Genomic DNA, 144,179 nt, shown 5'->3' with positions numbered 1-144,179 from the left:
AGTAATCATATATATTTTTCTTCATGGCTTAGAAATAGATATGTCAATAGCTGCATTATTATAGAATTATAAGTCCAAAAATTGAATATAACAAAAATGAAAAATTGGAGTCTTAAATTCCATTCATAATTCTTCAGATTTTTTTGGTCATATTTCACATTTTGGCATCAAGAATGCACGAGAATATACTGTATGTTTTGCTTTTTTGTTTCTTTTTTGATATCAAATTGTAACATTTGTAGCAGATATTGGAACTATTTATTTCTTTTGTAAGTAAAATAGTCAGTTCTTATGATGTCTGACTATCAGAGATGAAAAACATTTCTCTGATCGATCTTATGTTGTATATAACACAAACCTATCTACTATATAAAACTGAAAAAATGGGCAGTCTCTGTCGGAATATTGAGCGCCAGGAAAGCATAGCAGCAAACCTAGGAATTGCCAGAGTAATCATAATTGCAGAGATCGTTGGATTTGGATACCGGCCGGCCTGTAATTTATAGTTGTTATTATAATAATTATCATACAAATATGAATGGAAAAAGTTTTAATTTTTTATTAATAAACTTATTCGAGTTTCTGTTCATTGCCAGTAACGAAAGTTAATATTTAACTAATAGAAAGCAATTAAATAATTCCCGAATTGAACCTCGGAAATCCGCAGTCATTGTTTAAAACATGTGACAAGGAATATTTTTAGTATGCCCTGCATTAGGCCTTTCAAATTATTTATAACAAGATCGGTAGCGCGTTTGTTTCTACAAGATTAACTTTTCTAGTATCCATTGATTTTGAAATTGTTCTGGAGTATTTTTATTTTTATTTACTGATGGAAATTGAAAATTTTAACATGATTCTTATCAATGAAAATCATGCTATTTTCACTTTTATAATCACTTTTGCTATTGTTGTTTGTGTTTTCTTTTTGATTTATATTTTCATGAGATGAATAAATATTTCAATCAGAAAATATTCTAAATAAAATATTTTCTGATTGAAATATTTCTGATCTTACTACCAATTTACATATCTTCTCAAAGAAATTGAATAATGAAATGTATTTGTTGTGCTGAGATTGTCATGCAATTATTTTGATGAATCACTGCTTATTGTAATGGATCAGATACATGCCAATTCTTCTTATTTACTCAAAGATTCCAATTTATGGCCATTCTTTTGATTTTGTTTTGTTAAAAACATCCAAAAATATATATATATGTATAGTCTATTCTAATTTCTAGCTAGGCTACTAGAACAGCTATGCTACTGAAAATTATAATTTTTATAGTATTTTTATTCAGTTTACATTTGAAATAATGTATTTTTGAATTTTATTTGTCACAAAAGTAAATTACTGGTAGATGGCTGATTACCTGATATTATCTGATCCAGCTATTACACATAACATACCATTTAAGTACTTTGACACAGATAAACTAACTAGATGGAACCTGTGTTGGTGTAATATTCTATTATATAATAGTTATGTCAAGGAAAAATTGGATAATTTAGTTACTTTAAAAGCAGGTTAAATGCACCATTTTTGATTGTTGGATCTAGATAGCCATAATTTAAGAATAACATTGAAATGAAATGAAGCACACCATTTTGATTGTGGTGTATTTAATTTCATTTATTCATATTAAGTGGTTATATTAGAAATTGGTATAATTTTTGACGATAGAATGCTATGAACTTATTCATTTCTGCAGTTGTTGTTACAAAAATAGATGCTTTAAGCTTATAATAATAAATTAGGTAAGATTAACTAATTAATTTAAGATAGTAAATATGTAAAGCATTTGTTTTAGTTAATTAATATGTATTTCTTTATTTTAATTATAATTTTATTTTTAGGTAGTTTTGGGTCAACAAACACTGGCTTATTTGGTCAGAACACTCAACAACAAAGTAACAGTTTATTTGGTAAACCTGTTGGATTCGGTGTTCCAACATCATCATCATCTGGTTCTTTTAATTTTGGGACAAGTGCTGGAACATCTTTATTTGGACAGAATAATCAGCAGAAAGTAATTTTATTTTAATTTTTAATTAATTTTAAATTGAATGTATATTTTAGTTACTGATTAGTGGCCGTAAAATATAAGTCAGCTCTAAATGCATCTAGTTATGTATGTTATCAACCAAAATAAACATAATTAAACTATAGTTTTGGATCGTGGAATTACTGATAGTGTTCCTATACATCTGAAGACTCAAGATTAGAGAATTCTCAAGAATTTTCTAATTTGAATATATGTATTTTGCATTTGAAGTTTCTATAGAGCAGGGGTGTCGAACCTTTTTGTTCCTGAGTTTATGCTGTTGAAATCAAAAAATAAAACAATTTGTCAGTTTTGTTTACACGTTTATTGGAGCTTGCCTTGGGCCACATGCAGCCAACGGGCCGCGGGTTGGACACCCCTGTTATAGAGGAACAAGAATTTTAGTAAAATATGACATAAAATTTGTTACTAATACTATAAAGAAATTATTTTAAAACAAGGTATATAGGTTAACTTTAGTGCAAAAGTAATATATTAAGTACTTTGGAATTGGATACAAAATAATTCTTGTTAGTAGGTTTAGATATTTATTTATTTCATTTTTTGGTGGTCCAACTCTGACATTGTGCTTCTTGACATTTTACAAGTACCATACCTAAGTTGCAATTTATTATAAGTTTTAAAATTATATTTTAAAAATCTAACAATTTTGATGAAAATTAAAACAAAGTGAGTATTTAAAATAATACAGAACAAATTAATGGAAAAATTAAAATTATTCAACTGTATTTAAATTAATCATCCAATAAACATTTTGAAATTCTGTAAAGCATCAAGGTCCAAGTTTTCATGTCTCATATCGGACTAAAATATTTGATTTTTACGCAGTTTTGAATTTTTTTTCTGGTAATATACATAACATTGTCTTTTAGATGCACTACTACATTTTTTTGTAAGAAGTCTGTTTCTACTCAAACATTTCATGCCAATAAGGTCAATATTGCTTTGTATATGCACATGCATATACTCAAACACTAAATAAAATATTAAGTAGCTTTATGTAAAATTTATTGTTGTTAATGTTGAAAGATTTATTAGAAAAATTTTCAATTTAATTAAAATTTCATAAATGTTTTTGAAATTTAACATTTATTTTTGTTTTTAGTCATTATTTGGGCAGCCAACGAGTTCTGGTTTATTTGGAACAACCACTACAACCCAGCCATCAACAGCATTTGGAACTGGAAACACATTTGGATCACCATTTGGAAATCCTACACAACAATCAGTTAGTTATGAATTTATATTATTATTTGAATAGTAATATAAGTAATTATTGGTTATGTAAATTATATTTTTCTGTTAGAAAAAGAGTAACATGAAAAATATAATTTGAGTTAAAACATAACCTATCCCATGTTGAAATTTTTCTCTGATGTGTGTCGCTTCACATTGAATTTTTGTTGATGTTAACCCTAATGAAAATTACACATTTTAGAAAAAATAATCATGGCTATTGTATCGTCCAGAATTATTTTATTATTTTGCACAAACAAAATAGACATATTGAAAAATGTAAACAAAAAAATTATATTTTGGAAGTTAGTTTTAATATAAAAATTATGACGACTAGTGACATCTAGTGCCAAAAACATTCCAATGCAGAAATGAGATATCTCGGGTCCACTGATCAAGGTCATGTTTCAACCCGAGATATTTTGGGAATACCACAGGACAGGTTAAATTAATAGTTTTAGTTGAAAATATTTTGTAGTTTAAGAAATATACATAAGATGTAGAGAGAAATGATGTGTGTTTTTATTGTTATTGGGCTGCAATTTGAAAAAATTGTAGACGTATAAATTCCCACTTTCATTTATGTCTTTTTTACTTTAATCTTGAGAACAGTGTTAGATAAATGAAATTTAAGACCAGATATGGAAACCTTAGGGAGGCCTTGATTAACTATATAAGAACTTTTGATGCAAACTGGAAGTCATGTTATTTCAATTCAAAAACTTCCCTGAAAGGAGTTAGATAAATGACTGGTATAACTTCATTGCTAATGGAAAAGTATGATGTACAGTCCCGACCAAAATGATTGACTATCAGTCGATCGATTGCGCAGCTGTGGAAATTGATCACTTGTTACACCAGGACATTCTATCTCTTAGCAAAGGCGTTTCAGGTGGACTGATCCGATTTGAGCCGTAATAGGGGTGAGGAAATCGAGCCGGAGGGACTTAAGCGTGCAGTCAAGCGCTCTGCAGGTTGACAAGACTAATCGCTCATCGCTTGCCTAAAACTGCGTGTGTAGCATCGGCCTTTTTTCTTTTAAAATTGTAAATTTGCCGCCACTGATCATCAGAAATATGATTTTATCCGTTATCTTTATACTTTTCTTTCTGTATAATGTTTTATTTACGTTTATTTTCCTGTAATTTGAGACGATACAGCTTTAAAATAAACAGATCAGGTCTCAATTGCCAATAGATTATCTCAACTTTCACCGATTGTTGTCGGTTCCTTTGTAATCGGAGAGGAATAGGACCCTGTGTCAATTTTCACTGTTAAGTGTTAATTGTTTTTGCGGTAATCTGAGTAGAGGGGAGAAGTTACTTAATAAACTGCCAAGTGTTTTATTACTGTTTAAACAACTGCTCCGCAGTTGTTATTTTTAGTAATAGGAGAGGGGTAGATCGTGTGTCAAGGTCAGTTAAAGTTTATTACTTTTGCAACAGGGTGTCATCTGAGCTGCCACCCACTCCCCATCCTAAATGACAACAACGTGCTAAGTGTTTTATTAGTATGTAAACAAACTCCTTTCCCTGTCAGAAGTGGGTCAAATGTCAAGGTTACTATTTAATAGTATTGAACAGAATGTTGTCCTTGATATTTAACTATCATTTTGTCAGAATTCTTTATTTTGAATACTTTTCTTATAATTTATTTCCGCTTCGGTTATAAAATTGTTTTTATCATGTTTTAAATCCGCGCGTTTTATAATACACTTATATAAAGTTACGAATTAAAATTGCAATGCACATTTTGTTGTTTTAGAATACTTTTAGTACTTTTATTACTTACTTAGTACTTTTATTTTTAAACACCATAGGGTGAGCATCCAGTAAAAAATGCGAATACAGGGTTCACAAAAATTATTGCAAAAAACCTAAAAAATCCTTTGCTCACACATATAGGACAACCTAGGTTTTTGAACCAGTGAAAAATAAAAACTTCATCCTATATGCGAGTAAATACAGTATTTAATTTACCAAATGTTTTAAACTATCTCTGCAATCATCATGATCTCTTAATGGAATGTTTGAACATTACATATACCAATTAAATTACAATGTTCAAATTATGTTCGGACATTCTAAATTGTATCATTTTTAGAAAATTAATATAATGCATTAAAAAACTGAAGCAGCTAAGTTTACAACTTGTAGTTTATAATGTGCATGTATAAAATATACATTGGATATAATAAAACAAGTTTTTTTCCATCTTTAATATAATTATAAAGATTTTTATATTTCTTACTTGGCAGAATCAAATTAATCTTTCAAATATAATTTTAAAATAAAATAGAAATATATGTGACTTAATGTCATATAAATATAAAAACTTAATATAAGATAAATTAATTATAGATTAAAGTCCATATTTCATTTCCCTTGATTTTTTTTTTGAAATATTCATATATGGAAGTGCCTGTATCCAGTCATCCATCTCTCTTCTGAATTGTTATAATAATAAACATAAAACATGAAAATTGCATTGTATTAATAGTTTTATGTATCAATGGATTTTGAAAATTTTTTTACTATTTTTTAAATTAGAGAATGATGTTCTTTCACCATGATTAAAAATGCCAGCTTCACTTTGGATAGAGATGTTATTTTTAATCATTCTGCTTTTATTTTGACGTTTTTATTGGCAGATTACTTTTTTATCCGGGCTGATGATAATTGAATATTAAATATCAAGCTCATTTTTTATTTTATATATTTAAAGTTTTCAGTTATAAAATTTATCTTAAAATTATCTCATAAAATTAACATATTGGTTTTGAATGTAGACTTCTTGCTTTTTTTTCAATGTATAATGTAATTAAATACATTAATAATGTTCAGTTATATTGCATTATTTTTATATAGTATGAATTGTATATTTCAGACTGGATTATTTGGAAGTAAACCTGCAGGCTTTGGTACTACTGGCACAACAACAGCAACAAGTACATTCAATTTTGGATCTGCAACTAGTAACACAGGCACAGGATTATTTGGACAAAAACCAGCAGGTACTGCTTTTGGTACTTCAGCTACATTTGGATCTGCAGCTCCATCATTTGGTAAGATGTTCTTTTTATTTAAAATATGAATAATAATGTAAAAAAATTTTCTTTTAGATAATATATATGTCATATGAATCTTTGTAAAAATCAAAAAGGAAAATAAAAAATGTGTAATAAAGTTTTTTGAAATAAGGCAACATTAAAATATAAAATGCATTTAGAATTTAGTGATTCTGGTAATAAGAAAGAGAGAGGAAAAAATATTAATGTAATAAAATATACAATTTTTTGAAAAATTAAGTTAGAAAGGTACAATAAAATAGTTTTAATTAAATCAAATTAGCTGTAGAATCTGTGAATAATTGCAGATTATATCAGTGATCATTTTTCATTATATAAATTTTATTATGTTTAATAATATGCATGGATACATATTTTTATTATATAAAATAAGATATATAAATGGTATTGACTACAAGTTTATGATTTTGACTGATTTTGATTTTGTCATTTATAAATGTGAATATTGATGATTTATTAAATTATTATTTTGATAGTTTTGTAATTGATATTTCCTGTTTATTTTATATAATTAATTCATATAAAAACATTTTATAAATGTAAAAATTCATTCAGTACATTATGAAAAAGAATATTTATTGATTAAGATATGTATTTATTTGAAAAAAAAATTTTTTAAAGGTGGATTTGGAGCAACACAACCTGGAACTGGAACTGGATTATTTGGACAGAATAAGCAAACTACAGGCTTTAATACTGGGAGTGGCACAACGTTTGGAACAAATTTGGGAACTAGTTTTGGTACTTCTTTTGCGCCAACTCTTGGTGCAAATACTGGAACAAGTTTATTTGGAAACACAGCAGTTTCAAAACCAACTGGGTTTTCATTTGGAAATAATCCTAATACAGGATTTTGTAAGTAATATTATTTTAATGTAATATATTAGTATAATTTCTTTAATTACCATACCACTATTAATGAAATGTTTGGATAGAATCTGATATTTAAAGCATTTTTGGTTTGTTTCTCAATGGTTTAATCAATAATTTTATTTTCCTCAGAAAAAAATTTACTAAGTTTTTGCTTATATGAATTTTAAACATTATATTAAAAAATGAATTGCTAATTTTAAATTATATAAAATTTATTTTGTTGTTTAAATTGTAATTTTATATGTATTGTATACTTTATAGCATTTGGTCAACCAGGAATTGGTGCTGGCTCTTTTGGTTTTGGCAATAACCTCTCATCGACAATTGGAAGGTAAAATTTTTAATATATGTATATTAAAGGATATTTATGATATACCATTCTTGGTTTTTTATTATATTCAATATGTAATTGTTGTATTTGTTTATTGCATTAAATTTTTTTAATGCTACAATTCTAAACTTTTTATGTGATCAAGTTCAAATAACAAGGATTAAATAATGATATTTAAAAAATTCAAAAGGTTGCAAATTTTTACTTTTAAACATTATTTGATAGCACAATCGAATTATAAGTATGTTAGATGTTTTCAGAAGTAAATTCTTTTTCTTCTGAAAATAAAACTAAGAAGTAAATTCTTAGTTTTATTTTCCATCACCTAATGTTAATTAACAAAATGAATAAAGTACAAAAGACATTTTAGATATCATATTTACTTTTACATATTGGATTTTGTATTTTTCTGTGTTGTAACAGTTGTTAATACAAATAAATATATGAAGAATATAATATATTAATGCAAATGGCAATCTGTTTAATTATGATATGACGACAGAAGTGATATGAAATGGTTTATATTTATATGAAAATGTTATCTATATAAATATTTATTTTCCCATAAATAAAATCTTATTAAATTGTTCCAGTATTTTATTATTTTTAAGAATTTCTTTTAAAATTAATGATTTTTTAAAACAGTGATCCTAATGCAATGGCATATAATCAACAACAATTACAAACACAACAACAGATACTGGCTCTTACAACAAACCCATTTGGTGATTCTCCATTATTTAGAAATGTTATAAAGGTAAGAATAATGTTTTCTTATTTTAATAATGGTTTTTTTTTTCTTTTAATTTAAATTTACACTTATGTAATTTAGATTTATGGAATTTTGTAATTTATACTTCATTATTTTGCATAAAAAGTATTGGAAATATGATTATATTAGAATGAATAATTTATTTGAGATATCTCTGATTAATTATTTATTCAAATTTTCAGTGATGTCAATATTTTTTAACTTAAAAATATATGATGTCAGACTAATATTCCTTATTATAAATGATCTTATTTCAGTTCTTAATATTATTGAACTAAAAAAATGCATATCGAGTTTTATTAGATATAGTTTTTGTTTCAAAACCACAAAAAAACCCGAATAACCAGCAAAAAAATTGGGTAGTGCTAATGTTTTTGCCAATGTTGAATGGGCATTATCACTCTCTTACTTACAGTTAGTGTGATGATGTCCATTCAACACTGGCAAAAACGTTATCACTACTAATTTTTTCTGCTGGTTATTTGGTATTTTTGTGGCTTTGTATCAAGTTTACCTAGTTTTGAGTGGTTTTATAGTTTTTTGTGAAAATTAATCTGAAAAATAAAATTAAAAGATTAATTAAGCATAGTTTATAAAAGTAAGATTAACTTTGATTGTTTAAAAGTGATCTGTTTCATGTTGTAAAAGAATTTAATTTAAAACTATGTGAAATTTTATAATAATGTGTTTATTATATTTTAAAAATGAGAAACTGTTTTGCTTTTTAAATTTTTTAATATATATTAAAAAATATTATTTATATTTTATGAAGGATAATAATAAAAGAGAAGAAATTTTAAAACCAACAAATCCCGCAGCACAAAAAGCAGTAATGGCATCAAATCAATATAAAGTTTCACCTGTACCTATTGGCAAAGTGAAACCAAAACCAATACAAGCAGTTGCAGTTGGGAAAGTAAGTTATCTGCAATTATTATATTGTATTTTTGAAGAAATAGAAATGAATAAATGTTAAAAGTATATAATTTATATACAAATTGAACTGTTTACCTAGTCACTGTTTTTTTTTTTTTTAAATAATAACCAGAAAAATAAAATCTTAGCCATTATTAATTTCTAAGAAAATAAAAAGTTTAAAGTAAAAGATGGAGAAAAGATAATAAGAGAATAATAACTGATATGATGGAGATTAATAATGAAATTTTTAATTAACTAAAAGTCATGAGGCTATGTAATAATTTTTGATAGAAAGTATGACATCAGTAAGTTAGTGGATTAAAATTACAAGCTAATACTTTTAGGTTTAAGTTAAATTTTGTCTGTTTTCTATTGAGTTATATATTTAGTCAATTGATAAAAACACATACTAAATGTTTAAAAGTTTATTATAAATTAGTTTAACTATATCAGAGTAATAAATTTAATCTGCAACAATTCTTCAGGTTTCCCTGTTTGATGATTTAGATGATGGTGAAAGCACATTAGAAACCTTTATTCCTCGTCGCAGTGTTAAAAAATTACAATTACAACCAGTATCTCTTGATTTAAATGAAGTCAACTCTAATTCAAAAGAACATAGTGAACTTACTGAACCAATATTAACTCCGGTTGATAAGAATAAATCACCTCTTACTGTTCAGTTATCAAAAGATCCTGTTAATAGGTCAGTAATTTTTTTATTGTGTATTTTAAATGCAGAAATTTTTTTATAATTTGCTAATTTCATTTATTTATTTATTTTGCAAAAGGTGTAAAGAACAGAATGCAGCAGAAACTTTCAAAGAAAATCCAAACAGTAATCAAAAAGAGACTAAAAGTATTAATGAATATTATATTAATCCTGTTGCAAAGCCAGTTGCAGAACATGCTTGTTTCAAGTGAGTCATATTCAATAATAAATTTTTATTATATAATATAAAAGCTTTTAAATATTAATAGTCAGATGTTTTCTTTAAAGTAAATGTGTGTAGCAGTAGTACTATTTGTAAATATATAATCTTAATATTCATTCTTCCATATTGCTTTTTGCTATTTGATTTCTGTATGAAAAATGATAAATTCATATGGCAATTTAAAAAATATTATTTCATCTGTTTTTGATAGAAAATCTTTTCATTTGTAAGATATATGATGTAATCATGGGCTACTTCTTTACTTCAAAAGTAAGATTTGCCTGAATAAAAGTTTTTTCAAAAAAAGAGAAGAAATCATTTCTTCTATTTTTTCTTTTTAAAATATTTTTGTATGCATAACTGTTAAAAAAAGGAGTTAGTTTATGCATTATTTATAAATAATATCAAATATATAGTTTCTACATAGATATATAGCAAATTCAAAAATAAATCTTTATTGTTAACACAGTATTATATTGATACACAACTGTTTGTAGTATTAATATCTGTATTTAATGTTATTTTAATATACATTTAAGTGTATAGTGAGCTACTATATACATCTTTGTATTTTCTTCAGTAATTCTAATCTGAGAGATCATTTTTTTTATATAACAATATTGTTATAATTATGAAAATGATCTTTCAACATCAATTGTGTTTAGAGGTGCATGCTTAAAAACCATAATGATGTAAGATTAGATATATATCCAAACATCATCTCTACATAATACTGCATTATATTGTAGTGCAGTTTTGTATTCAATGTTTTTCAAATAATAGTTTTTCTTTTGTTCCAGAAATGTGTGAAAATCATTCTTGATATGCTTTGATAAAGTCCAATTTGTTCAATGAGTGTTAAGCCTGGACTCCACATTACCGGAATCCATGACGTAATTGTAAAACTGAAAGCCAAACTGATGAAACTTTCAGTTTTGGAAGGTTCAGTTGGGCAGAAACGAGACTGAAAGCAAAGTTAAAAATTATTTAACTTTTTCGTTTTCGTTTCGTGCTGCTGTCGTACTGCAACCAATAAAAACGCAAGGATTTGTGATGCATAGTCATGTGCATTTGTCACGTGTAGTTTGATTGTCGTAAAGGCAGAAAGTGTAGCAAAGAGGATGAGGAAACAAATAGATTTGGAATTATTCATTGAAGAAGTTAGAAAATACGACAAAAAATGTAAATAATTCAAAGATTATTAACAATTTCATTGTTAATAATATTGCAGAGAACGCAAGGCAAAATCCGTAGCGTCGTCCATGTTTGACTCTACGACAATTACAAAACTGATCAACAGATGGCGCAGTTCCATGTAACGTGCTAGTGGAGTCAAGTTAAAACGAAAACAAAACTGAAATGAAAACTCTGTATATTTGAATTCTGTTTCTGAGTTTTTGTTTTCAGGTAATGTGGAGTCCAGGCTTTAACCCCTAAACTTCTACTAAAACCTGAGTCAACCAGAATTGCAGGGTACCAAATATTTTTGCCAATTTGGCAGGTTTCTGTTTTGAACAGGTTTTTTTTAACATAGAAAATTCCTCTGTTTTGAAAAGAATTTTCCCCATTTAGGCAGGTTTTCATTTTATTTGGGTTCCATTTTGGAAAGGTGTACTGTATCTATTAAAAAATCATAATATAAATTCAGAATGGCCAGATCTCTATTACAAGCTTTCTGACATAAAAGTTCTTGAACATTTTAGCAGGATTGGATGGTAGTAACAGGCTTATGCAATGCTGCAGTGGCATTTTTCCTGATAAACTCTTAAAGTTACTTTGAATGTTTTATCATAAAAACAAAAATGTGCAAGGCACAATATGTCATAAATTGTAAAGGCTCAACAGTAGAAGTTTTTATTCTTTTTATTAGTTTCATGTACAATAGGATAGCAGATGCAAAAGCTTACCTCATTTTATTATTTTTCACCAACCAACACTGCATTTTAGTTATATTAAGCAATAGTAGCAGTAATGCATTATTAATTTTATGGTGCAGTGTGATGGTCTGTCAAAGTGGAAAAGTACCCATTTATCGTAAAATTTTCAAACGTTTAAAATTTCCTTAAATTTTAAAAAAGAAAAAAAAATTCTCATTACATTAAAATTCCCAATATCTATGGAGATATTTATAGACTTGGTAATTCTACACTAAAAAGATTAGTGAAATTGGCACTATCAAATGATAAACTGTAGTGGTTTATCCTTTTTGTTGCAAGAGTACTTTTGGAATACAAAAATTTATAATGAATCTATGTATACTTTATGTTGAATTCTCTATAGAAAAATTCAATATAAAGTAGCAATCTAATGAATCCATTAGATTCAGATTGTATTTCAGGTGGTTAATTTAATTGTGAAAGGGTACATATCTAATTAAATTACTTAAACTGTAAACTTTGTGCATAAATATGCATAAATATTTTAAAATATTTTTGGTGATGTGAAATTTACTGTTAACTTTCATTATTAAAAAGTTAATAAATAATTATTTATTAATTTAAAGAATTTTTATTATTATAATGTTCTTAAGTTTAATTTAAAATCAGATTTTTAAGCTTATTCGGTTGTTGATTTGTGTAGTGATACAAAAGAATAATAATAACAAATAATTATGTTATGTTACGTTAATAAAATAATAACATTTAACATAAATAAAAATTGTATATTTTACGTTACGGATATGAATTTTTATTAATCTTTAAGTAATTATTTTCATCATATTTTTAAATATAATAATAATGAATAAATTGTTTTTAAATTCTATATTATTCCTTGTAATCTATTAACTTCTCAGATTTAAGTTACTAACAACTAGATTTAAGAATCCTTAAATTATAATTTTATATTTTGAATGAGAAAAGTATTTTAATGACAGCTTTTTTAGATTCAATTGTATTTTATTTCATATAACACGAACAATATTAAAGATATTTTTGATAAACTAAAGTATTTTAAGTTTAATATATATTTTTTTGCTACTGCATTAATTTCTTATTATTATAACTTGTGATAATTATTTTTTTTTTATATACTTTAAGGAATTCAAATGCCTTAGATGATACAATTGCTGCCTTACACACCAAAAGTCAAAATACCAGAAATCCCGATCGTGCTCTAGGATTATCAAATTGTTCAGAAAATGGTGATAGTGAAAAAGAAACTACTATATTAAATTCAGATAATGATGAAAGCCATGATATTTATGATTCACAATCTGGTCATCCTGCTGGAATCATTTTAAGAAGAGCTGGCTATTACACTATACCTCCTCTTCAAGAATTGGCCACTTTGGTAGATGAAAATGGTAATTGCATTGTTGAAAACTTTACCATAGGTCGTGAAGGATATGGAAGTGTTTTCTTTCCTGGCGAAACTAATGTCGCTGGCCTCAACTTGGATGAAATTGGTAAGTAATTTAAAACATATTTTTAAACAAAGTAAGTAATACTCTAAATAATGTGGAAATTAGATTTATCAATAAAATTTTAATGTGCATAAATACTTCTTTCAATAAAATTTCTTGTAATCATATGGAATTATAAATCAAGTGACAAAATTTAGAATTAAGAAAAAGGATTTTGAAATGATAAAAATATTATTTTTGTAAACAGAAATTTTTGATAACATGATAATGGAAATTATGTTTTATTGCAATTAATATAATAAATTTAGTAGTCATTAAAATTGCCGTTTTGTATTAAATTTAATAGTTACATTAATTTTAAATTAAATTGATCTTTTCTTTCAGAATAGTCTAAATTGTTAAATGTAATTATTAAATTTAGTACAGGATGACTACTTAATTGCATATCTTTAGCTAAAATTATTTTATATTTATTACATTAGCCAAGTTATGGCCTGAAAGTTAATCTGATATTATCTGATTAATGTTACAATAATATAACATTGATAGAGTAAAAATATTGTCAGATTAATATAAATGTATCTATAATAAAACTGTGCAGATTTATTAAAAATAAGATTTGTTCATATATCCAATTCATAGAATTTTATGGCAATTATGGCAACAATCTGATTTTTTTTTTTATAGAATAGTAATATTTTTTTGATTATTTATTTTTCTATTCCAGTTCATTTTAGAAGAAAAGAAATAACTATCTATCCTGATGATGATAATAAACCCCCAGTTGGAGAAGGTCTTAATAGACAAGCTCAAATTACTCTTGATTGTGTTTGGCCTGTTGATAAAACTACTCATGAGCCAATTAAAGTATATAAAATTTAAATCTGTATTGCATATAATAATTGATATATTTTAAATAATAGAAGAACATTCATTTATTAATAGGATACTGAGAGATTAAAACAAATGGGATATGAAGAAAAAATTGAGAGAGCTACGCTTAAACTGGGAGCTAAATTTATGGAATATCGACCTGAAACTGGATCATGGGTATTTCAAGTAAGTAATTTTGCAATAATATCTTATTTAAATATTTTGAATAGTTAAGTAAATAAAACAGAAAGCCAAATATGATAATAGGGATGGCTACATTGTTTTATATTTCATTATACAGTCAAACAAATGATAGTACTACACTCATTTTAGTGACAATTATCTCTGAAGATAAACTTTGATTTAGTACTATCAGAAATATCTCAGACTAATACAAATTACATATAATAATGAGATCTAAACACAAGTTTTGAGTTTGAGAGTCATTTGATTTGGTATTAAGTGTTGCTTTCAATGCAAAATAGTGTATTTAGTGATTCACAGATAAAGATGGATTCTCTAATAGTTATGGGGAAGTTTGTCCATGAGTACTCAATGATGCTTTACAAGGCTATAGCACTATTTAGGAGGCCATTATATTGAGGTTTGATTGTATGTATTATTTTCTTTTAATAATAAATATGCGTAGTGTCCGTTAAATCTTGCAAAATAGGAGAAAGTTAAAATTAGGAAAATTGTATTTACTTCGTCATGATCATCAGTGAATGAGCAAAAATATCTCTCTCTCAAAATAAAATAATCTATGATTATAGATGTTTTTGATATCATTATCAATTTCTACAAAGTTTTAATATTTATTTTTTTACAGCAAATGAATAAATAATCATAGTGTATAATAGATATATAAGATGAAAATATTAATTTCTTTTTATGAAAAATAGTACTAAAAGAGGAAATATAGAAAATCTTTGTCATTTAGAATGTCATAAGCATGCTTAAATAGTGCATTATAAATTTGATACTCTGTATATATGTTAAATTTGTTATATGTGTATAAGGAGTATTCAAAATGGAAATTTATTTTTGCTTTTAAAAGAGCTGTATTCTATAGAAGTTATGAATCATGAAACACACATTTTGAAAGAACAGTTTGCAATTCTTATTTTTGTTGGATCACTTTATCAGTTAGCATTGTCATTTTTGAAGAATTCTGTCCTCTAGTTTTTGGATCACTAAATGACTCTCTCTGACAAATTTCTGTAATTGGTTAATGTTATTCTGAGGAAGCTTTCCCATTAAACTGTTTAATGGAATGAAAACAAAATTGGTAAATGCAATGCTTTTGTAACTTTTAAGAAAGATGCAAAAGCCAATATATTGAGAAAAAGTACAGATTGGGAATACCTGTATGTATTTAATATGCATTTAAGTATACACCGTATATCTTGGCAGATAAGATGATAGTCGAATCATAAGAAAAGGCCCCGAAAATCCGGGGTCGTCTTATAGGATAGAGACAAAAAAATTAGAATGAAATTTTTATAAATTAAAACCATAATAGTAAAACGAACAAACCGTAATTATTTACTAGTAGAGAGTAGAGTATGTCACAAAATAGAATAGGCCATACGATGTTTTTGTGAATAGTCAAGGTCATTACTTGAATGCCCGAATCAGTGTGAATGTTTGCAATAATTGCAAGGCAGTGTCGCCAGATGCAAGAAAATAAAATTTGATGTTCTTTCAAAAAATTACGAATAGAACATAATTTTGTATACGCTATAGTGTCATTATCCAGATAATGATTGCTGATCTAAACTAAATTCATAGGCCATTGATAGTTTGGGGGTCGTCTTATAGGACAGATATATGCTAAAACTATAAAACTTCGACGAAAATTTATACCTCGTCTTATCTGAAGGTTGTCTTATCCGCCAAGATATACGGTATATGTCGTATTATTTTGCAGTTGTAGTCGTGGGGTCGAGTGTAGGGTGAGCAAGACAAAAGAAAATTGGAGACCATAAAAACACATCTGTTCACTTCCGGATTTTCACTCGAACTCTTCTTTATTATTTATTGGTGTTGTTAACCTCATTCCAAAAAGGGATGAGATTAACAAAGTGTAAATTACAGAAAAATATATGTCATATATATGTATATAATCTTATGTTATTAATTTTATAACAATAACAATAGAAAATATTTTTCTTTTTTTGTTTCAAGGTGAATCATTTTTCAACATATGGATTAGAAAATTTTATTGATGAAGCAGACTTTATTAAAACAACTCAATGTCCTAAAATTTCTAACCAGATTGGAATTAAAGAATTAAGTTCCTTGTCAAATCAGGTATTTTCAAGAAATTTAAGTGCAAGAAATTTTAATTTGTGTTTACCAAATTCAAAGACTTTCAAGGATTCTCGAACTGTGGTTTCCTGACTGTGAGAAAATAATAAAAGTGTTGCTAAATTCCAAATATTATATAAAATATAAATCAGATCCTGTTTATATTTTGTATCATTCTTAAGAATTTAAATAATCTAAATAATTAATGCTGAACAACTGATTATTTAGATTTTATTAAAATTGACTAACAGTTTTAGCAATTTTTGTATATAAAAACTGTATTGAAAAGAGAAATGTAATAAAATTAATATTGTTATTAATAATTGTGTAAATCTGTCTTATTTTAAAATTATGATTTTTCAAAGTTTGAGAATTCTTATTTAAATAGTATATTATGCTATTAGTTTATAATATAGGTGATTATGGCATGAATGGAAGTTTGGCACACAAGCGGAGCGAGTAGGCTAATTTCCTATGAATGCCATAATCGCTAATTTTAAACATATTGTCATACAGTATTTTCTGGTTAGACTACACCTTAACACTAAACTTATGGAAATCAAAATCATGTATAAACACAGTGTTTGTGTCAACTGTGCCAAAAACAGTGTTTATACATGATTTTGAGTTCCATAAATATAGTGTTATAGGTGTAGTTAACCACAAAAATTATTTCAGCTTTATAACTATAAATTTTTCCAAATTATTGTCCCTATTAGAAGCTCACTCCTCCTTTTATTCTATTTCTCTGGTTAAAATTGATATTTTGCTCCATTAGGACATATATTTTTGTTATTAAGAAATCAATATTTTAATTTTCAGTAAACAGTGCATTCTAACAAAATTTGAGATTTGTTTTTAAATACTGGTAATTTCCTTCGATTTAACTAATTTAACAAATTTTGCACTAGTTTAAAAGTATTATAGATTAACACTGAGGACCAAATTTGCAGTAATTTTCTATAAAAAAGGAAACAGAATTATGATCCAGTGTTTTTCTATGGAGAGTTATCTTAAAACTGGGAAAAATAATATACTGTAAATAGTAGTTTTAATAGAAGTCCATTGTTTTGAAAATGTTTAAGTCTAGTAGGCTTCTAATAGGAACAAGACTGTTTCTAAATTTTAAAATCAACAAAACTTTTTATGCATTTGGATTTATGAGACAGTTTATTTCAGAAGTGAATAATTATATTATCCTTTTCAATATGCATATTTACATTGAAGTCCTGGATAGTATTATGAGTATTTTATTGCATGAAACAAATGATTTGTTTTAAAAAGTCTAATTTAAAGAAATGTAGTCAAACATTTGATAAAGGTTCAATAAATATGAAAAATACTAGTTTTTTTCCATATAAATATTGTATGTTAATAAATAAAAATTAATATTAAACATGTCAAATATTTTCTCTTCTAATATCATGCAGTAAAACCTTTAAATCTCGAATTTGAAGGAACCAAAAACGGGCCAGTTCAAGTTATGCTGCGAATTCTACATATGGAGTGTATGAAAAATAGAAAAATTTTTATTCGCGCATAAAGTGCAAAGCAGTAAAATAGGGATGCAATTCTGTGATTTATTGAAGTCCGTAATATTTATTTGAATCATTATTAGAACAATATATATGAAGCTGTAGTGATGGTATAAATAAAAATTGTGAATTTTAGATACATCACAAAATTCTCTCTCTATGCAATGTAGAATTTATCCAAAAGTCAAATTTTGCATAATACATTATATAAATTATTTACAGGAACTTTTACGAGGTTAACAAACAGATTTATATTAATGTGAAAGATTTTGTGAGTGCCAAGTGATAAAGTGCCAAAGATAAAATTCAAGATGGCTGCCATGAATGAAGAACTCTTCTCCAAATAGAAATATGAATTATTAGAAAATCGGTATTATCCAATGGAAATTAAAAAACAAAACACAAATAAACTTTTGCAACTATGTTGTCCCTTCTCTTCATGCTGTGATCAGAGAAAAAAAGTAGCCAGCATTTCCACTAGGCAGAGAATAAAACTTAAACTGTGACGATTATACAGGAAAGCTAGATTTAGCAAAATTGTGCTAAATTGGAACTCAGATGTTATTGGCTTTCTTTATTCAGGTGTATTAAAGCTACTTTACCAAACGATGTGCCAAAAGGATTCATGGAATTTAATTTTTCTTGCATCAGTTGGGATGGCTTAAGCCCCCTATACCTGCTTCTCATATCACCGTTGTGTATGTATTTTATCTAAAAACTCAAACAAGAGTTTAGTATTTTTTGATGAAATTTTAGAAAAAATGTTATGATTTAAATAACAAATACAAGGGTCATTGCAGAAGCCTACTGGACAAAATACATCTATCCTAGTTTCTTATAAAAGGAAAAATATACGAGGTGTTGTTCACTTTAACATTTTTTCAGGTACAAAAGAGGTGTTTCCAACATTGCACAAGTGTATTCATAATCTGTGGTGCCTTAGTTCTTCTTCAATGTTTACATTAAAATAAATTAATTCAGTGAAAAAGAAATATATAAATTTCACAGAAGTTTCAAGGCAATATGTAAATTTTTTAAAAACATAAGAAAATACAAATTAAAAATGTGATCTTCACAAATCGTGGTGACACACAATGCCAATTTTGCCACACGACACTTATAAAAGAGCCAACATTATGCAGTCTACTAATAGGTAGCGAGTACACAATGCCTTATACTCACTAACAGCAGTGTGAAATGATTATCATAATTATGAGGAAATGAAACAAAATGCATGAGAAGCATTATGTAGATTTCACAAGCACTTTCCAGCTGCACCAAACCAAAATGTTCTTTAACATATACTAAGGTAAAATAAAACAAATTGTTTTTGTATTAATTTATTATTAATGTAATGCTTTGTATTAATGTTGATTTTTATCCTTTGCTGTCAAAGATTCTTTGCACATTTTGATAAATCTTAAAATGGTTTTCTTCCATTATCTTTATACTTGGGAGAGATGGGAAAAATATATTATCATAGAACTGCTGTGCAATGTAAAAATTCTTTTTTTAAATGATTGAATTTATTTTATTGTAAATATTGCAAAGGAACTAATATGGCATAGACTATGCATATATTCTTGTAATGCTGGAAAGTTCTCTTTTGTTCCTGGATAAATGTGCCCATATATTTTTTCCGTTGGTAGGAAATTAGGTTGGTAGGATTCTGAAACTGAGCCAATAAAATGTGCACTTATTGCACATAAGTGAACAATAATAATAATGCAATTCAACTGATCTTATTAAAAAATGAAGATAAGCATTATTGACAAATACATAAAAATTATTTTATTTTTAACAAATGATTTTAACTTTATTTAAGTATTAAAAAAACTACTGGATTATTTTCTTGCCAAGAAAATCATTTCTTACAATTTTCAACACAGGTATCTCTTGATTAAGACATTTAATTAATCCCTCAATGCTACCAAATATATCAAAATCACATTAATCAAATACGGTGTCTATACTAAGCTTAGACACTGGTAAAGCCATGTTAATTAAAACTTCTGCCGCACATATAAAGGAATTGCCACAATTAATTTCACTCGTTAAGCAAGGCATATCTGTATATCAAAAAGGTCATCATTTAAAACTCCCCTCAAACAGATGTTTTGACCTTGTGAATGCAGTATAGTGCAGGCCAGTGACTATCTTTGCAGAAATAGATCAGCATTTTAACCAATTTTAACATTTATCAAAACAAAAAATAAGGTATTTTGATTCATTGTACTTACAAAAGTTTGTTATGAAGAATGAATATCTCAATTTAATCTTTGTTAAATAGGGATATTTTTAAAATTTGCTGAAAAGAGGTCAAAGATTTATTGATACAATTTACAAAGAACACAGATTTTTCTCCCCTGTTAAATTTTTTACCACATTGCTTTGTAGGAAACAAATATTATGTATACAGTTTTCCCATATATTGGTTATCTTGACCATTAAATCATTTTCATCAAATTTTATCAACCCTTTATTTACTCAATATGCCATTTACCAATATGCATTTTGGTCTATTTAGCCCTTTTAAATTGGTTTTTACATATTATAATAGCAATCCTAAAAACAACACATGATAATTATACATGATCACTTTCATTAACTTAACTACAATTAAAATCTTAACTAATCAACAGTTACGTTTAAAATACAATTACAATATATAATTACATTACTTAAATAATCATGCTTTATTTCACGAGGTTGCATAAACATATAGTTCTTGTATTCCTTATGGTTTTTTTACAGTATTTGTTTTTTTATTCCTTGTTTGTTAAATTTGTCCTGTTTTTGTCTACTTATTCATATCCTTTTTATGATCAAGGTAGCCATTTATATGGAAAATATTAACACAGGCTAGAAGCATTATAGTAGATTATGTATACAATTTTAGAGTTATTTCATTATAATTAATACTAAATAATTTTCCTAAGATATCTAAATAAAAATGTAATGTGAGACCACAACATATAAGAGAAAATCAGTAACTAGCTGGCTTACTGTCATTTTATGAGTGCTATGAAAAATTTAAAGTAACAGTCGTCTTAAAATTCATTTTCAAATTGTGTCGTAATGTTTAGAAACAAAATACTCAGCAAAAAATTTAAGTTAACTTTTACATTTTTATAAACTTAGTTACAGTCTGACCAACCCAGGAAGGCCCTCCCCTTAGGCGATGGACTAGTTTACTGACCATTGGCAAGAGTAAAGGTGCATTGTGTGACTGATCAGCATAGTTTAATGCATCTATTTCTAAGGTATATCAACCAGATGCTAGCTGAATCATGCTATACCTCATCTCTGCAAATGATTAGTAAAGTAGTCCAACATCTAATGGGAGTTCCTTCCTGGGTTGGTCAGACTGTAGTCATCATTATTTATTCATATTTCATTATTAAAATTAGAAATTAAACCAGTTAAAAATTGATGTGAATAATTGAAAAAGTGTGTTTATTTTGTCATACAACAAACTTTTTGATCTATTTATGTTGCATTTACAATTACATTTTATTCTCAAGTTGTTTAAATTTAGTGAAATAAACAAAAGGTTATGTTAAACTTCTATATTTTTATTTACAGTCTAAAAATTATTTCATAAAAATTTGGTTTTGTTTTTCTCATTTGGATAAACAAAATTATGTCATAAAATGTCAAGTTCACTTTTATTTCAATGAAAACGTTTTTAGATATAAAAAATAATTTTATAATGGAAACATTGTTAACTGTATATTTAATGATATAAAATTTTTTTAAAAAAACAGATGTTAATGAATACATACATGTCAAAAACTTAAAGGATGAACATAGTTGCTAGAAGCAATACCTAAAAAAAAGTCTCCAAGCTAGTCAATGACTTTTTTTCAGCTCACCAGTAGCCAAGCAGTCTTCGTTCCCTGAACACTGGGAGTTCGGTCGTGGGTTCACGCCTCGTTCGGACAGGCTGGTCATGTGGAATTTTCCGGGTTTTCTCCACATCTGTAATGCCTAAATAGGGGCCAGTTTCCCTTAAAAAGACCTCCCGGAAAGCATCCCCTCCTAAGCGGATCGCCCAAGTGTTGCATTGCCATAACTAACCAAACAAACAATGACTTTTTTCTTCCTGCCGCAGCATTATGAGTGCTGCATTGCAGTTTAAAGTGGACATAGCATACTAACAAGTCTCTCTATTTGGCTATTGGTGAGCACTATCAACCATTGTCTGCTTATATCCAGCTTCTGTATGTATCTTTTTCACCAAAGACTTACTTTTATTGCTCTGATTTGTAAAATCCTACAAGTTGTGTATTATCCTATGTTAGATGTCGAGTAATACAGTTATTGCCATGTTTATCTGCATTCATGTACAAATTTCATCTGTCCTTAAGTTTTGGATATGTGTTTATATTTTGATATAAGACAATTTTTTTTAATTAATATTATAATTTGTTTTTCAACGGATATAAAATGATATAATTTTGTTAAAAGCTCCAGATGTTATACAGTAAATGAATTTATATACAAATGTTAGTATGTTTTAAAGTAAAATTGGAAATTTTAAAACAAGTCTGAGCAAAGAAAGCCTTATCATCATATTTACTTTGCTTAGTTCCAAAAAATGAAAAACTGATTAAAATCTCTGACTGGAATGGAAGACTTTATATAGAAATTAATTTCAATATTTATATTTATCAATTATAGTTTTTCTCAGAATAAGAATGGAGTCAATGTTTATTATGTTTCACGTGTAAAGGAAAATAGCTTTGTGTTCAGTATAAAGTATAACAACATATATAGAATGTATACTAGAAAATTTGGTTAAAGTATACCTAGGTAACCCCTATGGCTGTGCTTCCGGTTGCCGTCTTGTTTGCGAGATGCGCGTGTGCAAACAAGATGGTGACCGTCAAAAATTACCGATACATGCCTATTTTTAAAATTCTTTTTTAAAATAAAACATTTTTAAAACGTAATTTGCTACTTACTTTTTCCTGTGCTTCTATTTTATTTTCTTATATTTTTCCTGCTTGATGACTTGGTTATACTTGTTTTATGGAACCTTCCATTCTCTAAATTGACGATCTGACTACTTTTTTAGTAGACGTTTACTTCTTTTCTTACATTTTCAGGTATTCCTTTCTTCTCTTAGATGGGTTCAGGACTGTAGACACTCACGTTCTAAACAAATCCAAACCTTTTCTAATAATTACCAAAATAATTTCATTTTCCAGGTTTTTATCAGCCGACATATAACTTGTAAAAAACATTAACGAAATTTTCTTACTTTTTAAATTAAAAAAATAAAAATAAAATGTACAAACTTTCAAATAACACCAACGCCATTCAAAAAAAAAAAAAATCAACGTGCACCTACTGTCTGCACCTTCGCCAAACTCAAAATTTGCATAATTCCTCATATTTTCCGAATGGAGAATTTTGAAGAAAATTTGCATATGAAAATGTCATGTGTGATCAGTGCCATCTTCATTGTATTTCTAATCGCGCATGCCGTTGAGATTACCGAAGTGCAGCCATAGGGGTCACCTAGGTATACTTTAACCGAAAGTTATAAGATGTGTTTAAGCTGCTATAATATATTTGAGATTACAAAAAAGTCGTCACATGACATCATATGATGTGTAATTTGAACTTTTGAGGTTTTTATTCTCTTCTATTTTAAATTTTCAATCCTTTTTGCCCGTTGGCTCTAAGAGGGCCCCTTTTTCATAACCATTGTGGGTTTGGCCAGGTATGAGAGACTGACCACCCACAGCTGCTCATCCAGATTCAATTCCAGAGAATTCTATTCTTTGTAAATTTTGTTATTTAGCTATGACATTAGACTGATACAAATTCAAGATAATCACCTTGGCTTCATTTTTACTCTAGGAAATACTATAATAGTTTTAATTTCCTGAATAATGAAACATGCTATTTTAATGACTTGAGAATGATTCTTTGCATACTTACTAGTTTACAAATAGCATATATTCATTTCCTAACAATGAAAGTTTTTTAGGATTTACGATGTTTTATTCTTTTAAACTGGAAGACGTTATTATGAGAATCAAAAATTTATGCTGTTCAGAGATTTTTATTTGTTTAAAAATAGTCCAGATAGTCATATGGTAGTCATGATATATACTATAATGCTACAGTGGTAATCTAGATTTGAATTTCATCCAGATCTTCATAAAATGTAGCAGATGTCATTCCCCTCTCATATTCACATTAGTTCGTTCAATTTAGAATTGAAACACACATAATGAATGCAAATGTGGTTAATCATGTAGTGTTTGAGCTTTACAGTCTTTCATTCACTAATCAATCAGTCTGTAACAATTTCAGTATGTTTAAATTGTTGTATTTGTTTTAAAAAATTTAATAATAAATATAATTATTTATTGTTTTTATATTCATTTATTAATTCTTACACAGATGATTGAAATGAAGATATTAAGGAAGGAAGTAATCAATAATGAAATGAAAAAAATTATTGGACAAACAGTTTCAAGAATATTAATTGAAGGTATTTTTAAAAATAATTATGAGAATAATTTTTTTACTTTCCTGGCTGTTATATATATAATAGAGTACGTATGATGATCAGTCAAAAAATGGTCCCATTAGATTTTTAAATTTTTGACTCGGGACCTTGAAATGTTGAAAAATGCAAAAAGTTTTGGGTTTTTTCTGTTTGTGTGCATGTAAAGCTTAGTTCACACTGAGTGAATAGCAAAAGCAAATGAGAAAAGGTGAAAGCAATTGCGAATTTTAAGGAGCCAATCATTTGCAAGCGAGAGAAAACATTATCTCAAAAAACAAAATGGCTGATTCCAATATTCCATTGTTAACCACGTTTGTTTATTTATTGAGAAAGAAAGATACGTCAAAAAGAAAATGATGCTGGGTGAGAGGAATATTAAAAATCCGTAATTACAAATTTACTCTATTGCGTGAGAAAGTTTCTGTAGCCATCTTGAAAACAAGAACCATGTGACAACTAATACGATTGGTGGCAAAATTTTTTTGCTAGCAAAAAAGCTCGACAGTTCTGAACTTCGAAGCGATTGGTGAAATGGTAAAATTTGCCGGAAATGACGCCGTGTCTGACGTGTTAATCGCTCTATTTTTCGCTTTTGCCGTAGAATTGCGTTCAGTGTGAACTAAGCTTTAGTGTGTGTGTGTGTGTGTGTGTGGGAGGACACAATTTTGTTCACCCATTTTGAAGCTTAATAACTCCTGTCTTTTGTCAAAAATTTCTGAAATTTTGCAGGAGGTTTGTGCATTAGAGGGATTGATGCTATTAAATTTTGGTGGTTAAAGGTCAAGGGGGTGGGAAGATAAAGAGGTTGTGTGTCATATCTCCATGGTGTTGTACTTAACGAAGACTTTACTTGTTATTAGCATTTACAATTTTTTTTTATAAAACTCATCTTCACCTCAAAATTAAGATTGTTGCCATTTTAAAGTAATCAAAAATATAAAAAGATTTTGTAAAATAAAATAGCATAACAGATTGCGCCACCACAGTTTTAAATGTTTTTGCTGGGAAAGTCATGCAACTCTTTGCTGGTTTATATTAATTTTAATTGATTATCATATATCAATGGAGAAAGCTAATAAACCTTAATTCTTTCTGATATACATTAACAGTTTGCAAAAAGATTTCTCATATTTATCAACTAAAATTTTAATATTAAATATTGATGGCCAGATAGGTGAGAAGTTAACGCATCATACCACCCTAGGTGAGAATTCAGGTGAATAGGTAGTTGAAAACCCCTAGGAATTTTTCAAGGTCTGTCTCTGATATGTTAGTAGAACCTCAGTTATCCGAGCACTGATTAACTGAGGTTCTGCATTATCCGAAGTGAACCTGTAAGTGAATACATTATGCTTCTTACACTATTATTCATACAAGAAAGTTTAAAATGATACTACATATTAAAAGATGATTTGTTTCTGATACCTTTTATCATTTAACTTCAATGCGAGATGAATCATTTGCATTAAAATGTACATACAACAATGCAGATTTTTAATTTTTAAAACTATTGTATATGTATTAGCTGTATAATCTATACTAATATTATAAAGAGGAAATGTTTGTAAGTTTGGATGTAACAGGTAATCTCCGAAACTACTCATCCGATTTCAAAAATTCTTTCACCAATATTTAGAATGGACCTTCAGGGTGGACATAGGCTGTATATTATTCCTTTAAACATTCATATAAATTAAAAGATATCATCTAGGATTAAGGCTTTTATGTTTAACAGGTGGCACTAACTTCGACCATTTAAGTTTGCTTTTCTGTGAGGCATTATGCTTTTCTGTGAGGGTGAACTAAAGCAGGTCATCTGATCAACTAGATAGATAATCTATATAAATAAAAATGTAATGTTTATTTGTTCCTACCGATTCCTTTGAAATTTTGACACAACGTTGCATTCGAATACGCACGTGTTTTTATATAATATACATGTCGAAATTTCCCCCACTGGGGGAGATGGACAGGATTAAGGCTTACCTGAAGAACTTGGCTTCTATTTATACTATTTTAGATGCGGTTTTTTGCGTTTTTGATTGTGTTTCAATAGGGTACATTACGAAATATACACTAAAAAGGGATTTTTCGATATTCCCCCGTAGGGGAGAGGGACAGGATTAAGGCTTACCGTGAAGAACTCGGCTTCTATTAAACTATTTTAGATGCAGTTTTTTGTGTTTTTGATTGCATTTTAATAGGGTACATCAACAGAATGTATACTAAGAAGGGATTTTTTAAAATTCCCCCACGGGAAAGTGTTATACATTTATAATAGATACATTTTGAGCCACAACAACGCGTGGCCAGGTCTGCTAGTAAATGATATATAACAATGATATTTTTTACATGATTAGATTCACTAAGGTGTAAAAAGAAGCTTAAAAGTGATATGCCGTATACATCTCTTAAACTTGTAACTTTTTAATTTAAAGTGACTGTGACCATCTGTTTTATCACATTTTTGGTTATCCAAGGTAGCATCGGTTCACATTACATTGGATAATTGGGTTCTATTGTATAAAGATAAGAATAACTAATAATTAACATAAAAACTCTTTTCACTTGTCAAGTTAATGATAATTAATTTTGTACTAATTATAAACCATATCCTGATTTTAAAACATTATAAGTATATGAACCATATTTTTTTCAAATTCAATGAATTCATAAACAAATATGATTTGTATTCTAGCCAGTTTAAGAATGTAAAATTATGTATTAAAATATTTTTTAGAATTGTACCATGACAAACAAATACAAGTATCAGGAGAGAAGTTTTGCAGGTTGTTGATCCAAATATCACATAAGATTATGGAGGAAATTGAAAATAAAGCTTATGTAAGGATTTTTTTATATTATAATTTTATTATTTTTATCATGTTAATAGATTATTATTTTGTAACCATTAGATGAAGTTTATTAATAATTAAAAGTACAGTCGACTTTGCATAAATCGACACCCGGATAACTCGACGCTCGTCGGTTACGTAGTCAGTTTTTGTGGTCCCGGCCGACTTACGTAGGCATTAATGTTATTAACCTTAAAAAACTCAGTTTACTTGACATCGTTTAACTTGTCACCACTGGATAAATCAACATACTTTTTCTGTTTCACACTTTTTAGAATTCTGATAAGTCGACTCCCCCCTGAAAAATGAGTTTACACCACACAGCTTATTGTACGGTGTAAACTCATTTTTTCAGGAGGGGAGTCGACTTATCAAACGTCTAAAAAGTGTGAAACAGAAAAAGTATGTTGATTTATCCAGTGGTAACGAGTTAAACAATGTCGAGTAAACCGAGTTTTTTAACATTAATAACATTATCGCCTATGTAAGTCGGCCGGGACCACAGAAAACTGACTAATTAACCTATGGTGTCGAGTTATCTGGGTGTCAAGTTATGTGGAGTCGACTGTATTTAATTAAATTAGATCACTAAAATTTAATTAAATAATTACTGAATGCAAATAAAAGGTATTATTTTATTAAAATATTTAATTATGTGATATAAATTTAAGCATATATGTTTGATTGATACAGTAAATTGCAATGTAGTGTAAACCAGCAGTTCTAAACCTTTTTTTTCCACTCATATACCACCCGATCATTCTGTATTATAGACTTATAGTGCTAATGAATACTTCTTGTGTACCACTGATTGAGAACTGCTGGTATAAATTGTATTCTAATGATTAATATATATTTACTGAAATGAATAAATATATGAAGCGTGCAATGCCATAATGTTGTAAATGCCAAAAAACAAACTTTTTAGGAGAGAGAAAAAACACTTTTTCTAATGAACAAACTTTAATCAAATGCTATAAAAATTATTTTAACAATTTACACTTTGGAATAAAACATTGGGTTTAATTTCAAACACCTAAGTATGATGGTAAGGAAACAAAAAAAGTTTAAAAACAGGGTTAGAGCCATAACGTTGTAAATGCCAAAATTGTGCAAGTGCATAAAGTTGTAAATGCCAAAAACAATTGCAATCATAAAATTAATGTTTCTACAGCTGAAAAACAGTACCAAAAACTTGCATTTAAATTATTAAACACAATTTACAAATTCAATATCAATTTTGACATTAAAAACTGGCAATAATCTATTAGTGACTGCTTCCTGGCTTCAACAATGTTGGGCCCACAGTTTTGGTACTTGAACTGGGCTGTAATCTTTATCAATTGTAATATAATTATGATAAATAAAGGAAAATATAAACAATAAGATATTAATTTAGTGTAATAAAAGTTAAAATGTATTTAAAAACTTCAAATTTGAAAGATTAATGGAAGTCCAAATATCATTTTGAAATATCAAATAATAAGGTGATACAGGTTAACTATTAATAAACTGGGATTCAGTTATCTGGTTCTGCGTAAAAAACTCACTGGGTTACAAATTGGAATAACAAAATGATGTAAATGTAAACCGTAACATTTTACGCGCCAAAAGTCACATGGCTTGCACTTTGGCGCTTATAACGTTATGGCTTGCACATAAATTCATCTTCAAAATATAGCCACTTAGAGCGCCACTATTGCCACAATATCTTTTTGTAGGAGAAAACATTGCATTTAAAATTCATTTCTTCAATAAAACGTATTTTGAGAAAAATGGCATTTACAACCTTATGGCATTGCACACTTCATATAGAATTCTGTAAAACAGCTTAATATCTTTTGTTTTTTGAAGTGCGTCAGATGTTAAATTTTTGTTTAATAAATTAAGACATAGTCGCTCTGGAAACAACAACTATTTATTAAACAAATCTTTTGTTTTGTTTGCAAACAGCCTAAAATTAATAACTGCCTTATACTGATCACTATATTTAAGTAATTATAAAAATATTAGTTTTTCTCAAATATTCATTGAAATAAATTATTTAAATACAAATGCAAACCCAATTTTTGATTACAATTTATTTTCACTAATTTATTGATGTTTATTATTATTAATTTTAATTTGAATCAATGCCATATATGCTAATTTAAGGTTAAAACACTAACCATGAGTTTCCATTAAAAGCAACAAACATAAACACTCAGATCTAAAATGGAATTTTAGGCCTGATTTAGATGAAGCAGTCAACATCTGTTGTGTAAAACTGTCACTTGTGACTAAAATGCTCCATTTTGCTTCATTTTAAATGATATCACTTCCATCTAGTGACACAAATCTGTATATGTGTAACTATCTCATAAAGAATCAGAAAAATTGAACTTTTATGGATGTAAATACAGAGTGGATTAAGATGTCAAAATAGCATAGACAAAGGTTAAAAGAATATGGCAGATTTCCCAAATCTCCCAGCACCATTTCTGAATGCATATCCTAACAGTGTGTACTGTATGTGCCATGGAATTATCAAGCAGGATAACGAGTTTGAGTACCAGCAGGTGAGGATGTTTCTTATGGATGCTGGGACAATGCTTCAGTCCAGATATAATAACACTTAAACAGACTGCAGGATGATATGCTAGATAACTCTGTCGCCAACATCGTTGCACCAAAAGTGCTGTGTGTATAATTATGAAACTAGTGTCAAATTGTTTGTAGTTAATGAGGATTAAAAAGAGCATTAAATGTTCCAGACATGTCTTATATTTTTTGAGATTAAAAAAAAATTGTTGCCACTACTTATCAGTTGACCTTCATATAAGGTCTTTTGAAATGCACATGCTCACAAGCTATGCAGTCACTTTTAGATTGAGAGTTTCAAATCCATTGCTTAATGTAAATATTAATGCAGCCAACAGCATGGACTTATGCATGACACAATGTCAACTGTTTGTATTTCATCTAAATCAGGCTTTATGAACAAAAAACAAATTTGTCCTTGCAAACTCTGACCCTAATAATAATGTCGGTTAAAACACAATAAAAAAGATGACGGTGACAAAGAAAATTATGAATAAATTAATTAAGGTTACTTTTTACTATATTACATACTGCTGTTAAAATTAATTATACACTCTTAGTTTATTTGTAATAAATAATTTTTAAAGTTCTTGTCTTTAATAGACTATTTCATTAAAACTAGATTAGAACTTCTATTCTAATATGTACACTTTCTAAATACATCTACGCTGCTGGCCATTAAAATTGCTACACCAGGAAGGAAAGCAAATGGCAGAATCTTGTTTATTGTACACATACAGTATAATGGGAGGAAGACATGGCTACATTGACAGGTAAGCTTGAGGTACAGAGCACCCAGCATGTACCCTTTCATGCAAGTTTCACGTTTGTTGCATGCAGCCTTCGTAGTGTAGCAATATCAATGGCCGGCAGTGTGCATCTGTCTAATTTTTAAACGAACAGGAGATAAAGAATATTTTACAAGATAATGTGTAACAAATAGTATAAATTTTACTTTTGATTCGAAAAATTTTAATTTAAAATTGAATTTTTTGTCAATATAAATCTTCATGTTTGTTTTATATTTATAATAATTTATTATAATTTTCCATTAAATGTTATCTTGAATAATTACATTAAAAATTTCTTGTATTGTATTTTAGTAATAATAATTTTTCATTTTTGCTTGTTATTTATAAGGTAGCAAAGGCATCTTGCATGAACAAATCAAAAAAAGAAATAAAAAATTTGTTGAAAACTTACTGGCATGGAAATTTCAAATTAAGTGATGCAACTATAGAAGCAATTATAAATGGTAAGATTAAAAATTTATTTAAATTTTGCATATTAATAATGTAAAAGTAATAGTTTATAATTATACTAATAAATTATTTTATCTTAAAATTCATGATATGTTAATAATACCTTATAATTTTTAAATTTTGTTATTGACAATGTTGCTGATTATCCAATTAAATTTTTATCACTAAAATTTTTAAATACTCTAAAACTTGTGGGACAAATTCTGCCTAAAACAGATTCTATTAATATAAAATGTGAATAGAATGATATATTTATTTAATTATCTGAGTGCTATAATAGTGGGACAAGGAGCGTAATATTTGGAATGATGTATGTTATATACCTCTGTTATTAATTCATATTAGTTACAACCTGTCAAAGACAAACTCAAATAAATATCGGATTGAAAAGCTCAACATAAAAACGATAGGAGTGAATCAAATTTATCAATATTTACTTTGTTATAAGATGAACTGTAGAAAATTGGTTAGTTAAATAATATAATTGACATTACTGAGTTCATAAATTGTTTTTAAGATAACACATGTCTGATATGTGAATTAGAGTTAGTACAATTGACAACACAACAACAATTAATGAAGTGAAATTCCACATTAAATCTAAATTTATTGTAAGACAAATATCTTTTGGGTCTTAAAAAAGAAAAACTCTACTCAATTTTGTGTTCAAGTTTGACAATTTCAGAAAATATTCTATTTATGCCATATTTCATTGTTGTATGTTCCCTGATCTAAGTCTATTTTGGTTTTAAAACAGTAGTTAGCTCCACTTTCTCAAAAGGAACATACTTCATAAATGTTAAATATTTCATCATTAATTATGACTAAGACAAATGCATAGAGAACTTGAATTTGAGCAAGTAAATCATCTAAGATGTCATCTGAAAGTCTACATTTTTAATGAGAAACACCAAGTGGTTTTATTTAGAACTTGTGCTTAGCATATAAATGTAACTTTATTTTCTGCTCATTTTAATAAACATAACAAATACTATGTCTAGATTGAAATTTGCTGAAAAAAATTATCTACAGTTTTGAGATTTTTCAGCCTGCCTAAGCCTGAAAAATCTGTTTAAGCTGGAAAATTTGTTAACTCCCAAGCAATTCTGGCTTTCACGGGTTTTACTGTAATGAGAATATTATCGAATGGGTCTGTTTTTTAAAATATCTGATTAAATTATCTCAGGTAAATAGTATGATTGCAAATAGTTATCAAGAGCGAGTAAAAAGAGTAAGTCCAACATGAATTTGATGTTTTGTTATATGTAGTATATTTGAAAATTTTGTGACATGACAAGAACCAGAAAAATATTCTTGAAAAACATTTTGCTATAGCCATATGGCCATGGAAAATAAGTTGTTGTAAAAACAGAATAAGGATCTCTTGTAATTGTGTATATACTTTGCATTTAGATTTTATTATCCATGATAAACTTTGGTCAAAAACTTTCCAAAATGGCTGATATTTCAATGATATGTAGTAAATGGAAAGTTATGAAATCAGCTCTTTAGTAGCTGCATGCAAGAATGCTGTGTGAAAAAATATTTTTTCAAGCATCTTGTAAACATTCATATTTCTTCTGTATTTTTGTGGAATTGAAAACTGAAAAATTACAAACTCTCAAAGAAGAATTAAATCAATCAAAAATATTTAAAATAAAAATAGTAAAATGCAAATATAAAGGAGCATAATGACAAAATTATAGATTTTTAAACTTATATGTTTGGTAAATGGTCCCAAAGGTAGGAAGGTAAGAGTAGCACCTGTTTTGAGGAGCATCAACTAGTCACTGTCAATCATCGTATCTAGTATTTTATGTAAATCACTACTGATGGATGCTGAAATTTGGCTTGGGCATGAATCTATGCTATCTACAGGGTCCTTGTTTAATATGGCTAACTAGGACCAAAAAGTTGCCACTTTAAGTGAATCTACATAAAGAGAGGATCATAAATTTGTAGAAAATTACATGAAAAATGTTTAATTGGGACTTTGTTGACATAATTTTGATAAGAAAATCAGAAAATGAAACAGAAAAACCAGCCAGGACCGAAATCAAAATGACAAACGCGTGCACAATAATGCATTTTGTGTATGTATCAATACACATGTAGGGTCATGTAGTGCAAGAGGAAGTTACCATCCACCAGGAAAACCTTGTGTGAGGAAAATTTTTAAGTGGTATTCAACAATTTTTTGATTACATAACTATGGAGACTCAAATAATGAATATTCATTAAACAAGGTCCCCTGTACCTAAATGTGCTATATGATATATGTAAGTTCAAGACTTTAAATGGCAAAAGGTTATGTTTACATGTCAAGGTGGCAATGTAAAATTTGCTATGTTAATCAAAAAGAAAATCTAGGCCGATCGATCCAGAGACAAGTCCCTTCTCCATCTCCTCTGTTGATACATTCCAGTCATAAACACATGATTAAATAAAAATGTGTGTAACTCTGAATAGAAACTACACTTATATTCTTTCTAAGATATTAAAATATGCTTAACCTGCCTTCTAATTGGACTATTTTTTCTTTGTGAAGCAAAGTTTATTTCAAATTTAACAGTTAAAATGTAGGATACAAAGTAAATTGTAGTATACCTTCAGAAAAAAACTTACTTGATTGTTAATAGATCAATCATTTCAATTATTTCTTAGTGGATCTATTAAATAACATGTATATTTAATTTTTCTCAGTTTTTTTTTTGTTTTAATATAATATATAATCAATGCATTAATATATTATTCACATTTACATTATGTTTTATCTTATTGTTATACATGCTTTGTTTAAATTCATTATAATTTATAATTGTTACAGAAATTTACCTTTGTTTAAAAGAATACTTGGAACAGCTTATATATTCTGAAAATGCTAAAAATTTGCATTGGAATGCAAAATATCAATTCTTCCAGGATGATGATAAAATTTCACAAGCTACAGAAGAAATTATTAAGGTAATAGTTAATAATTTGTTAATCAACTTTTAATTAGATGTAATATCTTTGTTTTAAGGGGGAAAAAATTATTCTTAGAGCATAAACTTTTAAATATAATTTTCGATAATCTGAAAAACTATTCTAAGTTACTGTTAAACATGGCTTTTTTCATGATATTTCTAGAAATGGCCACATAAATTTCTAGAAAAGAAATTAGTAGGTTTCTAGATTATCGATAAGGTTGCAGTACAGTTTACTGTTAAATATTACAGGAATGGCCAACAGGTTGATTGCAGCTCTTTTCTAATACCTTCTCTACAACAGCTGGCTGCTATAAAATTCTAAAATATAATTCATAATGATTAGTACATTTAAAAAATTAAAATTTGTAAAAAACAAAATTTAATTTGTCGTGCGGAACTTAGGATAGCTTCAGTACTCACTGGTTGATAATTACTGCTCTAGATATATAGTAATTTGTCATAACATTTTATCTGAATTTAACATATAAAAACTAAAAAAAATAAATTATATTTTATTTCAAAGTTAAAATGAATTACTCTTTTATATTTTTGTTTATTTCATTCATTGAAAATATGACAAGAATGCATCCAATAAAATTAATGGTTAATGCAAATACATTCATTCTCTGTGGCACTACTCAGAGTGAAACAGCACAATGTTAATTCACATGTTATATGACTCATTTGATATGTTCACTATTTAGTCATTTGCAGTAACATAATTTGTTTTGGGTTCTTATATTTGGTTAGTTTTTGTATATGTTTTTAGTGCATTTTATCTATTTTGTTAGGAAAAAAGGATGCAAATGATGGTTCAAAAATTCAAAGCAAAAAACATTTGTGGGTATGAAGTTACAATGCTATCAAGTCATAGCATTGTAACTTCATACCCACAGATGTTTTTGCTTTGAATTTTTTGAACCATCATTTGCATCCTTTTTTCCTAACAAAATAGATAAAATGCACTAAAAACATATACAAAAACTAACCAAATATAAGGTTAATTTGCTTATCAGCTTTCAACTAACAATGATATTTTTTTCAATGTAGCAATGTACTCAATATGCATGGTGCATGTCTTCATTCTCGGGTTTTCTTCTATTCTTAACTACATTTTAATCTAGGTATTATAAACAAATGTTATAATGTTAAGCAAAGCAGCACAAAACTGCATTTTGTGCTGCTTTGCTTAATGCTTCTTTTTCAGAACATATCCCAAGTGTTAATATGAGTGCATTTCTCAATTTTTAAATAAATAATTATTGATGATTCATTTAAAATATTCAAGTGACACAACTTACTGTATAAATGGATTTCACATCAATGAATTAATGTAAAATAAACATAACCTTAAAGTTTAAAAAAATCTGTTTTAAATAACTTTTTTTCTCACTTGTATCTGTTACTGTGAATGACTGAAATCTGGCGAATGTGGAGATTCTCCGGTGAATGTCGGCATTCACACAGTTGTTTCGAGTATGTATGAAATATTTGCTAAATATCATTATTTCTCACTTACACCAACATTCAGCATGCACTGATGTGAATATTGAATAAAAATATTGTTCCTAGCATTTAGTTGTGGAACAATTATTTTTTGCAATTAAGCGTGCATAGCCTTGCCTTCCACTTTTCGAATTAGTTGCGGCTGCTTCTCTCAGAGACATTTTTTACCTTACCTAACCTAAAACAAATGTAACAAACCTAAACTAACCTTAAACTAATATTAATAATATAACCAAATATTCGGTCTTTCGCCGATGGGCTCTCGTATGTGTTGACATTCACCGGAGAATTTCCACATTATCTAATTTCAGTCTTTCACAGTATCATAATCCATTTTATCTTTTGAAAAATTATGAAATTACAGGTATCCCTCGATTAACATGGTTAATTAATCCGATTAATTGATGCTACCTTGTATATCAAAATTGCATTAATCAAATATGGTATCTATGCTAAGTAAAGACAGCTGATAAAGCTGCATTAATTAAAATTTCTGCTGCATATATGAAGGGATTGCTACAATTAATTTTGTGCTTTAATCAAATCCTATATTAAGCAATGGATACTTGTAGAGATGAAGTATAAACTATATATATACTTACATACAATATTGTATTCTTTTATACAATATATCATGATCTGGTGTAAACTAGAAATGCTACAATAATACATAATCTGATCAATGAGCAAAAAATTCTAGTTATTCCGAAAATCAATAATTAATTTCTTGAATAGAATGGCTCTTGCTAAATATAATTTTGGCAAATAGTTTTTAATTGTAAAGGATGTAATAACTTTTAAAAATGGATTGTTATAAAACACTTCTCTTTTTAAACTTGCGATATGCATAAATTACACTTAAAATCAAATAATCCATATCTTTGAAATTGGTATTTTTCTGTTATCGAAGAATGATCACGATTATTCATTTATTTACTGTTTACAAAATTTCTTGTGGCTGTAGTTCCTGTAGTGTAATTTATAAGTGAAAAATATGATGATAAACATTTTTATATCACTAGATGATATTGCAAATTTTACTAGAGCTTATTAATTTAAAAAGTATCTTTTTTCACAGAATGAAATAAGTGCCTGCAATTTAGAAAAATTACATCCAGAAATATTACCTTTATGCCTTAGATTATGTACTGCAACAAGTCAAAATATAGATTACAAGTAAGTGAAAATTAAATTTTTAAACTGATATATTTTTATAAAAATAGATGATCTGAACTTATTGAATAAATAAAAACAAATGAATGATTTCTGTCTTGTAAGAAAATTAAAACGTGATCTAAGAAATATTCCAAAGGTCATTTAGATCGGTGCTGCTCAATCTAATTGGTACCATATTATTGTATTGTATTGGTCATCCTGGTATGCCTACATAACAGTAACTTTGTATTTAAATAAAGATAAAATTGTTTATAATATATATTTTTTAAATACAGGTACTCCTCACTTTATGACTTACCTGCTTAACTCGCACTTACGACCAATTGAGTTTCGACCTGCAATTCGGGGAATCCCCTTTCTCGGCTTGAGTGTTGGTCAGTGGCGAATGGTGACATGTGCACTAAGCGTACTATAATAGTCTTTTTATGAATAAATTTGAAGCTTGTTGCATAATTTGGATAATTTTACAACGATCCTATATTCCCGGCGCAAGCTCCTTGCTTATCGACCAATTCGCTTAACGACGTAGTCGTCGGAACGGAACTCGGTCGTAAAGTGAGGAGTACCTGTATAGCATTGTTTGTTCCCTTTCCTCAAGAAACTTTACGGACCACCACTTTGAGTAGATATTAGATTTAGATACTAAGTAGATTCTCTTTATGACTAAATGTTAGGAACAACTATCATTTTTATATTATTATTTCAGATTATGCCAATCAAAAACATCAAAGAAGACTGCATCATTTCTTCATACAGAACCAATGACTAAAAATAAAAACACAGATTATCTCTCTGCTCCATATCTGAATCACACCATGCAAGAAGCGACACACAACCACATGTCATTAACTATGGAATCAGATTAAAGCAAGTTTTCCAGATATATTTTAATACTGTAATTTAGCAATATAATGTAAATAAGAGTTAATGTTATTTTGACATCCAAAATTATGTCATCGTCATCTAAAGAATTTATTACTATAATGTGCATAATGTTATTGTAACAGATTTCTTAAATTTTTGAATGAATATCATCAGTTTTTAAATTTTTGGAAGATTGTTTAGTTAACTACATCAAAAAATCATTTCTTTTTTTCAATATGTAACTATATTGTGAATAAATAGAAGTCATCTAAAGATGTTTTTTTAATCATATTTTCTTCAATTTTTCCAATTTTGGATTATTCTAAATTCTGTTTCAGATTTACAAATTAATATAAATTTCAAATTCACATGACAATGAATAATGCTTTAGTTGTAACAAGGAAACCTTGATATAAGTTTATACTTTGTAAAAACAAAACATTTGTGATTCTAGCCCATAATAATGATTGAATATATTCACAAAACATGTTGACATTAATCTGTATTATTTTATGACAAGTGGTAATCAATAATATCTAATAAGTTTATAAATTGTATTAACAAAAGAAGTCATTTTTAATTTATAAACACAGTCGGGATGTTCCTTGATTAGAAATATACTAATAAAGCACACATCATTCTAGCAGATACACGTATTTTGTATGTATACAAATTTGAAGAGGATGTTCATGTTAAATCAAGTGTCATCATCTACGAGTGGTGAACCTACAGCACGTGTGCTCAAAGTGGCATGTCAGCAGAAATCATCTGGTACATAAATCAAAATTGTATGATATATTATCACCTGTCTTTTTCAATTATTCTTTCAGTTTATCACTTGATCCTTTTTTTTCAATCACCGTCTTTACATTTATTCTAATTAAAGCATATTCATTTCATTTCTTTAAATATTGTTATTCAAAGTCTAAAACTTTAGCACTCATTTTTAAAGGTAAGTATGCTTACTGTAAGGTACATGGACTCAGAAATATTCACCATCCCTGATCGAGGATAATTAGATATACTGTATATATCATTAAGTACATACAGTACGTTACTTTTTTTTATTGGAGATGAATAGAATTGAATAAATTATTGAGTAATTCAATAAAGTAAAAATGGCTTCTACAGATAAGTCTTGTGAACCTTGGGAACCTTTGTGTTAAAAATGGCAGAGGATCATTTTGAGACAAGGACTGCTTATCGGGATGACAATGCTGCCAATTTGTGCTCGAATATTGAAGCAATGGCTTGTAGAAAAGTGTGTTCCATATTTAGATTGGTCCTCAATAGTCCAGATTTCAATTCAATTGAGAACATTTTGCATCATTTGAAGAAACTGATCCACAAGAAACCACTGTTATATATCAGAGCTGAGCAAAACATCCACAGTGTCACCAATGCCAAAACATATTCAGCAGTAATTGATGCCAAAGATAGTGCAATGCATTTTAACTACACCTATTCCATACTTTTATCTCCAGCTAGTTGTATATCGCAACTTTTATCTCAACTTATTCCTCTACTCTTGACGGATCTTTTGTAATTACAAAAATATACGTATGTGATAATATTGTTGCATACTATCTTTGCATTTTCTTTTATGATCTTTGTGTCTATTAATTGCAATTGTTTTGGTGCACATTGAAAGAAATTCCACTTTTAAGCAAAAGTTTTTTTGTATATGAATGTGTACACTATTTTGATAGTGTGTGGTTTAGAAGTAATTTAAATTTCAGTGTCTTTTTAGAAAGATTTTGATGGCTTGATATATGTTAAATATACAGAATAGTTGGAATATTTTACATAATTTAATCATTTTATTAACATTATGATGAAAATACAGTAACACTAAGATTTTTGTCAGACATTTAATATGGACTTCTCCCATTACATTCTTTTGAAACTGTTCATATGGAAGAGACTCAAAATCACTCTGTTCAATGCACTTTTTGAGAACAAATATTGTTAACAAATAAAGTTGATAATTAGAAATATGTACAAAACACAATCAAGTAATGTTTAATAATAAAATACTTAAAATACATAACAAAATTTTAGGTAAAAAAAAAATTTTTCCCTATATTGGGGAATTGCAATTTGTTCTGAAACAAATACCATTAGTCGTCATCGTCACTGTCATTAGTATTTTGTTTACCACGAATAATTTTTGACTGACTTCTAACATTAAGTGGCGGCGGTGCACTGTCGTGATATTGAATGATACCGGCCTGTGCTATTCTCCATGCCATTGTATCAGTTGAGAAATCATCAATACCTCCTAAATCATCAAATCCCACAATGTAATCTTTTACTTTGCCATTTTTGCATAATGCGATGGTTGGAAGTATTCTTATCTTTAAACGATCTGTCAAAAATGGTGCACGTTCTACATTCAATTTGCAAAATTTAGCTTCTATATGCTTCTTTGCCAAGATCGAAAGATGTTTATCCACAATTTGACAGCGGAATGTGCTCGGTTTATAAAAATGGCAGACGACGTTTTCGCTTTTCTTGCAAATGTCGAAGAACTCTTTTTCTTCCGCAATCTCGTCATATTCGCCGTGACCTTTTGACAGCCACTCTCTTTTCAGTTTCTCTTGTTTTTTTAACTCTTCTAACCGTCTTCTTCGTAGAGCTTCGAGATCGTCTTCGTCCATTCTCTCCATTTTCTCTATTTCCTCGTCTAATTTCTCTTCGACAATTTTCGCAGCTTGGAGAAGCTGCGATTCGATCGCTTTCTGAATTTCTGCCATAACTAGTTCTGTTTTATCTGAAAAATAACAGGTAATAAATCTTAATCCATATAAACTATTTTTTTTCTCTCATTTATTAATCTTACATAAAATATTCTATATTGAGATATTGTTATAAAAATTGTTAATTGGGTCCTTTTTCTGGACATGTCATAGTGCCACAGTCTTTCCTCAACACATGAGATTAGCCAATCTTCCATCTTGTTCAAAGAGAATTGTGGGAATTTACAATAAAGAAAATGACTTTCTCTAGTAGACAATACATACATAATGTGTCTATATACAATCGGTCCTTTCTCACATGTCCTGGCTTTAATTTTAAAAAATGTAATTCATTTTAATTGTGCTGCCACCACTAGAGAGAAATGATGGACTATTTTACATTTGGAGGCGGACGAGAAGCCTCAAATAAAAGCTCGACTCTGCCATGGAATTGTCTTATCCCTCATCTGCCCGAGAAACGACAGATTGTTTATAGACACATTATGTATGTATTGTCTACTGGAGAAAGTTATTTTCTTTATTGTAAATTAAATTGTCCTGGCTTAATTTTAAAAAATTAAAGGATTGTGGAAAGTTTATGTCGATTGGCCAATAGTTACGACAATAACAAATGTCGAATCTTGGCTAACTTTCGAATGACGAATGACCGAGAGAAAAATGCATCAGTAATGACTGATGTAAATGTTTTACAAAGTTTTTTTGATCAGGAAATGTTAAAAGACAGAAATAAAACATCAAAACTAACATGTGTATGGCTCCAGATGATGTGAAAATCAGAAAGGCCTAGGCCAGTCAGAAGTTGCAATAAGATCTGATAAATATATTTCTTAAATATCAATCAATTAATTTTGATCTCTGTTGATGATAATTGAGATTTCAATATCAAATCATTACCCATAACAACTCAAGAACTATGTTAATGGAAACCACAATAATTATTTATAAAAATTAATGTACTGTACGTCTGCCTCCAGTGATAAATTATTTAGAAATTAATTTAAAATAATCGTGGAGAAGTAGCCCAGTTTAATATGGCAGTCATTTGGCATACGATAAACTGGGTTTTCCTATATTTTTCATAATGCCATCTATCAGAAAATAATAATAGTTCTCTCTCAAATTTAATACTACACAGCCGATTTTTACTTTTGAACCTGAATAAAAGAAAGAAAGAGTTACAATGTATAATACAATTAAACCTCAAATAAATAGTTAAAAGTTATTCCGCCAGACAAGAAAGCCTACTCCGAACCTGTTCGGCCACCAATATTTTAAGTCGCGCCGGGCTCTTTGGAGTAATGGAAATAAATGGAAAAACTGACGTCTAACCTCAGAAAAACAAACAGAATAGATCTATTCTAACTTGTTTAATTTCATTAAAGTTAAATATTAATCTTTCTAGTTGATTCTAAACAAACAATTGAACCGATTGTTACAAGCAACTCCAATTAAAATTATACATAAAAATTATGCACTTAAAATTATATTTTAAATACATTTAGATGGTTTGTAAACCGATAATTATATATAACCATTAATAAACTTTTAGTTTTGTCAGAAAAATTATTAATTTATCAAAATCAATACTCTGTTCCTAATTTTGAAGCAATACTTTTCAAAATTTTTAATGCTAGAGTTTTTTTAATTATCAAAACAATTGTTATATAAACACAAAACCATTTAGTTATTTTTATTGAAAAATAACTTGTTAAATAACTTTTAACACAGTAGATTTATAGATATTACCTGCTGCTAAGACATGTACTACAATAATTCCAAAATTTCAGATTTATACCTATTAAAATATAAACATTAAGTTATATCTTTGATAAATTAAACAAATGTAAACATTGATTATATTATCTGATGATTATATATAATAATTTGGGATATTTTGACAAAGAACTAAGAATTCTTTAATGCCACTTAGAAGTTGTTATCAGCCAGTTCAGTACTGATATTTTTAATAAAATACTATAGTAATGGAGTAAACAGGAATTTAGAAAAATATTTCTGCAATTAATTTGGATCTGTATCCAGAATTTCCATACAACTACTCTATTAAAAATTTTATTTAGCATTTCTTTTATAGTTTATACTTTTCTTTTTCATATGATTTGAGAAACGGTATTAATTTCAGGTTTATCATTCTTTTATTTTTAAAAATAATCTGGCAACAAATTATAATAGAGAGAAACTATCTATACTGGCAAATGTTTTCTTGCATATATGTTATACATTTAATAAGATTTTTTCTCTCATAAATGATCAATGCTCTGATAGAGTTGTAGGCATTCCTATGTAAGAAACAAAACCAAAAGGTAATAATATGATTTTTGGATTTATCTAACCTAAGTGAAAATTACAAAAGAAAAACTTTGGAATGGAACATTTTACCAAAGATTGCACCCGGATCTATGGATCCTTTCGCTTATATACGGTGGCGACATCCCCCGTATCCCAGCAACCGTGGTATCCCATTAAACGTACAATAATTGCCGGCAGAGATAAAATTAAGTATCCGTGTCTGTTAACCCGACGGAAATAAGTTACAACATTCCGATTCCCATAATTAGCAAAATTTCTGTAAGAAATAATTATTTTGGGGGCATTTATTAAAAACTTTGTTTGATTTATCATTTAGTTCATTACATACAAACTTCTTACCGTAGAAAGTTAAGTAAAATAACCTTTTATTACTTATAACTTTGATATTTTGTGGGAAAAATTACTTTAGAAAAGCAGATGGTTCTTTTTTTTTTTGAATTAAAAGACAAGATGCTGTACTCAATCAATATAATAACAATTTTACCAGGTAAATTATTTTAAATATTAATTTTCCATTGAATTAATTAAGAAGTTCCTTGAATGAGGCATCGTTTCTATAGCATTTGGTCACAAAGCTTAACACTACGCCCAACTCACTACACTACTAAATACAGAACAGTGTTAAAATAAACGATTTTTATATTATTTTCTGATATATTATACATAAAAACTATAGTGTATATGTTATATAGTTAGATGATAGAGTAACTTACTATCGATGAAATTGAAGATATTTACTCGTAACTAAAGGAGTGAAGAACGTACGTACAGTACGTTCAGAAATGCTCCAAGTAAGGCGGATGACGTCTCTTACACTGCGACAATTAATGAACTCAATCTAACGTAAGTAACACGACATCTGGTGGTATGTACGCTTCCCACTTAGAGTGGCCCCCTTTATTTATTTATTTTTTTACACAATGGAGTATATATTTTTTTCTTTCCCGGCTGTCATCCGGCCGCAACAGATTATTATTATAAAATGTATAATTTATTATCTTAATGATGTATTTAAATTAAATTTAACTTATAATAAATATTTTTAAACAACAAATAATAAATTTATTTAATGAAATAATATTTTAAAATAACAATTTTAAAAATGTTTATGTTAATAAAATTTAACAATAAAATTTTTATAATACATATAATACGTCAAATAAAACTATTATGTTGTCACAAAACGAACCTATCAAGTGACGACACAAACACGTGCTATTGGCCGCGTTTCTTTATGCAGCGAGAGTGTAGCGAAATGACGTCACGAACAGTGTTGGCCAATTAGAAACCAGTTTCAGTATCTGAATTAAAACTGAATTTAAATTAAATTATTATGTAAAACACGATACCTAAACTATGGCTGTCGGACCAAGTTTGGTCCGCGGCACGCATTAATATTTGAGATGTCTCGTATAAACGATAGTAATAGATCTACTGTTGATATATATACGAATATATATTTATGACTCGCTTTCCTACAATTTGGCCCACCAATCGAAAAGAATTGGCCATCACTGATCTAAAATGTTTGATTTTAATATATATACGAATATATATGTGAATGAAGTTTATAAAGTTTGATCTATTTATATTTTATATAAATAACATATTTTATAGAACCCAGATCAAGGTTTTGTTTCGTTTCGCTGTTTAAAACAGTATTTTAAATGTCATATAGAGAGGTTTCAAGTAGTAACCAAATTTTAAAAATATTATCCTTTTTCTGTTGGATGGTCATTCATTAATTGTTTACAATTTTTGAGCCACTTTTGATCTGTTGTATACAATGACATACTTTTGGCAAACCCCCTCCCTCAGTTACGTGTACGATAGTTCATGCGATGAACTTCATTGTTTCAAATATGATTTCTACATGAAATTACCTAAAAATCTCTAGAGGCCGGATGGCCGAGAGGTCAAAGTTCCGAGGTCAAGGTCAAGGGATCGAATCCGGACGCCGGATATGTCGGTCCCTGTCCCTCACCATCCGTCCGCCCCATTGTGGGCCTGGCCGAACCCGTAATGGGCTTACTATAAGAGGCCCTCTTAGTGCCCACAGGGCGGAAAGAGTTACAAAAAAAACTCCACTAGAAATCTTTAATGCTTCAACGAAAATTATTCATAATGGAATTTTAGCAAAATAATTACATAGAAATCTTCAGAAAAACCAATAATTTTGATTTAAACCTAAGCATGTTTCTATAGTAACATTATATAATTGCAATAACTAAAAATCGATAAGGGAGTCAATATTTAATATATTAAATGAGATCGATTCGGCGCTATTAAAATTTTATTGCATCTTTTGACATCTCCTGACTTTCTGGTAATTCTGAGTAGAAATTTTCTCAAATATGTCCGAGCCAAATAAAAAAGAACGAAGAACCTGTTTATTGGGATGTTTCGGGATTGTGTTTTTCGTAGCAGGAGTTACTGTTTATATGATATTTCCTGAAATTGTACAGTCCATGGTATACGAGGTGAGAATTTCCAAACTTTGTAAAAAGAATGAAATTGTTGCTTTAACTAAAGATTTGCGTATCTATGAAAACGAATATAATTTTTGTTTATAGTTATTTTCTTGTATTGTATCGGCTAGTTTGTCACAAGCTTCTAGGCTATATCGCCCGTGGTAAAGTATGACATAATTGTCATGTAATAGTAGTTGTGTGTGTTTATGATGGTCGTTACGCGGGGAATAATGCCTTTCGGGAGGTCTTTTTAAGGGTAACTAGCTCTTAAATTAATTAAAAATCTATTAATGTGAGGTAGATAATAAGGACTTATCACAACAGTGATAATAAGCACAAACACCAAATTATCAATGGAGTACATTTAATAAAAATGAAAAGGGCTGTATGTACTGTACATTAAAATTCATTTTTGTTAAATGTACGATATTGATACCTGGATGTTTGTGCTTATTATCACTGTTGTGATAAATCCATATCATGGCCGGATCATCGCATAGACAAATGAGACAAATGTCTAGGGCCCGGTCAAACTGTTCATTTTGAAAAGATTTGTAATTAAGATAGTTTACTTTTCTGTTGGACGACTGTATATAATAAACAAATAAACAAAAATATATTGCCTTTTATATGTTTATTGTGTGAATTCTAAAAGCTAAAAAAAAATGTGTTCTCATGTTTCTTCTTATTGAAAGTAATTCTTCCGATAATTTAGAATTTTTTTATAGCGATAAGAATAATATTAACTATATGTATTATTTATTTATTGTTTAATATTTTTTGTGCGCTCTATTTCTTGCGGGAGAGGGAGGGCGGCCCGGTAAGAAGAAAATGTCTAGGGACCCAAAGTCGGTTAATTCGGTCCTGGTCCTTATTATCTACCTCACATTAGTAGATTTTTAATTAATTTAATTATACCATGGGCATAAAGCAATTTTCTTTATAATAACTTGCCCCTATTTAGACGTTACAGACCCGGAGATCTCCAGTGGCCAGCCTGTCCTGGCTAGGCACGAACCCACGACCGAACTCCCCAATGTTTAGGAAACGAAACCGCTACCTCACCCCCATGGTGTCTATCGTGATTTCTAATCCCCCCTCCAAAAAACAACGTGGTATTTTTAAGACCCTTGACGTCACCGAAACTAAATGCAGTGTGGAAATTAAAACTTTTTTCCATATTGACTCCAAAATATCTTCGATTCGAACTGCAACTGTTCCGTTTTTAATAATTTTCTCTAAATATTCTATCTCACATTCCAAATTATAAATATTTTTGTGACCTTGTGTGTAATTTACAGAAAAAAATTGATTTAAATTGTATTATCATTCTCCAGATTCGGATTTCTGTAAAATAATTTTTTATCTTTCAAATAAAAAAAGAGATTTCGTTTTTAATACACTAATGTCGGCATTGATGTTTCATCGACAGTTTGTTATATCATTTATTATTACTGCTGTTATTTATAAATTATTATATAACTATAATCTTCACTTATAGGCTTTATTTTATCTTTGGATCATACAAATATCTCTCAACTGTCTATTTTAGGAGTTATATAGTATTTAAATATTAAAAAGGAAGTTGATTAAAATAGCATAAAGTATCATATTTAAGGTATATTATTACTTTAATCGTGTATGTTCGCAAATTACGTCAATAAATAATAAAAATCCAGAAACGAGTTGTTTAACTTCCCCGGTAAAGCGTGGAAGTTATGCGACTCGTTTCTGGATTTTAATTATCTATTGACAAAATTTAGTCTAAAATTCGATTTCCTATAATTGTCGGGAAAGTTATGCAACACATTGCTAGATTTTTAAATTTGGGGCGCCATTTTGAAATATTTCGTAAGACAAAATATTGACCGTTTCGAAAGACCATTATTGTGTACTTTATACTATTTATATTTTATTTGTTCAATATATCGAATACATATATTTCGATTAAGATATTCTATATGTTTGAATCTGTTACATATGAAACGGCTAAATTTGCCGCTTACTAGTAATGCTTTTAATTTCAGATAACGTTATACAGTTGGAACATCTTCATATTTATGCAGCACGACATATAAAAAAGTTCTAAATTTTGTAACGCTGTTTTGTATATTGAATCTTTTTATTTATTTTTACATTTATAAACATCATTTTATAAATTTATAATGAAAATTTATATGTAACACATAATTGCAATTAGGGACGCTCGAATATTTCGAATCCTTTGATCATTTATTTATCTCATTGGCCGTGTTTCTTTATGCGGCGAGAGTGTAGCGAAATGACGTCACGAGCAGTGTTGGCCAATTAGAAACCAGTTCCAATGTGTTCGCTGTAAAGCGCTTCTCGAGCGCTGCATAAAAAAACGCGCCCATAAAGAAACGCGGCCATTCTAAACATTTAAAATCGAGTTTTTTTTCTAAAACAAATATAAATTAAATATAAATATTATCTGTCCTCAAATTATTTCTATTATTATTAATACTTTACTAATTACAAATAAAATTTCATTTTAAAATTTTATTTAAAATAAATCCGATGGGCGGCGCTGTATCGAGATAATTCGTATGACGTGCCGTATTGATTGTGGTGGTCGCCATATTGTTAAGTCGAACGTGAGTATGGATTCAGTTTTGCTCGAACCGACACTTCAGTGTGTCAAAGCCATAACTATCCTGGACAACGATGGCAATCGGATTTTAGCCAAATATTACGACGATACTTTGGCTTCGTCAAAAGACCAGAAGAAGTTCGAGAAGCAATTATTCAACAAGACTCAGAAGGCCAATGCCGAGATCATTATGTTGGATGGTTTGACGTGTGTTTATAGAAGTAGTGTCGATCTATATTTCTACGTAATGGGCAGTTGCCATGAGAACGAATTGATCCTTGCAAGTGTTCTTAACTGCTTATACGATTCAGTAAATCAGATCCTACGAAAGAACGTAGAGAAACACACGCTACTAGAGAATCTAGATATCATCATGCTGGCTCTGGATGAGATTTGTGATGGAGGTATCCTTTTAGAAGCCGATCCCACTGCTGTGGTGCACAGAGTGGCTTTAAGAGTGGAAGATATGCCTCTTGGCGAACAGACCGTTGCCCAAGTGTTACAGTCTGCTCGAGAACAGTTAAAGTGGTCCCTCTTGAAATAGCCACCGCCGAAAGTATTTTGGTACGCGACGGTACATGCTTCTTTGCGACGTTACCGTCGTGCGTATATTAACTTGTTAATTTGACATTATTTATATATTTTGCTGTTTAATGTAAAGCAGTTCTGATTCTAAGGAAAATGTGTTTTATTAGCACTTCGTGTTTCAATAGAAGACACAATATTTTATCTTGCTATTGAAAATTGTTTATTATCAGATAAAATGTATTTTGTATAAAGATACAAATGCAACATAAATTATGTGAATAAAACTTAAAAAGTATTCATTGTAATGAATTTGTCTTTAATTTTTATAACAATAAATACAGTTTTAATATCAATTATTGTATTTAGTATAGGCAAATATGTGGAGTTTTCTGGGTTTGCTCCACGTTTGTTACACCTGAATAGGGGCCAGTTTCCCTTACAAGACCTCATGGAAGGCATTTCCCCTCGCATAACATTGCGCACCAGAGAAGGCAACGGGGAACCACTCTGGTTGTAACTTCCCCCAGGATACACCCTGGTGCCTTAACTAACCGCTTATTAGGGTCGAGTTACACACAGCAGTGACGTGCCGGCACAGTGCAGTAAGCATCGATAAATATCACATAGCCAATCAGAGTTTCATCTACGACACGTGATCTGTATTCTGTCAATCATACAAGTGTCGCAGATGAAACTCTGATTGACTGTGTGATATTTATCCACATTACTGCACCAAACGGTCACTGTTGTGTGTAACTCGACCCTTAACCTGTGCCAGGTGCTCGCCGACGTCAGGATTTCTGATATGGCATGCAGAGAGAGATAGGCAAAACAAATTAAATCATGAAAAGAATTTGCACAATTAGTTTTTTGTGTTTTGGGTGTTGGAGGAGTTTAAAAATTTCGGTGTTCATAATTATTCAGAATACATCTGTTAAATTATACAACGTTTAAGATTTATAAATAGAATTATTATACTTTATGTATAAACTATATCATTATTATTGATATAGTTTGGTACATAATCTAAGACTATAGCAAGGTAAACCCTCTAAGAAGATACAAAACTAATGCTGAGATTATTAGTACATAAACTTCTGATATCTATGACAAAATCTAAAAATGGATTTTGTCTTGAGATACTTTATCCCTGCTGCGATAAATAAGGATTATTATATTAAGGATATGGTAAGGAATCTTCAAATTTTGCCCTTGACTCGGGTTACTGTAAAGATGGCAGTGACAAATTATGATCCATAATTTGAGGATTGTATGATAAGTATGATCAGCTTGTTGCTGTTCATCTATTTCTAGTTTGAAGAAATTTAATTTGTGTGAAATTTTGTAATATTAGCTAACTTTACAACAGGGATTTTGATGTTTGTTACAAAATTTGCTGTAACTGATCATTTAAGATCATCATTGTTATTTAAAATATCAAAATTTCTGTTAATTATTAAAACCAATGGGATCGGTGGTAATATTAACACACTAAAAATAAAAATTTTTTAGTTAAATAACAAGTAAAAATTATACTCTTTCCATTTCCGACTTCGAGGATTCTATGAGCCAAAACAGGACCAACAAATAGCAAGGAACAACAATTATTTTATTAATTTATCCAAATGCATTTTGCCATCCCATCCATTGGTATCCACTGATGAGGCCTGGATGGCGAAATGCATTTGGATAAATTAATAAAATAATTGTTGTTCCTTGCTATTTGTTGGTCCTGTTTTGGCTCATAGAATCCTCGAAGTCGGAAATGGAAAGAGTATAATTTTTACTTGTTATTTAACTAAAAAATTTTTATTTTTAGTGTGTTAAAATTTCTGTTATTTTCTTATAGTTTAAAAATTTCTTGCATATGCATTTTGATTGATTGGAATTGGATAATTGTAGTAAAAGTAAGAAAAACCTTCAAAGTAGGTAGGATAAAGGTAGATTGAATATTTATAGAATATTGATTTGCTAATTTCAATAAAATTATATTCACTAGCAAGCATAGATTATATGACGAGATAAACTTTTATTCGTTAAGGACAGGTCTATCTTGACGGGAGCCATTTTCTATGGGTGAAAGATAAAGATGGGAAACGATTCCATTTAAAACTTTGAATACCATGCAATTTGATATGAAAATTAAGATGAATTCCCATCATAAAGATTTATAACATGTTCAGAATGCACTAGTCTTCAGCTTTAGGTTTATTCCTTCAAAGCAGTAGAAACAAGTTTACCAACTAGTTAAAAATTTTGACTAGTTGAGCTGTGAATGCATATCTATTCAAAATTATAATAATTAAATTAAGAAAATCAATGTCAAGAAGTTTTAAGGAGTGTTAAGAAGTCCATGTCATGTATTTTTTCTGGAAATGAAGTTTATTTTCATTCATTGAGTTTGAAGAAATGTAAATATAAATATTTACATTTCTTCAAACTCGTTGAATATGTTTTATATTTAAATTAGTTACATTTCTTCAATAAATATAGAAGATATCGTATGTCTTTAAAAATATTTTGGATTTAGGTTTATGATGATTATTCATGAATATATAGAATTTACGGTTATAAATCTAATAATAATTACATTACGGTTTTTGTTTTTTAATAGTTTATCTTTCCAGTACTAGTTTAATTAAGAATTAATTTCCCTATTTATCAATTTTATGCATTTATATTATAGGAATTGCAACTAACTGAAGGTTCAAGAATATATAAAATTTGGCTTGATCCACCAGTTCCGTTATATTTGAAAATACATGTTTTTAATATAAGTGTTCCCAATGATGATATTAGAAATGTTGTGTTTTCAGACATGGGACCATACGTGTATAGGTAAGAGTTATATGTAATTGTTTTTAAATCAAATATCTAAAATAACTACTTTGCTTTGTTCGAGTCATTAATTTAATGATACTTAACTGATGTTACCGAGCTTTATTAAAGCAGAATTTTAAGTTTATATAGTATAATTATTTTAAAATATTAATAAAATTATCAGTCTGATTTTGATATTTTCTAAAAGATCCGCATACATTCAGAAAAAACTATTTTTTTTTTTGGAATGGTTTTAAATTTGACAGAGGGAATTGTATGGAAAACAAATGATAATTTCAATTTACGATAATATTTTGTATTATGTTTTATTTAAAAAATGAAAATTACCTTTTAAGTTAGAAGTTTGATCTAAGTTCTTTTTTTGTTTTAAATTTTCAACTCAATCTCGGGAAACAGTTCACTTTTATCCCGGAATCCTGGGACAAGCAAAAGACTGGGAAATGAGAAACCCTAGTGACTATCATGACCACAGGCAATGAACTATGGGTGATATGAGTCATCACCCTCTCTAAAATAGATCTGAATAACCACTTGTTACCATTCAATGACTTGATTCAGCTGTACAGTTTTTATGATGAAGATAATAAACTTAGTTGTTGTTGTTTTGTCTAACCTTGTCTCTTGAACTATTATGTGCAGTGACAGAAGTAAGAAAGCCTTCGTGGAACAACCACAAGTTAATTAATAGTTATCTTGTATTTTCTTTTAATATTCTTTTTCTTATTTGTTTCTAATCATGAACATACAACTTGAAAATGCTAGAAATTTTTAAAAAGTTTTTTTTTCTCAAAGAAAAGCAGTTTGAATTGAATTATTTCTTTAGTTAAATAAATGAATTTTCATTTATTATATTAAGCTGATATAAAGTAAATAATGTCTTTGTAAATATAGAGTTTCTGTATGTCTTGATATTTAACAGTCATACTATTTACAAAAATTAATAGGATTCGGTTAGTAAAAAATATAACAAATTGGGGAAAAGATAACGAAACATTAACGTATGACGAAACAGTTTCGTATCATTTTGAAGAAAAATTATCTAAAGGAAAAGAAACAGATGAGGTATATCTACTAAATTTGCCTGCAGTGGTAAGTAATATTATTTATTTAAATAGTTATTTCTAATTTATCTTAACATTATTATTTATTTATTAACTGGAATAAGTAAATAAAGGAAATCTGTATAAGTTTTAAAGGTTAAAAATTTTCTATAAGTAAGTTAAAGAAATTCTGAATAAAAATTTATTTATTTTATTTACGAAAAATTTTTATTTTTCTTCCCATTTTCTATTGATGACAGCTTTGACATCCTATGTTGATGCAAATGATTTTCAAATGCAAGAAGTTCGATAACTACTTATTTTTGAAATTTGATTTTCATTTTCGGCATCATTGAAAATCCAACTTCACAGATGTATGAAGATGTGAAAGGGAGCATACTTTCAAAAATTCAGTAGAAAGAGTTGGATAAGTTTCGACAGTCAAAACTGCATTCATTTTTTTTATGGTTGAGATTCAGTTTTAATGAAGTGACTAGTGTTACCACCCGTCCAGTTTTCATCCGGACAGTCCGGGAATTGACTCGCTGTCCGGGTGAACTATTAATTTTGTCCGGAAATTTCGTACAAATTGTGAAATTACGATGAAACAAAGTTCTTGCAAATATTGTTATAAATTTACACCATTTGAAGAACAAAAGACCTCACATTCACTGAAACTCATCTGCCATTCCACCATGGTACTCTGTTTATGCTGACATGTGAAGCGCAAAAGCGCAACCCTCCTGTCGATTTTTTTTGTTTTTATATTTTTATTTTTATTTTATTTTGCTTGTATGTCAGTTGCGTAGCTATGGTTCTCCAGGCCAGGTGCGGAACTAGATTTGTGGGTCCCAAAAAAATTTTTTAGGTCTTTTTTCTTGTGATTTTGGGGCCCCCATGGGCCTATCGCTTTCTAGGGGCCCGGTGTGGACCGCACCTACTGCACCCCCTAGTTACGCCACTGTTGTATGTTACTCCTACACATGTCCCTAGTCCCTAACTGTAACTGATTTAGAACCAGCCTGCATGTTATCCTTCACATTGCAAAATGACATTGTGCATGCGTCAAGAACTTCTGTTTGGACAAATTTGACCTGCTGTCTGGGTCAGTGATTTTGTAAAGGTGGCAACACTAGAAGTGACTTTGGACATTTTAACGAGTTCTCTGTTGGCTTTTGTCTTTGTTGTATTCTAGTTGTCATATTGCTCCAAAATCGTTTCTCAATCAGTTTTTTTGCTGACAGTTTTTCGTCTCCTCAAGGACGCAACAATCAAAAGTTTCTTTTGGTGCAAAATCAGCTGATTGTATAATCTCGGCAATCTTCGTACAAATGTACGAAGATTGCCGAGATTATACAATCAGCTGGTTTCACCAGTGTCTGATTTTGAGTTATGAGCACTGCAGACTGCACTCTTTACTAAAATAATATTTTCACCCTAATGTAATTATTTCTTTATTTTTGTAATAAGAAAGTACACAATTTTAGTGGAATTAATTCTGGTAAACTGCTGCAAAACAACTTCTCTACTTCTTCATCAACATAATATTTTTCTTTAACAAACCAAAAGAAAAAGAAAAAAGATTAAACAAAAAATATGCCTAGAATTGATGTGTTCTAGGCTACAGCCTAGTTAGCCTGTTCGGTAATCAGGCACTGGGTTTCACCTCAGTTTTGATTATGGAGATTTCAAATGTTTCAAAACAGTCAAACTTGCATTTTTCAATAATCTTTTAGAAGTATTTTTGATGAAATATTGTATTTTTTTGTAAAGTGTAAATATGTCAGCTCCCTTTATTCTTTGTAAGAACAGTGGCGTAGCGAGGGGGGTGCAAGGGGTTCTATCATGCACCGGGCACCACTCGCAGAGGGGTGCCCAAATGGTCTCCAAGACAAACTATATGTGTTTCTGGAGGGGAAGTGGGGTGCCAATAAAGTGTCGTGCCCTGGGTGCCAGTTATGTTTGCTATGCCACTGTGTAAGAAACAAATTCAGTTCATTTAATTTTGAAAATATATGAGCTTAGAAGAAACTTGATGTTGCCCAACAGTTCTGCATAACAACTTTTCTTGTGTTCATAAACATTAAGACTTCATCATAAAATTTCACAAGTCTTGTCAGCACTTTCCTCCTGAAAAACAGTGCTTTGATGTTTAGAAATGATTTATGGAGATGATTATTATCTTGCACAGTTCTTCACAGTTGCAGACTGTTCAAATAAGCATGATTGCCATAGCCTCAGCTTGGTTGAGTTTATTATTTTCATTTTCTGGCAGTTATATATAGCCTATATAACAGAGGGAAAGTATGGCAATCAGTCAAAAAATGAGCCCATGATTTTTACATTTTTTTACTTGGGATGTTGAATCATCAAGAAATACATAAAACTGTGGGGATAATTTCTGTATGTATGGATGTGTGTGTATGGGGCCAATTTTTTTCACCCTCTTTGAAGCTTAATAGCGAGGGTTGAGGCCGAAGTTTTAAACGCGAAAACATGTACGTCGGACGTTCGGCGCCACTTTCCTGTAAGCCTAGAAGTTTGACAATGGCATTTGGAAAGTCAGTGGGATCATGCTTGACTTTCCAAACACTATTATCAAACTTCTAGGCTTACAGGAAAGCAATGCCGAACATCCGACGTACACATTTTTGCATTTAAAACTTTGGCCTCAACCTCGCTAATAACTCCTGTTATTTATATATGCAATTTCCATGAGTTCTATTGTATATGAAATCTTTGATAATTTTAGAGAATTAATTACATTTTAATAGAATGCTAAAATATAATTTTTTACATGATTTATTTAACATAGGGAATAGCAGGAATTATCGATAAGGAATATTCGGATATAGCTTCATTTATTGAAAGTTTACTCAAATCAAGTAAAGTCAAAATTTTTAAGAAGCTTCAAGTAAAACAGTTACTCTTTGGTTATAAAATAGACTTTTTGGAAGAACTAGCTGAATTTGATGATGCTGTCTATAAGTATTTACCAGATGCTACATTTGGTCTGTTTTATAAGGTAAGAATTTTGATCTTTTACTCATTAATCAAAAAATCTCACACAATTTTTATGAAGATTAAATCCTTAGTTATATATATATTCAAGAGTAATGAATCAGAGGATGCTTCCATACGTAACTGGTACAGTATTTATATGGCAGGCACATCGGACACTGTCAGGGAAATACATAAGTTATAGTGTAAATCATTGTAACATGTAATCATCAAGGTATACCATACAGTTAGGTTTTATTAATTAAATATTGGTCTATAAGAATATGCACTGTTGTGTCAATGAAAATCAAATGTAAATGTGGCAACAGTAACTATTCAGTGACAACTCTGGTAATTGTTGTTAAAAATATAAAGCCAAAAGAAAAAAATTGTTTCTGATACTATAAAAGTCTTTTTAAAAATAATGAGTGTTTTTAGGTACTTTGTGGAATATAGTGCTGATTTTTCTCCATTTATAACAGCATATTCTTATACGGCAGAAATACAGTAAGAATCTTAACAGAAAAATTAACACGGCTGGAGCCCTGGTATTAAGAAGAGTGATGCTTTTTTCAGCAGAAAATGTGTGTGCGCAGTACAGTAGACCCCCCCCATAACATGGTAGATATGTTCCGTGTTATACGAATTCGTGTTGTACGAGTCACTTAAATACACGAGCCAATCACAGCCCGGCACTTGTGCAGTTTAGGGGCTACGGCTATTTGAAAGGTTTTCTTCCATAAAATTAATTGATTCTAGACTAATTTGACTCAACATTTCCAAATCACATATAATTTTTTGGGAATAATCCATATAAACTATGCTATAAACAAAAAATTGTAGGATTACTTACCGAGTGTGCACCGTTCGACGATGCCATTGCTTAAGCTTGTTTTTGTTGCGGAGCAGCTCATCAAACAGCGGGTGCGTGTTTCCTGATAAGTTATTTTTCTGCAAAAAATTTGCTGAACTTTGGAGACATCATTAATAAAAATATAATTTTTATGGCCATTGAGTAATAAACGTTTTTTAGTAGGTCCACTGCTCGTTTAAACTCAACGGTTTATGCAATGTCCGCTATTGGTCCAGATTCGACCAGTCCCGTTGCGACATGAGTCGGCGATGACGTTTTACCGTGTTATACGAGTCTCTTTTAGTGTGTTATAAGAACACGATCGCAATTTTTTTGCCGTGTTATACGAACCTGTGTTATAGGGGGGTCTACTGTATTAGAAGTTAGAACAGTAGTAAACAAACTGTCTTTTGGCTGTTATACTACATACAGTTAACTTTAGTTGATAATATAAAATTTAGTTTATTCTGTAATTTTTATATGCTACTTGCTTTGAAATATGTTTTTCAAAGCATATATAAATAGCATATAAACTGTTTGAAATAAATCATTCTTTGAGAAAAGAATGATTTAGTTCAAACAGTTATATTACAATCAGTGGTGATATTTGAAATATTTAACAAAGGGTTTGCTAGCAGAAAATTTTTCTTTAACAATCACCAACAAACAAAATGGAAGTTTTGGCTAGAAATAAATACAATACCTTTTCTTGCGATATATCTAATAATCAGTGGCAAATTTGAAACGTAAGGGGCCCTGGGCGAAGACCAGGTAACAATAGTATATTAATACTGTCGATTTTTTTTTTTTCTTTTTTTTTTCTTTAGGCAGAGAAATTTTTCACCCCAAATGGCACTGCTGATAATAGACAGATGTCATCATCTCTCGAAATACAATATCCTTTTTACTTCGCTGTCCATAGCCCGACACGTGTTCCACAGCCATCTTGTATTATCTCATGCGCATGAGATTGTGGGATCTCTCTTATGACTGGATCTAGTTTCAAGAACTCTCTTGAATCAATCGCGATTAAACCTCATTTCGGTCGAGATTGAAACGGTTGGGAGAGATTGCACCAAGGCATAGTCCCCGACCTTGCTCACAATCTAGATTGAAATGCTCGGTGCGAACGGGGTATAAGGCTCTAGTTTAGTAGTGTTACAAAGTATAATACATATATTTTAATATATTTTTTAAAAGAAACAAAACCACTGAGAAATGTTACGTGTGTTTAACAAGGTTCGGGAAACTGAAAATTTTACCAACGGGTTTGGCCGAACCTGTGCGAACCCGCTGAATATCACCACTGATTACAATTATAAAATTGATAAACAAATTATTTATATTAATGAAATAAAAATAAATTTATAAGATTTTCTACAGATTTATAGATATATTTTTTTGAAATATTAGTTTCATTATTATGAAAATGTAAATTTTATCATTTAATATTCTTTATTTTTTATTGGAGTTAATTATTAAAACAATAAAAAATCAAAAAAGATATTGATAATATAAGCCTTTATTTTTAATTTTTTTTTATTAAGATAAATCTTATTTAATGTAATGATTTTCAGAAAAATAATAGTGTTGTTAAAAACATTGTAATGAATACAGGAATCAAAGATAAAAAAGCATTTGGTTTGATTCAGTCAATAAACAATAAAACGTAAGTTTTATAATTTATTTAATTAATATAAAGTGTAGTTATCAGGTTAATAATTTATGTAGAAAAAGTAAATAAACTTCTTAAATTTTTATATTTTATTAAAGACTACATTAAATTTATCTGTATGTACTTATTACATTTTTAAAATTGTATGAAAACATATCAAATAATTATTTATTAAAATTATAATTTCATCTAAATAATAAATTCTAAGTTTAATGCTATTAAAAATTTATAAAATTTTTTTTGAAAATTCAAGTTTTTTAAATAATTGGAGTGAAATTCATTATACAGAATGTCTATAATTAAAGTGTACCACTTTAGACCACTCTGGAGTACCAAATCTCAATAAAATTTTGTAGGGACATATATCTTGAAACAAGAAAACTATGGTTAGAGTTTCAAAAATGCCTGCAATTTTTACCTCTAGAAGTCTATAACAGCACCGCTATTGCAGTAGCATTAAAGTGTTTAGCATGTTTCTGCCACTCTCAGTCACAGTTTTTGCAGTTGAGTTATCACATTAATGACAGCTGAACTGAACTAATGAGACTCATTTCCCTTTCAATTTGCTTATTTGGTTCTCATAAATCTGCAAGTTACGCGTACATAAACCCTAATTTTTGAATAGCCCCATTATCAGAAGTCACAAAGTTTGAGGTCAGGTGAATGCACAGACTGTTACATGGAAAAACTGACTGATTATCCTTTCATTGCCAAACATGTTAGACAGTACATCTCTCTCAATGGCTGTGGTGCGGGATCTTGCACCTTCTTGCATAAATATGTTACTCAAACATCCTCTCTTCTGTAGTTTAGGGTGACAAAAGTTCACAGAATGTCTTTATAGCACTGCCGTTTTGATGCTGTTGTAACTTGATCTGGGCATCAAGTCAAAGGTGGAAATTCCAACATACTTTCATTTGTCTGAGAGAGTTCTTGTGTGGTTGTCACTTGTGTTGTATCCGAGAGTGAATAAAGTTACCTATTTTAAGGACTATAAGACACACTTTTTTCTTCGAAAAATTGCCTCCAAAATTCAGGTGTGTCTTATAGTCCGTAAAATACAGTAATTGTTAATTAACCACGTGTTTTTATGTAAAACAGTGTCGAAAACAAAATCGATATAAAAGATGCTGTGACAGTGGTGCTGTTATAGACCCTAGTGGTGAAAATTGTAATTATTTTTAAAACTCCATAGTTTCCCATGTCAATATAGAGATAAATATGTCTACAAAATTTAATTGATCTATCTATCTATCGATCTCTTGCTTAATAGTAACTTTCCACGAAACAATTAGGTCATAAAAACAGAAGTCTACTATATTGAAATACCATAGTATAAATAAAAACTGATTGTAACTTCATTATCAATAGTTAAAATATTAAATTCTGTAATTCAAATGTTTAGTAATTCAATAATGACTTCTTCTAATAACACTGTAGTGCGTAACACAGAGACACAGTCTAAGAACCTTTCACAGTGTTGTATACGATAGAGAACCAACGAACGTTTTCAGCCTCCACTGAGGCCTGAAGCCTCAGTGGAGGCTGAAAACGTTCGTTGGTTCTCTATCGTATACAACACTGTGAAAGGTTTTTAGACTGTGTCTTTGTGTTTAGTAATTCACTGAATATTTGAGTTACTCAATTTAATATACATTAAAATAATTTGTTATGACTTTAATATTATGTAAAATTTATGAAAAAATTTAAATTGTATAATTAATAGAAAATTGGATATCTGGCCACATGAATATTGCAACATGATAAATGGATCAGGTAAGGTCATTTCAGACTGTTTTTTCAATTTATTTTTAATAAAAAATATTGGTTTAATTATAATAAAAGACAATCAACAACATTAAATATAATGAATAGGGACGAGACAAAGTTATACAGTTTTATTAAACTAATAAACTTAATCTTATTCTGTATAATGATGATTATTAATAAAAATTTCAAAATATATTTTGTTTTTATAATTAATTAATATGTAATAATGGCTTATGAAAATATTTCAACAATATACATTTGTAATTTGTTAGTCTAGAAAGAGAAATTATTTAAAGCATTTAATTTTGTTTTATATACATTCAATTTTTGAATACACAGTATAATATACAAAGAATCCAGTAAATGAAGTCGTAATAGAGAAATCAAAATAGATTTTGTAAACCATTAACTTAGTAGTTAACTAAATAAATCTTAAAATGTAAAAAAATTCTAAGGTTTGATCCCAGATTCTCAGAGCTGTAAGCTGATGCCTTAAGGGTGCGACTATGCAGACGTGAGCGAGCGAATTTTCCGAGCGAGCGAGAATATGTGGCGAGAAGAGGCAAGACGCGATAAATATCAAAACCTGTCAGATATGTGCAAGAACCAGAAATTCGCTCTTGCCAGCATTATTTCTCGCTTCTTGCTTGTGCATGGTTTTCCTTTGCAAAAACTAAATTGCTCACAACCTCTCACTTGCTCTAAATTCGCGTCTGCTTAGTCGTACCCTAAACAGTCTTTCCCACCTCTGGCTGGCTATTTTGAGAATTAAAATGTTTTAGACTATTATATACTTCTTGCTGGAATCTTCTAATAAGAATGAGGATAATACAAAATATTTTTATGCTAGACTTTTTATATTAACTGAGTATGTAAGATAGTTTTTGATTTTTATCTGTTACCGTACTGATAGAAATTCAATAATTATAATTTTTTATAGATGGCATTGGTCATCCTCAACCAATAAATGAAGATGTAAAGTTAAAATTCTTTGTTCATCTATTACAAAGGTGAGTTATTATTGAGATATTATTCAGTAAATTATATAACACAATTTCATGTATTTTGTGTTGCAGTTTTATTCAAACATTTGCCAATATTTCCTAATTACAGTATATTTTACGTGTGTGAGGTTTTTTGACCCAGAAAGGGAGAGTTAATTAAACTCACATCAGGAGGTACAAGGGGTTTAGAACTGTATGTGGCATTGGACATACTGACACAGGTGCCTATACAAATTTAAACCTGTTTATATTAAATGTAAATTGGTGGCTTACATAGTCTATCAGAGTAACAATATTTACTGAAGGATTCTTGAGGAGTCATTGGTAGTCCTGGGGCAGAGTCACGGGTGAGTCAGAAGACAAAATAACAATAGTCAGTTAGAGATGGATGATGATGAAAGCAGTGGAATGAAGAGGGTAACAATGGCATTTTGGAGATAATGATTCACAATATAGAGAAAAAGTCATCTCATGAACTTGGGAGAGGAAAATCCACCTTTGTTTTTGAAATCTGAAGTATTTTAAGTATTTCATTCCTAAATTTCTTATTCCAATTGGTTCTGATTCCCTCTCGTCATTTCCCAATTGGTCTTCTCCCTTGTTTCCAGGTGGAAAAGATTGGATCGGGTCACAAGAAACGTCGATCTTCAGTATTCAACTCGACACCATCTCTCAACTAACTGGGAGATGTTAATGGAATTTTGAAACCTGCACTCATATTTTTGATCATTATGGTCTCCATTCTGACAATTTAGAATGTTAACTATTGAACACAACATTTTCCTTTTGCTAAACTTCCTTGTTTCCAGACTCAGTTTAACTTTAATCATTTATATATGAGCATCAGAGTCAAAGTTTAAACTCTCTGGGCTGACATTGATTTACTACTTAACATGTGTCTGAGTCGCACTGGGGACTCACATTGTTTATATTTATATTGCTTCATGCCACATTCATTTAATACAATTGTTTTTTCTATTATAAAATATATTTTCTAGTGTAATTAATGATAAATTTGGACTCAGTCTGGAATCTCACACATGTTAATTGCACTACCTTGCTAAATTTCTGGTTGCACTACAATTAAAGATAAAAAATAAAGAATATTTAAAGAATAGTATTATTTAATATTCTTTCAATATGATGATTACTATCTCTGATGTAATATCATAAATGATTTCTTTATCAATAGATCATTTACTCTAGAATATGTGCGTGATTCGGAGATTGAAGGCATTCCTACAATGGAATTCACTGTTTCTTCAGATACTTTTGATACCCAAAGCAAATCCTCTGAACAAAAATGTTTTTGTGATAGTAAAAAATGGTGTGATTCTAAAGGAGTCTTTTCATATAAATTAATAGATGGTATGTGAATTTTATTATTACTTTTTTCTTGAAATTTTTAACTAATAATGCATATCAATGCTTTAACTAATGTAATCAATGCATATAATGACAAAAATTGATAACTTGATATTTATAGAAATAGATGTATCAGTATTAGTTCTGTGTAAATAGAGAATGTGGAACATAAACTATTATAATTTTGAGAAAACTTGGAAGGGTCATTAAATTCTTTAGGTAGAAGCCAAACTATATTTTAAAATTATCGTAATGAACAGTATAATTTTTGTAGTAGATTACTCATTTATAATGTCAGTATCAAAATATAAAAGATCTGATAATTGTTTTTCTACATAAACAAACATCACGAAACTGGATAAATTTGTAAAGTCAAACAACCACCGGATTATATAAGGCTACTTTTTCATGATTATATTAAATTAATTACTAAATAATTTGTCATTAGAGGGAGGTGTTAGGTATCATCTCTTATTAAAATTAATATTTATTAAATAATTTAGAATATTCTAGTAGAAAAGAACTGGCCCGGAGCGGGACTCGAACCCACAACTCCCGCTTACCGTAACGATGCGTTGCCAGTTACGCTACCTGAACCTCCAGTCTGATTCCTCTTCCAGATACATTTAAATAACCATACTTGGTTATTTAAATATATATTGAAAATATATAGCTGACTGTAGGCTGGATTACAAATGTTTACAGACCATAGGTTCTCCACCTGTTTTATGGCATTGAGATAAGCTATAATATGTTTATTATATATTAATTGCAACTATGGATAATACATGCATGTTTATCTTTAAATTATTTGAATTTCAGGAATCAAATTTGAAAATATTAAATATATGAATTAAATATATAATAATTACATAATTGAATATTTTTAGCTGTATCAGTTCTTGTATCCAGACCTTACTTTGTTGGAGCAGATTCAAAGTTTCGTGTTTTTAAGGAATTTGACCAAGATGAAGATAAATATAAAATACATTTTCAGATACAACCTGTAAGTCATGTTAATTTAGAAATGAATCGTATATGTTTTTTTTTCTAATAATTTTGTTCAATTATTATTGAAATGTTAGATAAATACATTTGGTTCAGTGTTCGTTGTATGAAGAATTCAGTGGAAATTAGTTTAAGTAATGAAAAACTTAATTTAATTATATTGATGTTCAATATTAGTTAAAAATTATATTATTATTAAAAGACTAACCAGGAACCATGAACACAGCAGGCAACTTGAAGTAAAAACAGATGAAATACTATCAAACGATTAACGCATAATTAAAAACGATCTCGATGCCGACCTGTTTTTGTAGGCTTTTGGCATCTACAATACATTAAAAATCCTTCACAATAGCTTGTTTTATACTCGCACTTTTAGCTGAGAGTCCTCTGGCAGATTCGGGCAGCCACAAATTATTTACATAATTATACAATTAGCCCAGGATTATTTTAGATTATTTTCCTGGTTGGAATAAAGGATAAAAATTGATTAAGGACTCAAATTTTGTTTGTATTACCTTGAAGTTCACATTTTTGAATTGAGCATGTACTTTTCACTTAATGATCATTTTAATTCTTTAATATTAAAAATATTTGAGTAGTTTTTGTACAGTAAAAATTGAATTCTTCATAGATTCACTTCTTCTATTTCAATTTTCTACTCTGAGATTGCGCAAATGCACAACCTCAAAGTAATGTCTATATTGTAATAAGAAAGTATTAAAATAGCTTTAATACTTTCTTGTTACACTAATCAATTGAATATCATATTTTAGTGAATTAAAGGCTTTTATTTTATAACTGTGGAATTTGGTATAGTGTTTGTTATTATGAAAGTGAATTACTAAAAGAATTTTATTATAGATTATATAATTAAGAGGCAAAACAGACTGAGGAGAAGTCAAAAATTGAAACAGAAAAACAATAAAGCTTTCTAATATAATAATATGTGAATGAAATTATTATGCTAAGTTAATACAAGTAAATAAAGTCAAATCAGTTTATTGAGATATTAAAATTGTTTTTCAACTAGTATCAGTTTTTTATTATAAAAATAAAACATTTGATATGAAGTTTTCTTTATGTACATTCTAATAGAATGATTAAAAATAAGTTGCAATATAATTTATAAAGAAATAACAATAACAAATCCACATCAGAATCAATATTTTATACTAGTACTGTATCGTACGGTGCAATATATCATTTTCAAGTTCTGGGAGTCTATACACTGATAAAAGTTTTTCGATTGGGTTCTGTCATTTTGATATTGTTAGCAGAATGTCCTTCAGTAGTATATTTGTAATACACTATGATCATCCAATAGTACCATATATATATTAAGCTTGCCAACTCTCAAAGAGTTAATTCCAGGTTTTCCATTTTAAGAGTGAAAAGTTTCAGGAGACTTGATGTTTTTATTCTCAACAATATCAAAATAATATTATCTGTTCTTTTGTCTATTTTAATATATTAATATAATCTAAAGTTGATCATCTTGTTAAGTAAATATGAGAAGAATAAGAGTCTGAGAACTTCCAGTAAGTCTGAGAGAGTTGACAATCTTAATACATATATATATATATATATATAAGTTTAATGTGATAATTCCATTTTCATTTTTCTGATTGCACATTATCTATAACAAATATACTTTTTACGATGAAAATTTTAACCTATTCATGGATATTGCACTGTAGCAGTATATTGTTTCATATTTATGGGATAGTTTCTTATAAATTTCAAAATTTTTTATTCTTTCTGTTAGATATAAATACTGTTTGTTGATACAATTGATACCTGCTGATAGAAGTGTGATCAACCAAGTTTGATTGATTATTATCTTGTTTGTTCAATGTTAACAAGCCCTGACATTTGAAATCACTTTGTGGACATACGAGTATATATTCTGGACTTAGGTCATCGGTGCCTGTTTGTGTGCACTTTGAGGCTCCAATACTCAAAGAAAATTTTGTGATGCAGTGCAGTTTTCTTTGTGGATGCTGGATGAATTATTATTTATCATTATGATGAATCCAGATGTAGCAGAACAATCTGTATTGTGCTGGCCATGTAAAAAAAAAGTAAAAAACATATTGCGTGCAATGTTAACTGTTAGTGCTACACTCAGTGTGTTTTTACTTTCTTTTTATATGATATTTGGTGTGAGGTTCAAGCTGTATTGTGCTGGCCATGCTTAGTGTGCATATGATTTTTTTGCTAAATTTCCAAATAACATGACAAGTCCATAGGAACAGGTCTTGCTAGTCTGATCATGGCCATTTTGCTTCACTTTTTGCTTCAAACATTACAAATACAATTTTAATTCCAAATCATTTGCTAGCATGCAGTAGATTTAAACTAATAGACTTTTTCATAGGGAAAAGGGTTATCCCTATAGTACTATATTTTTCTCCCCCAGCCTCAGCAACATATATCTATACCCAGGACATGTATATTGCTACACACACACACACACACACACACTCTTTATAAAGAAACTAGGAGACCCTAGTCATAATTATGGCCATACTGTCTCTTTTTTGGGTCTGACTGCTTCCTATAGTCCTGCATGATGTTCCATGCAATACATTTATTTATTTTTTCACAATTTGTGTAGTCTGCATGAGATTAGCCATTTTGATAGTAGCTTCCAAAGATTTGAAAGATAAGAATTGAAGGATGAACTCTGTTCTTGTATTATTATTGTTTATTTTCCGAACGTACTTCTAAAACTAATGTTAGATAGCATTAGGATTTTTTAAACGTATAGTGTGTAAAGTGTTAATTGTAAATATCTTACTCAATAGTAAAATTAAAGTTTATTCTCAATATGCAGTTGACTACCAAAATGTGAGTCAAGCATATAACCTGAGCATTCACAAGAATTATGAAAATTCAGTGCTACCAGTTTAGATACTATAATTAATTTGTAAAAAGGTCTGCAAATCCCTTTTTATTAACTAGCAATGAAAAGTAAACAAAATGTCAAACGAATTTTCAGCACAAATTTATCAGAAAACAAATGTTTTTGACTGTATGTTGGTTAGTTTTCGAATTGGTTTCAGTCATTTGTTTTTATTAATTGTATCCAGTTTTGAACAGTTGATTACTATCAACGAAAATGAATATTTTCATTAGTAAATATGCACTCGCATAACTTCATTCTTCTTATTAGAAATTTATGCAGAATTATTTTCTTCGACGTGTACAATCATTGTCTTCAAATTTTCTTGATTAAACAAGAAATAATTATATTTGTTCTATATTTAATTTAGTAAACCATTTAATTTTTTTATATGATTTCTTTTTTAGTTAATTGGTTTTACTCTTGGAATGGCTTTTACTCTACAGTTGAATATAGTTGTCAAACAATCAGATAATCTCTGGTAAGTCTAGAAATTGAATTTTTTTTCAAATAAAAGTTTTACAATCTCAAAATAACTTTTAATTTTATTTAAGGTATCTTAGAAAAATGAATGAAACAGTTTTTCCAGTTGCATGGTTTACACAGGTTTGTTTCAAAACATTAAAATGTTTTATAAGGAAATAATAAATAAAAAATCCAATTTATAGTAAAATCAAATGAAACTTAGAAAAAGTAACATGAAAAACTTAATGGATTTACTTTTAGCTAATAAAATTTAATTATATTATTAAATAATAAATGAATTTAATAATTACAGTAAAACCTGTCAATTTGGACACCCCTATATCTTGAACACTTTCATATGGAACCTGACAAATCCCTTTACTTTTACATGTATACTTTGTATTGTGGACATCTTTCTACCTAGAATTTTGGATATCTTTTGTGATTTAAGTCGATATCTTCAGAAATTTGTGTCTCTAATTTTTAACTGTTGAATTATCCTACACAGATGTCCTGTTTTAAGATCTTAGCTAATAAGGAAATATGACAAACTTTATGAATGTCTGCAGAATAATTTCTAGGGGGAGAAGCTTGGAGACAATAATTGTCATTAAATTTTTATTTAAGTATTTAATTTTTTTTGGTTCTATTTCACAAGTACATTGTAGAATGCAGTACTGCATCAGAGTGTCTCATGATCAAGGGTGTAAGGTTACATATCTCAATCATTTTTATGATTGTAATTTGTAGAATTTTTTATTTGATCTTGGGAAAGGGTAAGTACCCCTTTGCCGTCCTGTAGATGCCCATGATAAACGCCCTTTTTATGACATTTGGGAAGATTTTCATATTCCCAATCACAATAATATCAGACATCATTTCTTCCTAGAGATCTTCCTAGATTATATACCATATTGGCTACTAGAGCATCTAATTTTTGCATCCAAAAAATTATGCTGGCTACAAATTTGGCTAAGCTTTTAGCTTTGGAGAAAAAATTGATGGCTTTTGTTCATTGCTAATTGGTATTCTTGGTTATGAATCTGGTCTTCACTTTAATGTATTTCTGAATCTACATCAGCCATTGCACATATAAAAAATATTTTTTATTTTTGTCTCAGCTCTATGGGCTTTTACAGGGCCTTTTTTCAAGCCTATGATGGGTTTAATCAGGCTCACAATGATGTGGCTGGATGGTAAAGGACAGGATCTGACATAGTCAGAATGGAGCACTTCTGAAAAAAGTGCTCCATTCTGAGCACTTCTTGGATTTGTCAACCCATTTGGGATCAGTTTTGGGTTCTCCATAGTAGTAGGCTGATAGTTTATCTGCCTTAGCTATCCAAAAACAAACTTCACCCGTGACTACCGGTACATATAAAGTCTAATCCAGCAACTTCAACCTTTAAATTTCCGGTACAAACGACGAAAATTAACAGAAAAAACTAAAGTTTTCGAATCTCCATCGAGATCTTCTTCAGGTTCGTTAATGGAATGTCATGAGAATAGAACTCTTTTGAAGTTCAAGAAATCGAACATCTCCAGCGTGCGATGACGATGCAAAATATAAGATTGATTTAATAGACCTGAGTCTACTATCGTAACGTCGCAAAATATCAATTCAGGAAATAAAAACATGTCTACCATCGTGGATTGACCTCCAAGATGTATCGCCACGCGTATGATAAAACGTTGCTGTCTTTGTAATTAATACATAATTAATACATGCTATCCAACCATCATGCGAGCATTGCCCACCAGTGGTTGTTTGGATAAAATCACCAAACTTTGGACCAACTTTTTATGGGTTCACTTCCTATCAACAGACTGGAGTGTGGAGTTTTCCAGGTTTTCTTCTCATGCCTAACATCTAATTACAGCAAATTTCCTATAGATTTTTCCAGGAAACATTTCCCTTGGCAGATTCTTTCCATGTGTTGCATTGCCATGTCTCATTAAATCAGTTATGTAACTATTAGTCTTTTTCAAAGTACATTATAATGATTTAAATGTGTGTTAAAGTAAAGCTAAAGCAAGATTAAATGATTGTGATTGTGACTGTGTTCATGTTTAAAATGTTAATACTGTACAGTATCTGAAGAAAAATTAAGTTAGTGAAGATCTCGTGATGATCTCGTGATGATCTCGTGATGATATCTCCCAAACTCCGTTTCGTTGAGTTGGGATCCGTATGTGTCATGATCCGATAGTTAATTCCGGTTCGATGAAAGTACACCTCCACACTCAAATTGTACACTATTTACAGTAGGTAGAATATACAAGTTTGAAAACATAATATTTACTAGATAACAACAGGTGGTGTCTTATGTGTCAGCTTAACCTTCGGGAACTACAGTATTATACTCTGGGGAAACTTCAGTTGGTTTGTGGAGTTGGCTCAACTATATGGCCCGTCCAGTCTCTGCACATACCCGTCCCTGAGATCGTTATCAGAGGAGAACACTCTCTCTACATTCAGTGGGCTACCCAAGTGCCTGAGACTACCGTATTATCAATCTCTTGCCCTTCTCCCCTTTCCTGTTGCCCATCTTACTATTTAAAGAGTTTTTGGACGACAACTTCCGACCAATCAGGATTCTCCCTTTCATCAGAAGCTTTCCAAAACGTCGGCTCTTCTCCTGACAAAACAGCTCACCGCAACGTCCATCACTTGTTTACATTTTTTTCTAGTAAGCTAACATGTGACAAACACATTGCCGCCCACCCATAAGTCCCAAAAACAGAGACGCTATTCCCTTTGTCTCCCCGACTGTTTACAAACACCATGCCAGGTGGGACCAATTAACAAGGTCATGTCACTTTTACCCCTACTCTGTTAAAAGCGATCCTTTTCAAAGTTGATAATGTTATAATTTAACAGAGACATATTTTGCTTAATACATCTTAGAAGAGGTACCATGTGCCAGCAAACTTAGATTAATTTTCTTGCTTTCAGGACAAAAACTACTTACTTTGTATCTTGGACACCTGTCTAAATTGGACACATTCTTATGTAACCAAGGCTGTCCAACATAAGAGGTTTTACTGTTTATTGATACAAAGAAATATAATAAAATGTTAATGAATTTCATAGTGTCATAAGAATTTTTAGGTTGAATATAATTACAATAAACAATAGACTATCAGTTATCTAAACTAACCGGATACAAGAAGGTTCAGTTAATCAAATTGTTCATAAAATCAATGTTAAAATTCTACTAAAAGTATACTCACAGCTGTATTACTTTATACAAAGTTATATTTTTAAGGATTTAGTTTTTTTAAATACAAAATATTATCAGATAATTGGTTTAGGAAATAGTGCGTAAATGATAACCTACAAATTTTCAAATAACGATGATTTATTTTGAATTTACTTAATTATTATACATAGCTTCAATAATAAATTTATCTATTTATATACAAAATAACAAAGAAACAGAAGTTATTACATGGTAGAAACAAATATAATTATTATATAGGTTCGTCTTACTTAAATAAGCAGTTTATTTGTAATGAATTCAGTATGGTGGCTGTTTTTTCATTTTCAAGATGCAACTTTTATACTATTAGTTTTCTTGAAAATGATATAGTCAAATACATCATAAAAAATAAAGTATAAAAAATGCATTTATAAATTTACACTCAAAAATAACATGGAAAAAACTTTCCTGAAGTGTAAATTCATGTGGGTATGCCAACTTACAGGAAGAATCAGTTAATTCAGTGTCAGGAATGGTCTAGGTCTTTTGCATGTGGGTGGTGGTGTTGGAGGCAGAGATGACACATGTTCTTAGACAGAAACCATTTATTATAAACAGAAAATGTTTTACATGCCTTCCACTAATTCTTATACAGTTAATCCGACATGATTTTCCTCCTGGAATAAGCGGGTCAAGAATTTAGGTATATCCGGTCTTCTATTGGCGTGTTTCTTCCGAATAGTCACAGCCCGGGGCAGGCGAGAAGAGTCATTTGCTGGGCTGGTAAAAGTGCTGCGATAGATTCGACTCTGGACTTAACACTAATGGACAGACCAAGTGAGGACGGTTCTTCCCAGAGACGTAGAATGAGAATGTAGAGATCACAAAAAGGGAGAGACTGCCTCTTTTTAGCATGTTGACACACGGTATGTATATTGTCTCCAGTGGCGTAGCGAACATAACTGGTGCCCGGGGCACGACACTTTATTGGCGCCCCTCTTCCCCCTCCAGAAACACATATAGTTTGTTTTGAAACCATTTGGGTGCCTCTCTGCGAGTGGTGTCTGTGGCATGATACACCCTCTTCCCTCCCCTTCGCTATGCCACTGATTGTCTCTGAGTGTGGTGACACTGTGTGTGTTGTGTCCTTCAAGACCAGGATTATATTAGTCTCCATCATTTGATCGGCCATTCCAATTGGTCAACCTCCTTCATCCATTTAGAATTTATTTTGTATACTAGTACTTTTTTGTATACTAGTACTCCTTCATCCATATTTTCCAAGTGGCTGGTCCCTCATTACCAAGCATAATGGGATCCTGACTCAGAGCATGGGAGAGATCAAACTCAAAGCTGAATTTGATCTCTCAACCGGAGATGGTCAATCATAGGACTACATTCCTTCTAAAATTTACGACTCTGCATTGCATTTAAACTTAAACAACATTGTGTCTGACTACAAACATTTCTTTTTCCCTGCTGTTTAAAACAAATAATTTTTCTCTAAATCAATTAAATTTTCGCGAATTTTGTGATGGTTTGGACTTGTTCAGGACCTCACATTCATACAAGGAAGTATCTTATTCCTGGCTCGCATTAGGAATTTTTCAAAAATAGGAAAACTTCTCAAGAAGAAAAAAATAAATTATGATTATAATACAAGATCAATTGCTAAAATGTAAAATTATAAAAAGTATATTTTAAAGAGTACAATATTTGCTGATGTAGATGATGATATATAATTATGAAATAATATAGCATATTGTAAAATTAGTGGTAAACACATACTGTATATCACTTAGGAGAGGCAGTAAATAAAGGCAGTTTTTGCCTATTTACTGTACATGATGATAATGATAACTATAGCCAAACTATGATTACATTGAGTGAAGTATAATGTTAAACAAATGATATGATTACAATAAATGGATTCTATTGTTTTTAAATATTTTCTTCCTAATTGTATTTAATATTAAAATTTTAACAAATTGGATAATTGACGGGGTATGTGGACAAGTGGTACAAGTAACAAAAAGTTTTACTTTATTAAAAGTATGAAAAAGTATTAATTTAAATTAAAAAAAAGATAATAAATGTCATTAATATTTAAGTAAATGTGTCTATTTATTTATTTTATTTAATAAAATATGATTTTTTAACCAATGTTAAATTTTATCACTAATATATTTGGGTTATACGTTTTGTTACCTGTACCACTTTTCTACCGAACCCCTCAATTGTGTTTATGAACAATTACCGGTACATTTTTGTATAACTGATATATATGCTATTAGTTCAGTATCCATGGTATAGATGTATAACAACAACAAAAATATTACAGAAATTTTTAAAAAAAAGTACTTGTCTTTATTTCTTAGGTTTCTTCAAACCAACACATTTGTTTTAATATTGCGCCAATACATTTTATATTTAAATTATAAATAAAATGTATAATAATATTATATCTAATATTTGCATAATTTTATTTCCTATGTTGCTCTGCTCTTAATATTAGTCAGCTGATTTACCAGAAGATTTTGCAAAAGAAGTTTATGACATGATTATGACACCACAAATATATGGAAAATATGCAGTAATGCTTGTCATAGGACTTGGAATTATGGGAATATCTTCAGCAATACTTAATAATATATATCCAATTATAAAGGTAAAGTAATTTTTGTAATGTAATTTAGTTTATACTTGATATAAACTAAATTACATTACATCTTAAATGAAAAAACTAGCAATGTAAAACTTAAAGTAGAACATAATTACAAGTTAAGGAAACTACTGTATATACTTCTGTATATGCAGGTACTGTACCTGTACCTCCTTGAAATAATAGACTTTATTAAGCTTGATATCTGACAAACAAATATATCTTAAATGGGATCTTAAAACCTATAATCTTGCAAGAAAGGAAGCTTTAATTAATAAACTATTTCACTAGATTTATTAATATTGTGGCACAAACTGATTTGGAAAGTTTTGTATTGATATATAGCCTACAATTTTAGGTTCAAAGCGATAAAATAAAAATTTTAAATTAAATAAAAGTAATACGAAGTTGACCCGATTGTGATATATTTTGTTTGTATTTATAATTGTATTTACTAAATCGAGGAATTGCACCTAACTTAAATACGTGTTTTTTAACATCGGTTAAGTGCGATTTCTCTTCCATATAACATTCCCGACGTGAAGTGAAAATTGTTTTTGTCAAATCAAGAAATATTGGAGAAAAATAATTGGATAATAATTAGAGAAAAAATAAATTTGTAAATTAAAATACAGTAATGTGAATTAACATGATAAATAATAATTTTTATTTTCAGAAAAAGAAGCCGTCGACACCCAGCGGGAAAATTTTACCAATAAATAAAAATACTTCCAAGACACAAGTTGAAAAATTTTGAAAATTTCAATAATTTTATACAAATTACTTATAATTTTATAGTGAATCAATTCTTTCAAAACTAATTCTATAATTTATTTCCTTAGCAAAAATTTTTTTTTTTTTTTTTTTCACACTATATTAAATAATTTTATTCCTTTTTACATTTGATTTCAATACAACATTGTTACAGAATAATAAGTAAAGACAATAGTGAATTATTTAGTTTTATTTAAATTTATTCTGCAGCAAGAATGAGTCTATTTGATGAAATAAACAGTTTAAAGACTCATAAACTATTAAATTATATAATATTTTAGAAATCTCTCTCAACTATTTAAACTACCAAATCTCACTATATTTTATAAATTTGTTAAAATTAAAAATACTCGGGTAATTAAATATATATTTTTCTATTTGTTAAAAGATGAAGAAATATAAATGTAATCATAAAATATATATATCAATGATATAATGTATAGAAAATAGATAAATTAATTGTTACGCAGTTGTTATGTATATAAACTAATTGTATTAATACGCTGTTATATATGATATATTAATTGTTATATAATTGTTAAATATATAAAAATGTTGAAAATAGATAAATATTTGTTAATAATAATGCATTATTTAAGTACAGTTTTATTGCATTTTTCTTAGTTTTAATTTGGTTATCATCAGTAAATAATAACGAAAATTCTAAAAAAAAATGTGAAAACAGGTGAAATACTATCAAAGAAATGTTTGTAAAATATATTTTCCCTAGTATCAGTGAAATTATTTGTTAACGATAAATGATATTAAACAATTTAGTTGACGCCAGTTAACAGGAAATTATTTTAAATGACAATAAATGGCAAATCATTTGCAATCATTTATTTTAAGAACCGTTAAATGATGTAAATATGAATTATATTCTCGACGGTCTTAAAGCTCTTCAATTTTTAAATTACAAATAGGTACAGTTGCCAGATACTTGGGGATAAAATCTGAGACAAAATGAATTCTTTTGGAAAGATACCAGCTTGGAAGCTTCAATTCCAAGACATTTATATGTATTTTTACTCTGTTAGTGACAGAAATACATTAAAAATGTGGAAATATAAAAAGGTGCTTCACTGTAGGAACAAGTTCTCCTGTGACTAGGAAAAAATCTGGGACATCCTTATGAATAGGTAATGCCAATAGCATCAAGTAATAACAGTATACATCATTTCATAGTTGATAACCAATGTAATTATCTAACAATTGATCATTTAAACTGTCAAAAAAATCACTTAAGAAATAGCATCTTTTGTAAATGATGAAATTATATATTTCCTAGGATTTCTTTTTAATTAAATACCTTTATTTGTTATGATACAATTGCTTTTCAATTAATTGTATTTTTCAAAAAATAAATAAATAAATAAAAGAAATTTGTAACGATAACAGTACTTATTAATTGTTCACATGTAATTTTTGGAATTAGTTAATTTTGTCTGTTCTGTCTACTCTCAATTGATTTTTTCCTCTAAAATAAAACTTTTTATCAAAGCTAAATTAATAAATGTTTGAATTATATTAAATTTTAAATACAATTATATAAAAGATTAGTATTTTATTGAATTATATTGAGGGTATTATCAAAAATCAATGTTGCATCTGTAAGAATATTCATCTTTTATCAGAATTTTAAAAGTAAAATAATTAATTTTATCTCAACTCTTTCATCTTGTATGATCTAATTAGCAGATATTTTTTGAAAATTATATATAGCTTGATATATTTAATTATTAAAAAAAATATATATATATATAAATTTTAATATCTTTAACTTTATATAAATATTTATTATTGAATTATTGTGTTTAAAACATTAAATCAAATCTACATCTTATTTAAAAAATTTATTTAATAAATTGTTAAAATCATTTTTAAACAAGATTTATTGTACATTAATATATTATGTAAAAATTAATATCAGTAAATAGTTATGTAAATATATTATTTGTTTTGTACAATTACATATAAAAATAAACAAATAAAATTGATTATTTTATTTTATTGTAATATTGTAGAAACTGTAAATTTAAATAAAATATTAATTCTTAGAATTTTAGTCTTTTATTTTATTTAAGTTAAATAAAACTTTCATTCTGTCAATGATTTTCCTTAAGTGTTATCATATATCCATATATTAATAATTAGACATTGAAAAGACATTTATTAACACTTATAATTTTGTATTTTTATTTTATAAAATTAATCTCTACCCTTAAAATTAAGCTAAATGCCATTTTATAATAATTAATAATATAAAAATTATTTTTTAAAAAACAAAATCTTATAACAAATGGCACCATACAGAATTACATTTTTATAAATGTTTTTAATACCGAGCCTAAATGAAACCATTCTTACAATAAATATTTAAAGTTTTAGGGGGGGAAAAATGGCGACTTTGCATAAAAATAATGTTAGATACACCAAACTAAAATATAAAAAGGCAGATCATTTTAAAAATTTATTAAATAAATATAAAGGTCCGTGTTTGTTTTCTAGATTTTTCATTCTCTGTGAAATTTTGAAGAAAAGAATATAGAAGAAAAGAAAAGTAATGAAAAGAAATAGAAGAAACAAAACTTTATTAAGCCTAATGTCAGTCTTATGAAAATTTTTACAGCAATATCATGGCATAGGAAATGTTTTATATTAAATAGTTGCCATAGGTGGTAATTTTACCAATAGTTGCCATAGGTACAGTACCTTTAGTAGGCCTACACCTTACGTGTACGCTTTTAGTACACGTAAGGTGTAGGCCTACTAAAGGTACCTGTATTACACTTAGCACAACGCCTGTAATATGTAGTACACGCGTTGTGTTCTTTTGGCCTGTACAGTGCTTTTCTATGGCTTCAAAACCATCAATGATTTGGTGCAATCATTGACGATGGATCGATGGTTGCGTCTGGCCATAGTTTAGCACATTTTTTTTAAAAGTCTTCCCGCTCTGAAGGCACTAACAGGTCCTTTGTTTTTAATCTTGTCAATCACTAGTTCATCCAGGCCTACAATGGGTCGGCCGGATGGTGAGGGAGGGGAGCCGACATAAAGTTCTAGGGATGGAGAAATAAAGGGGATAGTGTATATCTCCAGTTGTATCGTACTTAATGAAGGTTTTACAATTTTTATAAAACTCATTCGTACCTTCAAAATTAAACTCTGCCATTTTATAGTATTTAAAAAATATAAAAAGTTTTTAAAAATAAATTATGATAACAGATGGCACCACCAAAATTTTAAACGTTTCCGGGAAAGTTGAGCAACTCGTTGCTGGTTTATATTTTTAGTGTCACAAGCACTCCAAAAATGCTTGTTTTCAGTATATAACAGAATTTATATCCGTTTCGGTTTAATTTTACTTAAAGTAAACTTAATACTTAATGGCTATTAAGCTTTTATATCTGCTTCTAGTCTGAAGTCTTGGGAAATGTTTTCACTTGGACACCAAGAGGCCTTTTGTTTTGGCTGTTCTATTTTATTAAAACTTAATATAATTTAAAAATTATTTTATAAGCTTAATATATTTCAGAAACAAAATCTAAGTTATTTAGAAAGCAGTGCTAATAATGATACCTGTGTATAAGCTACAACATTGTGAACACTCACTTGCTTTGAATATGAAAGAGTATTTATTTAGTATTCTTGTTAGTATTTAGTAATAAAAGGAGAAGAAATTAATCCATTATTATTATAATTATAAGCAATAGCTGATAGCAAATAAAAAAAAAAAAAAACAGTATAATAAATGGATTTTATTGGTTTAATTATGTATATATACAGTAAAAGTTTTCAATTAATTGAATCATATTTTATTAATGTACAAAAACTATATTAAATATTTTATATACAACTGTAAAATTTCGATTACCTTTAAATTTGTTTTACATAAACTTCAGTTTTAATAATTCATTAAAACTGAATGAATTAAAAATTCTTATATAATAAGATTATACTTAAAATAAACTTGTATCAATTATTATTATTCAATTTTTATACTATAAATATAGAAAAATAGTTTCTACAATATATAAGTAGAACAATAAGCTCCTATTTATATATATATTAAGATAAATATATTATATACAGATAATAAATTAATAATTTTTATTAATTTATTATCTCGTTTTAAATTGTTAATCCTATAATATGCAACATATTTTTTCCCCTCAATCTCTAATCAATGGTCATGCAACAAAGCATTTAATTTTGGTATATTTGACAGTTTATCTCATTGGGAATGTAAAGGTACAAAAGAATTTAAATAAGAATTCATTTTCTACAGCTTATCAACAAATAATAATATTAAATTTAGGATTTTATGTTAACAACACGTGATCTTCACACGCTGTTCTTTTAAGAACGAGGGATTTCAGAGATTCGCCAACAGTTTTCGATTTATGTTACACGTTATACAAAACTACTTGGAAAAATATAAAATTTTATAAGTTACAATAGAAAAAAAATGTATTTTTTTTTCTATAAAATAAATATATATTTGAAGGAAGATAAAACTTCTTTAATTGGCACTAAAGTGATAGACATTCCTTTCACAAATTGTCGTAAGTGTTTACTCGTACGTTTCATGAAGATTGTTTATTATTTGATAAACGAAATGTGCAGTCGAACAATATTAAATAAGAAAACAAAACAAAGGAATATTACATTGTATATTGCATCTTTTATAATAATAAAAGCCAACCTTCTGGAATAAATCATCATATATTTTGGGGGAGAAGTACGATTTCTTAAATTTCGATGATGTCAACGTGACTAGAATGTTCGTATATATCTTTGCTGGCGTAATTACTTTTATTGTATTTTCCTAAATTAAATGAAATTCGATTTTCATTCTGGAAAGACCGAACCGTGATTGTCGTAGAATTTCGGTTTTGTTTCCATTTTGTTTGAAGTATCGCTGTTCATATTCATGTCAATCACTTTACCGTCTTTAGGCTTGGCTTTCTGGAAAGGATAATAATAAAATATTTAAAATACACTAGTTAATTATATTTAAGGTTAATGTTACCTTAGGTAGTCAAGATGGCGGCTCGTCTCCGATTCCAGCAAGGAAACGGTGGGACGCACGTTCTAACCTGACCTATTCTAATAATTTGGCTGCTAATAATTATGGTAATTTATTAGAATAGGTTAGGTCAGGTTAGAACGTGCGTCCCACCGTTTCCTTGCTGGAATCGGAGGCGAGCCGCCATCTTGGCTACCTAAGGTAACATTAACCAATTCTTTAAAGTGAGAATTATCCCCTATACAAGCTCTATATGCTTGAACGAGGAAAATGTTTGTATATAAAAGAAATATACTGCTTTAATATAACAGTAGGTTCACAGTAGAATCTTTTGTGGCTTTAGTTTAATTTTAGAAGATAACTTACTTTCCAAATATTCCATAAGATGACTGCGACCGATACGAATATCCAAATCACTCCTAATACCATAACAGATATTAATACCGCTCTTCCCACAATCATGGGCGTAGTAACTTGAGATGTAAATTTGTCTTTAGCATTTTCTGTAATCTCACCAGTCTGAAAATACGTTATTTATGCCTTATTTCGAGGCAGATAAACATAATGAATTTTTTTATCTTTATTTTTAACGTCTCGCTTACCTGATCCAACCAAAATACCGGCATCATAATGTCCGATACCGAACTTAAAAAACTATAATAAAAATAATTAAATCGGTACGTTTTTTAGTCTATTCAAATACTTTTCATCTAGTTAAAAGATTTCTTTACCTAATGTACGGATTTCGTAAAATTTCCAAGTTAAACTGTAGCTTTCCAGATACGCGAAATGTTGTTCCAATTGTCTATAATTATTATTTATAAGTACTGTATGTTTTAAACAGTATATAAGTGTATGCGGAATTACGCTTACCGGTTCTATATCAATAAAGGTTTGGTGTTTTTCTTTACGGGGTGATAATCCTTTTATTTTCTTTCGTATCCTTTCATCTGTCTTATAGAAATGTGGTGATGAAACATATACTGGCCTCCCTGAAAGAGTGTAATTTTTACATTAAGTATGAGTTAAATGCAATACTAAATCTAATTTTTGTATAAATCAGTCAACAGCAAGAACCATACAGATTAAATCTAATTTCCATTATAGCATAGCTGCTAATTATCAAACATAGATCTTATGCCAAGTACAGTTGTCCTTTGATAGTCCGACGTTTTGTAATCCGACATGCTCAGTAGTCCGACGCACCTCCCGTCAAGGTCACCGTAGTTCCCGTCTTCAAAGCGTGAGCACAATATGTACTGTACATATTTACATATGTACATAATTAATCTACTACGTTGTGTCATTTAGTTATAATGTTTATAAATTACTGTACATACTGTATTATTTATGCCTATACGTACTGTATGTACATTTATTGGCTTCCATATTTCTTTTAATAAACATGTTTTAGTTAACCGAAATGGGTGTTTTATTTCCATATTAACCTAGGCAGCATTTTACTCATAAAATGTAGGAATATTATAGGCTACTGATAGCAAAACAATGCCAAATATGTAATCACTTTCGGTAATCCGGACACTTTTGGTAATCCGACCCCCCTTTGGTACCAAACCTGCCGGATTATCAAGGAGCAACTGTATATTTAATTAATATTTACCTTTTTGACATACGGACACTGGAAAAATGCCATTGATACTTGGAGAATTTCGTCTGTAGAAACACTTATTGTCAGGGTTAGAAGTTGTATCTTGAAAAGCGGAAGGAGACAAGATATAACGATACGCAGTAATTCCTTTGATACTAACATCGTCTTCGTAAATGAATGGCACCGATCTGAAAATATGTCATTACCATGAAACGATAGTCCTTATACGATAGAAATATTAATTAATTTTGAAATTTTTTACCTGCAAATATCAGGAATAAAAATATATAACGTGTCTGACCGTTTCAGGAAAGGTGAAAATCCTCTTCCGTCTGAAAGGCATATCGTTCGGATGAATAAATTTCAAAATTTCAAATCCTTATACTATAAAAGTGTATTTGAAATTTACCTGTCCCGTTTATCATATTGCAATATTTGCCATTCCAGTATTGCAAGGATCTAAGGAAAGAAATGACTCAATAATGAAATGCATCCTAATAATAACACGATTAATTTCTGTTCCGATTTTTGATTTACAATAAAATATGTAGGTGTGTAAACCGAGTAGAGTTGCTCAGACTGTGTAGGTTTAAATTCATGCACTCGTGGCAACAATATTATAAATATGAGCGAAACGGAGTAATATAATGAAGAGAAAGGAAGAATTGTAGTTGGGAATTTTACAAATAGCATGAGAAAATGGGAGAGAGGTTTCACAGTTAAGCATTTTGTGTTTATGGAAATGACAATAAGGATGGTTTACAGCGTCATAGAAAGGCTACAAAGTAGTAAAACTGTTGCTAGATGTACAGGGAATACTGTCTTTCGGGAGCAAAATTTAGCCTGAATATATAATTATATATAATTTATATATATACAATAGCTTGAATCACAAAGTACTCTGCTGCGAAAAATGCATGAGGACGGTTTCAAGGCTTTAAATGGACTGGGCTTAAATGAGTCGTGTTTTACCTTTGATAGAAATGACTGTGTTGCTGGGAACAACAAGTACTACTGCAAGAATGGATTGATTGATTTACAGGTGAAATTAAAACGTCATGCAAAATTTCTTCAGAAAGTGGATAGAAATCAGATCAAAAAGATCCGAAGCATTTATAGCACCCTTTCGCCTCTGCAACAACAAAGAAATGTACAAAAAAGAGTGTATTAAAATCATGAAACTCCACTCATATGGCTTGTATATCTTCCGGTCAGACCTCGCAGCTGCACATCAAGCAACAGATACAGTTTCTGTGTTAGAGGAATATAGAGTTTGTTATGTCAGCAAAGAGAAGAACATTGCAAATATTCCTAAGCTGCGACCAATTGAGCAGTTCTGTCACCAGATGAAATAGAAAGTGTACGTAAAAGGGAGGTCTGCCAAAAATGAAGGGGAGATTGAAACAACGCATCAAGTCAAAACTCTGCCAATTTAATTCAGAGTATTTTCGAATTCTGGTTATGGCCGGCGTCATAATCGGAAAAGCCACTGACCGCAGACCGAATTCTATAATTTAGAGACAGAAGAAACTAGTTTTATCAATATTTTTTATTCCCGAATAATCGTATTGTAAAAATAAAAGCTTGATTTTTGTGCATATTTTTTTGTTTACACACCCTCATAATAATAATATCTTCTTTTTTCCTTCATAAATCTCCACTAGTAAGTTTATAGAGAAAAGATAGAATTACTGCATCCCTTCTCTATATAATAATAATTTATTAACATTGAAAAATGTACGAATATATTAGATTTCAACCCACCATTCACCCAGTCAGATGCTAGATTAGCGCTATCGAGAATCCGGTTTCGTATCTGATGCTGACCACTAATGATCTGCAACAGATTCAAGTCCGGATGTTCAATGGTTCTAGTCTAGCATCTTACAGTTTTCTATCTCTTATTCACGGTCTCTGATTCATTGAAATTGGTGATTTAATAAATTAAATCCTTACGTCTTGCCATTCCAGGCGTGATAAGAAAGATACTTTTTCATATCTTTTGCACCAGTATAAACACTCATTATTCCTTCGTCGCTATTGTTTTTCTGAAAAATTTTAAATATTTTTAAAATAATTATTAAATAAACAAAGACATTCTTAACATGATTTAGCCTATATCTTTTCCAGATTATAAAAAAAGAAAATATTAAATTTTATCACATTTTTAGGCTAGATTTACCTATGGTATACAAAATGGCGGCTCGTCTCTAATTCCAGCAAACAGAAGGGAAACAGTGCGGACACACGTTCTAACCTAACCTAACCTAATCTAATAATTTGGTTAGTAATAATTATGGTAATTAGAATAGGTTAGGTTAGGTTAGAACGTGCGTCCGCACTGTTTCCCTTCTGTTTGCTGGAATTAGAGACGAGCCGCCATTTTGTGTACCATAGGTAAATTTACCCCAATTTTATAAGCTAAATTAATTATAAAAGCTAGAATTAATGATTTTTCTTGAAAATTTAGATGGATAAAATATTAATTCTTACCCCATAAAGTAAACCAAAAAGAGTTATTAGGCAGAAATTGTATGAAATTGGGTACAAATGGCCGAATGATGGAGTCTATTCTTTCGACAAGGTCTACTTTGTAGCCTTCGAAAAGAAGTTCCTTAACTGTTTTTCTAATGAAGAGTGTTTCCCCGAATCCACGAAGAACACCATCCACTAATGGCATTAATGCCGATTTCAGAAAAGTAGGAATACTGTCGGAAGCCAATTGAACTATACCCTAGTTAAACGAGAGATTCGAATTAACGTGGACATTTTTTTAGTGTCATTTCCAACAATACAGTATTATAATAAATAAAATAGATATTTACCACAATTGGCATATTAACAGCCACGACTATGTCATCTTCACTACCAGCAGATAGATCTGGTTGAAAATAATATACTTTTCTCTCACGATAAGTTACGACAGTATCGTCTTTGCTCCATCTTATCACGTCTTTCTTTCGATATTCTCTAAAACGTAAAGAAATTTCTTAAATCTATCAAAATTTCACAGATAATATCGTAATGTTTTTTAAATCACATACCTATAAATGTAAGGTCCCATTTCTTCGACTCTTGGAGATTTTTTACCCTTAACAATCTCGTCTGGATTGGTGACATTAAATAAATATATTTTCATGTAAATGGGAACTATTGGACTTATCCAGTGATTATACGAACTGGTGCCTTCTTTTATAACTAAATTCTGTAAAATTAAGAATTTTATTCTGAAATAAACAATTCCAGATAAGTTTTATAATGTCTTATCATAAATTTTTGACAATTTATTTAAAAAAAAAAAAATGAGCCTGAGAGGATACGTTAGAGGCATTAGGCACGTTGCGTAGTAAAGAGGCTTTGAGGCTTTAAAAAATGGGTTAATGTTACCTATGGTTCCAAAATGGCGGCTCGTCCCTGATTCCAGCAAATAGAAGAAAGAAAACAGCACGTTCTAACCTAACCTAACCTAACCTAACCTATTCTAATAAATTACCATAATTATTACCAACAAAATTATTAGAATAAGTTAGGTTAGAACGTGAGTTCCCACTGTTTCCTTTCTTCTATTTGCTGGAATCAGAGACGAGCCGCCATTTTGGAACCATAGGTAACATTAACCGAAAAATGTAAAATAGTGGGAGGTAAGGATAATTAATTTCTAAATTAATAATAAATTATTCTCTAATATTGTATTTTTGAGGCCTAAATAATATTTTTGCTTAAGGCCCACATTTTTTAAAGATAGGTCTTGGATTTCGCTAGCTACTTAGGCCTTAAAAAATTCTTTTTAACATAACAATTGAGCTTCTTTAAACCTTAGTTTAATTATTTTTATTACTAGTTTTCAATTAATACCTTGAAGAATTTCATTCTTTGTTTTAAGAAATAAAATGGCATGAGGTCTCGCTAAAAATATCTATTCGATTATTATTCTTTCAACATTAATGATTATTTTCTATAGCAAAAGTAACCTTCAGCTTGCATGTGACCTTTCGTGGCTTCTAGTAAGCTGATAAAATATGCAATGATATATTATAAAAATAAGTTTTAGATACTTGTTCACCTTCAGTTTTCAGCTAAATTAATAAAAATTATTGTCCCTGCTCTTTTATTCAATAAAGGCAGGTATCTAAATTAAGATTTCTACTACCAAACTATAAAAAGAAGACATTTAAGCTTAACAAAATGGTGACCCCCACATACACTAACATCCATACATACGAAATGACTCCGAATTTTTTATATTTCTTGACGTTTAAGGTTTGGAGCCCAAAAATGTAAACATTTTAGGGGAAATTTTTGGCCGATCGCCATACTTTTCCCCTGTTATAACAGCGGTAAGTAAAAAATTCTCTCGGACAAAAATGTTATGTTTAAAAAGAGAAAACATGGTAACCTTATCTAAATACAATGTGTACAGGATGACTGTAATCAAACAGACACTACTTAAAGCCTTGTGTAGCTCAATCTAACAGCCGGAATGGTACCAACTTAAAAAAAAAACGAGGAAAGACGTGGAAGAAAAGATTCCACGAAATAAATTGTAGTTACAAAAGTCGCCGATAGGGAAAACATGGCGTTGTGCAATGTAAAAATGCGTTTCAGTGGACAAAAGTACGAAAATAAACTGAAACATCACCTTTTATTCAACACATTCATCTCCCCCAGTGGAATTGGACTAGTTTCATTGTGGTTTTATGGACCATGAATTGCATCCTATGCACGTCATTCTGTACAGCCGAACGTAACATGTCTGAAGGAATGTTTATTATCGTGTATTATGATGCTGTTCATCACAACACGGGAGGAATTGAGTATGCTGAATAGAAGATGATGTTCTATTTCACTTTCGTTTTTTATTATTCATTTATCCGTCCATTGTAACGGTTTTTTTACGTTGCACAACGCCATAGTTTCCCCATCGGCGACTTTTGGACCTACATATGTATATATATATATATATATATATATATATATATATACACATATTTTTGTCGAAAATTTCTGAAATTTTGCAGGGAGGTTTGTTCATTTGGGGGATTGATGCTATTAAATTTTGGTGGTTAAAGGTTGAGGGGATGGGGAGATAAAAGGGGTCTTGTGTCATATCTCGAGTAGGAGAAAATTTTAAAATTAACAGGGGTGTCAATTTTTACGTATGACGTACTACGGATTGGAAATTTTGTCCGTTAAATCGAGGTTTCGCTGTTATATCCATTGTTACGAAATAAAATTGTATTGTTTATAAACATGAAATGTTTTCTTTACAAACCATAGATAATTATACATAATGTACACTGCATATATTGTATTAATACTTGTCAAATAAATATTTTTATAATGTTAAATTTCTCCAAAATGTTAAATTCAAATGGAACCAATTTTTAAAAAAGCAAAAGATTTATAGCTATAGGTGAGAACCTAGCTATAAATCACATATTAACTACACCTTATCACCCACAGTCAAACTTCGAACGAGTAAATAGAACCTTAGGCAGGATGATATCGGCATACGTGGAGAAAAACCATCGGAGTTGGGACTTGCACCTCCGGAATGGAAACATAAATAAAGAAATAAATAAAAAGCTGATACATATATTGTAAATTATGTTTGTATTCTTCGGTGGAGAAGCACTGAAAGAGAACTAATTTAAGATTCATATTATATTTGAATCACGGGTTGAGTGACTACAAGCGAAACATGGCGTATCGTGTGACCGCCGAGGATGTCTGCTGATTACTAAAAGATTGATCGCGATCATTTGACTTAGTAAAATGATATAGATCATTGATACTTTGATTTTAAATCAATCTGTCGGTTTAATTAAAAAAAGAACTGTATGTAGTATTTTATTTTTAAATAAATACTTTACCATTACAATTGTTTTTGCAATGGGAAGCGAAATGCACAGTTTGAGTTGCAAAAATCTATATTATTCGTAAATAGGCTACAGATGAAACATGAAAACTAAACAATAAAGAGTTGGAGCAGTTAGAAGCATTCGAGATTCTCTATTCCCCTGTATTTACTGTAGAACCACAACTAGTCTTGGAAATGATTGACAAAATAAATATTCTAAGGAACACGAAAAATAGGGCTAAACTTGCTTGGGCACATTGTAAGGCATGAAAATCCCGTTGAAAGAATTCCGGATGGGAAGATATTGTGTAAGATTAGAAGTTGAGACAAACACTGAAACAATTATGTATTAAGTAAAGATGTTGCAAACGAGTAGTGAAAAATGGCTGAAGACAAGCGACGTTAGGCCTATTTCCCCCTTGATTTTGTACATAAGTCCTTGTGTGGCCCCCCCCGGTCACACAAGGACAGAGAAGACAGCAATGAAAAATGTGACATGACGTTCTACTTGACCAGTCCTTGGTACAAATAGGAATGATGTTATATATAAGAAGAAAGTAATATTTTCTTGTATTGTGTCACGACTGTTGGGATGAAATTTGAAAAAATTGTAGACCTATAAATTACCACTGTCGTCCGTCTGTCTTTCCTTAATCTCGAGAAAGGAACTAGGCAGACGAAAGGAGAGACCATATATTGAAAGTTTAGGGGCAGGAGGCCTTGATTAATTATTTATGGACTTCCGATTTGAACCGGAAGTTACGTTATTTAAAGTCAAAACTTTTGCCCTGAAAGGAGTTAATAGATGACAGGTACGACTCTATTGCTAACAGGAAAAGTATGATGTACAGGGGCAAGCCACTACTAATTTGGAGAGCATATATTTGATTAAAGATTGCAGCCCGGCATTGTGAAACCCGGGTTTGAATCAGGACGAGTCGATAAATCCCCAGGAATTTTTCGGGGGTGGTCTGTCCGGATATGTCGGCCGCCCCATTCTGGGCCCGGCCGAACTTATAATGGCCTTGCTTAAAAGAGGTCCTCTTAGTGCCCGCAGGGCGAAAGGAGTTAAAAAAGAAAACAATAGAATGAAAAATATTTACAAATCGACAACACGGATTAAATTTGTATACAGAAAAACTATTGGATCAAATTCCTTCCTTCGCTTAACCCAATAATCGCATTTAATATCACGATGTGTTTAGCACACATTATATCTGTTATTAGTTCCATGACATGCAATATTTAAATTTTTATTAGTGAATAAAATATTAATATGATTTTCGTTAGATACTGTACATTCACTTGTGCCCAATAAAGTTCAATTGCATTATGATCCCAATGCAAAAACGCAAATATATAAATGGTCTTATTCTACAAACAATTCAATTACGAAAAATTTTCTTCGATTTTCCTGCAAAGGATTATGTATTTTCTTTTATTAATGCATTAGATTTATTATTCTTATGATCAGAGATCGATCTTGAAATGGAGATCGAACTTATCTTTAAAATGATGTTGTAATAATGATAAAATTCCGTGTCATCTCCAGGATTTAAAATTGAACAAAGATGGCCGTTGATTGAATCATGCCGTTGTTTATCTGAGTGAGAATATTGCAAGTGGCAGGCTAAGAAACAAAGATAAATTTACACATAAACGTATAGAATATTATTGAAAACATTTACATTGCCCATTGAAAGCTATCGTACTGTACAGGTACATCAATGATGTTTTCATTTGTCATTTAGTGTTGAGAAATACATTCGAAACAATGAATAATGTATATAATGGCTTATCAATCATCTCATTAGTCGTATTGTTATCGATTCTATAGCGTTTTTTGACCATTTCCTCGTGTTGTAAAGGGTGAAACGAGAAGACAGTTAAAGGATTCATTTACTTTCTAATCTATAATAAAACTCTGTGTAAAAGGGAGTTATAGAAACCCCTGTCATAACGTAGTTGATTAATTTTTACAATATAGATTCAAAGTGTAACACAATACGGGATTAAACGGGATGTAAACGGACACAAAATAATATATATTAATACGATATTCTGTTTTATTAAAATTACCCAATTCTTTCCCAATGGGAGAAATTAAACCCCTAAATTACTTGTGTATACAGCCTTGATTTGTTTCGATCGTATATTCGATTGTCTTAGAGTTATTGTATTAATTAATAGTTATATTATATCTTTAGGGAGCACAGAAACAAACGGGTAACTTGATAGCATGCTTGTTAACTCAATGAAGAAGACAAAACTGTGATCTTATCTAAACGTTATTTTATACCGTCCAACTTATAAAAAATATATATTATATTCGAAAATACCTTTGATTAAAAGCTTTAATCAAGTTATAAATTTGGGTAAACTAAAGCTAATTATCCCGCATTCAAGTTCGAAAGTGGGGCCATTAAAGCAACTGTTTTTCTGATTATTTTATGAAAATATAAAAGAAATAATTGAATAAATCTTTAATGGACGTTTACAGTTATTGTTTAAGAAAAAATTCCCATAAAAAGTTATCTGTGTAAGCACACAGGTAGTAGACAGGTCAACTGATAATGTAACATAATGATCATTAATTCAAATTAAATGGAAAAATATCACTCAATACGACATTTTAACTCCACCAAAGGTAAAATTAAGCATACCTTTTTAAATTTATGTGAATATATAACTGTTTTATTTTGAATAAAATGATTAATCATACTTTCTTTAATCTGCATGAGTGAATAAGATGGAAAATACCAAGGCATTTTCGATGCCTTAATTGTTTTTCGAAACAATAAAGGGAAGTAAGTTCTATTTTTTGTTTAACATTTTAATGGGGTCGTATAGAAGCTGAATGTCAGAGAGGGACGACCCATATAAAAGAAAATCAGTGTATCCGGAAATAATAAAAAGGGAGTACGTGAAACGTGACACTTTTCCATTGTAGATTAAGTTTAAATAGTTGAATTTAGCCGAAGATATTTATAAAACTCGTAAAAAAATTAATAACAATTACAATGAATAGAAGATATTCTACGTTCACCAGTATCAGTGTATCATTGTCATAACTATAAAGTGTAGTGTTAGATAACACTGGCAACTACGAAAGAAAGGAAACGAAGAAAAAATATTCTAGTTTCCTCTCATAACATTATAATAATTAGTGCATTAACTAGGCAGGTACGACAGGTGCACGTACATAAAGTTTTGTTGCTCTAAGGGTCGATTCCGTAATATATTTTTGTTAAAGTTAAGTATTAACAGATCGTTTCTGTGGTAATGTAAATTTGTAGTTATTGTTTAAGAAAAAACTTTCATAAAAATTCATCTGAAAGTTATCTGTGTAAGCAAAACAAAGGAAGTAATACAGGTCAACCGATAATATCGCGTAAAGAGTGATAATTTTTTTGGATTACCTGGAAAAATATCACCGACTACGATCTTTTAATTCCGCGAACGGTCAATCTGTAAGCTTTCCTTTTGGCACTTAAAGAGCTATAATAATTGATTGTAAAATAATCGAATAAAAAGGGAATATTTTCTATCTTCTCTCTCAAATTCTTGTGTTACTTTCCCTTCATATTTTGGAATTAAAAAATACAACTTTCATATTTAAGTTTGGCAGAAATATAACTTTAAAGTGTGAATTATGAGATTAAAACAAACTACTCGAGATTGAAATGATTAAAATTCTATTTAAAAGTCGAATTTCCCTTGCTAAAATTTATTTAAAAACGTAAACACGTCACCAAAAACTCAGAAAAGTGAATGTACTGTAAGCGGAGAAATTTTTCCAAAATACTAAAATAAGAAGACAAGGATAAATAATAATAATAATAATAATAATAAGAAAAAGTGAATTTTTAAAAATAAATACTTCAAAATTAGCCAGGGAATTTCCAAAATAAATTTCGGAATTTCCCTATTAGTTGCGACTAAGACTATTGTTCCAGTCGAATTTCCAGTTTATAGTTCAGGATGACATAGTTTTAAAATGAGTCACTAATCAATTAATAATAGAGATCTACCGCAACTAGGGTAGTGTAATTACACTTAAACTATTTGTTTGATTATAAATTATAAAGAAAAAATTTCTCTGTATGTATGGACGTTTGTTGGTGTGTGTGTGTGAATGGCACCATTATGTTCACCCTCTTTGAAGTTTAATAACTCCTGTGCTTTTTGTCAAAAGTTTCTGAAATTTTGCAGGATAGTTTCTGTATTAGGGAGATTAATGCTGTTAAATTTTGATAGTTAAAGGTCAAGGGAGTGGGAAGATAGAGGAGGTCGAATCTGGAGTGGGATCAGACGTAATGACGATTTTACTTATTATTAGCATTTATTATTATTATTATTTTATTCATCCAAGTACTGTACATTAAATTAGATCAGCTCAGTGTTTTCAAATACCTGAGCAGAGCATTGCCGCACTCTAGTTTATTCTCATCTATTCACTCTTTTAATTTAAATGTTCTTCGTCACGAATATCAGCCTAATTAGGGTTGCATAATGGCACGAGGCAGAAAAACAGGAAAATAAAATTACGTTGACAAAACCCCGGGGGTTACAGTTGTTCTAGACACTCGTTACTCTATTCTACTTCTCACAATGGAATGTTTATTTTTCATCTACTGTAAATATGGGTAAACGGATGGGTTTGCGCCTCGCCAATGGGCTGACCACGTGGAGTTTCCTGGTGTTAGTAACACCTAAATAGGGGCCTAGTTTCTTATAAAACTCCTCCCGGGAGGTATTACTCCCGGCAGATCGCCCACGTGTCGCATTGCTGTATAAGAAAAGATGATTTTTGAATATTTTATTTAATTTATGGTTATTTTAAGTTCTCTTCAGCTCCGGGGCATCATACCTTAGTTTGTGATAATAAGAAAATTGATATTATATTCACGTGCATATTATTTTAAAGAAAAATTTTAATTTTTAACAGGAAAAACACGTAAATATTTATATTAATTCTTAATAATTACTCTAGAACACTGGTAAAAGTGCGAAAGTGTGACGTAAGAAATCAAGAACGATGCCTACGGCCAATCATTGATAAGACGTTTAGAGAAAGGAAGTACGTCAATTTTCATGAATTATAAAACCAGATTTAATAATACATTACCTATTTACGTCAGAGATTTGAAAAATAAATAAAGAAAGAAGGAATACAATTGTCTGAACATGACATCATAATTTAAATTTAAGATTAAAAAAAAACTTTCTAAGAAAAATGCTAAATATTTCCAATTAAAATACCTCTATAAATATTACATTTCTTGGTGATAATAAATATATTTGTACGTTGTAACAATACAAAATTCTCGGAATTTTAATATTTCAGAGCCATTGTTCTCGAAACAAAGCGTAGTAGACCTCTTAACTTTGTTTTATTAGTTTAAAAACAGTAAAAGATGTTAAATAAATTCGAAAATAATGTATTTTAGTTTACTAAACTGGCTTTTTATAAACATTTAAAAGCAATGGAGTGGTTAGGAATTGTTTAGATGAAGCCAACAAGATTACAATTAATATAAGTTCTTATACTAACGCCAACGTTTTTAAAACAATAAAAATAACTTGTAAAGTGTTATATTTAAATTAAAATAATGTTTTTTAAAAGTCTATAGGTCTTATAATTATTTAATTAATAGCTTTATATTGAAAAAAAGCCATTCATTGAAAGCTCGGGTGTACTTTAATGATAATACATCGTTAAGTTTCCACTCGTTGAAAGTATTTTTAGCATATTTAAAAGTCTTAACAGGAAGATTTATTATGTCTTCCCTATTTAATTTATTAATTATATAAATTAAATAGAAAATAAAAGTACTGTATTAAAATTCTTCCTATTCTATACAATGCTGGATGATAGCAACAATTTCCTTTACTCTTAAACTTTTTCTTGGTCATAATTCTAAGAGACTTTTAACAATAACAATTTCGAAGGATTTTCTTTAAAAAAGTATAAGTTATTTATCAGAAATAATCGATAATTTATAATTATAAAACCGAAAAATGAAGATCGAAGATCCGTGGACAATGGCTTACACAATGTTTAAAACGACGACTTTCCAGTTAAAAAAATGGAATATTCTAAACATAATTACTATTAAATTAATTAGAAAATTGTTATTTATATATTCTTAATTAAAAAAACTACCATAAAATATTAAAAAATGTCGTTCTGACGTCCGATACATAACATTGTTTTCTACACCTTTCGAAACTCTCGCGTGTATTAATAATTAGATTTACATTATAATTCTAATTTAAAATTTAAATTATCTCGTACTTTATTGTTATCCAACAAACATCTACGTTTATAAAATAAGTAAATTTGAAAAACTTTTCGCATGGCAAATATTTAGGTCTAGAGGTGAGAAACAAGTCGGAGGTACTCGACCTAATTTATATGTATACTAGGCCATGTGATAGAAGTTTTATGTTCGCTTCTTTATTAACTATAACTCTATATCTTATTCCTAGTTTTAAAAAAACACTTTATTTCGTTCGTTTTTGTCTCGTATAATTCTGTAGATAATGAAGAAATAGTTTAGAAAGTACTTACCTCTTCTACTTTGGATTTGATAATATTCGGAAATAATCCATAAACTATAGCTCCAACTATACAACATATTATACCTATTGTCAGTATGACTTTACTTAAAACTCCTAGAGACATTGTGCACTGGTGAGAAAGGTGATAACAAATACATTTCCAAGGCCGATCAGACGAGGAAAGACATATTTACGAATAGCTAGAACACCGAATAGAACAGGTTTCCGATCACGTGTATAAGTGACGGTAGAGATTTCCCATTTACTTATACGTATATTAACCAGTTGCAAAAGTTTAGTTGCGCAGCTTTACGCTTACTTCCATAGAAACTAAGACAATTAGGACGAGGTCGATTTATATTCCTACAGCTTACATCTAACGCTATATTACTAAAAATAAAACAAGGAATTCTGGAAAGTGTAATGTACCGAAAACCTAGAAAAAATATTATTAAATAATAATATATAAAATTTGCTTATTTTATTTCATGAATTTTTAAAAAGTCCGTTTTCTCGTTTGTTTCTGTATCAATTGCCTCAATTTTCTTAAAAATTAACAATTCCTTGGGTTATTTATTAGATAATTTTTAACAGAACAATAACCTTGTGTTTTTACTTTCGTTATAAATTAAAATTTCACTCTCACTTTTCGTACAGACACTAAATCAGCCAACCGTTTTAGAACGATCTGTTAATTTTATATTGTTCGAGAACAATTATTATAAGTAAAATTTCCTTTTCAACTAATAAATTTCTTTTATTTATTTATTTCATGTATTAATTTCCATAAGTTCAATATCTACGTGAATCGTGTCAGGGTTTTTTTAAATTCTAAATCTAAATTTTCGAGTGTTAAGTAGAAAAATTAATTTAATTTACGTCTATTTATAAAATTATCGTTAATTCGAACGTATATCTTAGCGAGTAATTAAGGATTTTAAATATAAATTATGAATCATAAACGTATTGTTTTATATATATAGCCTGAAGGTAATTTGTATAGTTTATAAGTACACAGGTCATTCCTTTCTTCTTCTTTTTTTAAAAAATAAAATAATAATAAAATAAGAAAAACGACTGCAATTACGTCAATTTTAGGCTTTTCACTCTGATTGTTCTTGAGATTATTCATTTATAATCCTCCTTATTTCTAAAAAAACGAGGTTTACTTATGAAATATGGGAAAATTACTTGTATACAGGTAAATAAATTTTTATGTAAACGACTTATAAATAGAAGAAACTGTAAAACAAGTTACAGATTCTTCTATAGGTGACATTTTTTTTTTTAAATTTAAAATATTAACATTACAATATACATATGCATGCACACACAGTTTAATTGAAGATATGCGAATTAATAGTGAATATTTTAATGATTTTATAGAAGTATTTTGTAAAAATAATATAGAAAATTGCTGCAAATTTGATAAATTTTAATGGAGATTACAAGGTATAAATCGTTAAAACAGTGGAGTATCCTTCTACAGATCGACACAAAACAAAAGATTAAACAATTTATAGAAATTATTCATCAATGTAGATCATAACTTATAACAAATATTAGAAATTTTCCTCGTTAAGTTCTTGGTATTTATGTATTTAGGATTATTTTTGTTTGTAGAATCCTTTATGGTATTTAAAATTTGTTAAATGAATATAAAAGATTTATTAACTATTCAATTCTTTGCATTCTATTACTCAACAATTCTAAAGCTGACAAGTTGCCTATAAGGAAAACGTGGTAAAAATGTCTTTGTATTAGTCGATTTTCTACTAATATTATTCAAATAGCAATTATAAAAAAATTATAAGCGAAAATATCTCATCCTACGCAATTAAGATGGTCGCATTTTAAGTCTCTATTTACGAATTTCAAGTTAGCCAAGAACATTTAAGATTAGTGAAATGTTACGCTTTAGTAAAATGGCTTAAACCAGTTTATAATGCTGTATATTGTTTACTGGACGCCATTTTGAATAGTATTTTGTAAACTCCATTAAATATAAATGATAATAAAATTATTTTAACTTAAATTAGTAAGTAAAATGTCGTTTTCTAAATCGCTCTGTTTATAATAAAAGTCAATGTGTTTCAAGTGAATAAATGCTTTAATCACCGTTCAGAAACTCTAATTAGATACAAAAAGGAAGACAATTAATAGCTATTGAAACTAATGGAAAAGAGTTAAAATATTGTTTTAATTTATTATTATATCATATGAGGTTTTCTACCGAGAAAATAAGTTAATACGTTAAATTTATTTCGAAATATCCTCATTTTACGTCACGTATTTCAACCTTGGACGAACTTCATTGATATAAAAACTTGAAATTCACATTTTTCCTTTCTTAAAATACAATACTTATCTTTCTTTCCTCTTGCTTATAGTTAATTTAACAATTTATTTTTACTCTTTCACTTCAAACTATATTTACTTTTTAGTCCACTTATATATGAATTTACTCTAAAAAATTAACAAAAATTATTCTACAATTCTTTGATGCTTTGCTTTTTTTTAGGGAAAAAAAACCTGTTTAATATCTGACATATTAAAAGGAAAACTTTTTGTTGGTAGACAGAGCATCACAATAGTCCTCAATACACAGAATAATGTGTGTATCGAGCGAAGGAAAAGAATAAGGGAAAGCATCACAAAAGAAACATGATATTGTATAATAATAATAATATAAAATCTATAAATATTAAGACAATTAATCACTGAAACAAAAATATTATAAATGTATTTAAAATAAATCACCCCCGTTAAACACTGTCTATGGTTATTTAGCAGTCAAATTGCAATGAAATCTGATACGATGACATTTTAAGACATCAAAAGATTTAGTACCAAAACATACCACTAAGGTATTTTTGGCGCTGCAAACATCAAACATTTTATTTGAACGAGATAGTCGAGATACACAGAGACAGCCAGATACTGCTTAATCTGGTAGCCATTTTGAAGGCGTAAAACCTGAAGGCGATGAAAAATTGTGTTCAACAGCCGACTGACTATTTCTCTGCGTAGTGGAGGCACTTAATGTTGCATGCAATTGGTTGATTCAAGGCATTGTCACCGTTGCAATTGAAGTAATGAGGATCTCTCGATATTTCTGGGTCATCACAAAGATGTCACAAAGCCATTGGGACTAGCTTCATAAAAGATTCAAAGATAAATGTAATTGTGAATATAAAACCAATTTCAGAAATTATAGCAAATTAGAATGCAGTTGGCATACGCCAATGATTGTCATGGCGTATAAGACACTAATGCAAACAGAATTGAGAAATATCTAAATTCTCATAAAATATGATATATGAACGACATTATTCTCTTACATTTGATAGGAATGTAATTGATAACTTTATCATTGAGAAAACAGATAACTATCACAAGGCTATTTTCATTTATTTATCCAATAATACTTAGTTCTTTCTGTGTTGCAGGTATTAAAAGAGCCTGTTTTTCATAGTAATCATTATTCAAGTACAGGAGGAATCGCAATTATTCAAAAGAGGATTCAGGAACAAATCTTAAATCAAAAAGTGCTTTCATGTGACACAATAAAACAATATAAAAATGTGTTATTGCTTTGATAATTACTTTAAATAAACCGTCTAATCTAACCGGCATATCTAAAGCACTATAAATATACAGTATATACGAGCGTAACAATCCGCCATTTTGTGTCCAATTTAGAGATACTCAGCAATTTTAGCAGCTTTTTGGTTTATCACTTGGTTTATACTAAAAGTTTATCAAATATTGCAAATATATTTAACTTCACTATCTTTATTAACCGTATATTTGTTATGTAGGATATGGACATAATACAACTATCACAAGATAACCTCATTATTGAAGATAAAGAATTTCCCAAAGTTATTTCTAAGTTAAATAAAATAATTATCTTAAAAACAAAATGAATCAATGAAGAAAGAAAATATAAATATGAAATTGGCTCTGTACTGTATTTTATTATAATATCGCAATATGTATATGTGTAATTTCTGGTAATCCAACCATGATTCGATTCCAGCACTGGTGGTACAATGATGCTTCTATCGTTATGTCCATCCGATTGTAATCTCAACTATCAGATTACGCTAACCTTGTGAGAAATCCGAATTAATGGGTATATCTGATAATCGAGTTCAAAAAATCGAGCAACGAGTTGCTTATCTTTCCCGGCAACATTTAAAACTGCTTGTGTGTCGCCATCTGTTTTGATATTTTATTATTAAAAATTTTTATATTTTTAACTATTGTAAAATGGCAATAAACTTAATTATGAGGGTAAGGATGGGTTTTATAAAAAATTGTAAATGCCAATAACGCGTAAAATCGTCATTAAGTCCGACCCTACGGGAGATACATACGACTCCTATTATCTCCTTACCCCTTCGATCTTTAACCACCAAAATTTAATATCATCAATCTCCCTAATAAACAAACCTCCCTGCAAAATTTCATAAATTTTTGATTAAAAGCACGGGAGTTATTAAGCTTCAAAGAGGGTGAACAAAATCGTGTCATTCACATACACACCAACATCCATACATACAAAAAAAAAACTCTCGAATTTTTTGCATCTCTCGACGTTTCAAGGTGTTCCGAGTCCAAAAATGTAAAAATCTTGGACTGAAAAGTAGCAGCGGTTTGGCAATTTCACGAATAAATAACTTAAATCTAATAATTGATTATTATTTATTAAAAATTTGTATATTTATTTTGAGTTGCCAGCAGTGAGATTGCCAGAAAAGTTTTTCCCTGGGCAATAGTCTTAGAAAACGAAATTTATAGTAAAGAATTAAAAGCATTATTCTCCATTGCCATTCAAATAAATGTTCAACGAAAATGAATAAACGAAGAAAATTAAAATAAGGGATGAAATAATATAAAAAAATTCTTAAATACTAGAAGAATTTTACCTGAAATATTTTGTCTGAAAGTATTTCTTTCATTTTTGAAAGTAAAATTCCTCCAGTAAGCATCAATGTCACGCCAATAATTCCTAAACTAGTTACATACATATACAATCGTTTCTTTGCTATTACTGCCATGTTGAAAGAGGCACGCCACTTCACCGACTGCAACTTCCACCCCCTTCGGACAGATAAAACTCGGGTCAGATGACCAATAGATTTGATAAACATCTTTCACTCAATGTCATTTCCATTCGTTGCAGAGTCACTTTTTTATTTTTTCTTAAATTATCCCAATTTTCGGATAGAACGTAAAGATCCTTGTACAAGTTACTTATGAATTTGTATTTTTTAAAAACTCTTTCCACTCTGTAGGCACTAAAAGAGCCTTTTTTTCAGCAAGCCTATTATGGGTTCGGCCAGGCCCACAAAGGGAAGGCCGGGGAATGCTTTCAGGAAGGTCTTTTATGGGAACTGGTACCTGTTTAGGTGTTATTTACAACGTATTGTAACATCCGAATGGTAAATTACTGTATGGAAATGAACCCAATTTTTTATATTTTCGTTATTCACACTTATTATTCTGTTATTTCGTTTTGCTTTTAGAGAATTTATGTAGTTCTAGTTCTATCCCAGTACTGAAAGCCATCATTGCAACAATCTATGTATCCTGCTTAACATAATCCTTATTTTACATAATGCTATGTTGTAGTTACAGAGACAAAATAAGAAAAAAACTAAACCAGAGATGACGACAAAAATGGGATACAGGAAGCTGCTTATGGTGTCTAAAAAATTTCAAGAAGAATTATGCGTTTCTACATCAGTGACATTTTTGGAGCATACAAATTCAAAATATTCACTACATATTTTCACGTTCTCTCTTATGTTCGATAATATAAAGCCTGCAATATAATATAATACGTTATTTTCTGTATCAGATAGAGTGTTAAATTTAAGATTAATCCACATTCATTGCATTCCATTTTTTCCATTTTAATGTTTTCAATAATTTGAGTGTCCTTTTTTCAATTTTCTAGTTCCATTAACTCTACTTTTTCTCATTCATCATCACTCATATGTTACTTATGTTATGGTTCTTAATTGCATAAAATAATTATGCAATTGGAAATCATAACATAGGTAACATATAAGTAAAATATATCTTATAAGTAGACTTATTAGTAATATATAATAACGTATTATTAGTAATATACAATAACGTGACTTCCGGTTTACATTAGCCGAAATAATGTCTATGTATGCTTAATATCACTAACCTTTGATTAATTATAATGTTTTCAGACAATGAACGTAGAGACGATAAAATTTATTCACGAAGTTTTCGTTCCAATCTCGCTAACACGTTGTTTGGAAGAAAAATGGCGGCTTAAAGTCATGTGATCACAAACTACCAATAGAAAAGCGTTACTTTTATGGCTACTCGCTCATTATAGGCTCTCTAATTTGCACCTCACTCTCGCGCCATCTGTTGAAGCTTTTAGTCAATAGAAGATAATTTGTTTTCTTTCTTTCTCTCATCAGACTAGCAGATACCACATTAATAATAATGATGATAATAATAAAAATACTCCGTAACGTCAGGGTTTTGCTCAATGATGACGTGTACTGATTGATTAAATTTTTAGTGCAGGAACTTTTGATAATCAGGGGAAAATTGAGTACACGTCCGCCATTTTCTTTTTAGTCAAGGGGCGTGGCATTCGTGTTGTGTAAAGGCAACAAGCTAGAATATTCCAACTCGTTGTGTAAAAGTGATAGTACACGTCGTTGCCACCATAATCACAGCCACTCCACGTAGTATAATCTGACTGGTTGCACGACAGGAACCATCAATGGCGTTGTTATTCAAATTAGATTTCAATGCGAATGCGGGTAAGATACTACTTCCGTTTTCGGTTCGTGCCGCAGTTAAATTTAAACAAAGGTAATAAAAACCGCGTTAATTGAATTCATGCAAAATAAATGGCATCCAAGAATTCTTTTTATATGTACAAATTCACTAATCCTTTTTTTCTTGTTGCTGTTGATTGTCAATATTCTTCAATGGAGTGCTGTACGCTATATACTTTTTCTTTGGCTGTTGGCTGTTTGACAGCCAAAGAAAATGTATCTTTGAGAATCCAAAAGAAAAAATATACACAACACTTTTTATGATTTTTTTCTAAGCAAAGGAATAAAGTTTATGAAAAAGTACTTATGTAACCACATAAGAAGAATTTGTGATCCTCCATTTGGGGATCTCAATTCTATATTTAGAAGAGGAATCGCTGTTCTACACTACTCTGTGTTAAATTAATATAACGAGTGCAAAATGATCCACAGAACAAAACAAAACGGGTGTGATAAAATAATCTTATATTGAACAATTTATTTTACCATTTCTGACACCTTGCACTAGAGAATTCCATCAGAGTTGTCGAAACTACTATATTTCGATTAAAATTTTGGCTGTCGGCTCTTTTTGGGCAAATGTAAGCTTTTTTGGCTATGATATCAGCTCTTTTAAAAATCATTGGCTGTGAGCTCTGCTAGATATTCTAGACAGTTCCGAGGAGTAGTTCTAAGCAACTGCTCCTCAAAACTGTCTAGCCAGAATTGCTTAGCTTGTAGTTGAATTGTTTCCTCAGAACTGCCTAGCTTGTAGTTGAATTGTTTCCTCAGAACTGCCTAGCTTGTAGTTGAATTGTTCCCTCAGAACTGCCTAGCTTGTAGTTGAATTGTTTCCTCAGAACTGCATAGCTTGTAGTTGAATTGTTCCCTCAGAACTGCCTAGCTTGTAGTTGAATTGTTTCCTCAGAACTGCCTAGCTTGTAGTTGAATTGTTTCCTCAGAACTGCATAGCTTGTAGTTGAATTGTTTCCTCAGAACTGCCTAGCTTGTAGTTGAATTGTTTCCTCAGAACTGCCTAGCTTGTAGTTGAATTGTTTCCTCAGAACTGCCTAGCTTGTAGTTGAATTGTTTCCTCAGAACTGCCTAGCTTGTAGTTGAATTGTTTCCTCAGAACTGGATTTTCCACCTGTAACACATTGGTTAGCTAAGAAAAGCAGCGTAAAGAGGAAGTCGAGTGGTGCTATACAATATCAATAAAAAAATAAATAAATAAATAAAAATGACATCAGTGCAAAACAACTTTTAAACTTATGTTTAACAGGTTCTACAAACATCGACCTTTTTGAATTGACAGATTTAATTAATTTTTTCTGATATAAATTCATTTAATTTATTATATTATTCCAGAAATTTAAAAAATTAAAATGTTTTTATAAAACTTAATCGTATTCTCAGCTGTTCAATCGAGTTTTGTATTTGTCTTTAAATACCTTAATTAAATGTGTAAATGGTTTTAATGTGAGCATTGAGACAAAAGCATTTGTAAGCTGTACAGTTCCAGCAAAAAGTGGCGGCTCGAAGTCGTGAGAAGTATTTAATGCACTACTAGATTTATACTGAAACGTCAAATACATGAATCGTGTAAAACAGTATTTTTTTTTTTTTTTAAATTTTCAGTAAATTTTATTAATTTTGCAGGAATATTTCTTAGCGATCCCATATAAACAGTTAAAGACAAATACTATATTTTTAATTTTATGGAGTTTCTAATAAAATTTTATTTCGAATGTAGGCATGTTTTCATAGTAAAGCTTACTGTATATTAAACCTACAAGCAGTCGTGCATGATCAAATATAATATATCAATGTCAATTACAACACTGAAAAATAAGGAAAAAGTATAAAATAAAGGAAAAATCATTAATTTTGAAGAGGTCCATGAAAAATGTCAGTTTGAAAATATAACTTAAGAATTTAAAATATAATATATAATTTTATTCTGTATTTATATCGAATGGTTTTTGCACATTAAAAATAGCTGCGTAATGTTAGTGAATTGAACGTAGTATTGTTTAATTTGTTTGCAATTTTACAATCATTTGTTTGTAAATTAAATTTACTATTTTCTTTAAAAAAGACAGAAATTTCTCATTTTCTCATGTTCAAGAAAATAACACATCATTGGATTTCTATTTATTAATATTACATCTGATTTTTTAACGTGATGCGCTGCTTTTTACGCTATTTCCACTATCCCCATCTTCCAGTTTGCAACAAATATTAATTATTACTCATACCTGGTGACGAATTACATGTAACTTCATTGATTTAATAATAAAACAATTATAAAAATATTAATACGTTGGATCATTTCTCACCTAAGGCAGGGATTACACTACCCAACGTCCTCTCTATTCCACTGACCATAGAGTATATTTCCTGTATTATAATAATGGAATTAAAACAGTTTAAAATTTAGCTTTAATTACTCTATTAAAACTTTTAGCAATTAAAGAAAAGTAATGGATGAATTGCGTGAAAAAAAGAAACATCAAATCAATATCATTATTATTTTTTAAAACGATAATATCGTGCTATTTTAAAGAATATCCAGTAAACATTAGATCGATACCCCTCACTTGATACGCATTTCGCGATATATATAATGCATTTATATATGAAATAAATTATTAATAGTAAAGATCGCACGAATTTAGAATGATTTTAAAATTTATATTAAATTTAAAAAATATTTCTGGAAGTGACCTAGAATCAGTACTTCTTATAATAGTGTTATTACAGCTGATTGTAATACACCTGATCAAATAGTGCGCCGATAATTTCATTACAACAACAACTGGAATTCAGTAGGTAGACATATCAAGTGGTTTAAAGATGATACCAAATTGTAAAGCATGCACTTTTATTATAATTTTAGGAATATTTGGATTTTGTTTAATATCTTTTGGATTCGGTGTATATTTCTTTTATTCAGATGTTAAGAAAAATTTCATAGCAAGTGTAAGTAGCCGATTTCATTTTTTTCCCTTTAACTGTTTTTAAACTCTTCTACCTAACTAATTAACTTACTCTCCATTTTTTTATTATTTTATATATAATATAACCTATAAATAATAATCATTTCAACCTTAAAATAAGCGAAATTTAAATAATAAATTCGAACCATTCTCATTCCTACAAGTATTAAGCTTTACAACATACTTCTGTCGTCTCTAGACTTCTATTCATTCCATTATATCCTCTAGTATTAAGAAAAACTTAATATAATTTGACAAAAATATACATATAGTTAAAAAATATAATATAATATAATATTTTTTTAAAAATATAACCTACTATCGCCTCAAAAAGGTAAATAACTAGGGCCTCTCTTGGTCTCTGAGCCACCCTAAAAGAAAACATTTATATATTATAATTAATATTTAAACCTATAGAAATTAAAAATTCTATTTTATTTAGTTTTAAGTGAGGTTGTTTCTCAAATTTTTTGACTTCGATATCGAAATAATGACGTTTCAATGTACACGTAATTATCTTGTCAATTCTACGAAATATTTTAAACTGGATACGACTATATTTATAAAACTATTTAGATTTTACACATGAATTTTTATTATGCCTAATTTTAACTCGAATATTGGATTAAAATCGAATGAATAATTTAACCGAGTTAATGAATTTAAAAAAAGATTGTTTCTAACTTAGAAATTTCATAGAGATAATACTTTAATACTTCAAGTTTCCGTTAAAAAATCATTCGATAAAATGCACGACGAATTGATTTTATTATTTGTAAATAAATGCATTTATATCGATGATCGAAAGCTGATGAAATGAGAAAGTACCATGTGCATGATAGCGCGATGCGTGATTCGACAATATATTTGCCGACATTAATATAAATACTGTATTTTTGAAAAAAATACAAATCAATAAAAACTGCAAACGAAATTGTATTCGTGTTATAAATTAGATAATAATTCGTCTTTAAAATAGTTACGAAAAACATTTTGCAGAATGCAAACAAAACAAATACGGTGGAAACTCGATTATCCGAACTCGATGGAACTACGGATAATCTAGAAACTCGTTTGTTTTTGTGTTTTGGATGTATAGTTTCTTCAGAAATTGCATTACGGTATTTGATACTGCTGAAGATAAATTAATTCATTCAAATTTAACCTAATGTTACATATGTATGACCTAGTTTCGCCACGCTACAATCGACAGATGACGTGGTGATTTCTAGTTACGTGTAGAGTTTGCTCTCTGTGTACATTCTGTGGTACTGTATTTACTGTACAACGGTACATATTCTTTTTTTTTATGAAAATCGTCTTAGATTCCACTGTACGCACAAAAGGTATCAATTTTTTGAGAAAAGTTTGATCAGTAACACGAGAAAATAAAGTATAATTCGTTAATAAATGGATTATAACTTAATATATAACTTACAGTTTAGTATAACAATTTGGTATAGTTTTTATTCGTGATACGCTGACCTGACAACGTAACATTTTCGATTTAATATGCCCACAGTTTATAGTTAGTGTAAGCATTTAATAACTATATGTAGGCATAATATTATATGCTCATGATTTACGATTATTATCTAAACGAATGTAGTCAGTAGGCCACGTTCAGTCGGTTTCCTGTTTTCAATATTGATCAACATTGAAGTTTTTTTTTAATGTTTATTGTCTACTTTTTAAAATTATTTTTACGTTGTCTGTTATTATCGCTATTGTATGCAATTTAATTAAATTTACCGAGGTAGTAAACAATAAAACTTTTTTTAAATAGGTAAAAATTTCATAATGAAAAATGTTTCCTATAGCCACTATTATCTGTTTTATCGTTAGATTTATTGTATGATTGAACAGATAACATTCGCTAGTCAGTTCTTGTACCATCTATTCAAAAACAATAGAAAAACTAGAACTAGATGATCGTTCAACGTAATGCTTCTTAAATTAGAGGGCCACGAGACTTCAGTTGGGTGATTATGAAACATTTAAATGTAAATCTCACTAATATGGATCGGGTTATAACATCGATTAATCCAGAAATACCACAATTAATCCGTCACCACAATTTGTATTAATTAGCATACCGTTATTTAAATTTATATTATTTTTGTTTTATAATTTCAAAATGTTCTATAAGTTTCCTTTTATAATTGTATAATTTTATAAGTTTCCTTTATGTAATATTTTAATGTTCTGTTTATCGATATCACACTATACTAGAACAATATTTAATAAAACATAATAAACACCACCAATTCATCCATAGAAAAGCTGACTCTTCGCCTTAAAGAGGGAGGACGAGGCCTCACTACAAACATAGCAACTGCAAGAGTTTTTCTACAGAAAAGAAGGAACATCACAATTACAGAAATTGAGTTAATACTCTTGCAGATAATAACAGTACACCATTAAATTTACACAACGTTGACCTGGATCTGACACAGTACACATGAGACATAGACACCATCAGACAGTCTTGGGCTCCATGGTAGTCACCCTAACGAGTTCATCCAGGATCACGTTAACATAACTGCATCAAATGGCTGACTAGCTCATGGATTTCTTTATGGAGAGACGGAAGAGTTAGTGATTGCCATACAAGATCAGATCATAAATACAATAAATTACAGAAAACATATTTTTAAAAGACGACACTTGTAGGAAGTGTCACATCATGCACGAAACCACACATCATATTAATAAAATAGAATAAATAAGACAAGTAATAAAAATCGCCTTGTATCTATATGGTGGCTACTAAATATTATAAAAGTTAATTTACGTATAATTAATATGACGAACTTGTCAAATATGCTTCAATTTCCACTGTCTATTCGAGGATAATAAAGACAAACTGAACACGATAATTGTTTTATTTACAGTGGCAATTGTCATATTAAATATATGTAAATTAACTTTTATAACATCACGTTCAGTTGCAAGCATTTAACACAAACTGATTACCTACATCGACATAACCAAATAGCAAATAAAATGCATCAAAAGATTATAACAAACACAAATTACTACATATCCATAAACAATACTACAAATACATACCTCAGATGGTCGTAGGAACAACACACAATTAAATAATTAAGATAAGATCTTATATAATATCTTGGTTCATATTGTATATACTAGAAATCAAATCGTAAATCAATTCAATGAATTTTTACTACATTAAATGCTCATTATTGTTTTAATTATTTTATATCATTTGTAGAAGATGAATATGAATAAAGGAAGTTCTTATATAGAGCCATGGACAGGATTATCACCTATTATGTATGATAAATTTTACTTTTTTAACGTGACAAATTACAAAGAAGTAGAAGAAAAAAATGCAAAACCGAAGCTTCAAGAAGTTGGGCCTTATACTTTCCAGTAAATAACTTTAATACTTCTCCCCCTAATTAAAATTTTCAATGGTTTCTAATTTTTTTGATCTTTCTTCTTTAGAAAATTTATTAAGAAAGAAATTGTCTCTCAGACTGAAGATACTATCACTTATAGAGAAAAAACCAGTTACGTCTTTCATAAAGAACTTTCGAGTGGTGATCAGAATGAAAAAATATATTTAATTAATCTTCCCGTTGTAGTGAGTTTGTATTTCATAATTATTTTATTTATTTATTTATTTATTATTATTATTATTTTGAAAAATCATAAACGAAAATTACAATTTAAATAATTTATTTTAAATAGGCAGTTGATAAGGTTGCGGATTTGAAATGTCCTGAAGATATGAAAGAAATTGCCTTCTCTATAATTGACTCAACATTGGAAGATCATAAAGAGACTGTATTCGTTTATAAAAGTATTGATGAATTGTTGTTTGGTGGTTATAAAGTTGAGGCCGTGGGCGAGCTACTTGATTTAGCTCGAACTTTTCTCGGAGAAGATGAAGTACCAGACGTACTTCCTAATAATACTTTTGGATTGTATTATGGGGTAAATTTAATATTATTATTATAGAGCATCTCAAAAAAAATTAATTCTTTTTAATGGTAGGTTGTGTATTAATAAAAATAGGTATGAAATATTACACTTTAGTCATCACATACGACTAGTGTACAGTATGTAATTGTTAGATTACGACAAAAATCATTTAAATTACCGTTAATTTCATAAATTCTGATGAAGCTAAACTAATTTTGAACAATACAGTCAATTCTCACTATATACCGATATTTAACTGAATAAGAAAATATATTGTTGTATAAAGACTATTGTTATAATGTGAGTTTTAAAAAGTATCCCCTTCCTCATTTAACATTATTGGACTACAAATAAGAATATTTTTACAAAGTTAGCCAATGTTAAACCGGCCAAACATGTAATGTTAGTGTACTTGTGTACGTTAGTATATTTTATTAATATAAACATCAAAAGAGCAAAACATTTTAATCTGTGTTATATATTTAAATTAAAACTGACAAAAAATTCGGTTGTAATTTATTTTATTAAAGCAATTCTGTTTAGGGAGATAACCATTGAATACTGAATATTGGCCTTATCTCGTCAACCAATTATTATTAAATACTTAATTTTATGTTGGCTTTTATTTCAGATAGTATTTTATATTTTTGTTTTTATATTAATTTTAGAAAAATAATACTTACTCTAAAAATTTTACAATTGCAACGGGGAGAGACAATATTAAAGATTATTCAAACATCGTTTCTTGGGATAATTCCAAGTAAGAAATAATGTCAATTTAATTAAAAAATTAAAGTCTTGAATAACATTAAAAATTACAATTAATATTATGAATTTTTTATTCACAGGAATCTCGCTTTTTGGAACGACGAATATTGCAACCAAATCAACGGTTCCGGTAAGGCATTTCGATTTATAATTTTTATTGTCAAACCATATTTATATTATACATCTGAATAAAATAAATAATTTGATATTCATTTTTCTATTCAATCGGTATTTTTGCGATAGAATCTGTATTTTGTTACCAAGAAAAATGATCATGTTTTAATAATCGATAACGAGCTCAAATCCTCATAAAAGCTTTATGGGAATTTATCTTTTATTAGAGAGGTTGCGGCCGAAGTTTTCAATGCGAAAACGTGTACGTCGGACGTTCAGCGCCGCTTTCCTGTAAGTCTAGAAGTTTGACAATGGCGTTTGGAACGTCAGTGGAATCGTGCTCGACGTTCCAAACTTCTAGGCTTACAGGAAGGCGGCGCTGAACGTCCGACGTACACGTTTCCGCGTTTAAAACTTCGGCCGTAACCTCTCTATTCTCAATTTATAAAATTTATTTTAAAATACATTTTCGGTAATGTTTTATTGCCGAATCGATTAAAATAATAATTATGGCTTAAGCTTAATCTTGTTGTAGAGGCTGTGACTGATTTACTATCCATTCCAACTGAATATTCCTTCAATTGATCCCAGTTTCTCAATTTTCATTGTTTTACGAAAATTATTTTTTTATATTTTAAAGTCTATCATCAAAAGTATAATAAATTATCGATATTTTTATAGATTTCTAATTGTATTATCTTTTACTTTTTCAGATGGTCTTGAATTTCCTCCATTTTTAAAGAAAACTGAAACAATATACGTTTTTATCGAAGACATTTGTCGGTAAAATACATTTGATAATTAAGCATTAAATAGATTTTATATATTTTATATTAATAATTGTATTATTATACTTTTTAAAATTTATAAATGTCATAATTTACTACAGAAAATAAAACTTAATTGATTAATTAATTTTAACATACATAGCTACAGTATCAATTGCAGAGTCGCCATTTTGTTTACGGCGCTTTCTATAGATAGTAGACAATAGACGTTTGAATGCAGATGGGATATGAAACTCGGACAGTTACTATACTTCTCAGATACTAATTAACATAATTTCAGTAATTTAAAATGGTAGAATTCTTTTTGAAAGACCCTATAATTACAATCATACTAAGATCAAAAGTACTGGATCAAAAGCACAAATTTACATTTATACACAATTAATTTTTTTAGAATGATTAGCAGACTTTTACGCAAAATAATTTAGACTGGGACGAAAATTTTCGAATGTTCTTTCATCCTTACTGTCAAATCATATATAATACTTGAAAGTCTACTTATATAATACTAATATCATAAGAGTAGCCATATCCCTCATGTTGTAAGAATAGGTATATACAAGAAGAGGAAGAAAGTAGCATTATGTTGCTAAGAGTCTGTATTGCATACTGGCAATACCAAAAGATGCAAATTATTTATACTTGATACGCTCACAGCACAAACATTTGCATATCACAAATATACCAGTGGAGCTGCTACTTCGCAGACATTTTGGAAATGACAATATAATCAGCTGCCATTTTCCTGTAACGTGGCCAGCACGTTCACCAGATCTGAACCCAAGTGATTATTGGCTTTGGGGACATCTAAAGAATGTTGTGTTTAATGAACATATTACAAATTTAGCGGAAATGAAAGCCAGCTTCACGCATTATATCCACAACATCTGTACAAAAACACTTAGATGTCGTTGTTGAACACACTATTTTGCGATTTTAGCTTGTATCAGAATGTTATTATCGTCGAATATTATAAAATGGTTTATGATTATTTACTTTTAGATCATTATACTTTGAGTACGAGAAAGATTTTTTCATCCGTAAACTACCAGTTTACAGATTTGTAATACCCGATCGACTATATAGTGCTGCTTCAATCAATGAAGATAATAAATGTTTTTGTTCTGCCCTTAAATCCTGCGATGTCGGAGGAATTACTCCAGTCGGTCCTTGTTATATGGGTGAGTACAATTTCATTTTTATTACTTTTTAGTTTCATCATCATAATGACAAACGTATAACAAATTATATTGTACAAAGATAAATATTCAACAATAAACAATTTAAATATCAGTAGTGAATTTATTAATTTAAAGAACTTGCAGTGACCATAATCGGCTTACAAAACCTGATTGTCACGACAACTCCTTACATTATCAATTCCCGTCAACAAACCTATTTATTAGAATAAATGCATTCTTGGAGCCAGTATCTGTCATTTAATATTGTTCTCTTAAACAATGAATTCTTTCTAACGATGACTTATTAACTACGTTTTCCTATTCTTCTACTCACCAATGTATATTTTTTATTTTTGTCTCTTTCCATCTCGTGGACGCTAAGAGGCCCTTTATCGTACCTTTCATGAATTTCGTCAGGCCCTTAATTAATGGTGTCAACGTGTAATCCGAGACGGTTTGCAACGTGAAAATTTCGTGGAATTGCTAGCCCGGATTCAACCATGACTGTACCAGAGTAGTAAGCTGATGCCTTAATTTTCTGAAAGTTTAAATAAAGGTAACGTACTCCTTGTGGTGCGATAGCAAAACAAGGATAATCCTGATTCTCGGATAGGAGAAATGATGACCATCTAATGAAAAAAAAGGAAAAAAAAAAACAAAAATGTCAGCTTAGGTGATTACGCGCTAGTGTCGTTGGCACGTTTTAGCCTCACGTTGGCTGTTGTCTGCTGCCGATGGCACGCACCGGGTTTTAGGAGGAAGACCGAAACTTTCTTGACTTCGTAACTGATGCGGCATTTGTCGAAAGTGATCTAGCGGTAGGGTGGCCGAGTGGTCTAAGGCGCTGGTTTAAGGCACCAGTCTCTTCGGAGGCGTGGGTTCGAATCCCACCCCTGCCAACGAGATTTTTTGCGCATTCTTAAAACTCGAAGCTTTCTTTCTACCCTCCACCTTATTTCTACTAAAAATTTTTATGCTTTTTTACGGTCATGTTTAACAAACCCTGTTGCAAAGTGTGCAGAAGCAGTTTGTCTGCAAACATTTCTGTTATTTCAATTTACAACCGTAACGTGCAAAACTTGAATTCGCTTCAGAAATCTTTCGGATTACCTTGGATTTCTAAGCGCGAATTGGATGTAGTGTTCATGCGCGTATCGATTGCAATAAACGCATTGTGCATACGTACCAATGTCATCGTTCTTCGTTCGTCCATTTTTGTACGAACCAACAAAAAGCGACGAAATGATTTGCAAACATCGACGCAAAATAACGCATTAACTGGCAGGGGTGGGATTCGAACCCACACCTCCGAAGAGACTGGTGCCTTAAACCAGCGCCTTAGACCGCTCGGCCACCCTACCGACTGCTTATACCGTTACCACAATTTTAACTGTTCATGCTGACTGACACCGAGAAAACAAGGGATAAAGTTCTCCTATAGTAGCCAAGCCTTTGCCACAGAAATTGGCTACGAGTAATTAATTCCTTGTGACTATATGGCCTCCGCTTTGTTCTGCGCTACTCTGTAAACTAATACTTGTACTCACCGGAGGTCGATTGCGTTCGCAAATACCACCCGAAAAAAAGATAGGGTTTCCATCAGAAACGCGTTACATCTTCGGAAATCGTTATTTTCTAGGTCTTCAATTACGAAATTGATTGAAGACCTAGAAATTCGATTTTTCAACAGATGCCCAGCCAAACTGAAAGTTGTCTGGTCTTGTGTTACCACATGTACAGTACCGGCTGGTATTGGATCGTAAACAACGCGCACAAAGGCATATTAGGAGTTGGCAGAATGCGGAAAAAACTTTTAGTGGAAAATCGCTTGAATTTTAGCGGAGTCGTGGGTTCAATTCCTGCCACTTTCACTGCGTTAATGCTTTTTCGTTTTAACGAAGTTTTGAGAGACCTTTGCTCTCGATTTTGGAAATGCCTAGATTTATTTTAGCCTACGTCTTTCGTTTTCTCTTTTAAAATCAAATTTCTTTTTCATACCAACATTTTAGTAACGAACGTTGTAGAAGCAAAATCGAAATATTAACTTGGTGGGTAAGATGGTAAAGAAAGTACAGTAGTTTAGTTTAAGCAAAATCCAAAACTACCAATGAGACTGTCATCTGAGGTATTGTAAAAAAGAAAATCTGACAAAAGTTTATGACAATGCATGTGCAAAGCAATGCCCACTGATACAAAAAGTGACGAAGATGTTAATTGCTAAAACGGACTATTGCGAACAGTAACATACGGAGTTCTAAAGATAGAATGTTAAAAATAGTTCAGGTAAACGTTCAAAGATCTATTAATGGTACTTCCGGGGAAAGTAGACACTGAAAAATTCCAATAAAGAAAGAAACAAATAAAGAGTTACAAGATAGATGGTTGAACACTAATAATGGAATAATGGACGACATACGTTTTGGCTCCTGCCAAGTATTGAAGAACGAATGAAAGATTTACGATGGCTTTCAATTGACTTTATAAGTAGCCATTTATATACTGAACACTGCAACAGTAATGTGTACCTAAAAAAAATTGGCAGAAGAAAGACTGCAACTTGCGACTGGACTGTGATGAAGAAGTACAGAATTTAAAGCTACGATTCTCTAACTGTTACAGATATGAAAGAGAAAGAACAGAACTTTTCTTACTATACCAGCAGTTCTGTAACATAAAATAGGAAATAAAAATCTTACTCAAGAACCTTTCTGGAGAAAATTTTAATATTACGGCTAGGAAGACAAGCTACCCAATGGCGTAGCGAGGGGGGACCAAGGGGGTGTATCATGCCCCGAGCGCCACTCGCAGAAGGGCACCCAAATGGTCTCCAAGACAAACTATATGTGTTTCTGGAGGGGGGAGGGAGCGCCAATAAAGTGTGGTGCTCCGGGCGCCAGTTATGTTCGCTACACCACTGAAGCTACCCTCCTTTGCCTAAATACCGACAAGTTGTCGGATTTGTATTGTAAAATATAAGGCAAAAATCTTTTATATATGTTTAATTGTTTTCTGTATTTTTAGTTTTGTTTGTTAAAAAAGGTAATGTTAAATGTAAAGTAAAATTTTCCATTACTTCAATGAATGATTATTATATTTTTAGATGTCCCGATTGTAGCTTCAGCACCTCATTTCTATCAGGGAGATTCTAGTCTTTTGAAAGAAGTAAGGGGTCTTCGGCCAAATAAAGATCAACATGAAAGTTTTTTTGATATCGATCCAGTAAGTAATTTAAGTTCAGTGTATTAATAACTTTTTAATCTATACAAATTAATTGGATTCGGAAAGTCGAATATTTTACATTAAGAGATTTTCAAGATGGTGATAGTTATTGTCTCGTCCTGTATTCCTGAAAATAAAAAATAAACCGACATTTTTATTAAATATACAGGATTTTGTAATGTATTTGCATGTTATAATAATAATAATAAAGATATTAATTTATTGTAATTATAATTAATTGTATAAATATTAAACTTTTAAGTGTAAATATCAGTAATTATAATAACAATGAATTTTATATTTGAACTTTTTGTTATTAAAATGCATGTATGAAGTATTTTAAAAATGTTTAAATCTATTTATGACGAAATGCGTAATTACTATGAAATTTCTACTGTTTCTAAGCCAATTAATAAAATGAATTATATTAATAGGTGACGGGAACAGTAGTTAAAGGAGTGCGTAGATTGCAAATTAGTGCTGATGTTAGGAAATCGGAAAATTTAGAGTAAGTATTTTAAAATCTAAATTTAGTATATTTAAATAAATCTATTTTTAATATCTCAGTTTTTTATTTAGTTAAGATTTTATTGTTTTATGCAGGTTTATTTATTTATTTATTTATAAACCCTCATAATATATGATTAAAGCCTCGCCAAACAGAGCGCTATGTACGGTATGTATGCTATGAGACGAAACAACAGCACCCTTTTGTTGTATGTGACTGGCCATACATACATACGTACGTTATATAGTACGTATCTCTCTACGTGGCCATGCACGCTGTGTACGACACTTCAGATGCGTTACACAGAGTTTTTTTTGAAGGATATGTACTGGAGTGTACAGTAGTCATCGAACTGCTAATTATTTATTTCAGCGTAATGGTGTCAAGTTCACTACCTGTAATAAAAATTGATACCATTGGAGATTGTAATTGAAGAAATTAGAAAATATCCATGCCTAGGGAAGAAATCTGTATAAGAAACAAAACATTAGGGACATTGTATAAGATCATGCTGAGAATTGACACTTTCTTTTCTGTTTATTATTACTAATATAGAAGAAAGTAGTAGCAGAACATCATTAGAAACATCAATACTCTCTTAGGACCGAAGTATAATAGCATAAAATATTCTCAATGTTAAACATATTGTAGAATACTATATTTATAATATATTCTTTCAGATTGCTGGAATCCATTTCTGATGTGGTTTTACCAGTATTTTGGATCAGCCAGGTAATTAAAAATGATTATATATATAATTTAATATTGTATTCATAGAAGCTTGTGCTATTTACATGGTATAAGTTATAACATTGAATATCTATTGGGAATAAGTAATACTCACCATGTAGTAACAAATTTTAGATATACTGTACTGTACTTTAATCGGTAATCAAATAAACCAAACTAATTCTAAATTTCACTACAAACTCTATTTACGAGGACTTCCTACCTAGTTTACAGGCATTTTGATAATGTTCTTAAAATGGGTTTTATCACACACATTTTTGAAATTTACGATTAATAACGTCGGGTGTAACAATTACTGCAAAGGATACTTTATAAATCTGGGCCAAGCCGGGTGTAACGAGCTAGTTGTTGAAGTAATTGTAATTCTGCTTTGGACAAATATCGATTGCAAGGTGTGTTTGGTTGAAGTTCAACGTTTGAAATGGTTTCCTCCCGTAGTGCACTATTCTGTGGTGAAATTTTTTACTAGTAGAACACCGGTCGAAATATTATAAGTTGCCTTGACCAGTTACAGTTGCTTAAACACAGCCTTTAATTAAACAGGAGAACACTGTTTAATGTGTTCGTTGTCACTGTCGATACACTTTAACCGGAAAAACGAATCTCGAATGGTGTCGAAGTATCCGTCCGTAAATTGAGATGGAAAGTCAAGTCCAGTTAATTAAGTCGTAGCCGGGTGAAAGTGTCATATTCGGGTGAAAGGTCACTTCCGAGTGGCTGTGTCACATTCGGTGGAAAGTCGAAATTCGCGTAAGAAGGCCTCGGCAGAAAAAGGGTTTATGTTTTCCATCAGCAAAGCAACCTTTTCCACCAAGGCCTTTTATTCTCGACGGATCAACCATTTCTTCGGACTCCTTTCTGTCCAGTCCCGTCTCACGTAACCGTGTCTCGACCGTCCATTCCGGAACTTCGGGGTAACGCCGCTCCAAATAATGGATGAGAGACGAGGCGCTGTCGTCCGGAGTTATGACGACCATCCGTTTAACGTCGGGTGTATGCGACTCCTCCACAGCATCTTTCGGAAGCACTCGTATTACACAAGGCGAAAACGATGCGTCATCCTCGGGCTCCGCACGGCCCGAGGTATTCAACTTCTCCAATTCTTTGAAATTATCCATTCTGCAAAGAGAAATGAGAGAATGTTGTGAAAACAGAAATTGAGTGGGATTTTGACGGATAATTGCACGGGTTTGTTTCGAGTCTTTTACTCGTCCTCATAGACACGAGCCATAATCAATTCACATAGAGTTAGGATATGATCGAACACTATCTAAAATAAGGATATAGTATGAGAAAAGATATTAGAATTAGAAGGAACGACAGTATAATCTTGCAACACAAAGTTATAATTTTAATTTTTATAATACTTCAAAAGTTATAAAATTAATATTTGTTTTACGTCAATTTATGTTCCTTGTTGTTTAATGTTTTACTAAACATTCTTAAGCGTCGAAGCACGTAGAAAGAAAGGTTTTTTGATGCGGGAACCCCCTTATAATGTTGCTGCAACAATGCAGCTCACATGTGATATTCGTGTAGTAAATAAACCATAATTCACGTAAATGTTCATATGTAAGTTTCTTCACTTATCAAACTGAATTTATATAGATAATGACTGCAGTCGGCTTATGTGGTTGATACTTGGACCATCAGTGATCGAACTTGGGAATTTCCTGGTCAACTACCAGGTAAATAGCCCGTGTGATTGATGAAACTTTTTTCGAAATATTCTCGCATTTTTACAATATAATTTTTTATTTAAACAAGTCTTATATGAAGTCTTTCGGACGTTAAGGTTAGCAACTTCGATCACATGCACAACCCGTCCAACACGGATCACTTTTCAAGTATTAATAGTAGACCGGTATTAATTAATACTCGTTGACCATTCTCTCTCTTCCGGGAGGAGGTCAACTACTACTACTTTTGGTCGAATTTACTTCCGCAACAGTCTATTTCTATCGGATCAGCGGTACGGTGGCATTCGAATAGGAAAATTACATAATACAAGGTGGCCAGCACAAAATATGTTTTAAGAGGCATATAGCCCGATAATTCGGTAGTTTGTTTAGCTTTAATAATCAGGTTTATGAAGAAAAACTTCATACTTGAGTACATTCTACACGTAATTAAAGTGGAGAGATTTTCCAAATTATATTATTGTACACAAACAGGAAGGGAAGGGTCAAAATTGCTTCAAAAAAACTGTATATAAAGTTATTGGATGGCTTATTACGTGCAATAAAAGTTTAAAATTTAATTAGATAATTTAATCAATGGTGTATATTAACTATGTTTTTCTTTCTTAGGAATATGAATTGAGTAATGACGATATAGATTATCTTTATTGGAAAATAGTTTTCCCATTGTCAATTGCCCCTGTTGTATCGTTGTCTGCATTAATATTGGGATGTACGTCATTCTTCTTATCAATTATTTCTTGGTGTTTACTGAAGAATGTAAGTTATTTCGTGAATACACTTCATTTTATACAATTTAATATTATGTTAAATTATCTGAAAACTAAATATTATTTCAAAATAAAATGTGAAATTTATATTTATTTTATGATAATTTTGATTTTTTAACTTTTTCTTTTATATTTGGTTTATATTATTAGTGAATTATATCAAAAAATAAATTGTTTTATTATTTATTTTTTTCAAATTACTCTCTTTCTGAAAACATTAAAAGAGCGTTTATAACAGGCTCAATCACAAACGGGATTATGTTAAGGCCCGAGGCACAATTTTCTTATAAGGCCCTTTATGTAAAAGTGTTTTATTATTTTTTTAATTGAAAAAGTCTATAAAATTAATTAATAATAAAGAGTGGTTTTATAAAGCTTTTCAAACGTTCACTAAATTTTTAGAGGCATTGTCTGTTTGCTATGTAATTTTTGAGGTTCCTCGAGGCGAAAAGGCCCAGGTACGTGCTTGATGCGCTACTGCATATTCGCGAATTTAGCCATGCCCGCGATGGTCGGGCCCGAGTAGCGAGGGATGGGTGCTGATATATCTAGACCTACCATTCTTGAAAATTTTAGAGAATTCTACCAGAATTAGAATCTGGATTCTCAGAACGGCGGTTTAACATCCGGCATCGGACATTGTTTACGGATGAACCCCGCTTCTGTCTGTAGAGGAATGACTGGTGTGGTGGTACCAGCCCTTTCCGCCGAGCGTCAAACCGGCCAAACACCGGACATCGTGGTTTGGGAAGACATTACGTTCGACCAGCGGACAGCCCTGGTGCACCTTCCGATACCAATACGTCACACGAATTGTGAGGCCTTTGGTTCGGCCACTGGTGCTGGCCGTACCGACACGGTCTTTCAGCAAGACAATGCCCGACCGCACGTCGCATGGTGAACTCTTCTCAGCCCAAATGGAATTCATATTCTTCCCCGGCCACATCTCTCTCCCATCGAACACCTGTAGGACTTCGTCCGACGTCACCGGGAACCACTGCCAAATATCGTAGATTACATCCGCATCAGTGGACGCAGCTTGGCAAGGGACACCTCAGGTAACCATTAATCGCCTTGCCGCATATCGGCCTGCTCGTGGGGCCACATTCGTTACTGAATAAGCAAGGTGTCTGTTGCGTCAAGTGTTTGTTCTTTTAATCATTTGCATATCTGTCACCTCTACGGGTCCTGCAGTGTGCATGTGGCTACGCGCGTGTTGCGATTTCACTTTTGAGGAGTGTAGAAGAAATGTATCATATAAATCTCGTTTGCTGTTATTAAACCAAACAAAATTATTAAATATCTATACTTAGAAAACTTTTCTAAATTTAAATAAATTATATTTATCTTTACATTTATTAAGACGACGATTTTATCTTTCAGCAAAGTATCCGGATCAAAATTGCCAAAAGAAGTCTAATTAAAAGAAATAGTCAAACAGGAAATGAATTAAAGAAATTTTAAAAATTTCTTACATTTCTTTTTGCTTCAATTTACAATTATAAATAATAAACAAAATTGATAATTCAAATTGTAAATAACAAAACTCCCAATAGAAATTTCTATTTAATAAAAAATCGGATAAAATTTTTTACTTAACGAAATAATTAAAACTATCGATAAGTTTCCATTCATAAAGTAAATAAACATAGTAAGGAATTGTCACAACCTGAAGATAATGTACAGGTATTGATATTTGTTCGTATTCTTCAATAAAGAAAGAAATATAAATTGTACGTCTCAAAAGTCGATATCTACGTTATATCATTCCTGTAAGTTTATATATTTCCAGAAATTTATAATTACATAAAAAAAAGTGATAGGGTGTCCGAAAAGTTTCCATACACACAAAAGTGAAATGTAGCTTTGTCCACAAAACATTAAAATGTCAGCATTAAGATTTGTGTCAGTGGATTGGCGGAGTAAGGCAACGGAACACATGATCTGACAATGGGGTAACTTCTAGCAGGATTTCCTATATGAAAACTGGATTCTGTTTAGGTGTTGAAGAAACACATGAAGAAAACCCAGAACACCGCATGGTGGGTCAAGCACGAACGAACGATCAACTTCCAGTGTTCAATGGTTTTATTTATTCGGCCACTGGTGGGCTCGATTTGTGTCACTGTATGGACTTTTGGTACGCTTTGTATTTAATATAATTGAAAACTTGGTTTAAGTTGTGCCAAGACGAATTATAAATGAGTACTAAGTACGATAAAACCGGTGTAAATCGGAGTTGCACGATATGGAATGATTTTCCCGGTTTGACTGGTTTACGTTTTGAACGGGGGTTCACTGTATTTACTAACTTATCTATTATACAACATTCATTTTTTAAAAATGGTTTCTTAAATTGTGGAGAAAAGGTAATTCGTTATAATATCAATAATAAAACTGGTTATCAATAAATTTTTGGTAACCAGAAATTTAGTAGTTTGTTTTATTATTTTTATAATGGAAATTGGATATTTTGTTACTTTTGTTTTGACTAAAATAAAAGTAAAAAATATTTACTTTTATTCACTTTTCTTTTAAAAATTATAGCCTAATAAATGTTTATCAATCTACTAATTTTTTTGAAAATGTACGAAAACTTTCATGACCGTATAATAACATTAAGTATCAGAAAGACTTTAATTAAACAATTTTTAATAATTCATTTATTTTCATTTCTCAATATAATTTTACTTAGATAATAACAAAAGAAAGTATTTACAAGAAAAACTAAATCTTATTTTTGTAAAATAAACAAAACAAAAAATATTCTTAAGCTTAGTTCACACAGAGAGAGAGAGAATCGCAAATTGCTTTTCTTTAGCGATGACTTCATTTTCTAATACTCATTCTTGCGAACCGCGCTTATATTCCGACATGTTGAACATTTCCCACAGGAAAAAAAAACCTGGCATCAATCAGAAGTGAGAATTTCTTGGCGTAAGAGCGCGGTAGTTTCAAGATGGAGGAGATAAAATCTGAGCTGCAATGTTGGATCATTTTTTTATGGATATGAACGAAGCTCACTTTTTGTTTGAGGAATCATACGTAGTTTGTAAGGAAGGAAAATCGATGGAAATTGGTCGTTGAACGTTGTTGTATTACTTAAGTTTTAAAATTTATTGTATTTTAATGATATTATGTATATTGACATAAATGCAAGAAGTTAACATCAACATCAATTCGCTCTTATCGTCCGCCATCTTGTTCTGACGTTTACCTTCATTTTCATGTTATTGACCTGTTCATTTCTCTGTTCTCGTTTCGCGAAACTGCAGAATCGAATGTCCGTGTGAACTAAGCTTGATAGACATAAAATGGTTTCCTTTTGAGTAGAAAAGTATTATTATTATTTATTAATTTTTTTTATAAAAATGTTGTGTTAAGAAATATATAGTGCTTGATCCTTTTTTTCTATGTCTAAAATAACAATCGTACTAAAAGCTGTTTATGATAAATTAACATTTTTGTGGATAATTTCACAAAAAAATATATCCGTGCAATACTTTGTAATTAGTAAATTGACAATAAATTAAATTGAAACCTGCATAGGCCTCCTTTGTTTGTTTTCATAACAAAAACAAAGTATTTATAATCAAGTGACATGGCTTGTGAATGTTTTACAAATTGGAGAAGTTCACGATTAACTACAAGCTGCAATTACTAGTATGCAGCTTGTAGTATATTAGTAATACTACGCATAATTATACATAAACATATAGAGTACAGTATTGGATTAAATCCGTTATTTTCTCAGGATTAAAGATTGAAGTATTATTTAAATTTAATTTTAGTTTTTACTATTAACTGTTTGATTTATTTCCATTTGACAAAATCTTCCAGTGACTTCATTTAAATTTCTAGTTACGTTTCTCAAATTTATTATAGCCTACTCTCCATTTATTTATATATAAAATATCCAAGGAATTTGTTTGAATTCTCAATATTTTACTTCATATTGGAGAAAATATTTATAGAAAAATATCTTTATACTTCTTGTACAGTATTTGATTGGGCTTGCTCTTGTCCATCACTTGATGCGGCTTCTTCTTCGTCCGTTTCTTCTTTCTTTGTCTTTTTAAATTTGGGTATGGTTAAAATTTTACTAAGTTTACCTTTCAAACCACTTTTCTCCTCTTTCTCTGAAGACTTAGTAGATTTAATGGACTTATTATCGATTGGATGCACCTTCGTTGAAGTTGTGGCCTTTCTGCTTACTTCTTCTTTCTGTGAAGACAATTTAATTTTTGTGTTTTAAATTTGAGATTTCTTTATAATCTCAACAGAAAACTAAAAAACTTAGCTAATATTAAACTGAAATTTACCCGTTTATCTTAAACTAATAAGTATTTTAAGGTGCCATGTTAGAAGCTGTAATAAAATATAATCTAATATTTATTAATTCATATGATAACTGCGGTGGAATCGGGAGAATTTGCATGTAGCTGCATCATGTAACACGAGAAAGGAACAATAGTAGAATATCAAAACAATAAATATCTAAACAAACATTAGCTTAATATTGATTTCTCTATATCTGAAGCTCTTACATAAGTTTTAAATTAGATTTTTGGTCATCTTAATAATAATAATACGGTAATAACTTATTAACATTTCTTTCCAAAACTAATACATGAAGTGTAATGATTTCATTCAGTTAAAATATAATGATAAATTAATTTATAATTCAATAATTTACAAGTTTTGAATTTCGAAGCATAAACTTACCTTATTTAACGGGAAGTTAAAAGCTCTACTTAGCCTTAATAATCCTAAACACGTAACACCGATACCAACTGCTCTTGCAGAATAGATTGGTCCCATTAGCGATAAATATACCACCCATTCGAGACCGGTACCCATTATACCGGTTGTCTAATAAATAAAAAGTTATTTTTATAAATTAGAAGAGATTCATTTATAATAATTTTTTAATTAATTAATTATACTTTATATTTCAATAATAGTTGTTGCGAAAGATTAAGCGCTGTGTCAAGTTCTAAAAAGTAGGCCCAATCTATATTTATATGTCGTGAAAATCGGACTATTTTACTTATTATTTACCTATTTACTAAACTTATTAACCATAGTATTAAAGGATTCGTTACAAAAATGTAAATCCTTTCATTTTTTTCTATTTTTGTACCTTCTATTGCATTAGTTTTATGGTACTCCACTCTAAAGCATTTTTAGTGGAGCACTGATTGAGAAACATTGCTTTTAGTGTAGTGTTTCTCGATTGTCTATGAAGAAAAAAAAACGATACTCCGCGAACCATTACTAAAAAATAAGTTATTGGGCTGAAATTTTTGAAAATTGTACACCTATAAATCGCCACTAGTGTCTGTTCATTTCTCCTTTCTTAATCTCGAGAACTGAGTTAGTAGGTAGAAGTCGAGACCAGATATGGAAAATTAAGGAGCAGGAGGCCCCAATTAACTACATGCGAATTTGTAGTTCAAACCGGAAGTTACGTTATTTCAATTCAAAAATTTTCTCCTGAATGGAGTTAGATAGATAACTTGCATAACTCCATTGTTAACAGGAAAAGTATGATGTACAGGGGCAAGACACTACTAAAATTGAGAGCATTGTGACGAGAAATTGTATTCCGGTATTGTGGCGATGTCGCAATAAATAATTGCTCGTTCTAAAATATATTTGTTATCTTAATTTATATGCTTTATTTTAACTACGTTTAATCGAAAAATTAAAACAATATGATAAATAAAGTAGCATGTTTTCTTTTACTGTTTTAGTATAACAATTGTATACTGTACGATTTCTATATTTAACATGAAAATATACTTACAACGTTAATCCAGACAATCGGCATCACCATATTTTTCATTTTAGAAAGGATTCTGTTTAATTAATAAAATGTAAGAGTTAAGGTATTTTTCGTGTTCTCAAACTAAAAATATGTAAAAATATAATAATTTACTTGAATCTTTTATCGACTCTGACATTCATGTTGATTTGAAGACCGATTTGGACTTGAAGAGGCATAGCTAACATCTGAAATAAAGTTTGAAATTTTACATAAATTTAATAAAAATAACAAAAATTGTTGATTTAAGCATAGTAGTTAAATATAAAATGCAGAAAACTATGTTATCCCTTTATTTAAAAAAAATCTATGCAGCAAAAACTTACAGTGTTTATATGAAAATAAGTCTGGTGTTTGTCAGCATCCGGTGTTAAACCTTTGACCAATTCACGAAAAATAGAATCCGCTCCATAAAAATGTGGCTTTGAAACACTTATCGGTAATCCTAAAACAATAAGAATATAAATAAACCTTTAAATTGAATGAATCTTTGATTGAAGCTGGTCTGCCAATCGTATTGTCTTCCTCATGCGATTTGACATTGTCCAGGAGGGTCGACCTGGATACACCAATATTGTCAGTTTTCCTGTGAATATACGTCACTGTAACACGTCCTCCGATGCTGCATTTCATCCTCTTCCACATCAGACCATCAGTTCAAGATCGATGATATGATGGCATGCGCTTTTGCAGTTTCCTAATTTTTCGTGCTGTTTGATCGCGATTCGTGTTTTACAGAATTTATTGCTATTTTTCTTGTTGTGTATCTACCGCAACAGAACGTATGCTTTTAATATTTATCTCCCCCAGACAAAAGTTTACATCTCGTACTACCGGTTTGGCCTCCACGACCCTAGGCGGTATTAAATACTGTGCATAGGTGAAATATGGTACAGTTAACGAATACATTTTTTTTTTCATTATCCATGATAAATTAATGTAAAAATTCCATTTACTTTTCAAAGCAATAGTCTTTTCAATTATTTAGCAAAGAAGAAAATTATACATACCGAATAAGCATTTGTCTAAAGGAATTGTTCCATTATATTTACAGTAGACAGGTTCCGTACAAAAACACGAGTTAGACTTCATGATGCGAGGACTGAGGAACATTGTGTCCATGTAAAACTTCTTCGTTGGAATACCATAAACGTCATCATTTCCCATGTAGTCTAGTTTAAGCGATCTTTAAATAAAAATGTTTCCTTAATTAAAATTATTATTATTCAAATAATCAAAAACTTTAGAATCTAAAGCATTGAGATATAAAGGATATAAAGGTGTTACACTTATTGCAGTTATTAGAACGTGTATATATACAGCATATAATAAAAGAATTCGAATAAAAAGTTGCGTTTCACTTAAGAATTTCGAAAAATATTCTTAACATTTTAAATTTAAGTAATAAAAAGAGTAAGTTTGTTTGTGTATGGAACGTGACGCGTGAGGATCAGCCGAGGGGGAGGACTTTTTATACGAAACTGTCCCTTATGTAAGTGTTACAAACATAACACTTAAATAAGGGCCAAAATAAAATGATATAGAATTTCACAGATTCGAAAATAATTATCGACTATTAAATTTAGAATACTTTATTTTAACTAATAAAAAGAAGTTTGATATAATTTTAATATGTGAAATGTTTAGTCATTTAACTTAACTTTATATAATCTATATAATTATAATTATAATTTTATTTGCATTAAGGCTAGGCCTTGTTACAGGGGGTTTAATGATTACAATATTTATTACTGTACATTTTATATCCGACAAACAAACAATATAGGCTACATATTCGTTATAGTCATTACATTAATAAATTTAGAAGAACATTAGTTTCTTTTAAACTATTTTAGTTTGAGTAACATAATTGGTAATCAATAATTTTAATTCTAATAATTTAACATACATTTTTTAGTTCTTTTACAATTTGAATAAAATAGTATTTTTTAATCTATAATAAAATTTAATCAGTCTCTTTGAATAAAATGGAAACAGTTGAAATCTATTTGTTTCGGCTCGAATTGCATATCCAGGAACAGATCTTTCTATTTTATATAGTTTTCTTAAGTAAATAACGTGAAATTTTTCTAAATCATGTAATAAATCTAGAGCACATATCGGGCTTGCATAGTATATTGAAGGGATAATTTGCAGGTTAAATAGTTTCATCTGTAGTTTTATATTCGTAATTTTTAGAGTTGTACATAAATTTATAACATTGTCTATTGAAGTATTGATTTTTTTGGATAATTTCTTCAAGTGCGGTTGAAAATTACAATTCCAATTAAATGATATTCCTAAATATTTTATTTCATTTACTAAGGAGAGAGAGATTGATTGTTTAAATAGAATGATTTTTCTTGCTTTGGAAGTTTGACATTATTTCTAAATAAATGAAATCTCGAGTTCAAATTAAGTTCCTCTGTCCAACGTTGGAATCGTAAAGCCAGTATAGAAGTAAAGCATTTTCGCAGTGTTGGCAATAAGGCTATTGGACGATAATTTGCAGGGTCTTTTCTGTCTCCTTTTTTGTAAATCATTAATAATTTTGCTGTATTCCAAGTTTCCGGAAAGTTTGCTAAATTATAGAAAGAATTAAATAGTTCAAACAGTACACGTTTTTCCAGATGGTGGTAATAATTTTAAAAATGTCACTGTAATAAGGTCGATTTCCGGTAATCTATATAATTATTAGTTATTGTTAGAAACAATACCTACTTTCGTATTGTATTAGAGTTAATATTCAGTGTAATTCTTTCCCTTTTGATTAGAATTTTAGGTTAATGTTACCTTGGTGCCAAGATGGCGGCTCATCTCTGATTCCAGCAAGGAAACAGTGGGACTCATGTTCTAACCTAACCTATTCTAATAAATTACCATAATTATTAGCAACCAAATTATTAGAATAGGTTAGGTTAGGTTAGAACGTGCATCCCACTGTTTCCTTGCTGGAATCAGAGATGAGCCGCCATCTTGGCACCAAGGGTAACATTAACCGAATTTATAACTTTTTCCCAGCTGTTATAATAGAGGAAATATGGCAATTCGGCAAAAAATGACCCACCAGAGTTTTACATTTTTAGACTTAGGACATCTTGAAGAAATGCAAAAAAAAATTCGGGGGTAAGTTCTATATGTATGAGTACGTGTGTGTGTGTATGGGGTGCACTATTTTGTTCACCTTCTTTGAAGCTTAATAACTCCTGTGCATTTTGTCGAAAATTTCTGAAATTTTGTGTATTAGGAGGATTGATGCTATTAAATTTTGATTGTTAAAGGTCGAGGAGTAGGAAGATAAAGGGAGTCGTGTGTATCTCCAATAGGATCGGACTTCATGACGATTTGACTCGTTATTAGCATTTACAATTTTTTATTAAACCCATTCCTACCCTCGAAATTAGGTTTTTTTTTTGCCATTTTATAATAATTAAAAATATAAAATGTTTTTAAAAATAAAATATCATAACAGATGTTGCCGGGAAAGTTAAGCAACTCGTTGCTAGATTTTTAGTAATAGACCTATTATGCACGTAGTAATTGTTATGGTTTTGCTCGGCAAGAAATCCATTGTCTTAATTTTTAAACTATAAAAGTTTATCTTTTACGTCTTTTTGTCTAAAAATATTTCATTAAGATTAAACCTTTATATACACTCTTTTAATAGATTCTTTTAATTAATAATAATTAGAATAATGTAATTAAAAGATTATTGTAATAATAATTTATAATTAAATTAATTATCTAAAGTTCACACTTTTACATGATTTTTTTGCTTTTACAAAATATCTTTTTCCTCCAATTAATGAAATATTTATAGAAAAATTGATATTTGTTATAAAATATTCCACATTGAATCTTACATAACAATTCGATTATCGATAAATTATAGAACTCCGTTGCATGGAGTAATATTTTTATACCTAAAATATATCTACAATAAATTACAATTTATAATTATTATACTGTTAAAATACTAATTAATTTCAAATTTTACAGTTTTGTTGGTGTTCGAAACTCTGGTCTTTTTTTAATTTAATGATCCAGTTGTATAAGTATAGATGCATTAATATTGATGGATCTAGACCAGCGGTCTTTAAACTATTGAGATTTAAGGACCAATCTTTAAAGATCAAAACGTATTTGTAGATCAATTATATATATATAACATAAATTTGTATATATACTGTACATATAAATGCATATCACTTCCTTTTTGGTTTGCATCCCAGGGGTTCTCAAATTCCAGTTTGGGAACACTGAACTAATCCTTTAAATTCCATTTCAAATATGTTTCTGAATTAATTGGCTATTTAAATATTAATATGAAATGAACTGATAACTAAAAAATATTAATTTGTGGTTTGGTATAAAAAATATGTAGATTAATTTGAATTTTTTAACACTCAACTTTTAATAATAAGACTTGAACATAAAAATTATACAACGTATATACTGGCTTTGTAAGTAGTATGGATTGACAGTTTTATACATTAGTAAATTGACATTTAATATATAAAAATTTTAAAGTTATATTTATTTATTTACCTGCAAAACTGAGGGAAAAAGAAATATTGAATTTTTCTTCTAATTGGATATTTAAAAGTAACGCCCTCTGAAAAATAATCAATTAATTATTTCTACTTAATATATACAATATATGTTAATTTTAACTAATTATGATAAAATATTATAAACGAGTAATTATTTATTGTGACATCGTCACAATGCTCTCAATTTTAGTAGTGACTTGCCCCTGTACATCATACTTTTCCTGATAACAACAGCCATGCCGATTATCTATGTAACTCCATTCAGGGGAAAATTTTTTAATTGAAATTTACGTGATTTCCGATCTAGACCGGAAGTTCATATACTTAATCGGGGCCTCCTGCACCTAAGATTTCTAAATCTGTCACAACTTTCATCTATCTAATATCATTCTCGAAATTGTGGAAGGAAGGACATAATCATGCATAATAATCCCTTCAATGCTTATAACTATTTTTGTATCTAGTATTGAAACTTTATATAATTAACTATGAAAAGTATATAAGCATCGATAACTGTTTTTGAAACAGTTATCGATTTTTTAATAACGTTTGTTTATTTACCATATATAAAGATATAAAATTTTAATAACAAATAGTAAATATGAATACTCATATGATGCATTATAGTAGTTTTTAATTATATAATGTACGATAATTAAAATAATTTTATGATTTTTACTGTAAAAACTCCTTTACAAAACTCGAAAATTAGCAAAAGTATTGAATAAATCAGAATGAAGTACCTGTACAGTGCGTGACAGCTCTAACAGTGTTTACTTTTAAAAAGTTTTCGATAAAAGAATATTTGCTCAATATTGATTTATTTATATAAATTATAAGAAAAACCATTTAGTAAACATTATTCGTGTTTGAGCTGCAATTTTTAAAAATTGCAGACTTATAAATTTCCACTTGCATTCGTTTGTTTGTCTGTCCTTAGCCTCGACAGTTATGGCAGGAGGCCTCGATTAACTATACACGAACTTCCAGTTTGGACAGAAAATCACGCTATTTTAATTCAAAAATTTTCTTCTGAACGGAGTTGACCGGTAAGACTCTATTGTTAACAGGAAAAGTATGATGTACAGGGACACGATACTACTAAAATTGAGAGCATTGTAACGATGTCGCAATAAATAATTGCTCGTAAAACTTTAAGATTAAAGTTATGTATTTTATTTCTCACATAATCTCTTCTCGTCAGGCAACACACTCTTGTCAAATACAGGTATACCTCGAGTTACGTCGTTTCGAGTTACGTCGTTCTCGATTATACGACGTTTGTCAAAAAAGTATATGGAAAAATAAAAATCAAGTTTAAGTCATTTTATTCGACTTTACATCCGTCCGCCACAAATATTGAAGTCGTAATATCACTAGAAAAGCGTTAAAAGCACATAAAGTCATATTAAAATATGTACATTTACAGTAAATATTAATATAATCATCGTAAATCCTAAAGAACGAAACATGAAAACATCTGTGTTTCTGTGTCGTCGTCTTATTTAGCGGTCTTTAAGTGCTCATTATTGGCGTTTTCCACCGTAGTTTCGACTTACGTCGTAACTACACAAGTAAATTTGACTTACGTCGCCTCTCCTGGAACCAATTACCGACGTAAGGCGAGGTATACCTGTACTTCATCTAACATGCAGAGTAATACCGTACTCTATACTATAACATAAACTCTGTATTAACACTTATATTTCCGCTTAGTATACACTTAAAGTATTATTTCTTTAATTTTTTCCGGTTGCTCGAGTTCCGGTTAACAGAGATTCTACTGTACTGAATCACACATGCAATAGTGATAATGATTAGAATTAGAATTAAAAAAATATTACTACAGATTTTCTGATACAATCTCTATTTTTGAGTATTATATTAAGATTTGAAGACATTGTACTTTTATAATTTAATGAAAGTGATTTATGTAATGAAAAGTTACATTACCGGAGCCATTAATCATATCACAATATTCATTTCCCCATTGAGTCATTTTTCTGAAATAAAATATCTGTAATTAATATATATATATTTCACAATGAGTTATAAGAAAATTCAATAATTTTAGATAAATATTTAAAAAAATTATTTAAAATTCATTTTAAAAGTTTCGATAAAATCTAAAGTCAGGGTGCATGAAACTTAATTTTGGTGCCTGAACTTAATTGCAGCAAATATAAACTATTGTCCACTGCCTTAGACAAGTTCAGTTTCCTGAATTTTCGTAAGAAAGTAATGCTAAATCACATTGTATCTCTTGGCCATTGAACTCCTCAAATGAGTCTTTATAATTGTTAGCTTAGAGAATGAACATTCGGCAGAAGCCATAGTCACAGATATTGCAAGAAATAATAAAAAAGTCGTGATGAAATCAGGCAAGCAGGATACAGGCATACTGTTTTCAATCAGAAGTAGGTATGCTAATTCATTTATTGTGACTATTTTGACAATATTTTTTTCTGTAGAATGCAGTTGCTTTAGGAATAATAAATTACGTTCTTAACAGGCGAGAATTTTTTCTGCAGCTGCATACATTTGGTCCTATTAGGGACGAAAAGAAAACACCATAAAATGTCTCTGTCTACAACTGTAAGATGTGATAGTACTATATCAAAAGTATCATAGAAAACTCCTACTTTAGACCTCCTGTGGGTAGAAGTTAAACTTTGGTCGTCATCAAAATACCGACATCGTTTTCCCACAGATTACTCCTGAAATGATATAGAAGTTCAATTTTCGACTACCGGTATTTTATGGCTTCTCGAATATTTCTCTTTATTGTGAGAGACTTTCTTTGAGTATCTTCTGTATCTCTGTGCTTCTTCTGACTTAAAAGTTTTATTTCTGTGAATATTTTTATTACGTTCAATTTCCAATATCGTATGGCTACTAAGCAGTCATGCCACTACGGGTACCACGGGTCCTAGGTGTTTAGAACCCTGTAAAATTGCATAGGTTTGCACAGATGATATTTACGCCACTGGTTAAGGCGTCAGTTTACCAGTGGCGTAGATAAAGAAGCCTTACCTTTGTCCTTCAAATGCAAGAACTTCTCCCATCGAATAGCCATCTTTGTAACCGGTTGCAACCTCAAATTTCATTGGTGGAGATCGGTTCATCTAAAAATAACAAATCGCATATGTTACTTAATATGATATATATAAATATTTAAATAAATTACAAAGAAATATACAAAAAGTTGGAGTACCATTAGCTGTACTCGCCGCTAATGGTACTCCGGAATGTCCACTGGTTCCACCGCGTACCACTGATTTTAAAAGAAATCGGATTTACAGGCCTGATTTTTCTAACAATTTAATTCTCAGATATTTTATTTAAATGTATTTCGGATGTGAATGCTTTCCGGTCCCTCTTCAGTAAATGCCGCAATCGGCGATAGAGCCTACACCAATATTTCGGACTTTTTAATTGATAATTATATCGTCTTTTGAGTAATCTTTGAACTCTGGTGAACATCTGATTCGAAGGACATAACATTTCGGTTTATTCGTCCGAAAAATCTCTTTTAAGTGGTTATAGATATGAAGAAATTTATGTATTAATTATAGAAGGAATCTGAATATATAATAATTATTTGCAAGACGAAATTGCCTTACAGTTCTCATTATCACAATGCTTCCACTTACCAGGTAAAGAATATTAACGGTTCCATTTTTCAGAACAGCGTCAAAAGTGTCTTTAAGGAAACTCATAAATGGTTTTTTCGCTAATGAATCTAGAAACTGTACTTTTAATCCTTCTGCTATTAATCCTCTGACGGTGGTTTTCTGAATCAATGTCTCTTCTTCCATAATACTGTTGAAAATACCACTTGTAAGAAATGCTAATCCCGATTCTTTTAATAAACTAGCGGCACCCTACAAAAGAAATAATTGAAACGGTAAATAAGATGTATTAAATTTATTTCTGAAAACATAAATATGGGTCCACCTAATCAACAAATACGAATCGTGATATGGGTTTATATATTTTAATAATATGCAGAATGTAAAACGTAGCGTAATGTATGGATTATTTGGATATTATTAACCTTTTTCTCTAATCGTGGATCATGGACACCCACCATAATTTAAGCTACATAAAGCATTATAATATAATTAACTCCAAAACTTAAGGACTAATACTTCTATTCGTGTACAAATGCCGTCCGTTCTTAAGTTTTGGACACGTGTATTAAAACATTAAAAATTATGACATCACACATAAAATAGCTTTTTAAGTTAAAAGTCTATACTTACCACAGCGGGCATATTAAGGAGATATATCGTTTCGTTCACTGATTTATGTGATAATTCATCTTCCACAAAAAATGCTAACTCCTGTTTATATTCAACTGATCCTTCATCTTTATTCCATTTATACACGGTTTTCTTCATTTGAAGCCTAAATTATTAAATTTTCAGGTTATTTTATTAGATTTTATTACTATAGTGCAGATAAGTTGGCAGCCAATCTCATTATTCTAAAAATATTGTCTTTGTAATCTTCTACAGAAGATCAAACTCTCTTAGAAGAGAAGGTGGTCTTCTTTGAAAGATTTTAATGTAACTTATATCTATGAAAGAAAACCACACTGCTGCCCATTGAAATTACTATACCATATTTATTTTACACATACAGTATAATAAAAGGAAGACATGATCACATCGATAGTTAATCTTGGGGTACAGAGCACCCAGCATGTTGTGCTTTTCATTCAAATTTCGAGTTTGTCGCTTACAGCCTTCATAATGTAGCAATTTTAATGGACAGCAGTATATAATAACTTTTAATAAAAAGAACAGATTTGTTCCTAGTTAGCTTTCACATATATTTAAAGTTCAAGTAACCAAGTAAAGTGCAATAGAAAAATTCCATTACGATACCGTTTTGTGGGTTACTTTAATATTCTAAATCAAATTTCTTGCGGAAATGTAAAGATAAGAATGCCTTATTTTACTTTTTAATTTCATGAATTCATAAATGAGAAATGGGTTTATGGTAAACTTAAAGAATTTTTATGACTCGCTCGTGACATAAGAGATTTGAGAGGAAATCGATTCAAAATCAATATAATTTTTCGGTTTAAGATCTTTGTTCTGCCATTAGAAAAATTAAAAGTTAATTCTATCAATTGACTTTTACGGGTTTCTTTTTATTATCGGCACTTAAGTAGCGAGTTAAGCAATGTGTTAAATGCAATCAATTGTACTTAATTAACGAGCTAACAGAATGATTATCGCTCTAGTAATGTAGTAAATATTTAAGAATGGTCATAACATTATCCAACTTGATTTGTTGGATAATGTTATGACCAATTTAATTTAAAACTATTTACTACAACAAAGAGAAATTGCGACAATATATTGAATATAAATAAAATAATTAATAACAAATTGCATTAAGCGTAGCTTAATTTTTAAAAATAAATTGGTAACAATCAATATAACTATGGGCAAACTTTTTTGTTTTTCGCTTCCATTCCTCGTGGGCCTTAAGAATGGTTTGGCCAAGCTCATAATGAAATTGGCTGGGTGTTGGAATGTTGACCTGACATATCCGCGACGGACTGAACATAAAATATTCCCCAGATCCGATCCCGGATTCCCAAAATTGGTAGGCTAACGCCTAAACCGCCTCGGCTATTCGACCGACAATAGGCAAACATTATAAAAATTCTGATTTGTTAAATTGAGATTAACAAAAAAATCTATGAAAATTTATATTAGGCTAGTCCTTACACAAATAATTTATTCAACACGTATTAAGTAAAAAAGTAGCCTATTCGCCCGAAAGTTTAATATGCAACTTACTGCAAAACAAAGGGTCCAACTTCTTTAAGTATAGGAACTTTACCCTGTGGTACATCGTCAGGATTAGTAATGTTGAACATGTAAATTTGAACAAAAAGTCCCATCGGTGGATTAGCCCAGTTTTCGACTATAATATCGCCTTCTTTTAGCCTCATATTCTAAAAAAAAAAAATGATTTTATATTACAAAAAGGGTACATTATTAAAATATTAAGAAGAACTTAACATTATAATATGACTTTAAATACAGAAAAGAATTTATAATTATTGCAATATTTGCCTTTGATATTCTGTAAAATTAAAATATTTTAAAATATATTACATTAATTTATTTTCCTAAATAACACAGTAAGTTTTTGACACACAAAATAATGTTATATATATAGATTTTAATGTCTTATAAGGAAGATGGAAACTGAGAAAGGTGAGATAAGAGGTTTCACCCTTCTTCAAAGCCATAAAAAAATATATATAAAGAAAATTAATAAAACAAATGTAAATAGATCTTATCACCCATAAAAAAACCTTTAATTTCTAATTAATATCATTATATTTTTTACTTAAAAAACTAAATTTGTATTGAGTCGTGCCAAATAGCTCCATTGGTCTCTTATAACTGGATCTATTGGAAACTAAACACGTAAATTTGTTTAGTTTGCATTTAAATTCTTATATTAATAAATTTATTAATATAAATTATAATTAATTCTTTAGAAATAAAATAACAAAAGAAATTATTTTATTTATAAGGAAAGAATTAATTATTCAAATACACTATTTCTTATTAACCTTTACTAGTGATATGGATAAACTTTTATTTTGTTGATAAATTTTAAGAATGTAACAATAATATCCATAAATATTAGGCCTATAACAGTTCATAAACAATTAGGTTTTAAAATAATATAAATTTTACGAATAAAATTAGAATTATCAAATTATATACAATGGACCAACAGAGCTATTTCTCTCGGATACCTGACAAGGAAAGGCCACAAAATTCATAATATCATGTGATATAAATTAAAATTTCTTTCTATAAATGGTAAAAAGTCTGTTTTTGTTCGTTTTATTCATTTTTTTCCTCATAATTTTATAGTTTTTGAAGAGAGATAGGGCCTCTTTGCTACCGATTCGAGCTCCATCTCATCTTTCTCAGGTCCTGCTTATAGATGCTATCATTTTATTATTATCCTACTCTTAATTATTAATTATGTTGGCTAAAGATATCATATGTAAACGTTATTAATGAAAAGAGTTTCTATTCGATATTCTTCAAGCCTGTATGATGTTGAATTTAAATGATTTATATTAAACTAAATATTAATCTTACTAGAATTATTACTAGCAAAATATTTAATATTATAAGTCGAGAAATATATTTTTTGATTAATATGATATAATTCTTATTCTTATTCTTATTATTTTATATATTCAATTAAGGAATATAATAATATACCTGCTGAATTATAAACTCCATTAAATCCTTAAAGTAGAAGAAAGTAATAGGACCCATAATGACCATTAAAAATCCATAATAACCTTTCTTGAAAACTTCTTTCTCTTCGGCAGTTTTTTCAACCATTTTCGAATTTAAAAATTAAGCATTTTTGTAGAGAACGTTTTAGTTTCTCATATTCAATTCTAAGACAAAATGGCGACACCGACTGAAACTCCTGCAACGTTATATAACGGGAAAGAGCAGATTGCACGCAACCTGAGAAAACAAACAAATTGCTTAATATCATAATTCGTACTGATCAATTCTCACTCGTCCTATATTAATAAAATATATTCTAAATCAATTATTTTATGAAAATATATTATAAGATTAATCAGATTTGTGAAATTAATCGCATTGAAACACTTTATTAAATATTAGTCTCATTTAATTAAAGTTTCCTTGCTTTTATTTTTTATTAAATATAACGTGAAAAACAAAATAGTTTTATATAATTAAATAAAACAGTTAATTTTAAGCTTGACCATTATAGAATTGGGTAGTTAAAAGTATGGGTTCGATAGGGTAAGGCAACGCGACACGACACCCATCTGCCAGATCACATGGCCCACCAGAGTCCAAGTTGTTAATGAGTCACATAAGGCAAATAAGACAGTTAATTACCTCAAGCTTTATTTATTGTAATACCCTACTTATTATAGCTAATAACAGCGTTTTATAAATGCACCCAGATACGTTAAAATATCTTAATTTAGAAATTTAAAAACAACGAGCAATTATTTATTGTGACATTGTCAAAATGCCGGGCTGCAATTTTTAATCACATTTCTAATTTATTTAATTTTAAAAATATGCTCTCCACCTCAAATTAGTAATGGCTTGCTCCTGTACATCATACTTTTCCTGTTAGCAATAGAGTCGTGCAGGTCATCCATCTAACACCTTTCAGGGGAAAAATTTTGAATTGATTTAATGTAACTTCCGATTTTCATCAGAAGTTAGTGTAAAACGGGACCTCCTGCGCCTAAGATTTCCATATCTGGTCTCGTCTTCCATTTATCGGACATCGTTTTCAAGTTAAAGAAGGACATACACACGGACGGATGACAGTGAGAATTTATAGGTCTACAATTTTTTCAAATTGCAATCCAAAAAATTAACATTGATAAAAATATTATAAACGTTATTTGTTTTATATAACCTTTTAATTATTATAAAGTTAATTATAGTAGATTTTTATGTGAAGTAAACATTATTAATTGTAAAAAAAAGCGTGAGCAATTTAATTTTAACACAGAGACTAACATTCGATTTTATCGCGATAATTCTTTCTTATAGAATTTTATGATCTTCATATAGCTATTTAATACGCACTCATATTTAAAAATTTAATACTATAATTTATCAATAATATCCTATATCAGTACATCTGTTGATATTATTGATCCTTTTAAGCAAATTCCTTTTTGGTGTTTGTAGAAATAAAGGAAGAACTGTCTATAAATCTGTCTAAAATGACCACTAAACTCACAGTTTTGAATTCCGCAGACCACTATTATGAAATTTTTCTAAACGATACAAATATTCATAGAATAAAGATCATAAAAGTTCTATTTTACTTTATTAATATGAGATTAACTTGTTTAATTTTAACAAATTAGCATAAAGTTTGTTGCTGCTTGTTTGAAATAAGTTTATAGATTCTTGGCTCTTTTCCACGAAAGACAACGATCTCACTCACATCATTATTGGGCTGCAATTTGAAAAAAATGTAGACCTATAAATTTCTACTGTTGTTTGTCCTCCTGTATGTCTTTCCTTAATCTCTAGAATAGAGTTAGATACTTGAAATTCTAGACCAGATATGGAAACCTTAGTGAGAGGACACCCCAATTAACTATATATAAATTTGTAATGCACTCTGAAAGTTACGTTAAATCAATTCAAACATTTTTTCTCTGAAAGGAGTTTGATAGATGACCGGCACGACTCCATTGCTAACAGGGAAAGTATGATGTACAGGGGCAAGACACTACTAATTTGAGGTGGAGAGCATATATTTTAAATTAAATAATTTATTGATTTATTGGCATTATTATTTATTGATAACAGTTATTTCGTGTTTGGACCTTAGATTCTATTTCAAGAAACGCCAATAAGTGAGAAAATTTTGCATTTTTTTCATGATACTTGAGTTGATCAATGTCAAATTGTCTTCACAGACCAAAATTTTTTCACGAACCATGGACCACCGGTTGGTGACCGTTGATTTATAGTGACCCTTCTGGAGCCCTTTATCAAAGCCTTACTAAAAGTCACAAAGATGGCTGAGTCCCAGGGATCTATCTAGTAGCTAACAAAATCGGATGTAAAGAGGAGTCAAGGTTAAAGTTTAATATCCGTTTTCCCTTCTAATACTTCCATAATTGATTATAATAAATAGATTATATATATATATATATATATAATACTAGAGAATGTTTCTGTATTATGGGGATTAATGCTATTAAATTTTGGTAGTTAAAGGTCGAGCGGGTGGGGAGATAATGGGGGTCGCGTATATCTCCAGTAGGGTAGGACTTAATGAAGATTTTACTCGTTATTAGCATTTACAATTTTTTTATAAAACCCATCGTACTCTCAAAATTAACCTTTCTGTCATTTTATAAGGGTTAAAAATATTTAAAAAATTAATAATAAAATATAATAACAGATGGCGCCACCAAATATTACCGGCAAAGTTAAACAACTCTTCGCTGCATTTTTTTAAAATTTATATTGTGTCAGATGTTATATTGACTTGTAAATTTATAAAATCACTTGTAATTCTAAAATTTTAGAATTGAATACATACGTACGCATACCTATCGATACATATGCATTTATGTACAGTACATCTATAGATTATCGCTAATTTGTGTACTAAATCTTAATTTTAATCTGTACTAATTTTAATAAAGTGATTTTTCACATAATTTTAAGCATTTTCAAGATATTATTATTTGTTTAAGAGTTTAATATTTGAGAGTTAAATATGTAATTTATCGAATCTTCCCGTTTTTTCGAATTCGAAAGTTATTTCTTATCAGTAAATAATTGCACAAAACGAAATTATAGATTTAAAAATGTAATTATAATTAGAAATATTAAATTAATATACGTTCCAGAGAGTATTTTTCCTAGAGAATAATAAAAATTTAATAAAATAAACCTATATTTATTGTTAAAACCTAACTAAGATCAGAATATTGACTTATGGGGAAACGACACGTTAATCAAATTTCCTGTTTTCGACGGATAAGGAAGTCTTGACACGTTTAAACATTTAATAGGTTCAAGTTTATTGATTAGAACATAAGAAATTTAATTTAAAAGATGTCCAGGGTTATTCTTTTATGTTTTATTTTATTGTTTTTGTATCAGGTTACGTGTTTTGGCACAAATGAAGACGACAGACAAATTGAGAAACCTCGAAAGTCAAAATTTTTCGATTTTATTAGTGATATAAAGTACGTATCTATATTTAATATTTTAAATAGAAACCGAAATTTATAATAGTATTGTCATTTCCCTTGTCAAATTTCCTATTTTCCTGCCTAATTAACAAACGGAGTGGTAGAAAAACGTAAATATAAAATTTTTATTGAATTCATCTTTAATATTGCGTACTGAGGCAGGTCTTATCAGAGGTCTGCCTCACTATTCAAAGTCACTTGACCCGGCCTCACATTTAGGAGGCCTCAAAAATATTTATTCTATTGTACTTCTCGTGTATTAAGAGTTCGATGAGATAAGACAATTCAACACTTGGGTAATCTATCAAGAGGTATTATACCTTCCGGAGAGAGATAAGACGTGATATTTGTTAATGACCCGGGTATCATCTCATTCTCTCAGGCCTACAACAGAATACAATAATTTGAAAGAATTATCTGATATAAGCAATGCCAACAACCATTAATTTTCGTTGCTTATAATTTAATTATCACATATTTTATTATTTACAGCCATATTAAATTCGATTTTATGAAAATACTGAATATTAAAAATATTGGAGAAATAACAACAGATGATGCTGTGTTTTATTTTCACAAGTAAGTTATAGTGTAATTATTATTATTAAATATGAGTAAAATTTATAATTATTAGCAGGTTTTAATCGAGTTTAAATTGAATTTATCTGTAAATTTTTGGGGAAGGGGGTTAAGAGATTGTATCACACTTATTACATGAACAATTGCAGTAGGTATAAATCTATTTCGAGTTCGAATTTTGTCCGGGTTTTCATGATTTTCCATAAGTAATTTTTATTGTTCCGTCGATCTCAACTAGTTGATCCTATCTTGAGTCAGGTTCGTCCCAATTGGGCATAATTAATTAGTTTATAATGTCCTTTACGAGATAAAGCGAATATTTGACGTAAAATGATAAGAGAAAAGCGAATGTCTTCAATATAAATAAAAAAATTAAATAATTTTTATTGTATCTTTATTCCTTTTATAATTTATTTATTGGATTATAAATAATATAATACTCCTTAATAGAATAATATGAAATTAAAGTAAAATTTTATATATGATAGACAGAAATTCTATCGTGAAAAGCGACTAATCCTGATTTTCTATGCAAAATGTATTTTCAGAATGCACGATTACGATGGAAATAATAACTTGGATGGAATCGAATTATATCAATCTTTTCGTCATTCATGGCCTAATTCCGAAAATAAATTAATTCGTGATGAAAACGAAATTTCAGGTGATCTTCATTATAATTATTATTATCTTAATTAATAACAATTTATTTCCTTTGCAATTAACATTAAACCTTTTTAGATTTCTCCCGATTAAATTAATCCGAACGAGTTTTGTAATGATAGAAGTTTAGGATAAAATTTTTTATTTTGTCTCTTTGTTCTTTTTTTTAAAAAATAACTTTTCAATTATTTAATTATATACGCGTGTAATTTCGTAGTTATAGTTTTATGGGATAATACAATGTAACACGAGGGTAATATAGAAAGCAGGTGTCTCACGGAGGAACTTTCATGGTGACTAAACCCATAAAAATTCCTCCGTCAGGCTCAACCCTAGTATAGTTGAAAAACACTAAAAAAAAAAAAAAAAAAAGAAAGAAAGAAAGAAAACTCCAGACAGCTGACCTATCGTTTAGGCACACACCTGTAACCGGAGCCGTTGAGAACTTGTATGGGGTTCTTCAGGACCCCCTTACGAGTTCTTAACGGCTATCAAACTATCCCCCATTCAAGTTACCTCTTATATATCTGAAATAGATTTCAAATTATCCGGTTAATGTTACCTATGGTTCCAAAATGGTGGCTCGTCTCTGATTCCAGCAAATAGAAGAAAGGAAACAGTGGGGACCTAACCTATCCTATTCTAATAAATTACCATAATTATTACCAACAAAATTATTAGAATAGGTTAGGTTAGATTAGAACGTGCGTCCCCATGTTTCCTTTCTTCTATTTGCTGGAATCAGATACGAGCCGCCATTTTGGAACAATAAGTAACATTAACCAATTATCCTTAGGGGTAGCCTAGGCCCGATTTCATATAGGTTACCCCTGCACTGTTTACATTACCCTCTTTCTAGTTTAGATATAACTACAATGCTGGCCATTAGACATCATGATAAATTCGTTTCTGGTGTGCATTATGGTAGACTAAACAGAAATGTTCTCGGTGTAGACATGGCAATACCAAAAATATAAATAATTATTTGTATCGATATATTTCTATTATATTCTTATCTAATCATGTATTAACTTTTATTTTTTTAGAATTAATCGATTCTTTCCTACTTTTTGACGAAAATAACGATGGAATGTTAACTTACGCAGAATATAAGAAAAAATGGATTTCTACAAACAACGATAATTAAATAAATAAGATTAAAAATATGTTAAAATATATTATTTTTAGTAAAAATTTACATCTACATTTTAAGAAAAGAAAAACAAAATATAGAAAATATTACTGTATTAGAGAAATTAATTTTTACTTTTCTTCTTCTAATTTAATAATTAAATGAAAGGTTAATGTTACCTATGGTTCCAAGATGGCAGTTCGTCTGATTCCAGCAAGGAAACAGTGGGGTGCACGTTCTAACCTAACCTAACCTATTCTAATAATTTTGTTGGTAATAATTATGGTAATTTATTAGAATAGGTTAGGTTAGATTAGAACGTGGGTCCCCACTGTTTCCCTTCTTCAATTCCTGGAATCAGAGACGAGTCGCCATCTTGGAACCATAGATAACATTAACCAAATGAAATTGCAGCCCAATAAGAATATATTGTAATGACGGTTTTCAATAAATGGCCTGCAACGTATTTAAGAAATGCTTTTCGGTATCTGGAAACAGAAGGATTTCTAGATAGAGAATAAAATATTCTTATATTTTTTACATTTATTAATTTGTAAATTGCGAGATTTCGTTCTCTACTAAAAAAAGAAAAGATTAAATGAAGTTTGATTGGATTATCGTGTATTGTTTTGATGCCATTAGCATGTAATGTATAATGGGGTTACTATACGTCCTCTTTTTCCCGGACATCTTATCCTCTTTCGAAGGTAAATTTTAATTTAGGCTGAGTTTTATAGTTCAACAATTTCTTGCAGCGTTTTTTAGAAAATTTCGTTTACACTTTTATTTAAAAAATTCTTTAATTAAATATAATGTTTAATTTAATTTCTTAAAAGACTGTCTTAGTTCTGAATATGATACATATCCATTGTAGTCGGAATCTAGACGAAGTAAATCATCCACAGCTCCTGAAAAGAGTTAAATACAAATATTCATTTTCGCTTAATTCTTAATTGATAAATGAAGAAATCTGAAGGTTAAAAGACTTCGTGTATCAAAAAACTTCGCTGTTAGTGAACTAATTAATATTAACAATGCCTTCTGATCGTACCTTTGGCTCTGTTAATGAATTTAAAATATTTTAAAAACGATAAATCAGAGACTACTACGCATATACCACGTATTTAAATCAATGTATATACAGTAGAGAGTCGTTAATCGGAATCAATTGGGGACTGGGGTTGTTCAGATTAGTGATTTGTTCCGATTACCGATTATGTACGAAAAAATACATTAACCTGTCCGATGTTCAAATTTTTCTCCGTTGCGTGTCGCTTCGTGTTGAATTTTTGTCGATTTTAAGCCTAACGAAAATTTTTATAATAATAATCGAGGCTATCGTATCGTTAAAAATTATTTCTTTATTTTGTACAAACAAAATAAATATATTGAAGAATATAAAAACATGAAAATTATACTTTAGAAGTAAATCTAGTATCAAAAACGTTCGATTCAGCACGACACAGTCCGACTGAAAATTGTGTCGATTACCGGGGTTCCGATTAACGACTCTCTACTGTACTATGATTAATAAGAACCGAATAGGAATTAGACTGTTTTCTACCTATTAAAAATGATTCAGGAACAACTCCACCGTTATCTTCATGAAGAACAGAGTGATTTATCGCTACGATTAATTCGAGACCATCCAATTGTCCATTTTTATCGAAATCGTGTAATCTATACAGAAGAAAATTGAATGGTTATTTTAAATCCAATTATTACTGCATAAAAGGAAAAAGGAATGTAAACGTGATAATATAGGTCTACTGTATATGAAAATATATATGTATATACGCGCGAAATAAGCTATAATTTTTATATTAATGTGAAAACATTATCTATCTTCTAGTATTTAGATTTTAATTTGTTTAATTATATTGCATATTCTGATAAGCCGCGAGTGCGGCCGTGGTAATATAGGCGCTATGTAATATATCTTGCACTCTACACCTGGAATTTTAGAAGGACTACCATTAAAAGTCTGTAATATTAGTCCTGATCTTAGCGACAGTTTGTGTATTCTCATCGACTTACAATATTTTTCAAATGAGGATCTTAAATTAACTATTTGAATGAGTTTACTTACACAAGAAAGTAGAATGCTGCTTGAGTTTGAGTTATATTTCCACTTTCTTCCAAAATCATCAGCTTTTGTATGTCGTCATGAAGATGTCTACGAAAAAAAAATATCCGTACATACATATTTTTAAAATACAATACAAACTTCCACTATATAATACAGTACTTTTAAAATACAAACTTTAAAGAGCCATGAACAAATAATATTTTTGTATTTATAATTATTATACGTATTTGTTTTTTTTTTATGATTTTAAATTTGTAACAGACTAATGAAAGTCTTATTCAAAATGCGCCATATTTAAGTTGGTCCCTGATGCCAAATGCTCTAGCCATGGCCCTGTAATATAGTATCACATAATAGTAAGCAATTGTTATTTTGTTTAAAAACTTGAAAAATTACTAAAGAAAAGAACATTAAGAGCACAAACTAACACCTGTAATCCAGTTAAAAGCTACTAGAGTTTATTGTTACTTGATCCACGATTACGTTAAATAGCGGTACGTGTATCCGAGACCGCTAACAATGTCGTCCGATTCTTTTTGCTTTGTGGGCATTAAGAAGGCCTTTAAATCATGCCCATTACGGATTCGGCCAGGTCTACAATGGGAAGATCGGATGGCGAGGGACGGACACGAAATATTCAAAACACAGTGCCGCTGAAAAATTCCTAGATTTTCTACTGCCCGGATTCGATCCCGAATCCCTCAAAGATCCTTAAACGCTTTGGCCATCTTGTGGTCAGTTACAAATACAGTAAGTGATGTAAAAATATAGTCTAAGTAATAATAGTTAAAATTGTTAAATGAAAAAGCTTACGCTGTATTGCCGATGACTTCATCCACATCTAAACGTTTAATGCTAATACAATAAATCACAGAGAAAATTATCAAAAACACAACCGCCGTTACATTCATTTTAAGAAAAAATTTTCGTCAAGTATAAAAGAGTGTGCGTCACTCATATTTCAATAGAACAGTTTCTACCGACATTTTAAAAACAGAAGTCATTTTCCGGTTTTTTTTTATTGTATTGGAGCAGATGTTTTTCATGATTCATTAACAAATTCGTAACATAGTTTATTGGCTTATTCAATAAGAAAATGTTTAGTGTTTATTTTTAAATATTTATTAATTATAAGGAATAAAATTGAATCTGAAGTTAAAAGTATTCAGGATGTTTAATATTTATCCAGATGCAAAAAGAGATCTTTCCATCGTTGTATGAATATATGGTTATGGTGCTTAGTCCCACTGCGATGTTTACAGTAAAATAAATTCAAATTAAATTAATCAATTCAAAAAATAGATGTGTAAATCGCGTTGTGTTTCCGCTGCAATATGCAAATTTTCCAAATTAAGGAATCAAATTAAAATTTAATCCCGACAAATCACGTAGCAGCATACATTTTCGACGTCCCTGTTAAAGAGGATAGCAAGTTTGAAGCAGCGAGACATAAACACAAATACGAAGTCTGTCCGGAAAGTTCGCGAACTTTGCAAATAGGACTGTTTGCGCTAGTCAGTTTTGTAGCCTTCGAAGTAGTCCCCCGAGTCGAACCGAAATGCACCGAATTCAGCATTTCTGCCATGAAAGAAATGCTTCTTTCGGGATGATGCGCAGCTCCGTTAGCGTATTTTCCTTAATGGCTACAATAGATTCAAAATGGCTACTTTTGAGAGCGGAATTTAATTCGGGAAACAAAAAAAGTTTGCTGGGCTTAGTTCCGTGAATTTGGAAGTTGGAGAACAAGTGGCGCCGAGTTCTTGGCCAAAAACACTCTTATCAGCAGTGATGTGTGGACGGGAATAGTCATGATGCTGTTCTCTCCAAGCAATAGTTCTTCCTCATCGCTTCACGAAGACGTTTCATCACCACCAGATAGTAGCGAGGTTGAAGCCGAAGTTTTAAACGCGAAAACGTGTACGTCGGACGTTCAGCGCCTCTTTCCTGTAAGCCTAGAAGTTTGACAATGGTATTTGGAAAGTCAGTGGAATCATGCTCGACATTTCAAACGCCATTGTCAAACTTCTAGGCTTACAGGAAAGCGGCGCTGAACGTCCGACGTACGGTACACGTTTTCGCGTTTAGAACTTCGGCCTCAACCTAGCTAGTATTCCTTAGTCTTCCCTTCTAGAATAAATTCCTGGTGAATGACACTATCAGAATCTAACGAAACAATGAGCGAGACCTCCACATTCGATCAAACTTGTCGCGCCTTTTTGGATCGTGGTGAAGATTTTTCCACCCACTATGTGACTCATTTTGTTTCCACGTCGTACCCATAGATTCATGTCTCATTCAGTAATGATGTTTTTTGTGAAGTTTTCTGCCAAGGGGAGAGTGCCTTCCAGGACTTTTATGGAAAACTGCCCCTTAGGTGTTAGATCCGTAAGGAAAACTCGGAAAACTCCACGTGGCCAGTCTACGGATGAGGCGCGAACCGCAACCAACTGTTACTGGTGAGTGTGGCATCTGGAATCAGCAGCTACTTTATAATACATTCAATGGCATCGACTGATGACCGCTATCTTAAAAGCCACACACGACGGTGATAAAATAATTAGACGACTTACAATTGGTCAATTGCGGCATGTTTG

At 29.8% G+C, this 144,179-nt stretch overlaps 9 protein-coding genes and 2 non-coding genes across 13 annotated transcripts in view; 6 read left to right on the top strand and 5 right to left on the bottom strand.

Moving 5' to 3' along the window:
- LOC136984650 (nuclear pore complex protein Nup98-Nup96-like) overlaps window positions 1-38,302 on the top strand; it is a 70,826-nt gene extending 32,524 nt beyond the window's left edge. For both annotated transcript variants that reach the window (XM_067281723.1, XM_067281722.1), the window contains 19 exons: window positions 1,861-2,033; window positions 3,175-3,297; window positions 6,192-6,369; window positions 7,015-7,248; window positions 7,528-7,597; window positions 8,243-8,354; window positions 9,142-9,285; window positions 9,773-9,993; window positions 10,079-10,207; window positions 13,261-13,628; window positions 14,314-14,453; window positions 14,532-14,645; window positions 16,647-16,772; window positions 24,725-24,815; window positions 27,574-27,677; window positions 31,409-31,523; window positions 34,358-34,494; window positions 37,084-37,181; window positions 37,888-38,302. In XM_067281723.1, coding sequence (XP_067137824.1) covers window positions 1,861-2,033; window positions 3,175-3,297; window positions 6,192-6,369; window positions 7,015-7,248; window positions 7,528-7,597; window positions 8,243-8,354; window positions 9,142-9,285; window positions 9,773-9,993; window positions 10,079-10,207; window positions 13,261-13,628; window positions 14,314-14,453; window positions 14,532-14,645; window positions 16,647-16,772; window positions 24,725-24,815; window positions 27,574-27,677; window positions 31,409-31,523; window positions 34,358-34,494; window positions 37,084-37,181; window positions 37,888-38,047 — 2,837 coding nt within the window. In that variant the 3' untranslated portion in view covers window positions 38,048-38,302. The remainder of the gene's footprint in view (window positions 1-1,860; window positions 2,034-3,174; window positions 3,298-6,191; window positions 6,370-7,014; window positions 7,249-7,527; window positions 7,598-8,242; window positions 8,355-9,141; window positions 9,286-9,772; window positions 9,994-10,078; window positions 10,208-13,260; window positions 13,629-14,313; window positions 14,454-14,531; window positions 14,646-16,646; window positions 16,773-24,724; window positions 24,816-27,573; window positions 27,678-31,408; window positions 31,524-34,357; window positions 34,495-37,083; window positions 37,182-37,887) is intronic.
- Window positions 38,303-39,843: 1,541 nt separating this feature from the next.
- Window positions 39,844-43,959, bottom strand: LOC136984712 (thioredoxin domain-containing protein 9). Its single transcript, XM_067281809.1, has 2 exons — window positions 43,846-43,959; window positions 39,844-40,818 (listed from the first exon to the last, which is right to left on the bottom strand). Exon 2 carries the CDS (start codon window positions 40,799-40,801, stop codon window positions 40,166-40,168), a length of 636 nt encoding a protein of 211 aa, XP_067137910.1. The 5' UTR covers window positions 40,802-40,818; window positions 43,846-43,959; the 3' UTR covers window positions 39,844-40,165.
- A 4,193-nt stretch (window positions 43,960-48,152) lies between these two features.
- zetaCOP (COPI coat complex subunit zeta) lies at window positions 48,153-49,047 on the top strand. The gene has a single exon (XM_067281705.1). It carries the CDS (start codon window positions 48,171-48,173, stop codon window positions 48,756-48,758), a length of 588 nt encoding a protein of 195 aa, XP_067137806.1. The 5' UTR covers window positions 48,153-48,170; the 3' UTR covers window positions 48,759-49,047.
- Window positions 49,048-51,434: 2,387 nt separating this feature from the next.
- Window positions 51,435-73,371, top strand: LOC136984658 (platelet glycoprotein 4-like). The gene is made up of 12 exons (XM_067281733.1): window positions 51,435-51,580; window positions 52,528-52,672; window positions 55,439-55,648; window positions 58,054-58,145; window positions 59,878-59,927; window positions 60,862-60,931; window positions 62,118-62,293; window positions 63,181-63,296; window positions 66,614-66,687; window positions 66,761-66,812; window positions 72,390-72,542; window positions 73,213-73,371. Exons 1-12 carry the CDS (start codon window positions 51,561-51,563, stop codon window positions 73,291-73,293), a joined length of 1,239 nt encoding a protein of 412 aa, XP_067137834.1. The 5' UTR covers window positions 51,435-51,560; the 3' UTR covers window positions 73,294-73,371.
- Window positions 73,372-77,371: 4,000 nt separating this feature from the next.
- Window positions 77,372-92,568, bottom strand: LOC136984625 (lysosome membrane protein 2-like). The gene is given in 14 exon segments (XM_067281690.1): window positions 77,372-78,281; window positions 78,709-78,861; window positions 78,945-78,996; window positions 79,074-79,147; window positions 79,216-79,334; window positions 79,964-80,139; window positions 80,214-80,283; window positions 80,361-80,410; window positions 81,908-81,999; window positions 82,445-82,462; window positions 82,464-82,685; window positions 82,777-82,921; window positions 82,996-83,156; window positions 92,386-92,568. Coding segments are annotated over 14 exon segments (1,563 nt in total). The 5' UTR covers window positions 92,500-92,568; the 3' UTR covers window positions 77,372-78,164.
- A 9,483-nt stretch (window positions 92,569-102,051) lies between these two features.
- LOC136984678 (lysosome membrane protein 2-like) lies at window positions 102,052-117,559 on the top strand. The gene is made up of 13 exons (XM_067281754.1): window positions 102,052-102,178; window positions 105,434-105,594; window positions 105,670-105,808; window positions 105,916-106,161; window positions 106,818-106,909; window positions 106,998-107,047; window positions 107,745-107,814; window positions 108,822-109,000; window positions 112,101-112,219; window positions 112,654-112,727; window positions 113,408-113,459; window positions 115,787-115,948; window positions 117,331-117,559. Exons 1-13 carry the CDS (start codon window positions 102,053-102,055, stop codon window positions 117,409-117,411), a joined length of 1,551 nt encoding a protein of 516 aa, XP_067137855.1. The 5' UTR covers window position 102,052; the 3' UTR covers window positions 117,412-117,559.
- TRNAL-AAG (transfer RNA leucine (anticodon AAG)) lies at window positions 109,818-109,899 on the top strand. Its single transcript has one exon. It is a non-coding gene; the product is annotated as a tRNA-Leu (tRNA).
- TRNAL-AAG (transfer RNA leucine (anticodon AAG)) lies at window positions 110,280-110,361 on the bottom strand. The gene has a single exon. It is a non-coding gene; the product is annotated as a tRNA-Leu (tRNA).
- Window positions 117,560-119,814: 2,255 nt separating the features above from the next.
- Window positions 119,815-133,888, bottom strand: LOC136984656 (platelet glycoprotein 4-like). Its single transcript, XM_067281732.1, has 13 exons — window positions 133,605-133,888; window positions 132,147-132,304; window positions 130,593-130,737; window positions 129,981-130,211; window positions 129,361-129,452; window positions 128,281-128,330; window positions 126,323-126,389; window positions 122,785-122,960; window positions 122,101-122,219; window positions 121,889-121,962; window positions 121,757-121,808; window positions 120,673-120,819; window positions 119,815-120,171 (listed from the first exon to the last, which is right to left on the bottom strand). The coding sequence occupies exons 1-13, from the start codon at window positions 133,728-133,730 to the stop codon at window positions 119,932-119,934; spliced, it is 1,677 nt and encodes a 558-aa protein (XP_067137833.1). The 5' UTR covers window positions 133,731-133,888; the 3' UTR covers window positions 119,815-119,931.
- Window positions 133,889-136,892: 3,004 nt separating this feature from the next.
- Window positions 136,893-139,530, top strand: LOC136984730 (multiple coagulation factor deficiency protein 2 homolog). Of its 2 annotated transcripts, XR_010882231.1 has the most exons (5): window positions 136,893-136,939; window positions 137,031-137,116; window positions 137,615-137,701; window positions 138,250-138,365; window positions 139,411-139,530. XR_010882231.1 is itself a non-coding variant. In XM_067281837.1 (4 exons), the coding sequence occupies exons 1-4, from the start codon at window positions 136,983-136,985 to the stop codon at window positions 139,509-139,511; spliced, it is 438 nt and encodes a 145-aa protein (XP_067137938.1). In that variant the 5' UTR covers window positions 136,947-136,982; the 3' UTR covers window positions 139,512-139,530. The 2 variants fall into 2 exon arrangements, 1 of the variants encoding a protein (XP_067137938.1); XM_067281837.1 differs by lacking the exon at window positions 136,893-136,939 and having other exon boundaries at window positions 136,947-137,116.
- Window positions 139,531-140,253: 723 nt separating this feature from the next.
- Window positions 140,254-142,584, bottom strand: LOC136984731 (multiple coagulation factor deficiency protein 2 homolog). Its single transcript, XM_067281838.1, has 4 exons — window positions 142,399-142,584; window positions 141,586-141,672; window positions 141,061-141,176; window positions 140,254-140,404 (listed from the first exon to the last, which is right to left on the bottom strand). The coding sequence occupies exons 1-4, from the start codon at window positions 142,494-142,496 to the stop codon at window positions 140,313-140,315; spliced, it is 393 nt and encodes a 130-aa protein (XP_067137939.1). The 5' UTR covers window positions 142,497-142,584; the 3' UTR covers window positions 140,254-140,312.
- Between the last annotated feature and the right edge of the window lie 1,595 nt (window positions 142,585-144,179).

This window comes from Centruroides vittatus, unplaced genomic scaffold (genome assembly GCF_030686945.1).
Source record: "Centruroides vittatus isolate TY-2023 unplaced genomic scaffold, ASM3068694v2 contig_926, whole genome shotgun sequence".
Classification (NCBI taxonomy): Eukaryota; Metazoa; Arthropoda; class Arachnida; order Scorpiones; family Buthidae; genus Centruroides; species Centruroides vittatus.
Note: the sequence above shows the minus strand (reverse complement) of the source record. Positions and strands in the feature narration are given on the sequence as shown.

Excerpts from the sequence above, each read along its gene's own strand:
- LOC136984712 (XM_067281809.1), bottom strand. The coding sequence starts at position 40,801 with ATGGCAGAAATTCAGAAAGCGATCGAATCGCAGCTTCTCCAAGCTGCG.
- zetaCOP (XM_067281705.1), top strand. The coding sequence starts at position 48,171 with ATGACGTGCCGTATTGATTGTGGTGGTCGCCATATTGTTAAGTCGAAC.
- LOC136984658 (XM_067281733.1), top strand. The coding sequence starts at position 51,561 with ATGGGACCATACGTGTATAG. Across the intron at positions 58,146-59,877 it reads CAGTCAATAAACAATAAAAC|AAAATTGGATATCTGGCCAC; the intron begins GTAAGTTTTATA and ends TATAATTAATAG. Across the intron at positions 59,928-60,861 it reads CAACATGATAAATGGATCAG|ATGGCATTGGTCATCCTCAA; the intron begins GTAAGGTCATTT and ends AATTTTTTATAG.
- LOC136984678 (XM_067281754.1), top strand. The coding sequence starts at position 102,053 with ATGATACCAAATTGTAAAGCATGCACTTTTATTATAATTTTAGGAATA. Across the intron at positions 105,809-105,915 it reads TAATTAATCTTCCCGTTGTA|GCAGTTGATAAGGTTGCGGA; the intron begins GTGAGTTTGTAT and ends TATTTTAAATAG. Across the intron at positions 112,728-113,407 it reads AGGAAATCGGAAAATTTAGA|ATTGCTGGAATCCATTTCTG; the intron begins GTAAGTATTTTA and ends ATATTCTTTCAG.
- LOC136984656 (XM_067281732.1), bottom strand. The coding sequence starts at position 133,730 with ATGGTTGAAAAAACTGCCGAAGAGAAAGAAGTTTTCAAGAAAGGTTAT. Across the intron at positions 130,212-130,592 it reads TCCTTAATATGCCCGCTGTG|GGTGCCGCTAGTTTATTAAA; the intron begins GTAAGTATAGAC and ends TTTCTTTTGTAG. Across the intron at positions 120,820-121,756 it reads CGATTGTCTGGATTAACGTT|ACAACCGGTATAATGGGTAC; the intron begins GTAAGTATATTT and ends TTTATTTATTAG.
- LOC136984730 (XM_067281837.1), top strand. The coding sequence starts at position 136,983 with ATGTCCAGGGTTATTCTTTTATGTTTTATTTTATTGTTTTTGTATCAG. Across the intron at positions 137,117-137,614 it reads GATTTTATTAGTGATATAAA|CCATATTAAATTCGATTTTA; the intron begins GTACGTATCTAT and ends TATTATTTACAG. Across the intron at positions 137,702-138,249 it reads GCTGTGTTTTATTTTCACAA|AATGCACGATTACGATGGAA; the intron begins GTAAGTTATAGT and ends ATGTATTTTCAG.
- LOC136984731 (XM_067281838.1), bottom strand. The coding sequence starts at position 142,496 with ATGAATGTAACGGCGGTTGTGTTTTTGATAATTTTCTCTGTGATTTAT. Across the intron at positions 141,177-141,585 it reads GCAGCATTCTACTTTCTTGT|ATTACACGATTTCGATAAAA; the intron begins GTAAGTAAACTC and ends TCTTCTGTATAG. Across the intron at positions 140,405-141,060 it reads TCCTGAATCATTTTTAATAG|GAGCTGTGGATGATTTACTT; the intron begins GTAGAAAACAGT and ends AACTCTTTTCAG.